Source organism: Oncorhynchus keta, chromosome 4 (genome assembly GCF_023373465.1).
Source record: "Oncorhynchus keta strain PuntledgeMale-10-30-2019 chromosome 4, Oket_V2, whole genome shotgun sequence".
NCBI classification, from domain to species: domain Eukaryota; kingdom Metazoa; phylum Chordata; class Actinopteri; order Salmoniformes; family Salmonidae; genus Oncorhynchus; species Oncorhynchus keta.
The window spans coordinates 33,344,798-33,488,976 of NC_068424.1; the positions used below are offsets into that span (position 1 = coordinate 33,344,798).

Below are 144,179 nucleotides of genomic sequence, written 5' to 3' on the forward strand. Positions count from 1 at the left end.
AAGCCTGAGAAAATTCCAATCCGGAAGTGCCTCGTGTTTTGAAAGCTCTGCGTTCCAATGCGTCCCTATTGAGCAGTGAATGGGCTATCAACCAGATTACTTTTTCTACGTATTCCCCAAGGTGTCTACAGCATTGTGACGTAGTTTTACGCATTTATGTTGAAGAATACCCGTAAGTGGCTACATTGTGTAAGTGGTGACCTGATAGCTCTCAGTGACTCACGCGTAAAATACAGAGGTAGCCATTTTTCCAATCGGTCCTACTGAAAAACCAATTGTCCCGGTGGATATATTATCGAATAGATATTTGAAAAACACCTTGAGGATTGATTATAAACAACATTTGCCATGTTTCTGTCGATATTATGGAGCTAATTTGGAATATTTTTCGGCGTTTTCGGTTGATTTCTCAGCCAAACGTGAAGAAGAAACGGAGCTATTTCGCCTACAAAAATAATATTTTTGGAAAAAATGAACATTGGCTATCTAACTTGGAGTCTGTTGAGTGAAAACATCCGAAGCTCATCAAAGGTAAACTATTTAATTTGATTGCTTTTCTGATTTGTGACCAAGTTACCTGCTGCTATCTGGGCATAATGCTATGCTAGGCTATCGATAAACTTACACAAATGCTTGTCTTGCTTTGGCTGTAAAGCATATTTTGAAAATCTGAGATGACAGGGTGATTAACAAAAGGCTAAGCTGTGTCTCAGTATATTTCACTTGTGATTTTCATGAATAGGAATATTTTCTAGTAAAATGTATGTCCGTTGCGTTATGCTAATTAGTGTCAGTCGATGATTACGCTCCCGGATCCGGGATGGGGAGTATCAAGAGGTTTTAACCTGTCTCCTCCCCTTCGTCTACTCTGATTTAAGTGGATTTAACAGGTGACATCAATAAGGGATCATAGCTTTCACCTGGATTCACCTGGTCAGACCACTAATAAGTCCGGGATCCCTACCTCATTGAAGTTGAAATGTAAAATGTTAAGGGTTAGGGTTAAGGTAAGGGTAGGTGTTAAGGTAAGTGTTCAGATTTAAGCTAATGTTTAAGTGTAATAAGAGTTGCTGAGTAACATAGTGAGTCATCTAGCTCTGGTTGTACAAAGACAATAAGTGTTGTAGGGAGAAACTATTGTATGGTTAGATTATAATAATCACAAAGTGCAGGATTTTTTTCTCTTCCATTTGAATCCTCACTGCCCTAATTCTCACTTGACCTGGCGTTGAACTCCACATATGTGTACAAAACTGGATGACAACAATAATTCCTGCCACTTAATTACTGTGTCAAGATGACCTCTACAGCAATGGTTTTCAGATGTGCTGCTCTTTTGGAAGCTTGGTTAGCCCGGCTTGTTATTGTTGCATCTATGGCAGGGGAAGCTGAATAGAGCAAGACAGAATTTTGTCTGAGGCCCTGTCTGTCTCAATTCTCAGTATAATGTACTCTGCTTTTTCCCCCTTTTTTCCACCCCCCTATCAAACCTCCCAAACCCGCAACCCTTCCTGAACCTACATTATATACCCTTGCCTGTCACTAGGATCACTATCATAAGGGGGAACACCCTCTCCCCTCCCCAATCTGCCGCCCCCCTCCTGACACGCCTTTCTGGAGAGCAGTCTTTTATTTATACCTAGCAGGGGACTGACAGTTAACCTTTTGCACTGGGGACATTTCTGGGAATGAGTCCAATTTTCGGTCTGATTTCGGCCCTCGTTCTGAGAGAGTCAGGTCTCTCCCAACAGGGCAGCGATCTAGCTCCACGGCTACGCTCCCCCTCTTATTAACGTCTCCTCCTCCACTCAGGCAGAATAATTGGCGAAGCCTCAACCCCTTTCATTTCCACCCAGAGCTGACTGAAGGACTCCATTAGACAACTGCTCTCTACCAACACAAATCTCTCTCCTCTGCCTACAATGGCTTGCAAAAGTATTCACCCCCCTTGGCATTTTTCCTATTTTGTTGCCTGACAACCTGGAATTAAAATAGATTTTTTTGGGGAGTTTGTATCATTTGATTTACACAACATGCCTACCACTTTGAAGATGCAAAATGTTTTTTATTGTGACATAAGACCAAAAAAATGTACTTGAGCGTGCATAACTATTTGCCCCCCCCTCACCCAAAGTCAATACCTTGTAGAGCCACCCTTTGCAACAATTACAGCTGCAAGTATCTTGGGGTATGTCTCTATAAACTTGGCACATCGAGCCACTGGGATTTCTGCCCATTCTTCAAGGCAAAACTGCTCCAGCTCCTTCAAGTTGGATAGGTTCCACTGGTGTACAGCAATCTTTAAGCCATACCACAAATTATCAATTCGATTGAGGTCTGGGCTTTAACTAGGCCATTACAAGACATTTAAATGTGTCCCCTTAAACCACTTGAGTGTTGCTTTAGCAGGGTTATTGTCCTGCTGGAAGCTAAACCTCCATCCCAGTCTCAAATCTCTGGAAGAATGAAACAGGTTTCCCTCAAGAATGTTCCTGTATTTAGCGCCATCCTTCAATTCTGACCAGTTTCCCAGTCCCTGCCGATGAAGAACATCCCTACAACATGATGCTGCCACCACCATGCTTCACTGTGGGGATGGCGTTCTCGGGGTGATGAGAGGTGTCGGGTTTCTGCCAGACATGGCATTTTCCTTGATGGCCATAAGGCTACATTTTAGTCTCACTTGACCAGAGGACCTTCTTCCATATGTTTGGGGAGTCTCCCACATGCCTTTTGGCAAACACCACAGCAAAACACCACAGCAAACACCACAGCAAAACGTGTTTGCTTATTTTTTCTTTAAGCAATGGCTTTTTTTTGGCCACTCTTCTGTAAAGCTCAGCTCTGTGGAGTGTACGGCTTAAAGTGGTCCTATGGACAGATACTCCAATCTCAGTTATCTTTTGTATCTTTGTTGCCTCTGATTAATGCGCTCCTTGCCTGGTCTGAGAGTTTTGGTGGGGGGCCCTCTCTTAGCAGGTTTGTTGTGGTCCCACATTCTTTCCATTTTTTAATAATGGATTTAATTGTGCTCCTTGGGATGTTCAAAGATTCAGATATTTTTTTATAACCCAACCCTGATCTACACCTCTCCACAACTTTGTCCCTGACCTGTTTAGAGAGCTTCTTGGTCTTCATGGTGCCGCTTGCTTGGTGGTGCCCCTTGCTTCGTGATGTTGCAGACTCTGGGGCCTTTCAGAACAGGTGTAGATATACTGAGATCATGTGACACTTAAATTGCATGCAGGTGGACTTTATTTAACACATTATTTGACTTCTGAAGGTAATTGGTTACACCAGATCTTATTTAGGGGCTTCATAGCAAGGGGGTGAATACATATGCACGCACCACTTTTCCGTTTTTTATTTTGTATAATTTTTGGAAACTTTTCATTTCACTTAACCAACTTGGACTATTTTGTGTATGGCCATTACATGAACTCCAAATAAAAATCAATTTAAATTACAGGTTGTAATGCAACAAAATAGGAACACCGCCAAGGGGGATTAATACTTTTGCAAGACACTATCTATTTCCTCTGCCTCTCTTCTCTCTCTCTCTCTGTGACCTACTTGTTGTGTGTATGTATTTACATGTATATTTAACTGCTAGATTTGCACACACACACACACACACACACACACTACATGTTAAGTGTATATAAATTGTAAAGTATTTTGTCTGCAATGTCTTTTTCGTTATATGTCAGACCCCAGTAAGACTAGCTGTCGCCATTGGCGCCGGCTGATGGGGGATCATAATAAATCAAATCCAAATCTCTCCTCTGCCTCATGTCCGCTCATACATAAAGGAGTTAGAAAACAACACCGGTCCTGACGCAGTGCCCTGAGGGCCAACTTGCCCCGATACTTGACAGTTGGCCTATACATACATACGGTACCTTATTACGCTCCATCAACCTCAGGTGGGGGTCAAAAGCATATCGTATGTAATCTCAATCTTCTCTGGGGGAGGCCTTAATGTTGTAGTTGTAATGATTGTGTACCTGATTATGTACAGTGAACATGAGTCATCATTTTTCAGTTTCAGCCAACTCCCGATGAATGCACGTCAGCAAGATGCACAGTCCAAATTTCAACAACAACAAACAATTCACTGGCCCTGCAGGCATTCATGACACTCCCAAGCCATCACATAAGGAACACCAGACATTACAAAGAACTGGTGGTGGTAACAGAGGAAAAAAGAATAGGCTATAAAATGTCAACCGTCTAACTGAAACAAACAAGGGTGCCCGTCGCAAATGGCACCCTATTCCCAATGTAGTGCGCTACTTTTGACCAGGGCCTCTGGTCAAAAGAAGTGCACTATGCAGGCTATAGGGTGCCATTTTGGGACTCCGACACGGTCTTCACTACAGGACAGATTCTCCTCGGGGGCAGTCGTCTGCTGAGAGACGTGGCGAAGCTCCCGCGCTGCCTATTTGATCTGATATCCAGACAGGATCCCCAGACAGTCCAGGAAGGGTTAGTGAAGTCATTATATGTACCCCTCATCAACATGAAACTGGCACGTACCCAGCCCACAGCCATATCCAATTCAACTGGGTGACTGGATAGATCAACACACTACACCATAAAGGATATTTTATTTACGGCTGTTAGCAGGTAAAACCCCCGGGAAGACCTTTGGGATGTTATTTTGACTTGGGACTAACACATTGGGTTAACTTTCATGCCAGTAGATGTTACATGTTATGCAAAGCAGAAAGATTTGATGATTTTACGATGTTTTAACAGCAAAGGAGAACAATCCTATACGTTCTATTATGGAGATTCTGAAGAGACATTTCTTAGAATGTATGCTATAGTATAATTTGTGTGTGTGTGTGTGTGTGTGTGTGTGTGTGTGTTTTTCCCAGAGCACACAGGAGTGTCTGTGCCCCCTCACCTGGAGTTGACTCAGCGGGGGTGGAACCCGGCAGTGGGGCCTGTCCTGTCTCCCCCTTAACTGATGATACACACATATAACTCTCCCAGGCCTTGTCCCAGCAACAGCTTTGATATTCTCCTTTAACGCTCCCTCTCTCTCTCTCTGGGAGCACTAAGTGCTTCTAACTGACACTGGTCCCGCTAGATGGGAGTTTTTCTCCAAATCATTTTTTGGATGTTTTCAAATTAAAGGCATATATTATTGGCCTACATTTCAAAGATGGAGATGAAGACATTTTTCCTTCTTCTCTCAGAAAAATTAGACCTTAGAAGTGTGTGTGTGTGTGTGTGTGTGTGTGTGTGTGTGTGTGTGTGTGTGTGTGTGAGAGAGAGAGCGCGATATATGAGAGATAGAGAGAGAGATGGAGAGAGAGCGATATATGGAAGAGAGAGATGAGAGTGATATGGAAGAGAGATGAAGAGAGAGAGGGACCGAGAGAGAGAGAATATTGGTCTATGTGCCCTAAATTTCCAGACTATCGGCTATATTAGACCAAAGACCATTATGATATAAAAGGACACAACCTGAGAACAGGACAACAAGGCAAGATGTAATAACAATTCAGTGGTAATTGCTTTTGGAACCACCAGATGACAGTATTTATCCTCAGTTTGTCTGGACATCATTGAATTGACAGCTGTGGACCCCTAGTGGTAAGGCTGACAATATCAACCACTCTCTTGGCTGGAGTCAACTGTCAACAAATAGTTGGTGGGATGATTACAACTTGGACAAGAATGACTGACTTGTTTCTTAACCAAATGCACACACACACACACAAAGATATTGGACATCTGTTCAAATTAAGAGAACATAGACATATACTATTGAATCACACAAACAGATGAAGTGGACTGCAGAAGAAAAGGGCAACAGGATTCCATCCTATCCCAGAGCAGAGTACTTGACTACCGAGGTTAGTCATTTAGCAGTGCATGCTACTGAAACTAGCGTGATACCCACAGGAAATGTAAATATCTAGCCGTGATCCGTGTGTATATGTTACCATCTAAAAGACAGATCGATTGGTTGACAAGTACTTGGGAATTGAATTGGAACCTGATTTGGATGAACGAATGAAAAGATAGACAGTGTCCTGTTATTTCAGTGTCTCTAACTGGTATTACTCCTTTACATATAAGGTTGTGTGTGTGTGTGTGTGTGTGCGTGCGTGCATGTGTGTTTGTTTGAACTGCCAGCAGCCCATTTTCAGTCAGTGAGTGCACATGCAGTGGCATAAAAAGTCATACTAAAAAGCACAGCTTGACAGAAAACACCACTAATGGCTCCAGGGAACTCAATTTTTTACAATTAACTGTCACAATTCAAGAGGAATACAAATTCATTCAAGGGAACACCCAAACAGTGCCTGCGTCCCGAACAGCAACCTATTCCTATTTACTGCACTACTTCTGACCAAAGCCCCTTGGAGATATAAGGAAAAGGATGCCATTTGGGACAGTCGGTGAGTCACACACAACTCAAAAAGGTCAAATGTAAGAATTTGAAGAACAGCAAATGTCCTCGTCTCTGTCTTTTAATAAAACAGCATGGTGGGCCGTTCAGGTCTACTGAGTATACATTACACTAGATCTACACTATATATACAAAAGTATGTGGATACTCCTTCAAATGTGTCTATTTCAGTCACACTCATTGCTGACAGGAGTATAAATTGAGAATACAGCCATGCAATCTCCATAGACAAACATTGTCAGGAGAATGGCCTTACCAAAGAGCTAAGTGACTTTCTTTCAATGTGACAGCATCATAGGATGCCACGTTTCCAACAAGTCAGTTCATCCTCGATTGCAACACTCACTACCGAGTTCCAAACTGCCTCTGAAAGCAACATCAGATCACAAACTGTTAGTCGGGAGCTTTATTAAATGGGTTTCCATGGCCGAGCAGCTGCACACAAGCCTAAGATCACCATGCGCAATGCCAAGCGTCGGCGTAAAGCCTCTGGAGCAGTGGAGACGTATTCTCTGGAAAGATGAATCACGCTTCACCATCTGGCAGTACGTCGGACGAATCTGGATTTGGCTGATTCCAGGATGAAGGTACCTGCCCCAATGCATAGTGCCAACTGTAAAGTTTGGTGGAGGAGGAATAATGGTCTGGGGCTGTTTTTCATGGTTCGGTCTAGGCCCCTTAGTTCCAGTGAAGGGAAATCTTAACGCTACAGCATACAATGACATTCCAGTCGATTCTGTGCTTCCAACTTTGTGGCAACAGTTTGGGGAAGGCTCTTTCCTGTTTCAGCATGACAATGCCCACATGCACAAAGCAAGGACCATACAGAAATGGTTTGTCGAGATTGGTGTGGAAGAACTTGACTGACCTGCACAGAGCCCAAACCTCCACCCTATCGAACACCTTTGGGATGAATTAGAACGTTGACTGTGAGCCAGGCCTATCGCCCAACATCAGTGTCTGACCTCACTAATGCTCTTGTGGCTGAATGAAATAAAGTCCCCGGAGCAATGTTCCAACATCTAGTGGAAAGCCTTCCCAGAAGAGTGGAGGCTGTTATAGCAGCAAAGAGGGGACCAACTCCATCTTAATGCCCATGAATTTGGAATGAGATATTTGAGCAGGTGTCTAAATACTTTTGGTAATGTATTGTATTTCCCAAATGACACCCTATTCTCTATACAGTGTGCTACTTTGACCAGGACCCATAGGGCTCTGGTAAAAAGTAGTGCACTATTAAGGGAATAAAGTGCCATTTGGGACACAACCCAGAGCATAGTCACTTCTGTCCTGCCTCTCTCTCTCTCAGTCCCTCTCTCCTTCACTCTCCATGCCAGCATGGAATAATGAATTACAGCGGATGCCAAAGAGGAGCTGACTGAAATGGCTGCAAATGGACTCCATTTTAGGTCAAATGACCTACGGCAGATCCCATTCAAATTGTAGTCGTTAATGTTGTACCCTCTCCTATTCTCCACATATCCTTGTCAATGTGATATGGTTGCGACCAAATATATTGGCACCATTTGCACTTTTCTACTGGCAATTTGCCCCACTCTTCAGCAGCAACCTGCTCTTTCATTTTTGAGGGGTGCCCTCCACCAACTGCTGTTTTCTTATCTCGCCATAGGTTATGGATGTGATTCAGATATGGACTCTTCGCTGGCCACAGAACAGTCCAGCAGCTTGAACCATTTCAGAGTGCTTTGATGTGTGAACCTCACTTATGTTTGATTGTAGGGAGGGTGTTTTTTGTGGGCCACATTGCTGGTGGAGAGCTGCAGCAAGCTCATTGATGGTTAAAAGAAGCCTTTGTCTGCAGTCAACTTGCCCAAAAGCTGTAGAACCAAGTACTAGCTCTGGGCTGCCAATAATTCTGTCCATGACATTTCTTTTTATTTTCTAAATTAAAATTGTAAACAGAAATGTACTCAAATAAAATTGGTTCTGCAATGTTGAAAATCCGACAGCAAGGTGTGGAGACCAAAAGTTTTCTTCAATTTGAAAATATTTTAAGAGAAATAGGGAGTTAACTAAGAAAAGTGCAAAAACGGTATGCACTTTGTGACAACTGCTGGTGTAAAAAGGGCTTTATAAAATACATTTGATTCATATCTGACCCACTGTTTTGACTATCATTCATTTAGTTAGTCCTGTAAAAGTGTTGCAGTTGGCTTGTGATGGTCAATGCCCCCTGGACCTTGAACTGAACCCTGCAGAGGCCAATTCAGAATACTGCGTCTATAAATGTCTGATTGCAATATCCCAACAGCAGAAGTGATGGAACAAAAATATTTAAACACCATGGTAAAAGCAGACAATTGATATCCAAGCATTCAACGTATGATGAATATATAACTACTACAGCATGTGCTGTGAGTAAGAATATACAGGAAAATATACCACAAGTGAATAGCATAGAATATAAATGTAAATATTCAACCATGTATTTTAACTCAACATACCCCTTACAATTGGAATAGGAAAGAGAACAAGAATACATGGAGATTAAGGGCTTTGCCTTCTCTGCCTTTATCCCATGTTCTGTGTGCAGTGCTGTATGCTGCTTCTGACGCTTTTCTCTTCCCTCCACAGGACAAAATTGAGTTGACACGATAAACCTCAGGTGATGCCACATTATGCATCTCATCCCAACAAATCCTTTAGAGTGCAAATGAAACACAAAGCGCACACACACATCCCATATTACGGTGTGGATTAGGGTATGGTAAACCGGCCCAGCATATTACAACCTAATCGAGTTGAGACATGGCGTTGCATTGGTAAATAGAATCCATCAAGGTGCACCGTTTTGTTACAGGGTTTTAAAATAAATAAGTTCAGACAATGACATTGATGTAGGGTAACTACCCCTCTGGGGTAACTGTCCCCCCCTGTAAATGCTCACAAAAAACAAACACTATGTCACCAAAGAAATGTGCAACAAATGTTAATAGTCTCATAAACAATGTTTTTTGTCACTAACAAAAGGGTTCTGAGGTAAATTGATCTAATATTTCATAATTTAGAAAAAGTTATATAAATGATCTAATTAAGTTAGATCTATAAAGGTTTTATATATATACAGTACCAGTCAAAAGTTTGGATACACCTACTCATTCCAGAGTTTTTCATTATTTTTTTCTATATTGTAGAATCTTGTAGAAGGTCCTTTCATCTGATGAGTCAAGATTTTAGATTTTTGGTTCCAACCAACGTGTCTTTGTGAGACGCAGAGTAGGTGAACGGCTGATCTCTGCATTTGTGGTTCCCACCGTGAAGCATGGAGGAGGAGGTGTGATGGCGTAGGGTGCTTTGCTGGTGACACTGTCAGTGATTTATTTAGAATTCAAGGCACACTTACCCAGCATGGCTACCCCAGCATTCTGCAGCGATACGCCATCCCATCTGGTTTGCACTTAGTGGAACTATCATTTGTTTTTCAACAGGAAAATGACCCAACACACCTCCAGACTGTGTAAGGGCTATTTGACCAAGAAGGAGAATGATGGAGTGCTGCATCAGATGACCTGGCCTCCACAATCACCCAACCTCAACCCAATTGAGATGGTTTGGGATGAGTTCGACCGCAGAGTGAAGGAAAAGCAGCCAACAAGTGCTCAGCTTATGTGGGAACTCCTTCAAGACTGTTGGAAAAGCATTCCAGGTGAAGCTGGTCGAGAATTCCAAGAGTGTGCAAAGCTGTCATCAAGGCAAAGGGTGGCACCTTTGAAGAATCTCAAATATAAACCATTAGGGGAGCCTAAAGATAAATAATCCACTTGTTGACAGATTTTTTTAAAGTAATCTGTTTTTAATAAAGCAATAACATTTAAGGTGAGTGTGTCGGGGACAACTAACCCCCCCCAAATGAACATTTGCCAAATCATGTCCAGTCAGGTCGGTACTTGGGGAAAACACCCCTTTTGTGAAAACAACATTTCATTAAATAAGTAAAAATGTGTAAACTGTAGCCACTTACATCTCATCCTAGTTTATTTGGCTTAGCATGACCATCATTCACATACCTCATTTTTACCAAACTGCTTTTTGTGTAACCAATTGCAAATATTTCTCAGGAAGTCCTAGTTACCCCACTTTACCCTAAATATAAACCCCACAATGAATGTAACAATCAAACACAAAAACACAGTTATCATGTGATTGGGCTTCCACAATCGAAAGAAGAAGAAATAAGGAGAAGAAATTTACCACAAGAAAAAAAGACAAGAAAATATGTCTAAATTCATAATGCAGTGAAATGTTATTGGTCATCAATATAAATAACTAACTCCAGGCAAGCATGCACTAGCGCAGAAAGTTAGCAAAATATGCAATAAACCAAAATTCATCCTATACCCTATATTAGAATTATTACATCTCCATTCGTTCAATACTAATTACATATTAACATATTCGAGGTACAGGATGCAAGAACAGAGCGCCAGACGAAAAAAGTGCAGGTGCATTGCCCCGAGCAACTTGAGAAACACCTGTTGAGACAGAGATATAAGTGTCATGGATGTGAAGGTGGGTGTTCGGTGGCTCCTATGACCACGATAGAGATTAAGTGAATGCATATATACATTACATTATCAGACGAATTTGACCTAATACGAATTTTCAACACTATTTTGCCATGTGTGTAATAGATGAGAAATCTTACTCACTTGAGTTCTCACCCAATAAGTTAAAAAAAAATTAGAAACAAGTTCAGAATCACTTCCGTATCGATTGTGTTAGTAACAAAACCTTTTTTCAAAATTGTTTACTTTTGGACCCCAAAGGCACCATATAGGCAACTAACGTTCAATAAAGTATCTGCCTTTTATTGCATATCTTATAAACAATTAAGGTCAACGTGATAGATTTGTACAACATTTATGTTATGCTCTTAAAACGTTATGCCCTGTAAAGTATTTTAGAGTTATAGTTCATTTAAAGCGTGGCCGTCTTTTTTAAAATTAGGCTACCGTATATGTACAAAATGTAAAAATGTAAGAATTAAAGTGTAGGCTACTCAGTGCAAAATCTAACCGATTTAACGGAGGCCTATAGTATTATCACGAAAAACATATTTAAAGTTACTCAAGAGTTATAGGCCCTACATCAGACAATAATGTTCCCACTTTTGACACCCGTGTATAGCCTAATGAAACATTGTTGAATTGAGGTCATTTACTAATACCTCCTGTCGATTTAAAAGTCACCATATTTCACCTTAGGGGGTAAAAACAATTCGGGTAGAGAGGGGTGAAAGGTGCTTCATCGACACATGCATGCTTTCATGAGATCCTGCAGCACTATTTTGGCAAGTTAAAACTGGGGACAGTGCAGGGTCATGATGCCACACAAGAAGAGGGGTCAAATAACCTCTCATAACGATTGACCTCTTCCCTAAGTTAAAAGTAAGCTGGACCTAAAAGCATATTGCAACTGGCCATTCACATTTGTAACCGAATGAAACATTCGATTTGCAGAGTCCTTGCGCAAAACCGATGTTAAGGTAAGGGTCAAATGGTCAATTTATGCTATTTTTACTTTATGATTCCACAGTCCTGTAACATTAACCTTTACACATAATTTAGGCTAATTCATGATTTTGAGTTTAGGCCTAAAAAAGTGTAAAGGCCTATAGCCTATCTGAGATTAATGCAAAAAAATATAGGCCTATATCTAGTGGAAATATCAAAAAACATTCGAATGGATGATGAATAAACATTATCGACAACCTTCGACACCCTTAACGCATAATAATTTCACAAAGTTGATTTTACAACCGTTTACACCATTTTAGAAACTTGAGAAGTTGTAGTTAACAATGGGATACATTGAGTTTATAGTCTTGTGGAAGTGGTTGGGTTTGGAGTAGCAAGTGCTTCGCACCTGTCGAGGTCCCTGGCAATTGACTGCAGACCTCCTCAGACAGGTGCAGGCATTTCGATCATCTTAAACGCGCGAGGCATCCGGGATACTGCAGTAAAACAGGCAAATATTCAAGGCCCATATACGCTTGGGTGGGGGCCTGTCATACACGTTACAGAAGTTGGATCAGGTACCATACTTTATTGTTACTGGGCTTTTGTGCGGTTGACCATTCAGCATGTTTACATTAAATAGGTATATTGTTTGGTCTGACGAGGTTTTATTAATGAGCAGATTTGCATTGCCAATAGCCTGAAAGTGCCCCCTCCCCCTGCAGGGTATTTGTTCTGTATGACTGAGAATCTAAACCCATTAACCTCACGGAAATAGCCTACAAGTGGCGTTCATTCTTTACTGTCACAAGTAAGACGTCGTGACACGTGAAACGTCTGGCTGACCGGCTGTATAAACGTACATGCGCATGCGCGCTTTGATGTTCATCAACAGGATAAGGTTGCCGATGTATAGCCTATATGTTACCATTGGTGAATAAAAACATCAACACGGCAAGGCTCCAACATTAGACTGGTGGTAAAATGGTCCTACAATATTAAGTCCAACATTTATTTATTTATTTTTTAAGTTAAATAAGTATAGCAATTTATAGCAATAACTCGAGCGAATCCAAGAACTTTCGTTGAGTTTTGAAAGCAGGCTTAAGACTGGCCTCTACAAGGGAAATTTGTAACGAACACAAAAAATATATATATTCTCTTCTGGACAAAACCAGTCTTTTACCCAGGCTTTTTTTTGTAAGGTCTTTGACATGCAAATAGGCTACACTGTAGACTTCTAGGACACTTTTTTCCGACATAACTTTTATAGCCCATACAAGGTTTTTCCTTAAAGACTATGCCTTATATGTGGAATTCAAACTATTAACTGAGAAGATTTACATAGACTGAATTACCGAACTGCACTTCAATAAAAAATATATATATATTCTGAGTCAGAACAAAAAAACACAATGTGCTAATTGCATGTAAAGTGTCAAAATTGATGTTACCTGCATTTGACACTGACATTGTGTCAGCATTTGACACTGACATTGTGTCAACATTAAAACTTTGATTAGTATACGTTATCCTATATTTGTACATTATAGGCATATTTGTGTTATGTTACATTGATTGAATGCAACATTGTTTATACTGAAATAAACTCAGTTTATTTTAGAAAGAGACTATCTATCAAAAGTTCTTGGTTCAGTTGACATAAATAGAAATCCGGATGACAAAGACAGCTCAGCCTTCTAAACTTCTGGAACACATTTTTTTATTAAATCTTTTCAAAAAATCTTCACAAGATATCTTAGAAGAATATCAAATTAGACCAGAAATCATAGCCGGATGCTTTTGCAAACAATCAGAAATTGAAGCATGTGGTATTTTCGATGACTAGGCCTAAGGATTGACAGCAGAAAACATTAATCATCAATTAAAGAAAAATGCGTTTGATCTCCGTTGTATCTATTGCAATTAGGTCGTAGCCTATAGAACGGAATTTGATGGTCAAACATTTTGGGAATTGGTTATAGGCCCACCTATACACAACAGGCCAAATCACCACCATGCTCTTTGTTTTTCTTGTGATTAGATACGAGACTTTAATAGTGGGTCTAAACTTCTAGAAATGTAGCTGCAGACAAACATTTAAATGGACGACACTGACTTAGTTTTTCTCCCAATTCTTCTGCATCTTAAACTCAAGCAACACCAAATAAAATATGTAGATGGTTGCAATAAACAACGGACTGGCGTCCAATTAGCTTTATCTGATCAAGACCTTGATTGCGTTCGGGGGATGCTGCAGTGGTTCTTCAGTGCTGCGGTAAACTCGATTAGGACCTCTATGGCGAAATCCGAAGGGATCCCTAAAGAGCAATCCCAATTCAAAGGAGACTTATCTACGCCAGGGCGATCAAGTGGATTTAAGACTTATTAAAACTACAAATGATCTCCACCCAAAACCTTCAAGTGGCCATTCGCTAGGCAAGACCTCGACGGTGACACGGTCAGATTAGCTTGAAGAAACATTTATCCTGAAACAAAGCATGGGGATTGGACACCATTAAATCGTAATTACATAGGGTGGAGAATCGAAACTAGATTTTTGGGGGAGCTTCAACACGCTATAACCTCGGGTCCCATCACATACACTCAAACTTTGATGAACTTTAAGTTAAAGGTCCAATGCATACGTTTTTATCTCAATATCAAATAATTTCTGGCTAACAATAAAGTACCTGTGATTGTTTTCAATTCAATCGTTTTAAAAACGAGATTCTTATAGCAAAGAGCGATTTCTCAAGCAAGAATGTTGCTAGGACTGTCTGTGAGTGGTCTGAGTGGGGAGAGGAAAACCGAAAACTAGCTGTTATTGGTAGAGAGGCAGGCCAAAACTCCATCCAACCAAATCAGGCTGACATTTCAGGCAGTCTTTTCAAACAGCTCTAACACTAACAGCTCTAACACTACTAACAGAATTTTCACAATTTCACAGTATTTTTCCAACCTCGTAGTGTGGAAATATAAAACACAGGAATATCACGTTTTTCACTCCACTGGGCCTTTAGGAATAGGGAACAATAAAGACAGGGAAGGTTTTGGGCGAGGTTTGATGATGTGTGGATTTGATCTGTACATTGACTGTGATATGACTGTTCGTGAGTGAGTGACCCAGGATGACAAAAAGCAGCTCTAACCGAGACAAAACCACAGAAATTATACAAAATCGTCCAAATGGGAGAGATGTATTTCACGTTTTGAAAGGGCACATGCAGGAAGCTGGCGGATTTGGGCCGACCCCTGGAGACAGAGCTGATATCTTAGCGACCCCGTTCGACGGGAGGGGCGGTGGCCGGGGTGGGAGGGGGGATGCGAATAAGGCACATCTGCAACGGTCTCAGAGCCCTATGATCTGTGAGCTGGCACAGACTGTGCACGGTGTCCATTCACAAATCCTTCCCTGCGCGTCACCTTTTGCAGTGGGGGTTCTCAATCCATGGCAGTGAGTTCTTATGACGTCTCAGAAAAGCCAAAAGAAAAACACAGGACAAATAGGGTTAGGGACTCGAGGACGGTTTGCAGTAGGCCTGTACGCATACGCACACGTAGGCCTAGGCTAACCAATGTCTATTTCAAAGGTATCAGTGGGGAAAACGCTTGTACGCACAATTGGTAGGCATATACCTCATATGAAATGTATCAACACTGAATTTGGATCAAATCAAAGATATTGATTATTTGGAATCATTGATCATTTGGAATCAAAAAGGTTTACGAAAAATCTATCGAACGAACAAAGGGGGCTTATGGTGCAGGGATGAGTACCCTGCCCTGAATTTAGTCAGTGTCACTAGCCGGCTACCACCCGGTCACTCATCCCTGCACCTTGGAGGATGCTGCCCTATGTACATAGACATGGAACACTGGTCACTTTAATAATGGAACACTGGTCACTTTACATATATTATTATTATAGTATATGTGATGGGATGCATAAACATTATGGACAGTATGTGGATAGTATGTTAACATTCCTAAAGTGACCAGTGTTCCATTATTAAACACCGAACTCCGACATTGCTCGTCCAAATATGTCTATATTCTTTCATTCCATTACTTGACTTTTAGATGTGTGTGTATTGTTAGGTATTACTGCACTGTTGGAGCTAGGAACATATGCATTTCGCTACACCCGCAATAACATTAGCTAAACATGTGTATGCGACCAATACAATTTCATTTATATAGAGGGGTGTGCCATAATTGTATGTGACGTAATTGTATGTCACAGCATCTTCCAAAGTGGACAGTCTTGAACAGTCTTGGACTGAAGTAAACTAACTGTTACTTCCCTGTTCATGTATAGGCTAGTCTACATTAAACATTTGCATAACATTTATTAGTCATTTAGCAGGCACACCGAAGGTTTGTATATCGACTGGTTTCGAGGAACATTTGACAGGTTTGGGTTGTATACATGCATGGCCTTAAGGAGGATCAATATTTCCACCTCCCCTGAAGGTGCACATCATTTATAAACGAAAACATAAATTTTACATAACCATAACTGAGTTATTGGTTAAAAACATTAATAGAAGCAGCATTTCTGTCCAATTTTAACTGAATTGGTTAGGATACGAAATGTGAACGTTCATAATAAACTACGGATTGCATTTTATTTATCGTGTTAATAACCTCTTTAATCAGACTCAATTGATTTTTAACGTGGCTATACTTACAATCATAGGGGAAAGTGGCGTAGAATTATCAGGTTACCATACGCATGAGGGCCTATACCCATAAACTACATAACTGATATTACCGTCGTTCTTTGCCAACTATCGCAAGAGGTGTTTTGAAGAGTAAATCCCTAGGAATTCGTTGAAAATGTAGGCCTACTGGCTTTGGGTAAATATCTGATTTCCTTCGTCGCGCCAGTGTCCAGGGAAAAGTAGACCTATAGGGTTGCTGTCAGGGCTGTCATGTTTTTTTCTTGGGGATTAGACTGGTGCAGAAGTGCGAATACCCAATACATGTTTAGTAAATCATATAAGGGTATAACGACCGTTGAGGCATTGGCAAACCAGCTGAATGATACACAATGTGCACAACAACAACAACAACAACAACAACAACACATGATAAACAGAATGATGTCACATTCAGGCAGAATAAAAAGGTCAATGTAGCGCAACCCTTTACGCATCTCACTACGTTTTAAAGGGGGCGTTATTGCCTAACTGACGCAATGGTAAAGCATACATCTAATATAGGCATACCATAGGCTACGAGAGATGAGTTACCATATCCATCGTAAAACTAAATGATATGCACAATGCATAACGAGGGCATATTGCAGTCAGAGATATCGGTAAAGACTGTCCTCAGAAGGTTGTGAATGAATGCAAGTTTATTATCTTGTATTAATAGGCCTATAATGTATCTAAATGTATAATTTATTCACGCATTTAACACAGCAATAAGAGAATATAGGCTATGGATCCACACCAAATTAGTCAAATTCGTTACAAGAATAAACTATAGGCTACAATTGCAAGAAATACAGGCCTACAGCGAAAACAGATTATGGGTCACGAAAAGCTGTTGGAAATTATACAACAATAAGGCATCAAATGTATGTGTATTTGTTCCTTTTAAATTCATCCAAATTTGAGTTCATTTAACCTAACCTTTAGGTAACATAAACCAAATAATAGGATATCGAGACAACGCGGTCTTCTTAAAACATGAAAGTGTGCAGCATAGCCTAGATGGTGCACGCACAGTGGAAGAAAACGTAAGGTATGTTGGCCTCTATGTTAATATTTCAAGAAAAGTCTCTTAACCGGGTGCATGTGACACCACAATAGAAGACGCCTACCAATTAATGGATATACTATGCCATATTGTCCAATATAATCAATAAAAAACAACGTAGCCCTTCAATAGCATATTGACACGTATATGCCATTGCGGTCTATAGGAGCCGGCAAAACTAGAACTCGGATTTCCTCAATCTTCTGCAACAAGAAATCCAACATAGAGGCCCATTGAAGCATCCTGTTCATTATTGGCTGTGGTTTGATCTGTATGACTCTTGACTCGAAATCGTGTGATTTCCTCCACGCCAGCCCTTTTTTGCTGTGTCTGGCAGCGAGGGGGGTGAGAGGCCATGCCTCGGTGGTAACGGGTCTGTCTGGCCGCCATTGTTTCCTGCTCATTTATTTGTGCTCTGGATAATCTGGACATCCCTCACAAGTGAGAAACAATCACAGCTTGAGAGTGGCCTATCTAATTACATCCTTTACTCAGAACTTTCACTATCAGCAGGAGATATAAGACGGTCACTGCATGGTGCATGATGGTTGTGCATGGTGCAGGGAGCGCCGCCGCTTTCAACCCTGTGGCACTGCTAGAAAATGAATGACGTATGGAGATCGCTCTATGGTGGAAATGTAGGAATTTATTAACCGCTTTCAAAACCACCAGAGTTAGGCTATTGGTCAAAATGACATAAAAGTAATGTAGCCTATCATTAATATAGCGGGCTCGGGTGATTTGGCCGTTTTGCACGAGCCAATAGGCCTACACAATGTGGAAGAAAACGTTTGTATGCCTGTTCTAAGTTTATTCTCTGTTGAGCTGACAAACATTAATTTTAAACGTACACAAAGTGAAAACAAATAATAATGCAATAGGTCACACACGAAATAGGGCACAGTCCGCCATATGACTTGGAAAAGCTATTTACCGCAGGACAATACCTAAAAAGATGCAGCTTAATTATAGGGTCTTAGTACACCACAGAGGAACTGTCATTCTAAAAACGCACTATTGCAGAGCTATTCCACCGTTCCCCAGCACTCTTTTGGGGAATGAATAGTCTATGAATGTTCGGATGCACCACAAAGTCGATATAGGCAATGCAGCCTTTACGTTTTGGGGAGACTGAGTTGAAATTATAGACCAACTTTGTCCTCTTAATTTTGTAATGCCAAACTTTTAACATTTCTATGGCACCTATAGACCTACAAAGAATTCGAAATTAGACACTTCACGATTACCTTGATAATCATTTACATCGTATATAAAAACTGTGGCCAGTGGGGCCCAGGAGAGGTTGAAAAAACAATTCCATAATTCACAGTTTTTTTTAAACCTAAATTTGACAAATGCTATGTCCTCCTTCACTCGCGCGCTCCAGTCCTTCAGTGATGCCCTTTTACGCAGTGCATAGCCTACATTACATTTCAGATCAAATAGCAATTTAACTTTGGCGACTATTGCAAGGCACGCCCTGAATCCTGATTTCAGAGAAAATAGTAAAGGAGTTGGTCAGTAAAGTTACTCCCAATTTTTGTCTTTGGCGCGACTCTATGTCATGTGCACAGTGAATACAACAGTTTGTTTGCATCACTGATTTATTTTAAAGGGCTACGGACCCATTTTTGCTTCGAAACTCTCGTTTCTAGACATCAGACTATCGAGCGCAACTAACCAAGGACTCAACACTATCTGCACTTTAAATAATTATGGAGGGAACACGAGGAGATGAGAATGAGTTGGAGATTGCATGACTGGCTATGATTGCATGACTAGCTATGGAGATTGCATGAATTGTCAATTTACTATGGCGCTTTAGAAACTGGGACGATCAATGCCCTGTCATTGACATGATGCATGCAAGACGAGTCAGCAATAGCCCCATTAAATATCTCTCCTCAAAATAAAGAGCTCTATAAAGTAAAAAAAGGTACACAACGTCCCAAATAGAAAACGCGTGAGTGAAAAAATAACTTAAAAACCCCAAACATAGTAGCCCACTAGTTCGAATTTGCTTCGATGCGAGCTATAAACTACAGACTCTGGTATCCCCCACCCAATTCTGGTTGCAGAGACTATTCTTAGTAGCCTAGTTGGTTAGGACACAGCTTCGACAACTACTAGGCTATTCATCTGTCTGAAACAAAATAGTTGTATAATGTAGACTCCGGTACCACCCACCCAATTCTGGTTGCAGAGACTATTCTTAGTAGCCTAGTTGGTTAGGACACAGCTTCGACAACTACTACGCTATTCATCTGTCTGAAACAAAATAGTTGTATAATGTAGACTCCGGTACCACCCACCCAATTCTGGTTGCAGAGACTATTCTTAGTAGCCTAGTTGGTTAGGACACAGCTTCGACAACTACTAGGCTATTCATCTGTCTGAAACAAAATAGTTGTATAATGTAGACTCCGGTACCACCCACCCAATTCTGGTTGCAGAGACTATTCTTAGTAGCCTAGTTGGTTAGGACACAGCTTCGACAACTACTAGGCTATTCATCTGTCTGAAACAAAATAGTTGTATAATGTAGACTCCGGTACCACCCACCCAATTCTGGTTGCAGAGACTATTCTTAGTAGCCTAGTTGGTTAGGACACAGCTTCGACAACTACTAGGCTATTCATCTGTCTGAAACAAAATAGTTGTATAATGTAGACTCCGGTACCACCCACCCAATTCTGGTTGCAGAGACTATTCTTAGTAGCCTAGTTGGTTAGGACACAGCTTCGACAACTACTAGGCTATTCATCTGTCTGAAACAAAATAGTTGTATAACGCAAACTTCACACCGCAGGCTATTAACCGACTCTCCATATTCTACCCAATCTTACAATAACATATTTAGAATGAGTCTATTTCAATATCATTCTTCAAATGGCGCTTGACCGTTTCCAGATTATGCATGCATTACGCATGCAATACGCGTGAATTGAAAACAGTAACCTTCAACTACAACACAAAGTCACCAATATAATAGTCAAATCAAACATAAGAGATATTTAGTGTAGGTACTTCGTTTTATTTCAGAACGCTTTTCCTTTAAAAAGGCGAGGCTGAACGTTTGTCGATTCGCTCACTAGTCACTGTCATGTGGTAAAATATCTCCCAGTCTATTGGTCCAAGGCACGTGTCTAGGATAACTGCTGCAACGTCACTTGGGGGCTCGTATTGAAAATAAGAGCAAAACTCAAGAGTGAATGTGTTTCAGGATCAGTTAGAAGCCTCTTTATTTACCCTTAGTTTAGTCATTGAAGCACTTTTATTGGATAGACTGAAAACGGATAGTACCAAGTTGGATGGCCAAATGACAAATGGTGTCTATCCAGTGCAACAATATAGGATAGCCAAGTTTGGGAATATATGACCAAAACGATGTTTTTGTCTGTGGGCACTATCGCAAAGGGTTGCATGGTGTCCTGCACACTCAACAAGATTTGAGTTTATTTTTTAAACCTTTATTCACACATTTAAAAAGCTACGCGTGACATAGAAGTGGATTGCGCTCATTTCGGTGCGGGAGAGCAATAAAGGGGTTAAAGAAAGAACATTGGAAAGTGTATCAGTATGGAAGAAAATGATCATAGCAACAGAGATGATGAACGTCAAGTGTCGGCGGATGAGTCAAACAGAGCGATACTTCCCCTATTACAAGCGCCGGGAAACATTCAGCAGATCCCGCATCGAGTCACCAATTTCTTCATCGATAATATCTTACGGCCGGACTTTGGGCGGAAAAAAGAAGGCAACACAGAGCAAGAAGAAAATAGTCACGTTACCAGAGAGAACCATAGCCCGGCTGTTCCAAGAACGGAGCAAGTGGGGAGTACTGTGCCAACGGAAGGAACTTCCACTCCTCATCCAGGCGGCGTGGCCAATAAGGCTGAAATAGTGACCGAAGAGCCCCTGAAACCCCGCGGAGAGAATGGAGATCAGTGCCTAAGCTCGGACTCGGATAGTTCTCAAGCCAGCTCAAATGTACCATCCAAACAGCCTATGCTCTGGCCAGCTTGGGTGTACTGCACCAGATACTCAGACAGGCCATCATCAGGTAGGCTACGATTATTTTCCCTCGTCTTTGTATCCTGAAATGCCCCAATCCGTTGTAACACTGACCTCAAACGCCTCGACCGAGTTCTATAAGGAAAGGAGGGCAAACAGTGTTCGCCTCTTTTACGACATGAAAATGGAAAATAGAAGGTTTAACCTTGCAAAATATTCTAAATATGTCCGTGCAAACATAAAAATAAAAATAAAAAAACATTACATACGATATCATTATCCACGAAAGCTATATAGGGAACAATTTCAAAACGAATTAAGGCGCTAAAAATAGCATCTTGCACTGGTTTAAAGCTGAAATGTTTAAACGCAGGGGTATTGGAAGTCTACACATTAATGTAGCCTAAGTGTGCGGGATAAATAGCCTAGTAACATGAATGGATGAATGAATCGAATTGTAAATAAATATATTTTTCAAAATAGGCTATCAGCCAACAACATTGTTGAAGTCATTTTGGAATAGCCTCCCACGAATTGTATTTTATTTAAGTGTTTAGATTATAACCCATAATAAGAATATTCTAGTTTTGGGCTAGATCATAGCCAATTAACTACTAGGTTACTACTACTAGTTTATAGGTTACTATAAACATCTGTGCGCATATAACCAAAGCAATTAATAGTCCTCCATAGAATTCTTGAATGTCCAAAAAAACATGTTTAACGACTTAATAGCATACTTTTCCTCGATAATTCTGTCGTGCAAATCCATTGTTTTTGTTTATGCATGAGTTTTCGCAATGGAGCTGCCTTGGTCTCTAAATATTTAGCCTATTTAGCACAGAAAACATGAACGTTTCCATCACTATTCTATATAGTACTTATTCCAAAAATCGTATTGTACAAAATGTTCTCATGCATTACGTAACGTTCGTTGCATGGAGTGCACTATTATTCGATGGCATCCCCATTGGCTGCCTATCTTAAAACGTTTTGCGTCGTTTTATCTTCTCCAGCGAGTATTAAATTGTGTTTATTTGATTGTCGACCAGGCCTACTTACCCAAACAGATGTCACCACTTTTTCATCAAATCGTTTGGGCTGACGATCTTGTAGGCCTAGGACTCAAAACAATTAAGCCCAAATAAAACCATCAATGCTGAGGTCAATGTTTATTTTTATTAAACAAATATTCAAATACAACCAATCATGCTTACCCACCAAAAGTGTAAACTTGGAATAGTATTTTGCAACAGCCAAAGACCGAATTCAGAAACCTGCAACGATGTATTCCACTAGACAACATCAACAAGCCTATAGGCTATTGCCTCTACTGTATATGAAAGTAGAAAGGCGGTCTTAGAAATCAATTATTTACGAAAAATATATTTTATATTATTCAGTATTTCAATTTCAGACGGGAATTCCAGTTGTGTTGCTATATTTCAGGCCTTCTCAGCAATTCCTCCAATGACCATAACAAACTCCGACATACTCCACCAGTAGCCTATTAGCTCTCTATATCTCTTCCAATGCATGGTTGTAGTCTAAGTAGCCTATAGAAGTGCGGAACTACGGTTTCATTTCTAACTATTTTGACAATTATTGTGTAATATGGATTAGTGTGCGTTGAAATTACCAAATGACACTCAAATTCATATTTTGCATTACGTAGCAAATGGGTTATTTATTGGCCTACCTACAGTGCAAGAATTAATACATAAGTAGGGCCTAAATTAACGAATTCATTACTACAGTCGTAGTAACTGGGACACTTACAGCCTAGGCTACACTAAGCTTTCACATTTCATATTATGATTGGTTTTGGCTAATAATATATATATTTTTAAACACAGGACCGAGATCTCGAAAACCAAAGAAGAAAACCGCCAGCAAAGAGGACAAGCGACCAAGGACGGCCTTCACAGCTGAACAGCTTCAAAGACTAAAAACCGAGTTTCAAACGAACCGGTATTTGACCGAACAGAGGCGACAGGCTTTGGCCCAAGAACTCGGTCTTAACGAATCTCAAATCAAAATCTGGTTCCAGAACAAAAGGGCAAAAATCAAGAAGGCCACGGGCGCAAAAAACACCCTAGCCCTGCACCTGATGGCACAAGGACTGTACAATCATGCTACGACGTCAAAAGATGACAAATCAGACAGCGATTGATTTCGAGATACAGATAACAATGCAATAATTTCACAGAATAAAGGGCCAGTGTATAGAATATACCAGCATAAATTGATCAATATATATAGATATTTCTGCAATATCATGTCTATGAAAATATGTTGTAAAAAAAAAATGTATGTTTTCAATCTCTTGTAACGTGTGTCGTTTTTCTTCCAGGAAAAGTACAAATGCTTATTATACGCTTCATTTTATATTGCTATTCATTTTCGATTTTTACATTATAGCGCTTCAAACTGGCACTTGACGTTGAGATCTGTCAGTGAAGTGAAAAACAACCTGCTTAAGTCCAAAGAATATTTTCTGCTGCATCCAGGCAACTGTGAATCTTAATAAATTTGCTGACAAGATATTTTATTTCCATGGTTGTTATGGTTTTATTGGGGTTGAGTTTCGTGTAAAAAGGACATAGCAAGGGTTTTTGAGTGTCAGTGCTGTGCAGACTTAATTGAAAAGTAGATGGATTTTGATACTATTTTTTCGAAAATTCGTATTATCACAGAAGTGATTGGTTAGCAATGTTTTGGTTAGCAGACAGAACACCTAAATTGCTAATACGTAGGATAGCCTAAAAGCAAGTTCATTTCCATAAACAATTAGCGTGTTCTGTGTTATATCAATGCACCCGAGGCCTCTCTATACATAGTTTTTGAAGAGCAATATAAATCATATTTTGTAGCAAAATGTTTTGAATTATTATAATGCTGCCTATAACGCGAGAGACAACTCTGTAGCATAATGACAATGATGACAAAACGTTTCGTGCACTCTTGGCTGAAAGTATTATAGGTCTATTTTATCAAAAGTAGACACAAGGTATCGGAGCATATAGTCTATATACATCCCATGGAACTCTTTCTCTATATACATTTTTATTTCATATACATATCCATGAATATCATTAAACAGGCGAAATCGTTAGTGACTGTATAACAATTGTTGAAAATCTCTTTTATTGTTGTTGAAAGGACTTCATATGTGTATTTATATAGATTATATTGAGAGAAGAAAAAAATCTATCAAATGACCGGTGTTGCTTTAGAGTAGACTTCTGAGGTTTTTACACGGCTTCTTTATCTTGCAATAACTTCTTTTCGTGAATGAAATTGGTTTATGGGGCCTTTGCATGAAAGCTGCAATTTGTTATACTTGGGCAAATAACTGTGTTTATAAACTTTTTTTTTTTTTGTCGACGAGAGTATGATCGAGCTAAGTTTTAGACTGTATCCTTACCAAATTGCGGACTTTTGCCTTTTAATTGTTTTGTTGTGTATCTGGGAAAAGTGTGTGTGAATTAAAACCCACCAAACTGAACACACTTTGCCTTAAAGTTCAAGTGAGAACTTTTTATGAAACAGAACTGTGCCGAATCAGAGAAGCAGTAGCCTATCACTTCAAAATGCAGACTATTGATTCAAGATTATTGCCTTTATGAAAAACTGCTGGTATGACATACAGAATATATTCATCAGCGAATATCTATCTATAGGCCTAGGCTAATATGTTTAAATGAAATTACAACACGGAGTTGTATTATTATACAATGTTATTTTTAATTATTTTATGTTCAAAGTATTCTTTGGTATAATGTACATCATTTGTATCATGTATGTATGTATTCATTGTGTAATTAACTTCCTCCTGAAAAACTGGAAAAGAAAAGTAAATAAACCTCGAAGATAATACACTTAAAACCTCTCTGGCATCATCATTTTTTCTATAATCCAGAGTCCAGGATAACTTAACCATGGAAACAGAACGAATTCATTCTATTTATATGAACGACTGTGAGACATTGTCATCTCTATGCAAACACAGAAAAATCGGAAAGAAAACGTTGACCCTCCACTGACAAATGGTTAGTGCTATCCGGGATCCTTGTGATGGCCCTACCCTAAACCCTAACCCTAAACCCTAGCCACTACCCTTACATCAAACATTGCCCATAACCTGAACCTATTCCTCACCCGAACCTTAACCCTTACCTAACTGTTCTACATTTCAACTTCAATGGGGTGAGGTCAGAGTTGTCCCAAGGAGTCCATTTGGATGGCGTCATTGTTTTGGCAACACCACTGGGAAAATCACCAATATCATATTATTATCACCTTTCGACCAAAAAGGTCAATGACAAAATGCACCAAAAAGCTCAAATCTAGAATATTTACATGATTTGGATTTTGCCACCATTTGTTGCAACTATTACTACCCCGGAGAGGTTAGGTCCAGCCCAGAAGGGTGCATTAGTTTAAGTGGTGAGCTGTTATTAGACCTAGTACTCCCCTTCCCCAGACCATTGACATTACAGTTCTTATCAATAAGACTACTAGATAAATAAAAAGGAATAATGACACCCAACATTTTTTTCATTTACAATGGCCAACAATTAAATATGATTATCACAACAAAGCTGGTATAAGGTTGGCTTAAGTTCCAAGTAGGCCTTATAACCGTGATGTTTGCTCATGAAAAATCGTAAAGTGAATTTCCATCCAATAGCTTTACGTTCCCAGGTTTGTGTTGTCATCACACAGGTCAGGTTAGTCCATAAAAAGGTGACAAACATACAACTTTAAAAACACAGACATCACATTTGAGTATGTCTTCATTTTTATTATGAGAAGGACAATCACAACATTACACAAAATGGCAAATAATATTTCTCATCACTTTGACAAAACATTTTTTTACAAAATAAAGATGGATCAAATGTATTGGATATAATTTGAGATAAATGTTTCTATGTTTCCATATTCTTCCTCATACTACTCCCAGCCTACGACTGGTTCAACTCGTTCAATCATCACAATAACCAAAACCGCCATTGGACTACTCCTCCATTTGGACTGTTGGGGTTAAGACAATAGATATACTGTGGATATATTTTTTTTAAATATAAAAAAACATGTTGTACATACTTACAGAGCTTCTATGACTTACCCAAATAACATATAGCCAGTCTGCAACACGTAATACTAATAAACAGGCTTGCTTTATACCGTTTTGATTTTTCCCCCGTAAACGATACATGGCAGTTGTATGTTTCCATATCTAACAAACTATGTAGAATGTTTATCTGAAGGATTACATTCAGGCATATAATCAGCAAACTGTGATAGGTCATTGTTAACGACATCTTAAATTCAAAGAAACAATAATATGTTATTTACATTGAGGGCTCTCAAAATCTGCGTGTGTAGATATATACCTCCGCTCTACAGATCCGTCAACAACTGAAAATGTTGGCAAAACTTTCAAAACAAAATGCACCAGGCAGTGGTACAAGTGGTGGACGGTGACCATTTCCAGGCATTTAAACCTTTTTCCCCTCTTTCATTTGTTACAATGATTTATCTGCATTTCCATACTTGTGGCACTAGTTTTTGAACAAAACACCTAGAGCAGTCAGTGACTGGCATGATGGAAGAAAGGCCAGTGTCTCGCTTGCAGACTGGTCAGTCCTCACTGCTTCTGAAAGGAGTCTGTGGTTCTGTGGCCAGGCGGGAAAGGAAAGGAGAATGAAGAAGAGAGTGAGACAGAAAGAGGAGGGAGAAGGAAAGAGAGACCAATGAAGGTCAAATCCTCTGTCATGGCTGCAGGTGGCTCATTCCCACCCCACAGTAACCCATTCTCAATAGACAGTACTTTCTCACCCACAAACTCACTCCCCCATTTCTTTCTCCTTCTCTCTGTTCTCCCTCCCTCCCTCCCTCCCTCCCTCCCTCTGTTATTTCCCTCCCTCCCTCCCTCGATTCTTCTCCTCCCTCCCTCCCTCCGTTATTTCCCACCCTCCGTTATTTCCCTCCCGTCCACACACACCCACACACTTCTGCAGCTTTTCGATGGGAACCTCCGTCAATTTCCAAAGTTTCAAACCCAACATCAAAACCCCATCACACTTCAAAAAACAAAATATCTGCTAAGCCCCAAAACCATTGCTTGTCGTGTGAAGGTTAAATGTAAGCATAGAAAATGTTTTAGAAACCATAACTTTACTGTGTTTGAGAGCTACCTATCCAAATAAAACATTGGTTCCCATTGAGATGAATGGTTAGCTAACTGAGGGAGCACATTACCGTAAGAAACAACTGTATGAACATGCACATGTGCATTAAAATGCGTACTTCAAAAACAACAATTTTAAACGAGAGTAAAAGTTCTCCACCAACAGGTAGTTAGGTGACAGAGAGAGAGAGGCCAAGAAAGAGGAAGTGGGAGATAACAGAAAAGTATTACTGTCCCTTGCCTACCTAGGATCCCATCCTGCTATGCCCTCACCCTCCCCTACTGTGTCATTTTACCATCGTTTCTAAATGCTTCCTATAGCTCGAGTGGAATCTGCTTCGAGGTGCCCAGGCTTTGTAGCGGAAACATAATTAAAGTGGTGAAAGATGTAAAAGGTGGAGAATGGGGATGACATCGGGCCAATTTCACACTTGGCACTCGAATGGCCAGGCCCAAGCCAGGACCCTTGCCATGCAACACAGATCAAAGCCCAGTGTCACTGCACCACAGCAAAAAAAAAAAGGCAAAAGGGCACCTAACTATGCTAATCCCCAGGACAAATATATTTTAATCTGGTTAGAATACAAGTTAATGCTCGAGCTCAGTGACTGGACATTGTAGAGAGAACCCGAGTGGACAGATGCCCCTTGTACCTTTCCAAATGAGGTACTTTTGTCTGGCACTGCTTGACCATAGTCAGGTCCAACTTTCCTTGGGTAACCACCTCAATGCATTATCAAGCTACACATACACACACACTGCACAGAGCTGAGGACCGTTTACAAACAGCAACTCCAGCAGTTGTCATTGACCCTGTCTGAATCCCCAACAGGGCGCACCTAACATGCAAAGGAAATTAGTATTTTGTGGTCCAGTTTGTCCCCTTTCACATTGAGCCCTTCTCTCTCTCTCAATAGCACCTTGGTAACCCTTGATCTCTTATGTATGGGACTCAGGGCACTGGGGCCTGTAGAAGTTGACTGGGCAGACAATGAGAAGCGGACGCCTTCTAAGAAGTCGCACAGAAGGCAACTCTCATTTCACACACTGTGTTTGAGTGACCCCTTGGCAAAAGAGACACGGGATTGTTTTCATCGGAATGCTAGAAGTTTTTAGGGAACTTTCCATTTGGCTGTTTTTCTCATGTAGGATATCGAATGACCCTTCCTGGTGTAGGCCACCCTACCCATTCTCTCACTTAGGAAGCATTCTCATCCAAAAAAATGTTTTTAAATAAAAAAAGAGAAGAAAGATATCCCATGGAATTTAAGAATCTAGAAACTTGTTAAAACCACTTCCTGGATTAAACTAACCAATGAAATAAGGTTGCTTATTTATTGATTGATGCATACCAGACAGAATTCATTTAAATTGCTGAACGATTCGATTCACTTGCAAAAGTAAAAAACATGCTACGATATTGTTGAGGGACTGGCAGTAGGGCTCAGAGAAAATAGTCAAAAATGAACGTCAATAAAGCATTCGCTCCAATTCCCCACAATTCTTTAATTTTCATGCCCAAACAACTTTTTCCTCCAATGCTGAAAGTACATTCTGAGTCCACATTTGACATAACAACCCAGATAAAATATTTCTGTTCAATGTTTATAAATGCTGCAGTGAAATACAATAGCAATGCAGGTGGTTTTTGATTTATTTCATGCCATGGTTTCTGGTTCCTATTCACATTTCACTTACAGATTATGAAAGGAGGAGTATGGACAGACGAGTATGAAAGGATGTTCATTGCACTGTATGATTTTTCATTACACCTCAGTCAGTTCTACACCCAGTCTATAATTTGGAGTTGACCAATAAACTTTTTTTTAGCACAGACTCGACACCCCGCGTGTCATGGGCTTCGTTTGGACAGGCAGTCCAATTCAGATCTTTTATTTTTTACTAATTGGTCTTTTGACAAATAAGATCAGCTCTGAAAAAGATCTGATGTGATTGTCCAAAAGACCAAATAGTGGGAAAAAGATCAGAATTTGGCTGCCTGTGTAAACGCAGCCATGATGTAGTTTTCATCACAGAAGCAATCGGAGACCCCCTGATTAACTAAATGCTGAACTCGGCAATACTAGAACAGTGGTTCCCAAACTTTGTTGCTGAGATTTTTAGACATTCAATCTTTTTTAAAGAACCAACAAAAAACATTCCCGAGTAGAAATTGTCCATAGTATGCAGTTGGGTTTGACCCACCATTTTGGGAGCCCTGACAAACATGCCGCAGATCATGAACATAGGAAATGGAGTCAGCACATAATTTGTTCCATACTGAACTGTCATGATCAATCTTTCATGGTGCCAAACCGTGGGATACACAGCGAGAGAAGGTAGGTTTCTCATAGTCAATATTCCGTACCATATTCAAATCCTTCATTTTAACACCGAACATTGTAATTTTTCTTCTTTATTTATATCCCCAAACCAGATGTATTCTCTTTTGTGTCCCTCAGTGGGTGCGATGTTTGGTGTGGAGTTCTTTTTAAATGCCACTTTAAACGTGTACATGATACTGCAACAAAACAATAAAGTCAGTCATTATAAGTAAGTAGATCTCCGATATACAATTGTGATGAGGCATACATCTGGGGAAGGGTATACAACAACTTCTAGAGTGTTGAAAGTTTCCAAGAGCACAGTCGCCTCCGTCATTGGGAAATGGAAAAAAATATAGAACTACCCAGACTCTGCCTAGAGCTGTCCGTCCGACTAAATTGAGGAAGTAGGACCTTGGTCAGAGAGGTGACCAAGAACCCAATGAAATCTCTGACAGAACTACAGAGTTCCTTGGCTGAGATGGGAGAACCTGCCAGAAGGACAACAATCTCTACAATACTTCACCAATCTGGGTTTTATGGGAGAGTGGCCAGACGGAAGCCACTCCTGAGAAAAAAGGCACATGACAGCACGCCTGGAGTTTGCAAATAGGCACGTGAGACTGACTGCATAAGGCAAAAATATTTTGTGTTCTCATGAGACAAAAATGTATACAAAGCACTACGTCTGGAGAAAAACAAAAACACAGCTCATCACCCATCTAACACCATCCCTACCTTGAAGCATGGTGGTGGCAGCATCATGCTATTGGGATGCTTTTCAGTGGCAGGGTGTGGGAGACTGGTAACGATAGAGGGCACAATGAATTGAGCCAAATACAGGCAAATCGTTGATGAGAACCTGCTTCAGAGTGCAAACGACCTTAGATCAGGACAATAACCCCAAGCATACAGCCAAAGCAATGTTGGAATAGCTTCGGAACAAGAATGTGAAAGTCCTTGAGTGGCCCAGCCAAAGCTTAGACTTGAATCTCATTGAAATTCTGTGGAAAGGCTTGAAGATTGCTGTTTACCGCCGCTCCCCATCTAACTTAACAGAGCTTGAGAAAATCTGCATGGAAGAATGGGAGAAAATCCCCAAACCCAGTTTTGCATACCCAAGACGACACAAAGCTGTAATCGCTGCCAAAGGTCCTTCTACAAAGTATGGACTCAGAGAAATGAGCTATTTCTGTATTTCAATGTCAATACATTTGCAAACAATTGGCATTATGGGGGTATTGTGTGCAGATGGGTGAGAATGTTTTATTTATTGAAGCCATTTTGAATTTCTGAAGGCTCTGTATGTGTCTGTGTTGCTGCGAGAAACAAAGGTAGCCAGACGGGCAGGGCCAAGGGCACATCCTACTCACCTCAGGCCCCCTATGCTGTGTGGGGACCAGGCTGTCACTCACTCTCTATGGTTACGCATCATGGCCAACAGAGACACAGTGAGAGAGCCACCGCTACAGTACATCACACCAACAACATCAGTGCAGAAACCCATCCTCAGCATGACATCTTCTTCGTGGTGCAGAGCACAGCCATCCTCCTCACACGCTGTGAGGGGGGGGGGGAAACAAAGAAACAAATACATTGTGAACCAATGAGAATGTCATATTTACCAGGGGTGCCTAAAAATAGAACTTTGATTTATATGATCCAACCTAATTTGAACACTATTGCATGATCCAACCTATTTTTTCCTATCTATTGCGTGCAGATTGGATGGCAGTGTGCTGTATACTCCATCACACAATTAATTTCCCAGGCAAAATTCAGGTTCGTCAATATATTGTAAAGAACAATCCCAGAATTAGGCTACATCTAAAGTTGCTGGTGCACATGAGCAACAAAATAACATACATGCCATGCGTATAGTGACTTAGAAGCAAACAGATAAGAGTATCGCAAATGGTGTTTGTTATCGTATTCCGTAAAACAGTCATTAGGCATCAATGCCGTATAATCACCACAATGAACCGAAGGTCAAATATATTCACCCATTTGAAGGTTTACCGTGTTTCAGACCACTCAATGCCCTCCCTACACCGCAAAAACCCATTCTACTTCTGAGATACAGCACAATTCTGGAATTCAAATGACACAGTGTTCTACGGTGACGCGGAGGCTCATCGGAGACATGATACCGCAGAAAAATGGCACGGGCCGTGTTATGTAAGCGGAAAAAGATATGATCATATAACCAAATCTCTGTTTGCACACATCGATTTGGTAGATAACACAAATCATCAGGAAGACATTTCAATGCTAAACAGAGGAGCTGGTGAAATTGTGCATAAAACATCTTTGCCTCCATCTCTAGTGCTGATAACAAAAACATATCCAATGGAAGAAGATAAGCCTCACCGCATGATGTACCGGTTACTGTATCCCAGTGAGCAAAACGTCTAAAAAGACATCCTTTTAACTACACAACTGGTTAAAAAGACGTCATTTGGGCTGTAAAACGGGTTAAAAAGGACGTCATTTCAACCAGTGTCGTCACAGGGATGACTATCCCTAGTTGCTTCCTAGACAAACGCAAAAAAACAGCCGCCTTAAATGTCATTTTTCACAAATAACACTACTCGCTAATCCAGATCAATGTACTTCTGTGCGGTCTGCCACACATTACCATGGCGAGGCGACATCAATTCTATCATTGAGCCTCTGAACGGCCTGCACTGTCAACCATTTCTTGTAGTTACAGTCATTGAGAAAATGGTGGCGGGCTAGGCTACCCATCATCTGTATCAGTAGTATCTTCTACCTGAGCTGTTCTATGCAAACGATTCATTCCCTAAGCACTCACTCACACAATAACTCTCGCCTTCGTACACTACTGTGCTTTAACACAGTTTAAAAGCACCTTAAGACGTATAGAGCGCCCCTAAGCTCGGGTATGGTGAACGGGAAGGGTTATGGTTCAGTGGAGTGTGCCACAGCAGCCACATAGCAGTGGTGGGCGCATCACTCTCTAGTCTCGCTCACTCCATTTTACTGCTAGTCCTGAGTGGCAGGCGAGAGGGCGGGGTGGCAATGGCGGCCATGATGGAAGAATCACTACACCCACCGTTCCACAGGAACAACCACTGCTTCCTGCAGCTGGCTGTATTGCCGGTGAATAGGCGCCAGTCATCACAGACTATGAGAAAATAGTGGTACTATGTGGTAATAACGCTACATGAGTGGGTTCTCCTTAAAAGATGTGCATTGTGAATATGCATGTGTTGCAGAAGATTTTATTTGACGCAAGGCGCAGCAAAAGTCAGCAAACTACGTAGACACGTTTTGTGACCATTTATTAACAGTGACATTACATATTAAATAGAGAAACCATAGTGTAATAACTGAATTATTTGACAAAATTTGATCAATTCTGTTCTCATATAGTCAAGTGGGTGGCTTAGCTGAGTCAAAACTGGCAACAGACCAAATGGATATCTCATGAAATGATACAGCAATTTGTGTCCCTCAACACAAAAACAGTAGTACTGTTTTTTAGTCAACTTGTAAGAAATCAATGCAATGCCTTTGAGTCTAATAAGATTTTTTTTTTCCCAAAACATTTTTTAAAAAACATTTACCTTCTTATTGCACTGTATTTGTACAAAGTTAAGGGGGGAAAAAAATCACAAATTACTGAAATGTAATAATAGAATACAAATACGTTGGGTTACTTTACACATAACCAAAGTAATACATTTATTTATGTATACACACATACACATATATATATATTTAAAAAAAGATAACTTACTGAAAACTTTTTGAAATTAGATGTCAGAGGAAGTCCAACTGTAAAATACTGAACATCCTGAAAAAAGCTCCCATGTAGATCATCTGCATGTCTTGGTCCCCAAGTGAGCAGGTATAATCGGCTAACAAACCTATTAAATCTAAATGTTTGTTTGCTTCTCAGAACAGTTAGCTCCACATGTTCACGGAAAACTAAATAAATACAAATCAAACGAAACTTCAGAAAAACTTTTGCATTCATGCTAGTGATCCTTTCCAGAAGATTGTATATTATGTGGGTCACATCCACGCCCCCGCTCTTTTTCCCAACCCCTCAACCCCTCCAAATAAAAAACATCCTTTTGGATGACCAGAGTGACTCTTAACCAACTGCATTTAAGGTCAGAGTTCATCATTTCCCCTTGGCAACACCACAGCAACCTGCGACACTGTCTAGACAGGTCATGGTGGCCACCACCCCAGGCCAACCCCCCCTGGCTCTTTCCGGAAGGAGGTGTCAGCAGCAGCCAAGTACAGGGTAAAGAAGGCAGGTCGGATCGTCGCCATCCTCCCTCCACTGATCAAAGCTGACGCTACTCCGTGCCAGGGCCCTGGTCAAAGGGGGCAGGGCCGGGAGATGAACTCTGTGTTTCTCTAATCTGGACGTGTCCAGACCAAATTGTCTCCTTTCACAGCCCAGAATGGACCCTTCCGGTGCTACTGATTACATTAGGGAGGAGAGGCTCTTTTCACAGGGGCCGTCTGCACAAAAGGGGAGCTTCTGTGCCCCTCCGCCATCTGGTCTCCAAAATAAAAGAAAGGGTCCCAGGAAGAGAATAAGCCCAGCGAGCCACGCCTCCCTTTAATTAAAAGGGATGCTATTTGAATAGATGGGATGGCTGGACAGATAAGCAAACATACAGTAAAGCCTCACACATTCAGCCCAGAGATTGGGACCCAATCTGCATTTGCAAATAAAGCCAGTGTGTACAGCTCTGTCAGATGGGCTCTAACCATTTTGGAGGATTTATGTAAATATGGATTTTTGCTGCAGAACAGCAGAAAACAACCAAAATCTAAATTCGGCTGTCGAGCACCACTCTCAAGCCATCTGTTAATAACCACACATTTGAATTCCTAATTAATCAAACATTTGAGAATGTCTTTGAATTGACAAATACATTGCTGCAGTGTAGAATGGAATGGGTTAATTATTTTGATGGCAAAATTATACCTGGTTGATCTGAAGGTGATAGTTACCAAAGCTTGTCCTTTCTCAACAATGACAGGCCGATGTCTCTTCTTGGCCAATATTAGGGATTTGAATGGTGTCTCTCTGGACATGGTACAGTGTGAGAACAAGAGGATCCAACCGGCCAGCTGTCCTCAAAGAGAGGAGGCCCCTTAACACTTTATCCATTGTATCCCCATTGGAGGAATGGACGGCCATCTTCGAAAAGACACTGGACAGAAACGGGTCTCTATGTGTCGTTTCAGAAGCTGAAAATCCTTGCAGATTGCAATTATCTCCAGAGAACTCAAAATCAAGTCTTTGTGGAACATTTTAGAGGACATTGCAATTACATAACTCTCATTATCAGGCATCATAATAAGATTAGGAGAGACCGGGGTTGGAGGTCTCACGGGTTGGTTGACACAGTGCTAATTACTCCCAATCTAAATGGCACTGTGTAAGAACTCATCCACCTGGTCAATTCATGTCATTGAATTCATGTCATGACAAAACATAGAGGTGAGGGGAATGTATATTTTTCATAGGTGAAAGTAAAAAAATGAATTATTGGTGTTTTCTTTGCAAATCTTTGAATTATGGGAGTATCCATGAACAATGTTGTTGAAAGGAGAAAATGGAGAGCTAAATTTCAAACTTATTTCGGAGTTCGGATCGTCACCCTCGGCTCGTCGCCCTCATTAAGACGCTCGTTACCATCTTAATGAGCACATGGAATGTAGGGTTGATTGTCACTATCAACATTGCCCCTGCCAGTACACAATACACCCCAAGCTCTTTTGCTCTTGTGCCATTTTATTTATTATTCATTAGGATCCCCATTAAATACTTACTGTACCTGGCAGACACCTTGATCACAAATGAGGTTCACCTAGGGTGAGTCTCAGCCATTGTACTCCGGCCATGCTGACCCCTGCGAATTCCCCAAATGTGGGAATCTCGACAGTAATTTGTGGTAGTGGGGGACTGCGTCCACGCTCTCCCATGATTGTATTGCTAGGTATTACTGCACTGTTGGAGCCAGAAACAACAATTTCGCGGCACCTGCGATTACATCTGAAAATGTGTGTCCTCGAACAATACACTTTGATTTGATTTGGATTTGAGCTGCTGCCAAGCGACTCTTCCATTTATGAACATTTGAACATCTTGGCCTTGTTCTGTTATAATCTCCACCCAGCACAGCCAAAGGAGGACTGACCACCCCACATAGCCTGGTTGTCTCCTGACCCCTCCTGTCTCAGCCTCCAGTATTTATGCTGCAGTAGTTTATGTGTCGGGGGGCTAGGGTCAATTTGTTATATCCAGAGAACTTCTCCTGTCCTATCCGGTGTCCTGTGTGAATTTAAGTATGCTCTCTCTCTTTCTCTCTCTCGGAGGACCTGAGCCCTAGGACCATGCCTCAGGACTACCTGACATGATGACTCCTTGCTGTCCCCAGTCCACCTGGCCGTGCTGCTGCTCCAGTTTCAACTGTTCTGCCTGTGATTATTATTATTTGACCATGCTGGTAATTTATGAACATTTGAACATCTTGGCCATGTTCTGTTATAATCTCCACCCGGCACAGCCAGAAGAGGACTGGCCACCCCACATAGCCTGGTTCCTCTCTAGGTTTCTTCCTAGGTTTTGGCCTTTCTAGGGAGTTTTTCCTAGCCACCGTGCTTCTACACCTGCATTGCTTGTTGTTTGGGGTTTTAGGCTGGGTTTCTGTACAGCACTTTGAGATATCAGCTGATGTACGAAGGGCTATATAAATACATTTGATTTGATTCCTGGGGGTCCAAACAGAAATAAAACAATTACATCACAACAACAGCCTACATCATAAATAAAACAATTATACAATATATTATTACAAATTTACAATATAAAATGTACACTATTACAATGTGTGTATGTAGAGTGTGTGTGTTAGATTGTGTTTGCGTATATGTGTCTCTCTTCACAGTCCGCGTTGTGCCGTGAGGTGCTGTTTTATCCGTTACTTTAATCTGATTTCACTGCTCGCTTGAGATATCTGATGTGGAAGAGAGTTCCATGTAGTCACGGCTCTATAGTACTGTGTGTTTCTTAGCCTCTGTTCTGGACCTGGGGTGCTGTGAAGAGACCCCTGGTGGCTTGTCTTCTGGGGTATGTATGGGTGTTTGAGCCGTATGTTAGCTGTTGGAACAGACAGATCGGTGCTTTCAACACATCAATACCTCTCACAAAGACAAGTAGTGGTGCAGTCAATCTCTCCTCTACTTTGAGCCAGGAGAGATTGAAATGCATGGTAATGATATCAGCCCTTCATGTACAGTTAAGAGCCAGCCGTGCTGGTCTCCTCTGGGCCAACTGTAATTGCCTATCGGTGTGTCCTTCTTCGTGGCACTTGACCATATAACTGGGTAGTAGTCCAGGTGGGATAAAACTGGGGCCTGGGTTGATTGTAATGTAAAAGGGATCCCTTTGTTGCCTTTCTCTCTCTCAAAAACATTTATTTTGTCACACACCGACAGACATGCACACAAAAAGTTACTCAAAATGTCAGATGTTATTCTGAAGACATAAAATGCTGCATTTTGTGAGGAATATCGTTCGATCAAAGAAAGTTGGCTATTTCTAAGACTTTGTTTGCTATATCGCTTCACTTCCTGTTACAAAATAAATAAGCTACTCGCGATCATAGCGACAACCAACTCCATACTGTGTGACAACCAACCCCACGATGGGGCAGGTGTGTGTTTGATGGCTTATAACTCCATGTTGGAATAAGATATGTGAATAAAATGGGGCCCCATTTCAACCAAAGACATTGGCCTTTCTCCTAATATTGAAAACGGTGATATACTGGTGCTGTCAATAAAAAGTACAGATGCGAGCAGAAAGTGTGACGACCAACCGTTCTCCCCTACATTCTGGATAAGAGCGTCTGCTAAATGACCAAAATGTAAATGTCATACCGGAGCAATATTCCAAAGATTTCTTTACATTGTTCAATAATAATCCTCCAGGCACCAGTGAAACATTCTTAAGGGTGAACGTTTGCTGAACAATAAGACTTTGAATCCATGATCATCAGTTCATCCTGGACTGTAATCACTTTTAACGACTTGTTCCTCCGCAAATGACACTTTAAGGCTAAATGGCATTGTGATATTGCTGGTGTGTGTGTGTGTGTGTGTGTGTGTGTGTGTGTGTGTGTGTCTGGGGGTTAAGGGTGAGGTCTACAGATGGATGTCTGAGACGGACTCAGTTCACTTCGACAGTTTTGGGATGACATGGGTGAGCGTGGCACCAAGAGGGTAGGTGTCTGCAGTCAAGTGGAGTATATGAGCACAGTCCCCGTTGTCATTAGCGTTTGTTCCATACGAGTCTTTTCCGTGCAACAAATGACGTTATCGGGTCTTATGGTTCCCCATTACTTCTGGTAACGAACGAATTGAAAACAACTTCCAATCCTACAGAGACCAGCGAATGGCGTTCCAGGGAGGGACTCGAGTCACTGTGTGAAATGAACAAGAACAGACACGACACCTGGCATTTCCCAGCCAAAGTGTGTCGTTGTACACTGCTGAGCACACTGCTGGAACAGCCTGCTTAATTGTGCTAGTTGAAGAGACTGGTGGAAATGGCAGTCTAACCTACTCCACTTTTGTTTACTCCAGCAACATTCTAAAAAAAACCTGGGGCTTTATTGACGAAACGCTTCTGAAAACTGTTTTTCTTCTCGCTATGCACAATTCCTGCTAAAAGTAACCAACAAAAACAGAGACAAAAGCTTTCCAGTAGAAATAAAATGCTTAACGCCATTGCAGCCTGGTGCGATGAGAGCTGCCGATGCATAACGGCTATCCAAAAGACAGCCTGTGGTTTCCTTGGCACCACTATTTGCCCACAGTCCTGAAGTTAATGAAAGTAAGCAAAGTCTTTAACAATGAGCGCCACGGAAAAACATACAAAACGCTTAAAAGGGGGAGAGTAAAGCTACTAGATGGCAAACCAGAGGATCAAATGTGATGTTTTATGAAAATGGGTCAAATAGAGGGAAAAAAGACAAACCCCACATTTGACTCATAAACTTGAGCATTCTACTAATATGCGGTTCCTTATTAATAAATTGGACTTCAGACTTGACATGATCATAAACCCATCTTTAATTATGCCCTAGTCACACAAATATACTGCTCGGTCACAAATGCCATGAAACACTGCATTTTCACCACTAGACATTTGCATACAGCAACTGAGAGTTGACACAAAATATAATTCTGCTCGGAAGATCCCTTTAATATTGATCAACCTTGAATTTTTCATGAAAATTATGTTCACTTGGTGCTCGTATTTGAGCTTCTGTTTGCTTGATAAATAAGGGCTTATGTAACGGCCCCACAGGTGACCAATTGTACAGAGAATGAGATAATATTTTACTCCTGCTTCTTCCATTTTCAAGTGATTCCTCCAAGTCCAGCCAACTCATTAAAACTTTGTTGAAGTGAGTAATTAGCCAACAGTTTACAGCCGTGCAACCATCCATAAGATGGTGTTGAAGATGAAAGAGGTCAAGTCAAAACAAACTTTACCATTGAGATCAATGAGGGATCCTAGAGGTCATGGCAGTAAGCCCTGCTAAGAGCATCAGATGACACAAACTGAACACTGAGCACTTTGTAAGTGTCTATTAAAAAAAAACTGCCGCACAAACATGAAAAATATCAATTTCACATTTGGTTTAGCGCTTTACCACCTTCGTGTCACCGACACTGATTTGGGCTGTGGAAGACAAAACACAGCTCCTGGATAAGGATTGTGTTATTGCCTATCAATTAGCATCAAAAGGGGATTAGCCCACATGGCTGATGGGGTGAGGTGGTGCGGGGGCCCGCGCACAGTCACTGAATACCAGGGGTTAAACCTCTGACTTCATTAGGCCTGACCTTTCCACACCATTGTGTGACAGGAGAAAGGACATGGTGCAGTCTGCATTTCCCTTGCTCATTTTGACTTCTGTGGAGTTAAATGTTTAAAACAAGCCAAAGGCATGCTAGCTCACGCTCAGTGAGATATGAAATCCACCCTAAAGGTCTCCTGACTGATGTGGGTTTCCACGGTTTGCAGCAGGTGGGCATTTACCCTCCGACCCCCACCCTCCCTGTACAATAAAGAATTTCCTCCACCTTTGAGCGAGGTGAGATTGACTAATTAGTCATGGTGCGTCGTAGTCTAGTTATGAGGAACCGGCGGGGTAGACTGGTTCTAACTCTGCTCTGCCTGGCCGTCAATTTACGAAAGGTCACAGTGCTTTAGGAGAGAGAGCAGGTATTCCAGCTGAAGCTAATGAGAGACCCTAATTAAGAAAATATATGAACACACCTGCAGGACGAAAAGTGCCACGCATACGAGGAAGCGCGTAGGAAGGAATACTCCAGGATGGCCGCTAACTTAACTATGCGGGTGATAGGCTATGTACTGTATTTTATTTCCTTTGAGATTTTTTTTATGTCATCTCCAAAAAAACTCAGCAGACTCATGGGCAGCCAAAAAGTACAAGTAGTACAACCAAATTTGTATAGAGAGAGAGAGAGAAAAACAGTCCATTTCATTAATCTGCAAAACCGACACCTAGAGAATAGGAATACAACTCTCTCATCTCCATGTTTTATTAAAACCTTCCCATTTGTAGTATAAACAAAACAATAATTACGGAATAGCATGAAAGCAACCCATGCCCATCTGTACCATTGGCCAATTTATCCCAAGAACACTAAAGTGGGGGGGTTACCATGGCAGCGACATGGCATAAATGCATTGTACTGTATCTTACTATGAAAGTGATGCACTTCGTGGTAAGAAATCAAAACGTGTTTAACATAAGACGCCACCAGAGGACAAAAGTTTCCAGCCAAAAGGTCTCTCTATTTCAATCTGGACAAGGCTAGGGGTCGCAGTCACCCACCCCATACCGCTTTTTCTTTACTCTTATGGAGAGTTTTATAGATGAGTACACCCCATTTAAAAGGCAGTGGCTGAAGGATTTGCAGTCAAATGAAAACAGGGGAAATTGCTGGAGCTGTCAGTGTTACACAGCTGAGTGGGAAGGACATGCTGTGTGTGCACATCCTAAAACCAGCAGCTGCATCTAGAACAGTGGAACATGGGAAAGCACTTAGCATTCACACGGAGCAGCGCAGTCAACATCTGAAACAAACCATTCACTTATTTGCCATTCAAACGAAATAGCGCGTTCGCGACTGCACTTTTAAGCTGATGTTCACTCCATGTTTCCATTGGCAGATATTATTTGTCCCGCTCATCTTTTTCTGTCTAAAGAGACCCTCCCACCCAAATAAAAAGCTGACCCTTCAAATAGAGACCAGTCAAAAGAGGATCTTGGATGACTTCCAAGGCATTCGTGCTATTTCGGATAAACGCACAGCGTCATCATTGTCTTAACCTTGTCCTTTGACTTTTGAGCGACACGTCCATCCTATTGCAGATGACCTCCCAGTAACCAAAGATCTGCCTGTCCCAGACATATTAGAGGGGTCATGCAGACAACCTGATCAATTCTCTCATTTATTAGTGAGGCGAAAGCGGATCCTCATCAGGTAGGCTTTAATGTCTGGGAAGTTCGCCCAGGATCCTGGTAGACGCGTACCAGACTTTAACGCACGAGTAACGTGAAATGTGTACTATACTGTACAAACATGACACAGTATTATTTGTTATTATTACAACGTCTCCTTAAATGATGTTACATTTTCGCGAAGGCTCCGCCCTTGTAATATCAGAAGAAACATTGTGTGAGAAAGTGTCCTAAATATCAAGACCTTAAAAGTGGGATAGTTCACTCAAATTACAAAAATACATACATTGGTTTCCTTACTGTGTAAGCAGTCTATGGACAAGACCACTATACATGCTTTGGTTTTGTTTATTTGACCAATGCTTACTCTTTAGCAATTTTGACAATATCCCTGACGTGAGTATTTTGGGCATTTGATGTCATCTTAAAGCTAGAATCTTTATTTGAAATAATGTTTTGGTTGGGCCAGGAAAAATGTAACCACTCCAATTCATAGACAGAGCTGTGGATGCACGGCTTGACCATCCATGATAGGGCCATTATAGTTTTAACCATGTTTTGAGGCTATACACAGTTCGTTTACATTTACTTTGTTTACAAACATTGGAGTATATTTGGGGTTCTGATGGAGTACGACATTTGAACTAAGCTCATGAGGCATTTACAAGTTATATTCTTTAAGAATCAATGGGTATAAGTCCAGAAATGGATGTAGCAACTAAGGATTCTAGCTTTAAAGTAACTGTATTAATTAAGCTATGCAGTCCATTTGAGTGACTTTGTGATGATTTGGACATAAAACGCAGAAAATACTAATATAAGGTCAGGGGCCATGTGTCTTTTCTAAATTCATACCCATAGCCCTATAAATGGAAAGCCCTTTAGTCAACGGTAAAAACGAAGTTAGTTTACTTATACATACTGGATTACATTTTACATGTATAGTCATTTAGCAGATGCTCTTATCCAGTGCATACATTTTCATACCGGTCCCCTGTGGGAATTGAACCGACAACCCTGGCGTTGTGAGCGCCATGCTCTACCAAGTGAGCTACAAGGGAGCAGAGCATAGACTAAATGGTAGATTGTTACAATATGTTACGAAATACATTTCCTTATATCGAAACACACACTTTCAACTATCGCAGCTGCCTAGAAATGAATACGCACATATTTTTTAACACAGGCAACCCTGTCGTAACTTACTTCAAACCTCTGAGTATTCATACTAATAACACAGTTTTACACCAAATAAAGTTATAATATTCCTCGGCGGAATTTGCGTTGTTGTACTGTTTGTACAGTACAACATGTTACTAAAGCTCAGTCATGCAGTGCCTTGTTTCAAACTTTAGGACCTCTTTACATTTTTGGTTGTTGAGGAAATACTTCAGCCACAACCCCCAATATCAAATTATCTCTAATGCCTGTTATATCAGCCCTTGTTTTCCAAACCCAAATGTGCCCCAGAAATCTCACTGCACAAAACTCAGTGCACGAAACACAACTGTATTGGGCATTGCCTTGTCTCACCCCAAAGGTCAAGAAGTTTGAACGAATAGTGAAAAATCAAGGACTATAGTGCAGACAACCTGACATTAAGCCGAAGCTTGATTCTCCTACACCACCACCAACCCTCAATGCCCACCCCCACCACCACCGCCCTCCACATCCTGACATGCACACAAACCAACAGTCCTCTTTCTACTGTCGTGGCGAGGGAGTAGCATGCCAGCTTAACGTGTCACTGGCAGCCATTCTTGTGTTAGGTGGTATAGAAACACAGGTTGACCTTCGTAAAACTTTTTTTTTTACAGGAAAACCAAGGCCACCATTCAGAGCGTGAAAGTCAGAGGTACCAGAAACCTACACCCCACAATTAGAAAATTGTTTGTAGCTACAGTTTTTACTATATGGGAACATGTTAAGTTTACATTATCAAATACTTTCAACCAGACTATTCAAAGGACAGAGAGAGAAATTTAAATGTAAGGAGATTTACAGTTTAAGGATTCTCTTTGGTATACCATTTTCTCTCACTTTTTGTTTTTTACTTTTAAAAGACCTGATCATGATTTGCTTGTTCAAAAGCATGTTGCCAAATAATATATAGAAAGGTAATTAAAAGTAATTCAAAGATAATGCGGGCAACTATAAAACTGCAAACTCAAAGTCTTATAGCTTTAAAGGTTTAGTTGCAAATCTCCACTTCAGGGATTGAGTTCATTTGTTAATTCATTCCTCACGCAACATCCAGTCAGTTATAGTGCAACGATTGATTGAAACATTAAAGTTACCCTTATTGCAAAAGTACACTCATAATATCCGTTTGAGTTTTGCAGTAATGATGAGTCGCAGTAAATATTTCACTGTGTGACAACAAATCACTGCCAAAAGATACAATATTAAAGTACAAAAATTGATGGGTAACCTTTGTTTGAAAAGCAGTCAAATACGATGGGAAATTGCAACAAAAAAAAAGATATTGAATTATATGCCAAGTAACGTATCAAAGAATCATTCTATTGTATTTTACAATAATCTAATCAGTTAATATTATATATTGTGGTCTGTATATGTATATGTGTACATCTAATTTGATTGCAATTTTTCAAGTTCACAATAAATAATAATTTGGTTTGAAAATCTACTAAACACATTTTTTCTTAATAAGTGTATTATAGAAACAGCATCTGATAATATTTGATACTAAAGATAACACGATTTGGTACGGTTTTTTTTAAATTAGGGAATATATAGGTCTGCATGTGTCCTCACTATCTGTATTTATTGGGGTTAAATGCTTATTTTAAGACATTGCAAAACAACGGGATAACCTGTTGTAAATAACCTGAAAACTGAAGAAAAAAAAATATATATATATAGTGAAATCTTTTAATTTAATAGTTTTATATTTTAAATATGTTTCACTTAATTTTTAATCATATGATGTTGGATCGCGATCAAATGTAAAATCATATCATTTAACTGTGGAGAACAGTCAACCACAAAACGGACAAATTCATATGATAACATTTGATGCAGATTTTGACAAGAAACTTTTGGGGATAGCCAATTTAAAAAACTGAATGGTTACCCGTCTCAATGCAATCATCTAAAATCGAACGACCTTGTACGGGGGGGGGGGGACGGGACTAAATAAAGATAAAAACATAAATCCATGTTCAGGGACCTCTCAAATTAGTTTCCTCACTGACGATTTAACATTGTTCAGTTGCATATCGTTTTTGTTTTTTTGTAGAAATTGTCCTGGTTCCTAATCATACGCCCTGCATTTTCAATTCGCCTGATCCAGTAGCTACATTACAGCGCAAACTCTTTCCCCTTCGGCTGCACCGTAAAATGGAGGATGCTGGCCTTGAATTTTCGACAGCTAAGACCAGCAAAGAGCACAGCTGTGCAAATAGTCATGATCTTGTGCAGCCATGGGGAAGAGGCAAGTGGGCCCATATTCTGGCAGACTGCGAGGAGACTCTTTCAAATACAGCAAAGGCTTTGATTCAAAAAATATGCCACACCAATATCAAAGGAAACGCCCTGTTCCCAGAGTGCAGCGTCATTACGTAGTCAGGATAGGAAAAACAACTAGCCGTTTAGAAAGCAGCATTGGCTGGTGTCGCTGTTGTGCAGTGCACTGATAAACGACTAAACAACCGAATTTAACCTACCGTAATATATTGTATGAGCACAGAGATCCCCCAAAAAGTGTTAAAATAAAATAGAAAAATGGCTTTAAGATTAACCACATTCTCTCTGGGCATTTCCATGAAGCTAGAATGTAAATCGTGACTTCTGCCACTAGAGCGAGGAAAGCAAAAGGGAACCGATAACAGAGTAGTAAAACGATTCTGAGATATAAGTCAGTATTTTTTCCCAGCTAAAAGCCTCTGGTGAAACCTTATCTGATTTCAGATCCACATTTTGTAATTATCTTGTGAAGATATCAACAATCTGAGTTTATTAGAAGTGGTTGCTGAAAATGAATGGACTGCAGAGCTGAATGCAAAGTGCCATTTCTCAGCAACAGATCTGACGATGAAAGCTGCTACTCATTTTCTGTTAATATTAGCCTGTGCAGCAGAGTCATGCTCCCCCAAGGCAATAACACTTGCTCTCTTTACCCAACACCTTATAGCATTCCTAGCGTTACTATTTTCTCCTTGTAACATGCCCAAATGTGCTTTAGCGAACAGGTCAACAATATTCTTACCATCAGCCATGGAACAGTGTCCTCACCACAGACATGGGGTTTATGTACAGGGTTCAAGATGTCATAAGGGCCTTCTGTAAACAAAGACAACAAACATCTTAATATGCTGCTAACGTGAAAAACAAAAAAATAACCCATGCTAGACATAGGATTAAAGACATGAAATTAAGGACAGAGTCCATTTTAAGTGTAACTAAAATGTTCCTAATCATTATAATTGCATAACAACCCATTGTACCTGTCTGCTTTCAGTAGTGTTAGTGAAAAATTTACTTTAAATTGTTTTTATTAAAAATGTATTTCAAATATATGTTGATGAGCATAGCAGGTTTCCCACAGGAAGCCAATTTTGTTACAATGTCATCGTGCACAAATTGTGTGGTTTTTGAATTTAAACCAGGTCCATTGGACCGTCATGAACATGCTTACAGACAGACCATCACCATGGCTTGCAATGTTTTTCTCCCTCTCTAATTGCAATTGGAATATTGTACATGTCAACCATTTCAGGTCAGGTTGGGGACAAACCCAACCTAGGGTTTGAAAACATAATCTTAAACCACTCAAAAACCATTAAAGTAACTGTCCTGTGAAAATCTCACTTTTAAAAGTTCATATTCTGTTAACTCATACCCAAATAACGTTATTGACTCATCCTATACTTGTATGTGGACAAAGCATACATTGGAGGGGGAAAGAAACACTTCAAAAACCCCACCTCAAACTTGTATCTCAAACAGACAGTTTTAAAAATGCTAGTTATTTCCTCACAGAAGATAGTGAAATGAAATGGGCAATCAGCAGTCTACTCGCATTAATATATTTTATGACCGTATACGCCCACACTATTCTGTCGTTGGGGCACGCCCACGCCATTCAAACACGGAAAAGCTGCTTTTTAATAGCCATTTTTTGGAAGGAAAACTTTTTCACACATATTGTAGGTCATATTTCATAGAAATCTGGAAACTCGAGACAGCTACTTTAAGACTCAGTGAGGGTGAGGTTGGACAGCAGATGCACAAATCAAGTGTCAACAGGTGATCATTAAGTGATCTGTCCAGGCCGGTCACTGATAAGACTCACAGGTTAAACATCACAAAGCCAGCGATAACTTTTACAGTCAGACTGCACCCTGATGGGTGTTTAACAGCACCCAAAGAGGCCTTGCGTCTATTACGATCTCTCTTTAGAGATCTACTGTACATCATTAACTTGTCATTACAACTCCTTCTGATAATGCGTGGTTTTGTACACTTTTTACTTTATTAAAATGTAGGCTAAGAGATCTTGTGTCCATTAACCACATTTGTTACATCAGAATCAGCATCAAAGACATCACTTGCATAAGTTATTACGTCAAACCATAAGGCCATGCATGAGTCACTATGTGCCATGAGCAAAATGCTGATGGCTGAACCTGTAAGATTTCAATGTTCCAGGCTGCCCTGCTCATTTTCTGAACTCTGTCACTCCCCTCTACTGTGACGACGAGGGGCGTAAGACTGAATACTATGGATATTTTTGCTGAAATATAAACAAAACCAGACAGTGGGATAGTCCATATCATGCGTGCATATGAACAACAGGGTTGATGTGGGGAAAAAGAGACTAACAGTGCCCAGAGTTTTTTAAATTGTTATCAAAGAAACAAAAAGGGGGTTTTGGTGCAATGAATGCTCACTTTACATTCAGCAGTAACAAATAAATCTATGCTTTCAGTGATCTATCACAGATATCCGCACTGTGTTCTAGTATTCTGTCCAAGGTTTGTCTCATTACATTCATCAAATAGCCAAAGAATCAATAAGCGATAGAAAATAACAATGCTTTGAGATTTCAGCAGCCGCCATCTTGTCCTGTCAAACCAGAGGCGTGTGGGAGGGTAGCTTCCAAGTCATGTGACTACTGTTTGTTTAGACAGCTACAATGACGAAGCAAAGGTGTCTATTTCACAAACAAAGTAGAATCTCTGACAGAGGCAACAAAAACAAATGAGGATATTCCCGCTGAAGAGCACCTTATCTAAAATGTCAAATTTGTAGAAGCTTATTGTGCATGCAATGGAAAAATCTATGAACTATGTAAATGTTTCAGGCTACACAATTTCATTTTTTAAACACAGTCCATTCGAATGGCTTCTTCAATAAAAACTTAACAGTAATTCTAGTGTCCTATACCAAATTCAGTGAATGGCAAGAGATGACAGGAAACCACCGTAGACAGGTACAGAGGACTACAGCTAATACACATAGGCTAATAAACATACTGGCTGACACAAATCACGTTTTGGTTAATCTTCAGGGCTATTTTGCCTTACCTGAAGTAACAATTTGTGGGCTATAGGCTATTACATTGATTGTGTAAATAAAGAAAACTGCTACCTGTTACTTGTGTTTTGACACAGTTCCAGCATCCAATTTTCATGAGTAAGAGCTCTTTTGGCAATTGGTAGCTTAGAATGTAGTTTTGGGGTTATGAGCCATCTCATGTGCTAACCTTGCCTTACCTTAACAGGTAGACGCCAATTTTACAACACCTCAGTAATTTACTTATCATTTACTTGTAATTTACTTTTTCAACCAGAACCAACCTTTCAAATAACTGCTCCATTGAAACGCTCCATTAGGCTTAAACTTCAGGGCAAATAGGCTTTTTGTCAGGACGGAAGAAGATGATACCTGCGGGTTTAGAGCACACGAGAAAACTATTTTTTCCACATGCCAACAATAGCGTAGTATTTACCACACGCGCAGTGCGGCTACACTACACCAGTTCAATTTTCTCATGTAGCCTACAATGTTGCTGTAAAAAAAATGTCGTAATCCATCAACAAATTACAAATATTTGGGAGTAACATGTATCCAGCGTTCAAGTGCTTGTCGGAACTTTGACATGTTCGACTTGCTAAATGGTTGTAGTCATACACGTGCCACGTTTAACCAGTTAGCATGTCGGACATTTCCGACTTTCCTAGTTCCAACTACCACATGAACTCGGCATAACACACGGTCACTCGTGTAATGTTTTAAAAAGGGCCATCATCCTCTGGCTCTGAAAATGCTGAACAAGTAAGCGGCACTCTCTTGTGAGGTGCTCAAATGGTTAATAGGTGTTCACGTGAGCAAAGATGCGTCACCTGCGCATCTTCACAAAGTAGGCAACAGGGCGAAGAATGAGGGATGCATATTTCCTCAAAAGCAACAATGCTGTTGTCTGTTTGGCAGTGCATAATTCACATCACATAAGGAATGTGTTATATACAGCAATGAAGTCAATATAACAGCATGTGATGTCTGTTGATTTTTTTTTTGTATAAAAACACATTTCCCCTTCTATATCATAACATATTAATTTTAACAGCAATGAACGATATCATTTATTTAGTAAGCTATATAAAAAAAAAGTAAGCTATCACGCTCTACAGACGGTTGGTTGTCTTACCTGTAAATAATGAATTGTCTGATGATAAACATTGAAAAAACTTTCAAAGCGTCAGCCTAAATATTGATTTATATTGCAAGGTAATTCAATCGGTAGCGTTGTTGAGTGATTGTAAATTCCCATATTGAATTCATTATTTCTTATCAATTTAGATGGAGACTTAAAACTCCATCTCCAATTTGTTCAGTTTCAGACAGACTCCAGACAGTCTCAAAACAGTTACGTGCCTGTCTGTGTTGCGCGTGCACGACCCGCGCAAAAAAAAGAGCAATACTTCAGACTGACAGCCAAAGAGCCAATGGCATTGTGTATCTGAACCTGGCATCCAATGACAAAGACCGTAATGATAACCCTCGTGCTCGCAAGCTGGGGTTGAAATGAATCATTCCGCTGGGCTACTTTAAACTGTGTCAAGCTTGAACTTGAAAATAGAATTGGAACTTGCTTTAACTCGTAACACATATTCTTGGGGTAGTGGAAGAAGTTTAAAATGTTGTATTTAAGCCAAGCAGTTAAATATAGTCAAACTTAAATTTAGTAAAATAATTGGTCTTGTTACTTTGATTGTGTAGTTTATCAACCTTATTACTTTGGATTGTGGGACAGATATATCACATATTTCATCTCAAATAACTATACTCAGACTAGCCTAATACACTTTTATACACTCTCCTACTAGAATACCACAGTATGTGCCAACTGTAATAATAGAGTACAAACGACAAGAAGACATGGTTGAAGTTTAAAATAAATTAAACTACTTTATTTTATCCCAAGTGTTTATCCCTTACTTCAACCATACATCAATTTCTTAATTAAATAATAAAGCTGTTAAAATAAAGTTATTACTGGATAGATACATAGGATAGATAAATAAATAGATAGATAAAGAGAATAACATGTTTTTGCTGAAAGACCAACACGTGAAAATCGAACTCCCGTGTGGAATTCCTTTTTCACGTGTGAAAAACTGTTGAAATTTTTCATCCCCACGCTGTCACATTTATTTCAGATTGAGATCATGTTTTCACATGTGCTCAAATGTGTAATTGAACGGTATCACAGAGATCTTGCATTCCCTTGTCACCACATTTATTTCACAATGAGATGATGTTTTCACCTGCGTACTTTCATGTTATCACGTGTTACTTTTACATGTTGCCACACATGTATCACATTCTCTTCATATAAGATCACATGTGATCACATGTGAAGTTGGTGTGTTTTTTCTGTAAGGTAAACAACAATGTTTATTTATTAAGTATAAATGCTTAGGTTTGCTTGTTTGAAACAGGTTCATAGCAAAAGACAAATGTCTTCTTAGGTCTCTGTTACTTCCACTGGATGGCTCACTCGCTTCCTACAATACTATGGTGTTTTCACAGACTTTAGAAGCTGTTACCGAGTTCACAATTGACCAAAAACAATGACAAGGGAGGTCAGATTCATTGTGCTTGGACCCCCCCATCTGATACTCCAATCACATGAAACAAACTGAAAACAAAATAGATTATTGCAGTGCCATTATTGCAGTGCCATAACTTTAAGGGGTGCCAGAGACAGAAGGGGGTGACAGAGAAGGAGAGGAAGCTAGACATCCCACTTCATTTTTACTTGAACAATAAAAATGAATTAAGCAGACCAGATCCAGCTGCTATTACATTGGTGCCCCCCCCCACCAATCCCCTCCCAATGGTAAATGACCTGAGTAAGACATCTTCATTTAGCTACCATCTTTTGGGTGCTTTTATACATTTTTACATGTTCACCACTACTCATGGTTCCCTGGGAAACAAGGACCAAAACTAAGGTTTATATCCTGTCACACGTAGGCCTACATTACAAGTTGATTGTCATTTTCAGGGGATCAGAGTAGGCAGAGTATAGGCTGGATGCTATATCCTTTGGATTTTAAAGGTCTTACGTGTGTGTTATTTCACACTCCGAAGTGTTTCTGATAATATCACAACATGCACAAGTAGAATGCTCTGTTATATAGATCATTTCATGTACAGTACCAGTCAAATGTTTGGACACACCTACTCATTGAAGGGTTTTTCTTTATTTTTAGTATTTCCTACATTGTAGAATAATAGTGAAGATGTCAAAACTATGAAATAACACATATGGAATTATGTAGTAACCAAGAAAGTGTTAAACAAATCAAAATATATTTTATATTTGAGATTCTTCATAGAGACTCTTTGCCTTGATGACAGCTTTGCACACTCTTGGCATTCTCTCAACTAGCTTCAGGAGGTAGTCACCTGGAATGCATTTCAATTAACAGGTGTGCCTTGTTGAAAGTTAATTTGTGGAATGTCTTTCCTTCTTAATGGGTTTGAGCCAATCAATTGTGTTGTGACAAGGTAGGGGTAGTATACAGAAGATAGCCATATTTGGTAAAAGACCAAGTCCATATTATGGCAAGAACAGCTCAAATAAGCAAAGAGAAATGACAGTACATCATTAATTTAAGACATGAAAGTCAGTCAATACGGAACATTTCAAGAACTTTGAATGTTTCTTCAAGTGAGGTCGCAAAAACCATCAGGCGCTATGATGAAACTGGCACTCATAAGGACCGCCACAGGAAAGGAAGACCCAGAGTCACTTCTGCCTTTGAATCTCAAATATAAAATATATTTTGATTTGTTTACACTTTTTTTGGTTACTACATGATTCTATATGTATTATTTCATAGTGTTGATGTCTTAACTATTATTCTACAAAGTAGAAAGTCCAAATAAAGAAAAACCCTTGAATGAATAGGTGTGTCCAAACTTTTGACTGGTACTCTACGTGTTTCGTTGCAATGCTATAGGGCTTTCTCGGGATAGTTTGCATTGTTGTAATAATTATTCATTATTTGCACATACAAATGGCTTACACACAAAAACAAAGAAGACGAGGTTGAGGCTTTGTCAAGTGAATCTACACAAGGCAAATTGACAGATTTGTTGTGGGAAGAACTTTTCTCCGTTAACTGAAAATGATAAATTATTGTCGCCTTTGGCTTTGCACCCTCGCATTGTTATGGAAAACCGCTGGATTTGGAAAAGGGCACAGAATCATTCAGGGCGCCGTAATAGAATGTGACAGCTCCCTTCGGCACTTGCTATTGGAAATAACCCAAAATTCTTAGGAAAGACAATCAGGATCGAGGGATGAGTGTATACAACCTCTCAGCATTTAGTTAGGGGAGTAAAACATCACGCAGCATCTTAAAAGCAGATGTGTTCAGTTGTTAATATTTCTTAAGATGGTATCTCCATTATGAATATTAATATGCACAGCAATAACGTTGATCATGATTAAAGTACTTATTAGTTAAGATGACATGGTTGTTTTTCGTGTAAAATGTATGTTGTGCAAGATAATTGTCTTATTTTCTTAAACATATCTCATCTCATCTACAATTCATGTTTTTACAGTTGTGCCTTTACCATAATTGGTTACATGTTAGTACTGATAGCTAATGTTGTTCTGTGTTCATTGTACACTGGACATTGGACACACATTTTGAGTATCCTTGACAAGCCCCAAGGGTTTAATTATTCACTGCTTGAGGATTTCCTTTTGTACTTGCATGCATAAAGGCTTGTCTTTATTTACAGCCACTATTGGTGAGATATAGTTTTAAAAAATGTGTGTCAGAAGGTAAGCCTACCTGCCAAACACCAAAATAAATGGCATGCCATGCTAAGGGAGGCCATTGACAGTCATGGAGAAATAGGGAAAAGGCTGTATGCTTTATCAATACACCACTCCACACGAAAGCAGGAAAACATTCACCAGCTCAACATCTTATCCTCCCAATCCCCACAGTCCATTATAATTCACAGACTGTCTTTCACCAGGAAAGTCCCTTTACGCCTTCTCAAATTAAAAATCTCACGGCTGATCCCCTCCATCGCTCTGGCTTTCAGATATTGACCTTGTGGTGTTACAAAATGGCCTCTTCCTCACTGCGGGACCCCATAATAAGCCAATACAATGAGGCTTCACTTCACTGCTCACCTCTCTTTGGTGTCTCTAGGGGTCTTTGTTGACGTTTGTCAGCCCTAGAGGAATTTGGGGGTTAGACTTTAGCAGTAGCTGGGTCATTCCACGAAAATAGTGACTTTTGCATCTCTTTGATATTTTAAGTAGAAATTGTGCACCAACATTGCATTTTAAAAACATGATATATTAAATGAAGTGCCCTTTAATAAAGACCACGTGTATAATTCAATAAATATGCTTTTCATATTTATTAATGTTTTTAATTTGAAAAACGTTTTGCTAAAGTGCCAAAATGTATTATTTTGACATGTCCCTCAGTGCACCCTCTGTCAATTCAAGGAACATTTTAACCAACTTAACCCAGATTTTCTGTAAGTTTTCACCATCATTGTAAAGCCCTAGTAATTTTGTTAATGTCAACCCTGTTAGGTGAACTGAACTCTTGATTGAAAATGGTGAAATGATTCCTTTTTAAATATATTTTTCAAAAGAAACATTGAACATTAATAGTCAAATCACAGTCTAATAAAGGCAAGTGATCTGATTTGATTCATTTTGGCAATTTTCTGGTGCTTGTGGTGGAATAGCGAGTGGGACAAGCATAACATGTCAACCTTCTTACCCATAGATAGATGGGCTAGAAATGTTTAACAGTGAAACAAATTGTGAAGCTTGCATTCAATTGCCACTCCCTGTTGCACACAACAAACGTCCATTCCCCCTGTCACAAGGGGATTTATGGCTGATTTAAGAGGAAATTGTGGACCCTGTTGCGGTCAACCTTGATAAGTCAACCCTGTTGCATTATTTGGCACTTAATAGGCACTTACTATAGTCATGTTTTTACTTAACCTCTTGAGAAGGGAAAACTTGTTTTTTATTAAGATGAACATGTGCTCTTTATGACTAACTAGGTGAAATACCCCCTAAAATGGACCAAGTTACACTTCTCAAAAGGCACTAAATTGGTGAAACGACCCAGCTACAAAGTCTGGCTGAAGAGTCAGACAGACAACTACTTGGATTCCTTCTTCAGAGCTTAATAGACCCCAGAATTTAGAATGGAAACCTTTGTAACGTTAACTGAACAAGGCTTTGGTCCAAAATTGTTTTTTTTTTAAATCTAAGGATAGACTTGAATCACTACAATAAGATTAACTCCATTTCTGGAATTGCATAATGACTAGACCTCAATGTAAATTGCATGTGTTTAGAGACATCAAGTAAAATACAATCTATTTACATTGGTCATGTTTACACCAGTCAGTTACTGTACTAAATTATTTGGATCTGAGAGTGATTGATAGCCTCAAGTTATTCCCAAGGGACTGGGTTCTTTGTTTCAAGGATACTTCATGTTTTATTCACAATTCCACTCCAGCATCATTGTGACAAAACCCATTATCCTCAAATCATTTCTGTGACATGTCCCCTCTCTTAATTCCTATAGCTGCCAGTGAGACTGATAAACATGGTCTGTTTCCTATCCAAATCACAATCCCAGAGGAAGTCTCTATGCAGTCAGACCACAAATTAAATTGATGTGATGCTTCAACGCAGCACAACACGAAGCTTGATACAGAAAATAAGACAAGAGCGATGGTGCTACTACATGATTTTGACGAGAAAGCATATTAATCCGTCACAATAATGCAACCAAGCAATAGTGACACCTTATAGCATTGAAAAATACATATTCAATATGTATGTTGGAAAACTGAAAGGTGCCATATCTTTGCTAGAAAAACAATATTTTTGAAGAATGGGTAATTGGGTTAGTAAAGTAAGGTGGGGAAAACAGCCCCCCATAGTAACTGTCCCTCCCCCCTTCTGAGGTAAATTGATCTAATATTTTATAATTTAGAAAAAGTTATATACCTAATATAATTAAGTTAGATCTATAAACATTGTATATACAATTGAAGTCAGAAGTTTACATATACCTTAGCCAAATACATTTAAACTCAGTCCTTCACAATTCCTGACATTTAATCCTAGTAAAAATTTCCTGTCTTAGGTCAGTTAGAATCACCACCTTTATTTTAAGAATGTGAAATTTCAGAATAATAGTACAGAGAATGATTTATTTCAGCTTTTATTTCTTTCATCACATTCCCAGTGGGTCAGAAGTTTACATGCACTCAATTAGTATTTGGGAGCATTGCCTTTCAATTGTTAAACTTGGGTCAAACATTTCAGGTAGCCTTCCACAAGCTTCCCACAATAAGTTGGGTGAATTTTGGCCCATTCCTCCTGACATAGCTGGTGTAACCGAGTCAGGTTTGTAAGGCCTCCTTGCTCGCACATGCTTTTTCAGTTCTGCCCACACATTTCATATAGGATTGAGGTCAGGGTTTTGTGATGGCCATTCCAATACCTTAACTTTGTTGTCCGTAAGTTATTTTGCCACAATTTTGGAAGTATGCTTGGGGTCATTGTCCATTTGGAAGACCCATATGCGACCAAGCTTTAACTTCCTGACTGATGTCTTGAGATGTTGCATCAATATATCCACATAATTGTCCTTCCTCATGATGCCATCAATTTTGTGAAGCTCACCAATCCATCCTGCAGCAAAGCACCCCACAACATGATGCTGCCACCCCCGTGCTTCACAGTTGGGATGGTGTTCTTCGACTTGCAAGCCTCCCCCTGTTTCCTCCTAACATAACAATGGTCATTATGGCCAAACAGTTCTATTTTGTTTCATCAGACCAGAGGACATTTCTCCAAAATGTACAATCTTTGTCCCCATGTGCAGTTGCAAACCGTAGTCTGGCTTTTTTATGGCAGTTTTGGAGCAGTGGCTTCTTCCTTGCTGAGCGGCCATTCAGGTTATGTCGACATAGGACTTGTTTTACTGTGGATATAGATATTTTTGTACCTGTTTCCTCCAGCATCTTCACAAGGCCCTTTGCTGTTGTTCTGGGAGTGATTTGCACTTTTTGCAGCAAAGTACGTTCATCTCTAGGTGGCAGAACGCATCTCCTTCCTGAGCGGTATGACGGCTGCATGGTCCCATGGTGTTTATACTTGCATACTATTGTTTGTACAGATGAACATGGTACCTTCAGGCGTTTGGAAATTGCTCCCAAGGATGAACCAGACTTGTGGAAGTCTACAATGTTTTTTCTGAGGTCTTGGATTTCTTTTGATTTTCCCATGATGTCAAGCAAAGAGGCACTGAGTTTGAAGGTAGGCCTTGAAATACATCCACACCTCCAATTGACTCAGAGGATGTCAATTAGCCTATCAGAAGCTTCTAAAACCATGACATAATTTTCTGGAATTTTCCAAGCTGTTTAAAGGCACAGTCAACTTAGTGTATGTAAACTTCCGACCCACTGGAATTGTGATACAGTGAATTATACATTAAATAATCTGTCTGTAAACAATTGTTGGAAAAATACTTGTGTCATGCATAAAGTAGATGTCCTGACCGACTTGCCATAACTATAGTTTGTTAACAAGACATTTGTGGAGTGGTTTAAAAACGAGTTTTAATGACTCCAACCTAAGTGTAAACTTCCGATTTCAACTGTATATTAGGGGAGCCTGAAGATATATAATACAGTTGTTTAGAGATAACAATTGTTATAAAGCAGTAACATTTAAGGTGGGTGTGTTGGGGGAAATTGCCCCCCATTGGGAAACTTGTCCCCCCAGCAATCCAATGCAAATCAATGAATTCTAAATTAGCATTTTCCAAATCATGTCCAAATCCTCTACAAGTAACTTAATTGAGTTACACAGTATTTTTTTTTCTACTTTAGGATGATTTGGACATGATTTGGTGCGGAAATTAGAAGAGGGACTTTACAACAAAATCTCATCATAGTGAGAATATTAATAGTGAGATGTGCAATGCCATTTTGTTAAAAAGTTAAAAAAGTGTAAACTGTAGCCACTAATTTCAATTCATAGTTTGTTTGCCTAAGCATTACCATCATCCACATACCATTTTTTTTCTCCAAACTTTTCTTTTTTGTGTCAGTAATTGGACATTGTTGTTAGGGGGGTTAGTTACCACACGTTACCCAAATTACTGATATTGTATAGGTAGTGTATTGTAGGCTATATTTCATGTTTCAGTATCTCCTACTCTAGTTAAGAAAATATGTATACTTTTACAGTTTCATTCATTATGTATTAATGTAATTAGATATCGTGCATACTTATTGGGTCTCATGAACTGCATAGGTTAACCAAACGATCTAGGATCGGTTTATCCTACACACAAATATTAAATGGATATGTAGTAGGCAAAATAAACTTTCTTCGGATCAGGGCTTAGGAAGGACATGATTCTATCCCAGAATGCATCAGAACATATTCACTCTGTAATGGTTATGTTCAGATTCTCTGCCGATTGTGGTAAACAACGTTAGCTTGATTTAAACACGAAGGAGTAAACATTTCAATGTATTCTTCAATTATATAGAATTTCGCCTACACTGAGGAAACCGGCTTGCGTGATGGCGGACAGCCCCGGAGGTATGGTTACTACAATTATTTCGGTAGAGTTTTGGCTTTCTAGCTAACACGTTTGGTTTGCTAGCCAGACGAGATGGGCCTAAAATGTAGCTAGCTACGATAATTAATCCATAAACACTATAGGCATCATGATAGAAGTTCATTCGGTGTTGTATTTAGTTCCAAAGTTTAACTGTGCATGTTACCGTGTTATCTAGTGTGCTGATAATTTTAGCCAACAACCGAGTGGGAAAGGCCACAGTTAGCTACCGTTAGCCAATTCTACGTTAGTTAGCTAACGTTAGATTGTTGCTACATTTTCATTGCTTTGAACTATCTAAAACAGACTAAATATCATTAAAATCACTAAACAATGATATAGCTAGTTTACCATTCATTGAAACAGCAGGGGTTGCGGTATTTCGTTTCTCTAATTGATTGGCCCGAGATTTCACATCTGGTTTCCCACCATCATCATCATTTGCCAGTTGGAAAGCAAATATGTGCAATGTTTATGGCCCTCAAGGACTGGGGTTGTAGACCCTGCCATCAAACAAGTTAACAGAGCCTTGTATTTTTGTTTTCAGATGATGACTTTGAAGATTATGACAAGCCAGGTGCAGAGAGATCACGCAGGAGGAGAGGCGAAGATGATTTAGACAGGTATCTCAGCTGCTTGTTGTAACATACTGTAGCTCTCAAACTCTAGGCGGCATTCTGCCTCCTCCTTACGGTTCTCAGCCATTCACTTCGCCCATGACTGTCTCATGGGAACTACGATCCCGACACTGTGTTTTAACGTTTAAGAAACATCAAATCAAACTTTATTTGTCACATGCTCTGAATACAACAGGTGAAATGCTTACTTTACAAGCCCTTAACCAACAATGCAGTTCAAGAAAGAGTTAAGAAAATATTGACCAAATAATCTAAAGTAACACAAAATAACAAGGCTATATACCGGTACCGAGTCAATATGCGGGGGTACAGTTTAGTCGAGGTAATTTGTACATGTAAGTAGGGGTAAAGTGACTATGCATAGATAATAAACAGTGAGTAGCAGCAATGTAAAAACAGATCGGGGGGGCGGTCAATGTAAATAGTCTCGGGTGGCCATTTAATTAGTTGTAAAGCAGTCTTATGGCTTGGGAGAAGAAGCTGTCAAGGAGCCTTTTGGTCCTAGACTTGGCGCTCCGGTACCGCCTGCTGTGTGGTAGCAGAGAGAACAGTCTTAAGACTTGGGTGACTGGAGTCTTGCACAATTTTTGGGGCTTTCCTCTGACACCGCCTAGTATATAGGTCCTGGATGGCAGTAAGCTTGGCCCCAGTGATGTACTGGGCCGTAGGCACTACCCTCTGTAGCGTTTTAAGGTCAGTTGCTGAGCAGTTGCCATACTAGGCAATGATGCAACCGGTCAGGATGCTCTCGATGGTGCAGCTGTAGAACTTATGGATGATCAGGGGATCCATGCCAAATCTTTTCCATCTCCTGAGGGAGACTGAAAAGCCCTGTTGTTCATGACTGTCTTGATGTGTCTGGACCATGATAGTTCATCGGTGATGTGGACACCAAGGAACTTGAAACTCTCGACCCCCTCCACTACAGCCCCGTTAATGTCAATGGGATCCTGCTCGGCCCCCCTTTTTCTGTAGTCCACGATCAGCTCCTTTGTCTTGTTCACATTGAGGGACAGGTTGTTGTCCTGGCATCACACTGACCTCCCTATAGGCTGTCTCTTCGTTGTTGGTAATCAGGCCTAACACTGTTGTCAGCAAACTTAATGATGGTGTTTGAGTTGTGTTTGGCCATGCAGTTGTGGGTGAAAAGGGAGTACAGGAGGGGACTAAGCACGCACCCCAGAGGGGCCCCAGTGTTGCGGATCAGTGTTGCAGACGTGTTGTTGCCTACCCTTACCACCTGGTGGTGGCCTGTCTGGAAGTCCAGGATCCAGTTGCGGAGGGAGGTGTTTAGTTCCATGTTCCATAGCTTGGTGATGAGCTTTGTGGGCACCTATGGTGTTGAGCTGTAGTCAATGAGCAGCATTCTCACGTAGGTTTTCCTTTTGTCCAGGTGGGGAAGGGCAGTGTGGAGTGCGATTGAGATTGCGTCATCTGTTGGGGTGGTATGTAATTTGGAGTGGGTCTAGGGTATCTGCGATGATGCCATTGTGAGCCTTGACCAGCCTTTCAAAGCACTTCATGGCTACCGATGTGGGTGCTACGGGGCGGTAATCATTTAGGCAGGTTACCTTTGCTTCCTTGTGCACAGACTATGGTAGTCTGCTTGAAACATGTAGGTGTTATAAACTCGGCCATGGAGTCGTTGAAAATGGCAGTGAAGACACTTGCCAGTTGGTCCACGCATGCTTTGACTACACGTCCTGGTAAACTAAAGCAGGAAGAACCATCTGGCCCTGCTACTTTGTGACTGTTGACCTGTTTGAAGGTCTCGCTCACATCGGCTGCAGAGAGTGTTATCATACAGCCGTCCGGAACAGCTGGTGCTCTCATGCATGTTTCAGTGTTGCTTGCCTCGAAGTGTGCATAAAGGCATTTAGCTCATCTGGTAGGCTCGCGTCACTGGGCAGCTCGCAACTGGGTTTACCTTTGTAGTCCGTAATAGTTTTCAAGCACTGCCACGTCTGACGATCGTCAGAGCCGGTGTAGTAGGATTCAATCTTATTGACGCTTTGCCTGTTTGATGGTTCGTCTGAGGGCATGGCTGGATTTCTCATAGGCGTCCTGATTAGTGTCCCACTCCTTGAAAGCGGCTGCTCTAGCTTTTAGCTCGATGCGGATGTTGCCTCTAATCCATGGCTTCTGGTTGGGATATGTACACACGGTCACTGTGGGGATGACGTTGTCAATGCACTTATTGATGAAGCCGATTATTGTGGTGGTATACTCCTCAATGCCATTGGATGAATCCTGGAACCTATTACATTTACATTTACATTTAAGTCATTTAGCAGACGCTCTTATCCAGAGCGACTTACAAAATTGGTGCATACACCTTATGGCATCCAGTGGAACAGCCACTTACATCTAAATCTTTTTTTTGGGGGGGGGGGGGGGTGAGAAGGATTACTTACCCTTACTTACCCTATCCTAGGTATTCCTTGAAGAGGTGGGGTTTCAGGTGTCTCCGGAAGGTGGTGATTGACTCCGCTGTCCTGGCGTCGTGAGGGAGTTTGTTCCACCATTGGGGGGCCAGAGCAGCGAACAGTTTTGACTGGGCTGAGCGGGAACTGTACTTCCTCAGTGGTAGGGAGGCGAGCAGGCCAGAGGTGGATGAACGCAGTGCCCTTGTTTGGGTGTAGGGCCTGATCAGAGCCTGGAGGTACTGAGGTGCCGTTCCCCTCACAGCTCCGTAGGCAAGCACCATGGTCTTGTAGCGGATGCGAGCTTCAACTGGAAGCCAGTGGAGAGAGCGGAGGAGCGGGGTGACGTGCGAGAACTTGGGAAGGTTGAACACCAGACGGGCTGCGGCGTTCTGGATGAGTTGTAGGGGTTTAATGGCACAGGCAGGGAGCCCAGCCAACAGCGAGTTGCAGTAATCAAGACGGGAGATGACAAGTGCCTGGATTAGGACCTGCGCCGCTTCCTGTGTGAGGCAGGGTCGTACTCTGCGGATGTTGTAGAGCATGAACCTACAGGAACGGGACACCGCCTTGATGTTAGTTGAGAACGTCAGGGTGTTGTCCAGGATCACGCCAAGGTTCTTAGCGCTCTGGGAGGAGGACACAGTGGAGTTGTCAACCGTGATGGCGAGATCATGGAACGGGCAGTCCTTCCCGGGAGGAAGAGGAGCTCCGTCTTGCTGAGGTTCAGCTTGAGGTGGTGATCCGTCATCCACACTGATATGTCTGCCAGACATGCAGAGATGCGATTCGCCACCTGGTCATCAGAAGGAGGAAAGGAGAAGATTAATTGTGTGTCGTCTGCATAGCAATGATAGGAGAGACCATGTGAGGTTATGACAGAGCCAAGTGACTTGGTGTATAGCGAGAATAAGAGAGGGCCTAGAACAGAGCCCTGGGGGACACCAGTGGTGAGAGCGCGTGGTGAGGAGACAGATTCTCGCCACGCCACCTGGTAGGAGCGACCTGTCAGGTAGGACGCAATCCAAGCGTGGGCCGCGCCGGAGATGCCCAACTCGGAGAGGGTGGAGAGGAGGATCTGATGGTTCACAGTATCGAAGGCAGCCGATAGGTCTAGAAGGATGAGAGCAGAGGAGAGAGAGTTAGCTTTAGCAGTGCGGAGCGCCTCCGTGATACAGAGAAGAGCAGTCTCAGTTGAATGACTAGTCTTGAAACCTGACTGATTTGGATCAAGAAGGTCATTCTGAGAGAGATAGCGGTAGAGCTGGCCAAGGACGGCACGCTCAAGAGTTTTGGAGAGAAAAGAGAGAAGGGATACTGGTCTGTAGTTGTTGACATCGGAGGGATCGAGTGTAGGTTTTTTCAGAAGGGGTGCAACTCTCGCTCTCTTGAAGACGGGAGGGACTTAGCCAGCGGTCAGGGATGAGTTGATGAGCGAGGTGAGGTAAGGGAGAAGGTCTCCGGAAATGGTCTGGAGAAGAGAGGAGGGGATAGGGTCAAGCGGGCAGGTTGTTGGGCGGCCGGCCGTCACAAGACGCGAGATTTCATCTGGAGAGAGAGGGGAGAAAGAGGTCAGAGCATAGGGTGGGGCAGTGTGAGCAGAACCAGCGGTGTCGTTTGACTTAGCAAACGAGGATCGGATGTCGTCGACCTTCTTTTCAAAATGATTGACGAAGTCATCTGCAGAGAGGGAGGAGGGGGGATTCAGGAGGGAGGAGAAGGTGGCAAAGAGCTTCCTAGGGTTAGAGGCAGATGCTTGGAATTTAGAATGGTAGAAAGTGGCTTTAGCAGCAGAGACAGAGGAGGAAAATGTAGAGAGGAGGGAGTGAAAGGATGCCAGGTCCGCAGGGAGGCGAGTTTTCCTCCATTTCCGCTCGGCTGCCCGGAGCCCTGTTCTGTGAGCTCGCAATGAGTCGTCGAGCCACGGAGCGGGAGGGGAGGACCGAGCCGGCCTGGAGGATAGGGGACATAGAGAGTCAAAGGATGCAGTAAGGGAGGAGAGGAGGGTTGAGGAGGCAGAATCAGGAGATAGGTTGGAGAAAGTTTGAGCAGAGGGAAGAGATGATAGGATGGAAGAGGAGAGAGTAGCGGGGGAGAGAGAGCGAAGGTTGGGACGGCGCGATACCATCCGAGTAGGGGCAGTGTTGTTGAATGAGAGCGAGAGGGAAAAGGATACAAGGTAGTGGTCGGAGACTTGGAGGGGAGTTGCAATGAGGTTAGTGGAAGAACAGCATCTAGTAAAGATGAGGTCAAGCGTATTGCCTGCCTTGTGAGTAGGGGGGAAGGTGAGAGGGTGAGGTCAAAAGAGGAGAGGAGTGGAAAGAAGGAGGCAGAGAGGAATGAGTCAAAGGTAGACGTGGGGAGGTTAAAGTCGCCCAGAACTGTGAGAGGTGAGCCGTCCTCAGGAAAGGAGCTTATCAAGGCATCAAGCTCATTGATGAACTCTCCGAGGGAACCTGGAGGGCGATAAATGATAAGGATGTTAAGCTTGAAAGGGCTGGTAACTGTGACAGCATGGAATTCAAAGGAGGCGATAGACAGATGGGTAAGGGGAGAAAGAGAGAAAGACCACTTGGGAGAGATGAGGATCCCGGTGCCACCACCCCGCTGACCAGAAGCTCTCGGGGTGTGCGAGAACACGTGGGCGGACGAGGAGAGAGCAGTAGGAGTAGCAGTGTTATCTGTGGTGATCCATGTTTCCGTCAGTGCCAAGAAGTCAAGGGACTGGAGGGAGGCATAGGCTGAGATGAACTCTGCCTTGTTGGCCGCAGATCGGCAGTTCCAGAGGCTACCGGAGACCTGGAACTCCACGTGGGTCGTACGCGCTGGGACCACCAGAGTAGGGTGGTCGCGGCCACGCGGTGTGGAGCGTTTGTATGGTCTGTGCAGAGAGGAGAGAACAGGGATAGACAGACACATAGTTGACAGGCTACAGAAAAGGCTACGCTAATGCAAGGAGATTGGAATGACAAGTGGACTACACGTCTCGAATGTTCAGAAAGTTAAGCTTACGTAGCAAGAATCTTATTGACTAAAATGATTAAAATGATACAGTACTGCTAAAGTAGGCTAGCTGGCAGTAGCTGCGTATTCAAGTCTGTGCTAGCAAAAGAGTCCTGTGACGCGGATGCTGCACTATCTGACCACTTTCGTATTGAGCGAGTCACTGGCACTTCCTGTTTTAGTTTTTGCTTGTAAGCAGGAATCAGGAGGATATAATTATTGTCAGATTTTCCAAATGGAGGGCAAGGGAGAGCTTTGTATCTGCATCTGTATGTGGAGTAAAGGTGGTCTAGAGTTTTTCTTTTCTCCCTCTGGTTGCACATATGACAGGTTTGTGGTGGTAAATAGACGGCTTGGAATAATATAGATTTGAACTCTCTTGGTAGATAGTGTGGTCTACAGCTTACATAAGATACTCTACCTCAGGCGAGCATTACCTTGAGACTTTAATATTAGACATTGCGCACCAGCTGTTATTGACAAATACACAATCTTACAAGACGTAGCTTCTCTGTCCTGCCGATGGTTGGAAAATCCCGCCAGCTCTGTTATCCGTGTTGTCGTTCAGCCACGACTCTGTGAAATTGGTAGGATCGTCTTGATCGTTTATCATCCATTTTTTTTCTCCAATGATTGCATGTTGGCCAATATAAAGGATGGTAGTGGGGGTTTACTCACTCGCCTACAAATTCTTAGAAGGCAGCCCAACCTCCGCTCTCTTTTTCTACGTCTTTTCTTCTCACAAATCACAGAGATTTGGGCCTGTTCCCGAGGAAAGCAGTATTTCCTTCGCTTTGGACTCGTTAAATAAAAAATCTTTGTCCAGTTCGAGGTGAGTAATCACTGTTCTGATGTTCAGAAGTTATTTTCGGTCATACAAGATGGTAGCAGCAACGATATGTACAAAACAAGTTAATAGCACACTTGGTTAGTAGCCCGTAAAACGGCAGCCATCCATTCCTGCGACATTCTCAACTATTAATAATCATTGCTTGCGTTACTGCCCTTTCATCAGCGAGAAATAATACTTAAATAAAATGAAATATACACTTACTGTAGCAGTTTTGCACAGATCCATACAGCTATGGGTGCCTCCATCTGACGAAAATACACTTCTACACTTCCCGAATTACTCTTACCCACAGGTGTTCGGAACATGCTAGATAGCTAATTAGCACAGGTGGTCGCCTCCTGTCTTCCTTCTGTTTTCCGTAAACAAGCTTTGTAAGATGGAGATATGGCCGTGTGGGAACACTAACCTACATAAGGGACGCCGATGGCATTTCCCGTATGATTGATGAGGATCTCCATATTCCAAATATACGGTCCCTTACTAGACGTCCGCAAATGTTTTTAAAATAGGCCGACGGCCTCAGGCCATGCCCCTAGATAGCTAATTAGCACAGGTGGTCGCCTCCTGTCTTCCTTCTGTTTTCCGTAAACAAGCTTTGTAAGATGGAGATATGGCCGTGTGGGAACACTAACCCTATAAAAGTGTGTCAATTTAACTTTAAAAAAAAAAAAACGATTTCCAACAGATATGAAAGATAAGGTCCTTATGCTTCCAATACCGATCAACAAGTGATGGGTGTTAATATTCAGAACTAGCGTCGGGGCTCTAGACAACACTTCCCCATGCAGAAGTCGCCTTCCTCCAATGACTCTTATGTTTAATGGAACTGAGAGTCATGATCAAGGGCTTGGTGTAACATGACCGTTTTAAACCTTTTTGCAAGATTGCATGCTTTTTCACTTTACTGCACTCAGTTTTGGGCGTGTCCTCTGACATTAGGCTATACTAGTACAGTAACTGTGAAGCCCATAACTCAATAACTCATGCACAAAATATAGGCCGAAAATAGATTTTAGGCAGAGACTTTGTCACAACGTGTGTTCAATGAATGGAGCTTGGCGATTATATACAAAGGGTACTGTTGTAATTTAGACTAAACAATATTCACAACACTAAGAAACAATATGACTATAATGAGCTTATGATCTGAATATGATGTAGGTTTTTATGAGAGAACCTGGTAAGAGAGTATTTGAGGTGGTACATTTTGAAGTGCTTTCTCCTTTTTGGGACCAACTGAACATGACCCAGGAAAGATACAGTGACTGCAGCCTATGAGAACAACATTTCTACTATACGGGCCTTGCAGAGTCAGGCCTAGTGTAAATATTGTAGGACATAGGCATCTGCTTATCGTAAACATGCCGTGTAAGAATGTAGCCTATTGCCCGGCCTTGCTCATGATAATGATAATTTAAGCTTCATTAAATAATCTTGTCTCGACGAGCTGTAGACATCCGTGGAGAGTAGACCAATACCTCGCTTTGTAAACCGAGTCAGCGTAGCTCCTTTTATCTGGCTAACTTGGTTGATCTCTTCTCTTAAAGTGATCTTGAGAATGATTTGCTGGAGGAGGATTGGCTGACAGCCAAAAAGGTAAGACAAAGAACTCTCCCTGGCTTCTGTTTGTGATTCATAGATTCCTCTGCCATGCTAACCTATTATGCATGCCGTTATTAATGTAGCCTACCAGCTGTAGGATTGGTGAAATAGCCTAGATCCCATAGACTTCAGTGACGTGGGATTTTGCAGTAGTCTTTTGAAAGGGGGCTCCAACACAGGGGCGTTTATTGATGTGAACCAGGAGGAAGTACAGTGGGCAAAATAAAGTACCTTAACCTGCCCAGATTGCCTTTACCACTTGGGAATAAAGCATACTTTTGGACTGGAGGAGACCCCCCTTGTTTATTTAAACTCACTATTTTATTGATTCAAATATTTACTTAATCTGTTAGATTAGCAATCCGATTTGAACATGCGTAGGCCTACACATTCAATCATAATGTAACTTTTTGTTGATATTCGGGGAGTTGTGTTATAGTCGACCTTGCCATTTTAAAGCCTGGGCTTGCAAGGAATAAACAACATGAGCTAAAACATACTGATCCGTTTCTGGCTTGTTTTTCTTGTTCTTTTAGGATCCCTCAGAAGTGTCAGATGAGGAATTGAACGATGACCTTCTACAAAGCGATGAAGAAGATCTAAACATGTAAGTAAATTGTATCCACGTTGTCTGATCATGCTATTTGCGTTTCCATACTTAGTCTTTAGACACTTGATGTGCCAATTTTTGAGCTACAGTGTCCTTTGTTTATAATTATGTTTTTTTGCCTTTCAGTGGCCAGGGCGTTAGCCTCAATGCTACTCTATGCGAATTTGACCAGCAGGTGAACCCCATAGACTACCCAGAAAAAGGAGATGTAGAGGGGGGCTACCAGCAGGAGGGGGGAGAGTACATGGGCGAGTACAGCCTGCCCAATGACATGGAGATACCAGACGGCCAAATGGAATACTCAGGAGAACAGGCTGGGGGCGACGGAGTGTTAGACATTCAAATCAATGAGCCTCTAGACGATGAATTTCAAGTGAGTCCTCGTCTCCCCTCTTTCTATTTTACTCCATTGCATCTTGAAACGATACCTTAAATTGATTTCCCCGTCTCAGGTTTTAGGGGGCACGTATCAAATATATTCAGGGGACGCTAAAGGGGATGTGCGTTGGATATGGGTTAAAGGTGTGTGGGGGGGGGATTCATTATCACTCTCTGCCAGTTGATTTCTCCTTTTGTTGACAAAGTTGGTGTTGACATCTTGTTTGGCAGTAGGTAGGTAATGCTCTGGGGTCTGTCGGCTGGTACACCTGGTGCCATTGAGCCCTGTATATTTGTCTGGCTAAGGCCACTTTGTGCGAGGAAGACGCGCTGCCAATCGGCCGAGTTTAACGCGGGGGTGCTTTTATATCGGGTGCTCGACTCTGATAAAGTCGCACGTTTGATGGAAAGATTTATTGACCTTCCTAAGGACAACATTACAGTCCTGAAGTGTGATGAAATGATTGATGCGATTTCCTCTCGTTATTTCCCAAGCCCCTAAGACGAGTGAAGAGGGGAAAAGATAAGACTAGATCCATGTGACGTCTGTTATAGTCCTATTTCCTAAGGTGTGATGCCTGACAAAAGAAGCATTCACTTTCCTTTTCTTTTTTTTACACACTGAAGATAAAACCTTTGATATTCTAAGTAGGGTTGCACGGTTCTACTTCATACTTACTTTGAAAAACCCCAGTGAGTACGCAGAGCACGTTTGTGTGTAATAACTATGTTTACAACGTCACTCAACTGCCCGGGCTTAAATACTTCTGTTTGCGGTGGTATTCAGAGGTAACATGTGGAACAGTTTTTTTTAAAAGGATTAATTCCTTTCTGTTCCCTCGGGACAGTCTGTCCGTCTATCCTTCTGCTGCAACAGGTATTTGTCTGCAATATTATGTTTTGGGTTGGCAGGTTAATGGTGCAGAACACCAAACACTGTCCTGCGACCTACACACTGACCTCATTTGACAGTCATGAATCACCTAGTGGCTTCTCACTGGAAGTATGTTTTGAAATGAGTGTAATTACGTGAGTTGTGACCACATGGTATATCAAGTACACGTTGGAGAGCCAACACTTTTTAAAAATTAACGGAATTATCATATAACTGGAATCCTGGGTTTCGGCACCGTGAAACTGTAGTCAGCTTCCTGTGTGGGATGTTCCTCCTGGCATTGAGTCGTGAACTTCTAGAGTGGGCCATTAAAGCAGTAGCTAGCGTGATGATATTTTCACCATCACTGATCCAGAGGTCGTTTCTATCCCCCCACATTTCTGTATATCATGTCAAACATTTACATCTCATAGAATTTCAAATGCCGTCAGGAATTGGTAACAAAGCCTTCTCCCACTGTTATGTTAATTCAAGAGGCTCCCCCTTTCTAACCCCCCCATAACAGTTCAATGTTTTCTCCTTTTATGCTCGCTGTTAATATTTTCATTAAAAGGAAACGCGGCAGTATTTTTGGTTCAAGCGTTATTCCTTTCGCATTTCCATGGGGATAAAGTTAGGCTAAACCCACACAGGCTGTAATCTCAGGCCAGTGTTAATATCCTGCTAGCATTGATAGTAAATATGAGCCATAATGGGATGGTAGAATGTACAATACATCTATGACACTTAGCCTATTTTGAATATTGACTCTGGATCTCTCTACTTGTTGTTGTAGGCGGATGATTACTCACCAAGCTATGGAGGTGGAGAAAAGCAGGAGGAGCAGGCAGCGCAACAGGAAGCCCCAGAGGAGGAGGAGGTCTCTCAGCTCGCAGACACAGAGGTAGGAACAGAATGGGTCTCCTTCACTCACTGGCTGCATCCTAAATGGCACCCTCTTCCCTCTATATTCCCTATACAGGACTTTACATTTTAGCCAGTTGTCCTTTGGACAAGTAGGACTTTTTAATATTTGTATTTCTAACTTGTACAAAAGCTGAAGTTGCTTGTCCCCCAAAATAATTTGTGGTCTGTAACACAATTTTTACATCATTGTATGACGCAAGAAACCACTTTACAAAATAAAATGCGTTACTAGCTTTTTTACCATAGAGAAACAACAGAAAAATGTAGGTTACACTATTTGATTCTTATATTCAAACTCGTCTCAAAATAAAACACTTCCCCTTGAAGGCTTTCCTGGAGGGGACCCCCAAAAATATGTCTACGGTTCAAAACGGACTCTGGGACGACAGATCTGAAATTCATACAACCACTGCACATAAACTCAGCAAATAAAGAAACATCCTCTCACTGTCAACTGTGTTTATTTTAAGCAAACTTAACATGTGTAAGTATTTGTATGAACATAACCAAATTCAACAACTGAGACCTAAACTGAACAAGTTCCACAGACATGTGACAAACAGAAATGGAATAATGTGTCCCTGGACAAAGGGGGAGTCAAAATCAAAAGTAACTGTCAGTATCTGATGTGGCCACCAGCTGCTTTAAGTACTGCAGTGCATCTCCTCCTCATGGACTGCACCAGATTTGCCAGTTCTTGCTGTGAGATGTCACCCCACTCTTCCACCAAGGCACCTGCAAGTTCCCGGACATTTCTGGGGGGGAATGGCCCTAGCCCTCACCCTCTGATCCAACAGGTCCCAGATGTGCTCAATGGGATTGAGATCCGGGCTCTTCGCTGGCCATGGCAGACCACTGACATTCCTGTCTTGCAGGAAATCACTCACAGAACGACAATGCCATACTGCTCATGCTGGAGGATCATGTCATGATGACCCTGCGGGTAGGGTACGACATGAGGGAGGAGGATGTCTTTCCTGAAATGCACAGAGTTGAGTTTGCCTGCAATGACAACAAGCTCAGTCCGATGATGCTGTGACACACCGCCCCAGACCATGACGGACCCTCCACCTCAAACAATTCCGCTCCAGAGTACAGGCCTCGGTGTAACGCTCATTGCTTTGACGATAAATGCGAATCTGACCATCACCCCTGGTGAGACACAACCGCGACTCGTCAGTGAAGAGCACTTTTTGCCAGTCCTGCCTGGTCCAGCGACGGTGGGTTTGTGCCCATAGGCGACGTTGTTGCCGGCGATGTCTGGTGAGGACCTCACAGTACAGGCATTGCAATACATTGCCCTGGCCACATCTGCAGTCTTCATGCCTACTTGCAGCATGCCTAAGGCACGTTCACGCAGATGAGCAGGGTCCCTGGGCATCTTTCTTTTGGTGTTTTTCAGAGTCAGTAGAAAGGCTTCTTTAGTGTCCTAAGTTTTCATAACTGTGACCTTAATTGCCTACCGTCTGTAAGCTGTTAGTGTCTTAACTACAGTTCCACAGGTGCATGTTCAGTAATTGTTTATGGTTCATTGAACAAGCATGGGAAATGGTTTTTAACCTCATAGTCCGCCCCATCCCGCATGCGGTCGCGTTACTACAGCCTCAAGCTCATTACCATAACGCAACGTTAGCGATTTCTAAAAATCGCAAATGAAATTAAATAAATATGCCTACTCTCAAGCTTATCCTTTTCTTAACAATCCTGTCATCTCAGATTTTCAAAATATGCTTTAGAACCAGAGAAAATCAATAATTTGTGTAAGAGTGGTGATAGCTAGCTTAGCATTTAGCGTTAGCATTTAGCACGCAACATATTCACAAAAACCAGCAAAGGGATCAAATAAAATAATTTACCTTTGAAGAACTTCAGATGTTTCAATGAGGAGACTCTCAGTTACATAGCAGATGTCCAGTTTTTCCTGAAAGATTCTTGTGTAGGACACAACGTTCCGTTTTGTTACTATGCATTTGGCTACCGAAACTAACCGAAAATTCAGTCACCTACACGTCAAACTTTTTCCGAATTAACTCCAAAATATCGACTGAAACATGGAAAACGTTGTTTGAATCAATCCTCAAGGTGTTTTGTCATATATCTCTTCATTGAAATGCCGTCCCTGGAAGCCTGCATTCTTCTCTGATTCGGATTGAAAAATACTGGTAGCTGACTTTTGTGCACCAATTTCCACGCAGACACCGTGCGGGACACTTGGCAATTGTAGTCTCTTATGGTCAATCTTCCAATGATATGCCTACAAATACGTCACAATGCTGCAGACACCTTGGTGAAACAAGAGAAAGTGTCCATTCATTCCTGTCGCATTCACAGCCATATAAGGCGATCATGGAAAACGTAGCCTCAGAAATCCTGTTCATTTCCTGGTCGGTCAAACATCTTGGTTTTGCCTGAAGCATTTGTTCTAGGGCACTCACAGTGAAAATCTTTGCAGTTCTGGAAACGTAAGAGTGTCTTCTTTCCAAAACTATCAATTCCAAGCATAGTCGAGCATCTTTTCGTGACAAAATATTGCGCTTAAAACGGGCACGTATTTTTTATCCAAAAATGAAATACTGCCCCTATAGGACTAACAGGTTAAACCCTTTACAATGAAGATCTATGAAGTTATTTGGATTTTTACGAATTCTTTGAAAGACATGGTCCTGAATAAGGACCGTTTCTTTTTTCTGCTGAGTTTATGTGAAAAATATCAATGATGCTGATGCAACAGATCAGACCATTGAGCTTCAAATGTTTCTAAAGTTTTTTTATTCATATTATAAGCTCAACAATACACACATGTCTGTAAGCTTGGCGAATGTTCCAACATGCAATTAGCGGAAACGCACTTATCAAAAGTGCACCGCCCGCATGAGTGGTTTCATGTGACAGAGATGAAAATATCTGTTAGAAATTAAGAGGAGAGACCTAAAGATGCATCAATTAGTGTTGTTTACTGATATGACAAGGATTATGCCTTTGGCTGCTGGACAATATTCAATCAAAATTTGATTTGAAAACTAATATGGCATGGGAAAAATGCTAGTTTCAATGGCATATTAACCTGTTAAGTCGACCCTCTACTTTTTCGAACATTCTGTTAAAAATCGCGCAACATTTCAGCGCCCTGCTACTCAGGCCAGGAATATAGTATATGCATATGATTAGTATGTGTGGATAGAAAACACTCAGACGTTTCTAAAACTGGTTAAATCACGGCTGTGACTATAACAGAATGTGCGTTTCATCGAAAAGTGCAGGAAAATCTGATCACTGAAAATGGAAATAAATATCCATGCGCGACTTCAAGGAATTGTTCAAAGTGAACCGAATTAAATGAGGCCGAGGTTGCAGTGCCTACAGATTCCACACGTTGTCTAGAGTCTTGTCATTTGATTCAGCTTTGATTCTTGGTCATACCGAATCAAGGGAACCGATTCCCTCCGGTCTCCAACCGGATGTTTTGGTCGAGCTCTCTCCAGACATTTTTTCAAGACGGACACCGATAGAATTGACATCGCCTCCTGATGAATTTTATCGCTTATTAACGTGTACTAATACCTAAAGTTGCATTACAAAAGTATTTCGAAGTGTTTTGTGAAAGTTTATCGTCGACTTTTTGAATTTAAAAAAATGACGTTACGTTATGAAACGCTATTTTCTTCCCGTTTATCACGCAGTCTTCATAGATCGATATCTAGGCTATATATGGACCGATTTAATCGAAAAAAAGACCCAATAGTGATTATGGGACATGAATGAAGGTAATGAATGTTTTATATTTTATTTGTGCGGTTTGTGTATTTTGGAAAAATTGTATTATGTATAGGCTTCCTCCTTTTCACGCTCTAGCTTAGTGTTGTGGAGTAACTACAATGTTGATCCACCCTCAGTTTTCTCCTATCACAGGCATTATACTGTTTTAAAGTCACCATTGGTCTCGTGATGAAATCGTTGAGTGGTTATCTTAGGAAGGTCCCCTGTATCTTTTGTAGTGACTGGGTAATGTTCATTAGGGATAGCGGGACGCCTATCTGCTTGGATTTTCTTCGGATTTTCGCCTGCCATATCAGTTCTGTTAGTCTCAGACATTATTTTAACAGTTTTAGAAACTTCAAAGTGTTTTCTATCCAATGCTACCAATTATAAGCATATCCTGGCTTCTGGGCCTGAATAACAGGTAGTTTACTTTGGGAACGTCAATCTGGCGGAAATTCAGGGCCTATCCCAGGTTAAAAGCTATTATTGCACACAGTGAGTCCATTCAATGTATTATGTAAGTTGTTGAGCAAATTGTTACTCCTGAAATTATTACGTCTTGCCATAACAAACGGGTTGAATACTTATTGACTCAAGACATTTCAGCTTTTTATTTGTAATAATGTAAAAATATATATATATTTTAAAAAATCCACTTTGGGTTAATGTGTGTCGGCAAGTGACAAACATTTTATATTCAGGCTGTATCACAACTAAATGTGGAAAAAGTCGAGGGTTGTGAATACTTTCTGAAGAAAGACGTGCTTCATAAACTGTCTAGTTTTTAAACAATGATTTTAAACTATTTTTAAACAATAATTTTCTAAATGCGGACTGCCTCCGCTCAGATTCAAGGTGGGTGATGTGTGGTGCGCAACAAGCACTGTCCTTCACTCTCTGGTCTTGTGACCATTTAGATGTTAATTATCCTTCATTATATTTGTCAAACATGATTATTTATGTACAATGAAAAATAGATTTGAATATTATTTCAATGTTTGCATCTCTGATCGAATTATTGGCTTCTCTGATCTAATAATTGTTAGATTGTTATGTTTTTAAAGATTTTTTTATATATATATATATATATATATTCTTGTCCGACTATTTATTTAAACTTGTACCTGGACAAGAGGACAAGCGTTAATGTTGATCCCTGTTATATAATGCACAACTAAGAGACTCTGGTCAAAAGTAGTGCACTATATAGGGAATAGGGTGCCATTTGGGTCACACACTGACCAATAAGTCAAAGCCCCTCTCTCCGATGCCTCTTTGGTGCCTTGCATTGAGTCAATGGCGGCAATTCTGCTATGGACAATGTATAATTTATGCAAATGTTGTTTGTAGCTTATTCCATACTTTAGACTTACGTTTTTTATGTAGTACTGTGGAATCTGATAATGCGCCAGATGTTCAAGTAAGACATGGTTGCAGTTTATAGGCCTGCAAGAACACTATCCGTATGCTGTACAGGTAACTGCCCAAAAAAAAGGGACCACTTAACAGCGCGTTGGGCCAGAACCACTTCAGTGCACCTTGGCATAGATTGTCTGGAATTCTATTGGAGGGGTACGATTAGTGTTGCATGGTGTATTTAAAAAATAATAATAATAATTCCTTTATGCACAATCAGTTAAGAACACATTCTTATTTTCAATGATGGCCTAGGAACAGTGGGTTAACTGCCTTGTTCAGGGACAGAACAACATTTTTACCTTGTCAGCTCGGGGGATTCGATCACGGTACCAAAACGTCATGATACTTTTGACACCAATATATTGTTTTATACCGTAGTACTGTTTCATATGATACTGCCATATTTTTCCATCCCTACTGATCTAAAGATCCTGCTGGTGCATGTTTATAAATTTAGTTGAATTCAAGCAATAGCCACTAGTCTCTTGTATGCGCAGGGCCATTAATATCCACTTCACTCATGTGTATATCACGTGTGGCAGCTGTTATCAGTCCTGTAATCATTCCTCACTCACCTGCTTCTCTCTGTCTGCTCTTCATGCGCATCTATTCCTCCATCAGCTTTTAAAATATACACTGAACAAAAATATAAACGCAGATTTGACTGAGATCCAGTTCATATAAGGAAATCAGTGGATTAGTCCCTAATTTATGGATTTCACATGACTGGGAATACAGATATGCATCTGGTCATAGATACCTTTTAAAAACAAGGTAGGGGCGTGGATCAGAACCAGTCAGTATCTGGTGTGACCACCATTTGCATCTTGCAATGCCCCCACGTCTCCTTCACATAGAGTTGATCTGGCTGTTTTGATTGGCCTGTGAAATGTTGTCCCACTCCTCTTCAATGGCTGTGCGAAGTTGCTGGATATAGGCAGAAGTGGAGCACTGTCGTATACGTCGATCCAGAGCATCCTAGTCATGCTCATTGGGTAAGTATGCAGGCCGTTGAAGAACTGACATTTTCTGCTTCCAGGAATTGTGTACAGATCCTTGTGACATAGGGCCGTGCATTATCATGCTGAGAGGTGATGGCGGCAGATTAATGGCACAATGGTCCTCAGGATCTCCTCATCACGGTATTTCTGTGCATTCAAATTGCCATCGATAAAATGCAATTGTGTTCGTTGTCCATAGCTTATGCCTGCCCATACCATAACTCCATCACCACCATAGGGAACTCTGTTCACAACATCGTTGAAGAGCACACTTCTCCAATGGCCATCGAAGGTGAGTGTTTGCCCAATGAAGTCATTTATGACCCCAAACTGCAGTCGTCGAGCACACAGTTGAGCTTCCCTGAGACCGTTTCTGACCGTTTGCATAAATTCTTTGTTTGAAGACCCACAGTTTCATCAGCTGTTCGGGTGGCTTGTCTTAGACGATCCCGCAGGTGAAGAAGCTGGATGTGGAGGTCCTGGGATGGCGTGGTTACTTGTAGTCTGTTGTTGGATGTACCGCCAAATTCTCTAAAAAGATTGTGGTGGCAGTTTATGGTAGAGAAATTAACATTAAATTCTCTGGCACAGCTATGGTGGACATTCCTGCAGTCAGCATGCCAATTGCACGCTCCCTCAACTTGAGACATCTGTGGCATTGTTGTGACAAAACTGCATGTTTTAGAGGGCTTTTTATTGTCCCCAGCATAAAGTACACCTGTGTAATGATCATGACGTTTATTCAGCTTCTTGATATGCCACATCTGTCAGGTGGATGGATTATCTTTATGCACACAATTTGAGAGGGATGCTTTGTGTGCTTATGAAATCTTTCTGGGATCTTTTATTTTAACCTCATGAAACATGGAACTGACATCTTTTTTATATATGTTTTATAATTTTGTTCAGTGTAATTTAACCTTGATGGTGAGCGGGATGCAGACCCAGATGAGTCTAAGGTTGTTAGATTTGTACATTTGTTACATTGGAGCAGAGCGCACAGCCAGCGATGTTGATGCATTGTATCATTTCATCACCTGTTATAAGCAAGAGCAAAGGTCAGTCTGAGTAGACTTTGCAAGATCACCGTCATGCGGCCTCTGAGTGCCAGAGGGAAAAATGGACAGCCATGCTTGCAGATTAACAGCAAAGAAAACTAGCATAAACAGTATGACCCATATTACCAGAGATGCCTTTTTTTTATCGGGATATGCGTGCATTTAAAATCATTTCACAAACCATGTCGTGTCCTGTTTTTTTAACTAATCCCCGGTCGCTGATTTTTGGTTTGATAACAAATGACGTTTTTCGGTCATGTTACCTAGCTAGCTAACAACCTGGTAACTTGACAGTAGGTTTGGGCAAATTTCTTTGGCACAGGAAGAAAGGAAAAGGGTCTGCTACTCATGATGCGCTTCAAAGGTAGGATTCATATTGGCCTAATGTAAGCCTAAACTATATCAATAATCTGTTTATTTCTGGTGCTCCTTAAATTTTGTTCGGTGCCTGGCTGTTTTGATTGGCCTGTGAAATGTTGTCCCACTCCTCTTCAATGGCTGTGCGAAGTTGCTGGATATAGGCAGAAGTGGAGCACTGTCGTATACGTCGATCCAGAGCATCCTAGTCATGCTCATTGGTTAAGTATGCAGGCCGTCGAAGAACGGTGACATTTTCTGCTTCCAGGAATTGTGTACAGATCCTTGTGACATAGGGCCGTGCATTATCATGCTGAGAGGTGATGGCGGCAGATGAATGGCACAATGGTCCTCAGGATCTCCTCATCACGGTATCTCGATCTGGGCCTCCACGCATGATCTCACCCCGTGGGGTCAAAATGATCACAAGAACGGTGAGCAAAAATCTCAGAACCACACAGGGGGACCTAGTGAATGACCTGCAGAGAGCTGGGACCAAAGTAACAAAGCCTACCATCAGTAACACACTACGCCACCAGGAACTCAAATCCTGCAGTGCCAGACCTGTCCCCCTGCTTAAGCCAGTACATGTCCAGGCCCGTCTGAAGTTTGCTAGAGAGCATTTGGATGATCCAGAAGAAGATTGGGAGAATGTCATATGGTCAGATTAAACCAAAATATAACTTTTTGGTAACAACTCAACTCGTCGTGTTTGGAGGACAAAGAATGCTGAGTTGCATCCAAAGAACACCATACCTACTGTGAAGCATGGGGGTGGAAACATCATGCTTTGGGGCTGTTTTTCCGCAAAGGGACCAGGACGACTGATCCGTGTAAAGGAAAGAATGAATGGGGCCATGTATCGTGAGATTTTGAGTGAAAACCTTCCATCAGCAAGAGCATTGAAGATGAAACATGGCTGGGTCTTTCAGCATGACAATGATCCCAAAAACACCGCCTGGGCAACGAAGGAGTGGCTTCGTAAGAAGCATTGCAAGGTCCTGGAGTGGCCTAGCCAGTCTCCAGATCTCAACCCCATAGAAAATCTTTGGAGAGAGTTGAAAGTCCATGTTGCCCAGCAACAGCCCCAAAACATCACTGCTCTAGAGGAGATCTGCATGGAGGAATGGGCCAAAATACCAGCAACAGTGTGTGAAAACCTTGTGAAGACTTACAGAAAACGTTTGACCTCTGTCATTGCCAACAAAGGGTATATAACAAAGTATTGAGAAACTTTTGTTATTGACCAAATACTTATTTTCCATCATAATTAGCAAATAAATTCATTACAAATCCTACAATATGATTTTCTGGATTTTTGTCTGTCATCGTTGAAGTGTACCTATGATGAAAATTACAGGCCTCTCTCATCTTTTTAAGTGGGAGAACTTTGACAATTGGTGGCTGACTAAATACTTTTTTGCCCCACTGTATATTATGTTCCTACCTCCCATTCCTTCAGCCAAATCCTAGGTACACCTTTGCAAATATGAGCTATCAGCTCTCTGCAGTATTCTATTATCCACTGAACAAGTTCAATTCAATTGAAATTTTTTTTTTAAATTAAAAAAAAAAAAAATTAAAAAAGAAGAGTGAAGTGACAGGATTTTGTGTAGCACATGTACATGATGGGGCGAGCAGGACGCTAAGCCATATGGTACTGTGATACTACTCTGTATCGTGATACTTGGCCTGGTATTGTATCGTGACAACACTAGATGCAACACCATTCTTCCACGAGAAATTCCATCATTTGATGTTCTGTTGATGGTGGTGGAGAACGCTGAGACGGCCATGGCATATGGTTTACAGTGTTTTCATGCTCATCAACCCATTCAGTAACCACTCCTGTCTTGTGGATAGGGACATCGTCCTCCTTTTGGGGGGGATATGGGTCCAAAATAATGGCCTACCCAGCATTTGTGTACATAAGCCTAAGCATGATAGGATGTTAATTGTTTAATTAACTCAGGAACTACACCTGTGTGGAAGCACCTTCTTTCAATATAACATTGTATCGCTTTTATTTATTGATTTTTTGTATTTTTTTTTTTGTGTTCCATTATTTTGGCAGTTACCTGTATCTGATGGCTAAGATGATCCCTATATTTCTAAAGGCTGAGAATGAAGCAGAGCCAAAGGAAGAAGTGAAGGAGGAGGAAGACGAGGATGAAGAGGAAGACGACGATGGCGAGTCTGGCCGGTTGCGTTTCAAAACGGAGCGTAAAGATGTCACGTCTGGTGTTGTGCGGCTGGCGGATGCGGGAACCAAAAGACGGAACATTCCTGAAACATTAGGTACATTTATGTACAACCTTCAACTGTTATATAAACTGTAATATATTTTTGTGCTTTGTTTGGTTATGTTGTTTGGTTGAAGGGCATTTCAAGTTGAACTGTACCTAAACTGTTTGGATCAAAAGAAAATGCTCAAGTGCAGCTAGAGCAAGTCTTACTGAATGGCTTGTATTTGAATGTTCTAATGTTAACCTTGTGGGGATTTGTTTTGCCCTCCAGAGCTGTCTGAAGAGGCCAAAGCAGGCCTGATGGAGTTTGAGGAGAAGGAGCGCCAGAGGAAGCAGGGCCGCTTTGGAGGCCGAGGAGGATTCAGAGGTCGAGGATTAAGAGGGAGGTTCCCCGGATTTGGTATGGGAGACTTTGGTGGAGGAAGAGGACGAATGAATGACCTGAGGCTCCCAATGGTGCCTCTACATATGGGCATGCAGGTAAATCTTAATAAATAATCTGACACAATATAAAAGGATTATCTATCTCTTGATATTCTGTAATGTCACTTTAAATTATAGAATTGTTTACGATTAGCTTACTTGAGTGTATGTGTGCAAGACGATTTAAAGCTATGCTTACTTAACATTGTCGCAATGTTTACTTGCAAAACTAATAAGGCACAGCTATGTAGACAATTGTTTTCTTGTTCTCACATGCCATTGTGATGGCATATTGGATTTAGTTTCTCGCGGCCTTTTTATTATTAGACACCTCTTGAAGCATATAATCCGTCCATTTAAGATGTTCGTCCATATACAGTTGAAGTCGGAAGTTTACATGCACTTAGGTTGTCATTAAAGGGAGTCATTAAAACTCGTTTATCAACCACTACACACATTTCTTGTTAACAAACTATAGTTTTGGCAAGTCTGTTAGGACATCTACTTTGTGCATGACACAAGTCATTTTTCCAACAATTGTTTGTAGATAGATTATTTCACTTATAATTCACTGTATCACAATTCCAGTTGGTTGGAAGTTCACATACACTAAGTTGACTGTGCCTTTAAACTTCTTGGAAAATTCCAGAAAATGTTGTCATGGCTTTAGGAAGTGTACCTGTGGATGTATTTCAAGGCCTACCTTCAAACTCAGTGCCTCTTTCCTTAACATCATGGGAAAATCTAAAGAAATCAGCGAAGACCTCAGAAAAACAATTGTAGACCTCCACAAGTCTGGTTCATCCTTGGGAGCAATTTCCAGACACCTGAAGGTACAACGTACATCTGTACAAACAATAGTACGCAACTATAAACACCATGGGACCACGCAGCCGTCATACCGCTCAGGAAGGAGACGCGTTCTGTCTCCTAGAGATGAACGTACCTTGGTGCGAACAGTGCAAATCAGTCCCAGAACAACAGCAAAGGACCTTGTGAAGATGCTGGAGGAAACAGGTTCAAAAGTATCTATATACACAGTAAAAACAAGTCCTATGTCGACATAACCTGAAAGGCAGCTCAGCAAGGAAGAAGCCAGTGCTCCAAAACCGCCATAAAAAAGCCAGACTACGGTTTGCAACTGCACATGGGGACAAAGATTGTACTTTTTGGAGAAATGTCCTCTGGTCTGATGAAACAAAAATAGAACTGTTTGGCCATAATGACCAAAATGTATGTGTGGAGGAAAAAGGGGGATGCTTGCAAGCAGAAGAACACCTTCGCAACCGTGAAGCACGGGGTGGCAGCATCATGTTGTGGGGGGGCTTTGCTGCAGGATGGACTGGTACACTTCACAAAATAGATGGCATCATGGAGGAAGGACAATTATGTGGATATATTGATGCATCATCTCAAGACATCAGTCAGGAATTTAAAGCTTGGTCTCAAATGGGTCTCACAAAAGGACAATGACCCCAAGCATACTTCCAAAGTTGTGGCAAAATGGCTTAAGGACAACAAAATCAAAGTATTGGAGTGGCCATCACAAAGCCCTAACCTCAATCTTGTAGAAAATTTCTCGGCAGAACTGAAACAGCGTGTGCGAGCAAGGAAGCCTGCTAACCTAACTCAGTTACACCAGCTCTGTCAGGAGGAATTGGCCAAAATTCACCCAACTTTCTGTGGAAGGCTACCCAAAACCTTTGACCCAAGTTAAACAATTTAAAGGCAATGCTACCAAATACTAATTGAGTGTATGTAAACGTGAAATAAAAACTGAAATAAATCGTTATCTCTAATATTATTCTGACATTTCACATTCTTGAAGTGGTGATCCTAACTGGCCTAAAATTGAATTTTTACTATGATTAAATGTCAGGAATTGTGAAACTGAGTTTAAATGTATTTTGCTATGGTGTATGTAACTTCCGACTTCAACTGTATGCAACGCCTTGGATGGTTGAAGGTCACTTGTTGAACGTGGAAGGAGGGATAGCTCGGTTTGATGTTTTGAAAATTATTCGAATTAAAAAGTTTGGTTACTTGTTCCCTTTTTTGGGGGGGGATCCTGCAACTCAGTTAGCCTCAGTTGCTGTGACCACTATATCTGTCCAGGGATCCTGCCTACCAAAAGTTAGAATGAAGAGCTGCTTGGCGTAGTAGCTAGCCTAGCTCTTAACTTAGCTAGCAAGGTTTATTTTACAGCTTGAACACAGCCCGTGATGTAGTTATTCCTTGTGCCTGGGACTGCTATAGTGGGCATCAATATTTGACATGTTTTTATACAGTATATTATATATACATACATCACATGCAACTCGTAATTAGACTATGGAATTAGCCTAACATTATCTGACTCAATAAAGATCTACAAGATGCAATAAAATATACAAGCTAGCATTAGGCAATGAGTTGACGTTGACTAGCAAGAATTGGTATGAAAATGGTCTGTCAAAGGCAGATATTTAATTAACATTGTACAATGAATGGATTTACAAACAAGGCATTAAGCATTACAAGGCATTATTCTAAACATATAGATCCTAAGATTACAGAACAGGACAAAGCATGAGTAAAGAGATGCTTTCTCGGCCAGGGGCCTGCAAGCCTAGGGATTGAGAATTGATCATACAACTTTCCTCCATGGTTTTGAAACAGGATGAGGGAACAGAGGCATTTAATTCCTTTTTTTATTTTTTTATATAAGAAATTCACCTTTTATTCAACCAGGTAGGCCAAGTTCTCATTTACAACTTTGACCTGGCCAAGATAAAGCAGTGCAACAAAACAACAAGTTACACAAACATACAGAAAATAAACATAGAAAAATCGATGTGCAGTGTGTGCAAATGTAGAGAGGTCGGCAATAAATAGGCCCTAAAGATGAAAATAATTACAATTTAGCATTAATACTGAGTGATAGATGTGCTGATGATGATGTGCAAGTAGAGATACTGGGGTGCAAAAGGGTAAGTAATAATATGGGGATGACATTGTCGGGTGTGCTATTTACAGATTGGCTGTGTACAGGTACAGTGATCGGTAAGCTGCTCAGATAGCTGATACTTAAAGTTAGTGAGGGAGATAAGACTCCAGCTTCAGAGATTTTTGGAATTTGTTTCAGTCATTGGCAGCAGAGAACTGGAAGGAAAGACAGCCAAAATAAGTGTTGGCTTTGGGGATAACCAGTACAATGTACCTTTTTGAAGTGCCTGCTTAATGTGAGTCTGGATGGAGAGTTTACAGTCTAACCAGACACCTAGGTATTTGTTGTTGTCCACATATTCTAGGTCAGAACCGTCTAGAGTAGTGATGCAAGTCGGGCGGGAGGGTGCGTGCAGCAATCGGTTGAAGAGCATGCGCTTAGTTTTACTAGCATGTAAAAGCGGTTGGAGGCCATGGAAGGAGAGTTGTGTGGCGTTGACACTCGTTTGTAGCTTTGTTAGTACAGTGTCCAAAGAAGGGCCAGATGTATACAGAATGGTGTCGTCTGTGTAGAGGTTGATTGGAGAATCACCAGCAACAAGAGCGACATCATTGATATATATATATACAGAGAAAAGAGTCGGCCCGAGAATTGAGCCCCGTGGCACTGCCAGAGGTCTGGCACACAGAACTCTGTCTGAGATGTAGTTGGTGAACCAGGTGAGGCAGTCATTTTAGAAGCCAAGGCTATTGAGTCTGCTGAAAAGAATGTGGCCATTGACAGTCGAAAGCCTTGGCCAGGTCGATGAAGACTGCTGCACAATACTGCTCACCTTGTCTTCTCCGGACAAGCTTTTTTCCGGATGCACCAAAGAATCGGAAAGGGAATTCATCAGAGAAAATTACTTTACCCCAGTCCTCAGCAGTTCAATCCCTGCAGAATATCAGTTTGTCGAGGGGGGTCTATAACAAGCGGTAGAGGTGTGGGACTTGTTTCAGGAAAGGTGTATTTTTAACAGTAGAAGCTCAAATTGTTTGGGCACAGACCTGGATAGTATGACGGAATTCTGCAGTAGATTGCAACTCTGCCCCTTTGGAAATTCTATGTTGCGAAATGTTATAGTTAGGGATGGAAATTTCAGGAATTTTGGTGTCCTTCCTAAGCCAGGATTCAGACACGGCTAGGACATCTGGGTTGGTGGAGTGTGCTAAAGCAGTGAATAAAACAGACTTGGGGAGGAGGCTTCTAATGTTAACATGCATGAAACCAATGCTTTTACGGTTACAGAAGTCAACAAATGAGAGCGCCTGGGGAATGGGAGTGATGCTGGGGGCTGCAGGGCTTGGGTTAACCTCTATATCACCAGAGGAACAAAGGAGGAGTAGGATAAGAGTACAGCTAAAGGCTAAAATAACTGGTCGTCTAGTGCGCTCGGAACAGGGAGTAAAAGTGGCAGGTTTCTGGGCGTGGAAGAATAGATTCAAGGCATAATGTACAGACAAGGGTATGGTAGGATGTGAGTACAGTGGAGGTAAGCCTAGCCATTGAGTGACGATGAGAGAGGTTTTGTCTCTAGAGGCACCATTTAAGCCAGGTGCTTTTTTTGCGAATGTGCTTGTTAAAACATCAACCGTTTGGCGAAGTAGGCTGTGATTCAATGATAAATTAACAGGCACCGCATCGATTATATGCAACGCAGGACAAGTTAGATAAACTAGTAATATCATCAACCATGTGTTGTATCATCAACCATGTGTAGTTAACTATTGATTATGTTCAGATTGTTTTTTATAAGATAAGTTTAATGCTAGCTAGCACCTTACCGTGACTCCTTGCTGCACTCACGTAACAGGTAAGCCTGCCACGCAGTCTTTTCGTGGAGTGCAAAGTAATCGGCCATAATCGGTGTCCAAAAATGCAGATTACCGATTTGTTATGAAAACTTGAAATTGGCCCTAATTAATCAGCCATTCCGATTAATCGGTCGACCTCTAATATGTAGTAATGAAAGACTAAAATTGCTGTTTTGAATTTGGTCAAGTTTAGTGTGGGAGAGGTGGAAAAACTATTATCCATAAATAATGATAAGCCACCAGGTATAGAACACCTTAATGGGAAACTATTGAGAATGGTAGCTGACTTTATTCCCACCCCTATTTACTACAGTGCCTTGCAAAAGTATTCATCCCCTTTGGCGTTTGTCCTATTTTGTTGCATTACAACCTGTAATATACATTTATTTTTATTTGGATATCATGTAAAGGACATACACAAAATAGTCCAAATTGGTGAAGTGAAATTTAAAAAATGGTTTCAAAACCAGAAATGTGGTATGTGCATATGTATTCACCCCCTTTGCTATAAAGCCCCTAAATAAGATATGGGCAACAACTTACCTTCAGAAGTCACATAATTAGTTAAATTAAGTCCACCTGTGTGCAATATAAGTGTCACATGATCTCAGTGTATACAGTGCCTTGCGAAAGTATTCGGCCCCCTTGAACTTTGCGACCTTTTGCCACATTTCAGGCTTCAAACATAAAGATATAAAACTGTATTTTTTCGTGAAGAATCAACAAGTGGGACACAATCATGAAGTGGACATTTATTGGATATTTCAAACTTTAACAAATCAAAAACTGAAAAATTGGGCGTGCAAAATTATTCAGCCCCTTTACTTTCAGTGCAGCAAACTCTCTCCAGAAGTTCAGTGAGGATCTCTGAATGATCCAATGTTGACCTAAATGACTAATGATGATAAATACAATCCACCTGTGTGTAATCAAGTCTCCGTATAAATGCACCTGCACTGTGATAGTCTCAGAGGTCCGTTAAAAGCGCAGAGAGCATCATGAAGAACAAGGAACACACCAGGCAGGTCCGAGATACTGTTGTGAAGAAGTTTAAAGCCGGATTTATATACAAAAAGATTTCCCAAGCTTTAAACATCCCAAGGAGCACTGTGCAAGCGATAATATTGAAATGGAAGGAGTATCAGATCACTGCAAATCTACCAAGACCTGGCCGTCCCTCTAAACTTTCAGCTCATACAAGGAGAAGACTGATCAGAGATGCAGCCAAGAGGCCCATGATCACTCTGGATGAACTGCAGAGATCTACAGCTGAGGTGGGAGACTCTGTCCATAGGACAACAATCAGTCGTATATTGCACAAATCTGGCCTTTATGGAAGAGTGGCAAGAAGAAAGCCATTTCTTAAAGATATGCATAAAAAGTGTAGTTTAAAGTTTGCCACAAGCCACCTGGGAGACACACCAAACATGTGGAAGAAGGTGCTCTAGTCAGATGAAACCAAAATTGAACTTTTTGGCAACAATGCAAAACGTTATGTTTGGCGTAAAAGCAACACAGCTCATCATCTTGAACCCACCATCCCCACTGTCAAACATGGTGGTGGCAGCATCATGGTTTGGGCCTGCTTTTCTTCAGCAGGGACAGGGAAGATGGTTAAAATTGATGGGAAGATGGATGGAGCCAAATACAGGACAATTCTGGAAGAACCTGATGGAGTCTGCAAAAGACCTAAGACTGGGACGGAGATTTGTCTTCCAACAAGACAATGATCCAAAACATAAAGCAAAATCTACAATGGAATGGTTCAAAAATAAACATATCCAGGTGTTAGAATAGCCAAGTCAAAGTCCAGACCTGAATCCAATCGAGAATCTGTGGAAAGAACTGAAAACTGCTGTTCACAAATGCTCTCCATCCAACCTCACTGAGCTCGAGCTGTTTTGCAAGGAGGAATGGGAAAAGATTTCAGTCTCGATGTGCAAAACTGATCGAGACATACCCCAAGCGACTTACAGCTGTAATCGCAGCAAAAGGTGGCGCTACAAAGTATTAACTTAAGGGGGCTGAATCATTTTGCACGCCAATTATTCAGTTTTTGATTTGTTTGAAATATCCAATAAATGTCGTTCCACTTCATGATTGTGTCCCACTTGTTGTTGATTCTTCACAAAATAATACAGTTTTATATCTTTGTTTGAAGCCTGAAATGTGGCAAAAGGTCGCAAAGTTCAAGGGGGCCGAATACTTTCGCACGGCACTGTATATACACCTGTTCTGAAAGGCCCCACTGAAGGGCCCAACCCTGGTTTATGGATTAACATTTAAATGTCTTGGAATGGCCTAATCAAAGCCCAGAACTCAATCCAATTGAGAATCTGTGGTATGATTTAAAGATTGCTGTACACCAGCGGAACCCATCCAACTTGAAGGAGCTGGAGCAGTTTTGCCTTGAAGAATGGGCAGAAATCCCAGTGGCTAGATGTGCCAAGCTTATAGAGACGTACCCCAAGAGACCTGCAGCTGTAAGTGCTGCAATAGGTGGCTCTACATAGTATTGACTTTGGGGCTGGTGAATAGTTATGCATGTTCAAGTTTTCTGTTTTTTTGTCTTATTTCTTGTTTGCTTCACACAAAAATATTTAGCATCTTCAAAGTGGTAGGCATGTTGTGGAAATCAAATGATACAATCCCCCCCAAAAATCTATTTTAATTCTAGGTTATAAGGAAACAAAATAAGCAAAATGCCAAGGAGGGTGAATACTTTTGCAAGCCACTGTATATATTTAACCAAAGCCTAAAGGAGTGTGTGTCCACAGGTGTGGAATGAAGCTAAAGTAATTCCACTACCTAAAAATAGTAAAGCATCCATTGCTGGTTCTAACAGCTGCACAATCAGTTTGCTATCTGTTCTTAGTAAATTGATGGAGATAATTGTGTTTGCCCAAATAATTTAACTACGACTTTCAGCATGCATATAGGGCACTCAACAGTACTGCACTGACTGATTTGGTTAAAATAAATGGATAATAACATGATAGTTGGAGCTGTATTGTTAGATTTCAGTGCAGCCTTTGATGTTATTGATCATAAATTGTTAGTGACAACTAAACTCACTTGCTATGGCTATACATTGCCTGCCATCACATGGTTGGAGAGTTATTTATCCAGTAGAACCCGGATTTTGTTCTTCAATGGAAGCTTCTCTAATATCAGATATGTACAGTGCGTTGTCCCTCTGGGCACTTCCCTTTAGCTGTTTAATCTTCTCTATTTTTACAAATTGTTTTACACAAAGCTATACTGAAAAAAAGTATAAATGCCACATGTAATGTGTTGGTTTCATGAGATTAAATCAAATAAATGTTCCATACACTCACAACAAGCTTATTTATCTCAAATATTGTGCAGAAATTTGTTTACATCCCTGTTGGTGAGCATTTCTTCTTTGCCAAGATAATCCACTTGACAAGTGTGGCATATCAAAAAGCTAATTAAACAGCATTACCATTACACAGGTGCACCATGTGTTGGGGACAATAAAAGGCCATTCTAAAATGTGTAGTTTTGTCACAACACAATGCCACAGATGTCTCAAGCCTTTGAGGGAGCTTGCAATTGGCATGCTGACTACAGGATTGTCCACCACACCTGTTTCCAGAGAATTCTATGTTAATTTCTCTACTATAAACCCCCTCCAACTGCGTTTCTAGAGAATTTGGCAGTAAGTCCAACCAGCCTCATAACCGCAGACCACTTTTAACCACACCATCCCAGGATTTCCACATCTGGCTTCTTCACCTGCGGGATCGTCTGAGACCAGCCACCCGGATAGCTGATGAAACTGTGGGTTTGCACAACCAGATAATTTCTGCACAAACTTTCACAAACCATACCAGAGGGTCTTGACCTGACAGCAGTTCGGCGTTGTAACGGACTAGAGTGGGCAAATGCTCACCTTCGATGGCCGCTGATGAATCCCGGTTTCAACTGTAAACATCAGTATGGCGTCATGTGGGTGAGAGGTTTGCTGATGTCAATGTTGTGAACAGAACCTCACCGCCACCATGGGGCAATGGTATGGGCAGGCATAAGCTACGGAAAACAAACACATTTGTATTTTATCAATGACAATTTGAATGCAAAGATACCGTGATGAGATCCTGACGCCCATTATCGTGCCATTCATCCAACGCCATCACCTCATGTTTGTTTGATAATGTATAGCCCCATGTGGCAAGGATATGTACACTTCCTGGAAGCCAAAAATGTCCCAGTTCTTCCATGGCCTGCATACTCACCAGACATGTCACCCGTCGAGCATGTTTGGGATGCTCTGGATCGACGTGTACGACAGAATTCTCTAATTACGGCCAATATCCAGCAATTTTGCATCGGCATTGAAGAGTGGATTAGGATTAAATCCATAGATTAGGGCCTAATTTAATTTATTTCAATATAACTAAATTTAATTTATATGTAACTCAGTAAAATCTTTGAAATTGTTGCATATTGCGTTTATTTTTGTTCAGCGTAGGACTGACTACTGAACTCACTGACATTATTAATAAGGAATTAGTCAGTTTCACAATGGGTGATTTTAATAATAAATACATCTAAAACTAAAAGCATTGTATTTGGTTCAAAACATTCTCTAAGACCTAAACCTCAATTGGACTTGTACATAAAGGGAGTGACCATTGAGGAAGTTAAACTTCTTTGTAGAACATTGGATGGTCAGTTATCATGGGCAAGTCATATTGACAAAGGTTTTGTAAAGATGAGGGAGGGGTATATCTGTTATCATTTTTGACACATTAACTGTTTGTTGTTCAGGCTCTGGTCTTGTTCAATCTTGATTAATGTCTGGTAATATGGTCAAGTGCAGCAAAGAAAGACCTAGCAAAGCTGCAGCTGGCTCAAAACGGAGCTGCATGCCTTGCCCTTAACTGCACATAGAGAACTAACATCAACAGTGTTTCCTGGTTGAGATATTAACTGCTTCTCTTTTAGTTATGAGAAATATTAGTGACACAAATTCCAGATTTTCTGCATAATCAAATAACTTTCAGCTCAGACACCCATACATACCCCACAAGACATGCCACCAGGGGTTTCTTCACAGTCCCCAAGTCCAAAACAAAATCATGTCAGTGCTCGGTTTTAGACAGAGCCTTGATCGCATGGAGCTCCCATCTCTAATTACTCAAGCAAAATGACCTTTAAAAAAAAAAGATTACAAAATAACTTGTGGAACAAGGGGGACTGTGAGGGGACACACTAACACATTATTTTATTTGTACTGTTTGGATTATTATTTTTGTTGCATTGTTTGTACAGGGAGTGTACAAAACATTAGGAACAACTTCCTAATATTGAGTTTCACCCACTTTTGCCATCAGAACATTTTTAATTTGTTGGGGCATGGCCTCTACAAGGTGTCAAGCATTCTACAGGGATGCTGGCACATGTTGACTCAATGCATCCCACAGTTGTCAAGTTGGCTGGATGTCCTGTGGGTGGTGGACCTTTCTTGATACATACTCATTTACTGTGCTATATATATATATATATATATATATATGTATGTATGTTACTCGACATCTCTGACTTGTCGGTCTTCCCTCTCTCCATCACTCTCCCCCTCCATCACTCCCGTTACCTCCAATTAGCTGTCTCCCTCGAGAATGACTCCCCCTCACCCACGTCATCATCTTCAGCAGCACCATCGTCAGGGTGGCTCTCGAGGGCCCTCCTTCCAGGAGCACAGCGGCGGCCCGCTGGCCCTACAGCCCCTCCTCCCCCTGCACATGGCCCAACGCGGGGCACCAGTCAGGCCCCAGACGGACCCACCACACCGCATGATGAGTCCCCCTCCCTCACACAACCACCACCAACAGCAGCAGCAGCCCAAGAACATCCACATCAACCCCCATTTCAGGGGCCCTGCATCCTCCCCTGCACAAGGTAAGTCTGTACGTTGGGCTGCTCCGCATGTTTGCAGGGCCAAATAGCACCCCATTCCCTAGATAATGTACTACTGTTGGCCCTGGTCAGTGTGGTGCTTTATATAGGGAATTAAGGTGCTATTTGATACGCACAACTGGTCCCCTTTCATTGGCTTCTGACTTATTGTAATGATAGTGCCTCTTCTGTTGAATGTTGTGAGGATTTGCAACTTAGGTGAAGGCATAAGATGCAATTCTGTTGGCAGTTATCAGTGCACTGCTTTGAAAAGTGTCATGTTTGGGTTGAATGACATGTGGACACTTCTCAAAGCCAGTAATAGGTTTGTTGTTTTTTTTGGCAGCATCTCCATTCCTCAATCTGTTGGACTGCCATCGAAGTGTGTGTGTGTGTGTGTGTGTGTGTGGAGGGGGACAGGATAACGGGAGTGTTTTAAAGAGGTTGGCAAATGTCCCTGAACCCATACAGTGCATTTAGACCCCTTGACTTTTTATACATTTTGTTACATTAAAGCCTTATTCTAAAATGGATTACATCGTTTCCCCCCCTCAATCTACACACAATACCCCATAATGACAAATAAAAATCACATTTACATAAGTATTCAGACACTTTACTCAGTACTTTGTTGAAGCACCTTTTGGCAGTGATTACAGCCTCGTTCTTTCGTTCCTTTTTGCCTCTGTCCAGATGTGTAAATTCAGATATTTTTCCCAAAGCCGCTCTTGCTTTGTCTTGGCTGTGTGCTTAGGGTCATAATCCTGTTGGAAGGTGAACCGTCATCCCAGTCTAAGGTCCTAACCTACTCCAGAGCGCTTTTCATCAAGGATCTCTTTCTACTTTACTCCGTTCATGTTTCCCTTGATCCCGACGACTCTGCCAGTCACCTGCCGCTTAAAAACATCCCTACAGCATGATGCTGCCACCACCATGCTTCACCGTAGGGATGGTGCCAAGTTTCCTCCAGACGTGACGCTTGTCATTCAGGCCAAAGAGTTCAATCTTGGTTTCATCAGACCAGATAATCTTGTTTCTCATTGTCTGCGAGTCCTTTAGGCGCCTTTATGGCAGGCTATCATGTGCCTTTTAATGAGGTCTGGCCACTCTACCAGAGATGGTTGTTCTTCTGGATGGTTCTCCCATCTCCACAGAGGAACTCTGGAGCTCTTTCAGTGACCATCAGGTTCTTGGTCACCTCCCTGATAAAGTCCCTTCTCCCCCAGTTGCTCAGTTTTTCTGGGCGGCCAGCTCTGGGAAGTGTCTTGGTGGTTCCAAACCACTTTCATTTATGAATGGTGATGGCCATTGTGTTCTTGGGGACCTTCAATGCTGAAGAAATTTTTTTGGTACCCTTCCCCAATCCTGTCTCGGGGGCTCATGGCTTGGTTTTTGTTCTGACATGCACTGTCAACTGTGGGACCTTATATAGACAGGCGTGTGCCTTTACAAATCATGTCCAATCAATTGAATTTACCACAAGTGGACTTTGTTGTAGATACATCTCAAGGATGATCAATGGGAACAAGATTCTCAGTTTCAAGACTCATAGCAAAGGGTCTGAATACTTAGGTAATTTAGTTATTTCTGTTTTTTAGGTTTAATGCATTTGCAAAAATTTCTGAACCTGTTTTCCCTTTGTCGTTATGGTGTGTAGATTGATGAGGGGATTTTTTTTTAACCTCTTATCCCTGAAGCGTGAATCCTGCTCAAATCCCGTTAGCGGGATTGATTTTTTTTGCCAAATACAAACTACAGAAATATCAATATTCAACCTTCACTAAAATATAAGTGTAATACATCAAAATAAAGCTCAACTTCTTGTTAATCTTGGAACTACCGCTCCCGGATCCGGGAGAATTGTCATCAACTGACACTAATTAGCATAACGCAACAGACAAAAAATATTACTAGAAAATATTAATATTCATGAAATCACAAGTGAAATATATTGAAACACAGCTTAGCCTTTTGTTAATCACCCTGTCATCTCCGATTTTGAAATGATGCTTTACAGCCAAAGCAAGACAAGCATTTGTGTAAATTTATCGATAGCCTAGCATAGCATTATGCCTAGCTAGCAGCAGGCATCTTGGTCACGAATCAGAAAAGCAATCAAATTAAATTGTTTACCTTTGATGAGCTTCGGATGTTTTCACTCACGAGACTCCCAGTTAGATAGCAAATGTTCCTTTTTTCCATAAAGATTATTTTTGTAGCCGAAATAGCTCCGTTCTTCACGTTTGGCTGAGAAATCGACCGGATATTGAGGTCACGACAACGCAGAAAAATATTCCAAATTAGATCCATAATATCGACAGAAACATGGCAAACGTTTTTTATAATCAATCCTCAAGGTGTTTTTCAAATATCTATTCAATAATATATCAACCGGGTCAGTTGGCTTCTTAGTAGGAGCGAGAGAAACGATGGCCGCATTTGTCTATTACGCACATATCACTCTGAGAGACACCAGCTGACCACTGACGCAATGTTGTCGCTCACGCTCATTTTTCAAAATAAAAGCCTGAAACTATTTCTTGTGACACTAGACTAATTAGGGAAGCCATTGAAAAAGCAATCTGGTTGATATCCCTTTCACTGCTCAATAGGGACGCATAGGAACGCAGAGGTTTCTAAATAAGAGTCACTTCAGTTCTGTTATACTCACAGACAATATTTTTACAGTTGGAAACTTTAGAGTGTTTTCTATCCTAAGCTGTCAATTATATGCATATTCTATTATCTGGTCCTGAAAAATAGCCTGTTCACATTCCAAAAATGAAAATAGTGCCCTAGTTTCAAGAGGTTAATCCAGCTGCTGTGTCAGATTTCAAAAAGGCTTTACGGTGAAAGCAAAACATGCAGTTATCTGAGGACAGCGCCCCGCATACGAACACATGAAAATAATTTTTCAACCAGGCAGGTGTGACACAAAAGTCAGAATTAGCCATATAATAAATGCCTTTGAAGATCTTTTTGCTGTCTCAAATGTCTGTGACACAGGGAATGGTCATTTTGTTTGATAAATTCCTTCTTTATATCCCCAAAATGTCCATTTATTTGGCACGTTTTATTCAGAAATACACCGGCTCCAACATGACTACAAAGTATCTAATAAATTAAATATAAACTTAGTCCAAACATTTCAAACAACGTTCCTAATCCCAACCTCTGATATCCTAAAATGTAAATAAACTATCAAATTTAAGACTGAATAAACTGTTTTTATCCGGTATTAGAAACAATGTGAAGCGCGCTCCAGTTCACGCACAACAAAAGACTGAAGCCCTTCAGAGTGACACCTACAAAGAACAGCCCTACTTATTCATTTCTCAAGAAAAACATCGAACAATTTCTAAAGACTGTTGACATCTAGTGTAAGCCATAGGAACTGGATGGATTGTGCTCAGGGTTTCGCCTGCCAAATCTGTTCTGTTATACTCAGACATTATTCTAACAGTTGTAGAAACGTCAGTGTTTTCTACCCAAATCTACTAATTATATGCATATCCTAGCTTCTGGGCCTGAGTAGCAGGCAGTTTACTTTAGGCATGCTTTTCATCCGGATGTGAAAATACTGCCTCCTATCCATTTTTAGAATAAGGCTGTAATGTAACGAAAGGGGACAGGGTCTGAATACTTTCCAAATGCTCTGTATATACAACGTACTGTCCTTTACAATTTCTGCAGTTAAATGAATCCCTATTGCCAGTTACAACAAACTGATTATGAATTGAAGATGCATGTAATATTTTCTGAAGTCAAAAAGCCTAGCTAATACTGTATGATGAAGTGGCCTCAGAGCCAAATCTACCTTAACCTGTGGTCCTTTAAGAGAACTACAACCACATGCTTTTACTATGTTCATTCTTTAATTCCTTTTTGCCTCTGTCCAGATGGGTAAAGGTGGGAGCCCATTTTGGAGGTGAAATATAAAAACAGTTCTCAGACGAACGCTAGATCCACATTCGGTGCGATGTGAGGTTTAAAATGTGCCTATGTAACAGCTCACAAAGGGGTGTATAATGGACTGCCTCTCCTTCTCCCCACACTCGTTCTCTCTTCCTATTCCCATTTCTTTCTCGACCCCCAATCTTCTACATCTTTCTCTGTCTGCAGTGCCCTTGCTGCCTCCTGCCCAGAGCCAGCCCAGACCTGCTGTGGGTCCTCAGAGGTTCCCTGTGAGTAGCAGCTGCTCCCCCGTCTCCATTAACAGCGTGGACCTTTTTGTGAGAGAAATGTCATTATGGCAATTAGATGCCCACTCGGGTCCAAATACTGTTAGAGCGAATCTGTAAACTCTGATACCAAGTCTGTCTGCACAACTGGTAATGGTTGATAGGGGCTTTAGGCAGTGGCTATGGTGGCAGGCTTAGTTTAGTTTGCACTCTTCATGGATGCGCTAGGGCTCAGACTCTGAGGTTGGCATCATAATGAAATCCTGAAATCAGGGCTGCCTCCCAAATTGAACCTTATTCCCTACATAGCGCACTCCATCTGACCAGAGCCCAATGGGCATAGGGTACCATTTGGCACGCAGCCCGGGATAAACCCTACCACCGCCAGTGAAAATACCACTTTTTATTCGCCAGGGAAAATACCACTTTTTAGGACAAGTTTGTCCCAAAGCAGAACAGTCCTTTTAGAAGGCAGTTTGAATGGGTAAAACATGCCCAAAACACAGTTTTTGTTTCATACTCAGGCTAAAAAGATAGTCCAGGTAGTCAAAGAAAGTAATACGGAGTCATTGAAGAGCCTCAGAGTAAACTAGAACCCATTACAGAGATAACAGGAAAGGAATGCTTTTTTAAGGTGATTACCAACATTGTGGGGGAAGTGGATTGGCTAGGCAGTCAAATATGACTCAAATTACTCTCAGATGCATCCCAAATGGCACCCTATTCCCTACATAGTGCACTACTTTTGGTCAGGGCCCATAGTGCTCTGGTCAGAAGTAGTGCACTATGTAGGGTGTAGGGTGCCATTTGGGATGCCGACTCAGTTCTCCCAGCTAATGATGCCCAGGCATCAGGTGGAGCTGGTGCTGACTGACACCTTCCCGGGAAGAGTGTTTTATATGGATTTATGCAAATCAGCTTAAACATTTGAAAATGCTTGCGTCCAATTGCATTTGGCAAAAGGTTTACAAATGAGCCAGGGTCTCGCGTTAGTCTGTTATTTGGAAATTGCCTACATTTTATTCAGTCTTCCTCGTCTCCTCTCCATTTCAATTTTCCAGTGGCAGTTTCCATCAGTCTGTGATGGCGGTGGATATTGATAGCAGAGAGAGTGCTTCAGTGTGTGTAGCAGCTGTTTTACACTTTTGTCAGAGTTTGAGGGAGAGGCTAAGCTGACGCCAAGCATAGTGTTGGCTTCCCCAGCTGTCAATCACTTTTAGGCTGCTGTTGCCACAGACGTGATTTGAAATACATATGACAGAAAGACCTGCGATATCCATTTACGATTGGGCACCAGATTACAGATGATTATCCTATATTATCAAATGTAATTGTTCAAGGAGGTGGCGGAGATCATGAGATTATGCCCCTGTAATAATCTGTACTATCGTTATATGAACAATATTGTTAACCAGGGGTTCCAATTAAGAGCTCATTAGGGTGCTATAATGGTGAAAAAACTGCTAGTCAGTAATATATTTTTATGTTTGTAATTTGCATGTAGTTGAAATGGTATCCATTATATCAAGTGCTTGGTGGTGCCGTACCATATATTAATTTAGCAGTGGCAGGCCGTCACTTCTAAATCGTTGTAGCCACTCCAATAAAAACATTTTAATAAAAAAATTGCTATGGAAAAACTAAAACCAGATATAAAGTATATAGAAAAGATAAATGAGCTATATATCTTTGAGAACTAATGATCGGCAATAAAAACTATTCAGAGAATATAAAATAAAAATGTCATGACATGGGGGCCCACGTTGATTTTTTTTATGTTTTAGTCACTCAGATAACATAAAACGGCATAAGCCATGACCAAATGTGTAGAATTGCAGGACATTTACTTTAAAGCAGCCAAAGAGGATAGCCTTTAAAATCTTTGGTCGGAGACCACACAATTGGCCATGCCCACTATCACACCCCCTCATGCTCACTTTGCCACCGCTGCTGAAAAGAATCCTAGGGGAAACACTGTGGTGAAAGTATCATTATATTTAGCCATTTTATTTCAAATATGAACACATTGTAATATCATCAGGTTAGATATGGAAAACATGAAAGTGGCCTTGGTTCCACATTGTCCAAGCTACAAAAAACTTTAAACGATGACATAGAAGTCCCATCGGGAACATTTTCTGTCCGACGGTAGAGGCACTTATCTAACATGTCTTTCAGACTCATTGGTCAACAGTACCATTGTCCTTAGAAAGGTGAAATCCCTCCCTCATCAGTGGCAACAATATGCAATTTGTACAAAACACTATGTCCAAAGAGGGAACAACCAAAAGAAATGTCACTTCTAATCCTCTTCGTTTCCATTTCTCATTGAATGGTTTGACATTTGGCCCGGTCCATTGTATGACATTTGTCTTAGTTAGCCCTCTTCTCTTTCCGAGGGGGGATATCTGCAGCATCAGTTACACATTGAGCACCTCTCCGCCTGTTTATCAAGGATTAACACTCAGAGGATGAGCCGCGTTATCAAATTCATACAAATTTCCAGAGGTATTATGTATACACCCGAGCCTCCATTGTGTATACCGGACTGACCTTTGCAACAGAGCTTTAACGTCCAAACTAACAATGTGATCCGCTCCCTCTCCTCCTCTGCTTCGTTAAGCCCCGTTGATTAACTTTCTGTTAAGCAACTTTGGCGACTTTCTCCAGTCCAGCATTCAAAAACACCCCTCGATCCCTCTCTAAATGCTGTCAGTCTACCGGCGAATCAGGATGGATTAAGTTTAGATAGCATCTTAAGTCATTTATAAAGCGGCAAGGAGGGAGGGAGGTCTAAGCACCGCATTTGTGGAAGTGCCACATGTTGAGTTGAAGGTTAATTTTTCAACAGAGACTGATGTTTAAGAGGATAAAGGAGAGATGGGCTGTAAGGGGGGCTTCTTATTCCAAGGAGGGATTAGGGGATCGTTATCTGCTGCTTTTCCTTGAAGGTAGATTAGACGCAGCATGGTGGGGGGGATTGTGTGCTGTGTGGAAAGCTGTTGTACATACAAAATGGGTGGCTGGAACAAAGAAATTAGCACTGATTTAACCCAAGCCCAAAATGCTTTGCCATCCTTGTTCCCGGAACGCGAGCAGGTCACGTCAACAAAGTTTATATGTTGGCGTTAGTGCAGGTTTACAATAGCGATCCTGTAATTCACGTTGTTTCATACGATATTTTACAATATTGGGACCGTTTCTCAAATGGCTGTTTTTCTGACCAAACTGGCAGATTCTGTCATGTTGTTATGATCCAATGACTACTCTAGTGAGTTATAGAGGTTTATTCTCAATGGTAGTTTCTCTGAATATTTGTGTGCACAAGTATACATTTCACGCAAGTCAACATCGTGCCTAATGAGAATAATCCTAGCCATTACATTTTGAGCACTCACTCCCTTTCTAGTATAATATTATTACCCGAAATGTCCCCAAAAAAAATTTGGGGGGGGGGGTTTAATTCATTTGTGGTTACGGTGGTTCCCAATGTGGAATTAAATGCATGAGCGTTTTTGTGTGCTCCTCTCCCCCCATCACAGCGACCAGGGGACTTCCAGCAACAGCACGTGCCGGGTAATTTCGGCCAGCCGCCCCAGAGGCCCCCCCATCACATGGAGCCCTGGAGGAACCAGCCTCCCCCCACCCCCCAGGACAGAGAGCCCTTCTTCATCGGGGGTGAGACCACAGCCCTGCGTCCCAAACGGCACCTTATTCCCTTTATAGCGCACTATTTTTTTTGTTGTTGTCCCAAATGGCACCCTATTCCCTACATGGTGCACTAATTTGGACCAGGGAGCTCTGGTCAGAAGTAGTGCACCACATAAGGAACAGGGTGCCATTTGGGATGTAGCCCTCCTTACCTAGTCCCACACACCCAACTCACCACCCACCCATGACTCCTTCCCTACCTTTAAGGGGTTACGTCTTCTCTCTTAGCATATCTAACCCTTGTGGGCATTAACCCCTAGCAGTACACCTACAGGGTACACTGCAAGGGTAATTGCAGAGTTCCATTAACTCAATTAATGTTATGTATGTGCTCATGCATGCATTCAAAATGAGTCGTGGCTCCTAATGTACATGCGTATCACTTCTCCATTTACTGCTTATGTGGAATGAGAATACCATCAAATATTTGTGTTCTGTTAAAATATATGTAAGCCTATGTATTGGCAGTCGCTGTCTGATGTATTGAAAGTGAGTGGAGATGCGACAAACAACTTGAAGTCTCAGTTGTGGTTCTTTCCCCCCTCCTATTTCCCCTCCTGTTCTATAGAGCCAGGGCGGTTCCCAGGGCAGCAGCTGCTCATGTTCGATCACCAGAACCCCGGCTTGCTCATGAACAGTAATAACCACCAGCTCTCCAGCCAGGGCCACATGGCCTTCAACCAGCCACGCCCAGGGGGGTTCAACCAGGCAGGCCAGGGTCCAGGGGGCCAGCTAGGGATGTTCCAGAGAGAGCCATCCAGACCTAACCTGCCTCCCCAGGGCCACCCCCAAAGCCACCAGGGCATGGCCAGCCTGACTGGGCAAAGTGGACCCACTAACACCAGGCTCTTCATGGGTCACCGTCAGCCCAGCTTCCCCCAGCAGCAGGGGACTCCCGGGCCGTTCCCCTCACAGCAGCTCCAGTTTGGGATGCAGGTACGGATGAGAGTAAGTGAATCTACTACCAATTAACATAGGCAATCTACTACCAATTAACACAGGCACTCTACTACCAATTAACACAGGCACTCTGCCTGTGCAAGAGGCGTGTGGAATGATTTAAGCGTTGGTCCACAAATGGGGAATGTTATCTATTTGTTAATTTGTTTGTTTAGTATTTACTCTGCATGGAAGGGAATCTGTTCAGTTTGTATTGTAAACTCTGGCTATCTCCAAGCTTCTTCACTATCCGTAATTATTCCGTACCTGTTGAGATGCATGTCAAATGTGAAATACGTGCCTTTTCTTATTTTATAAACCAATCGTGTATTTCACCCAGTTTTCTCTGGATTATTAAAATGTTGGAAACCCGAGTAATGATCTCATAAATAAGTCAAGCTCGTTGAATATTCCCTGTTAGTGAAGCAGTCATAAAAACTGTTCGTATTTCTGAGACCTCCCTCCCATGTGGTATCTATGGTGAGCCACAGACAAGAGTGCCCTCTAGTGTACGACTCGTAGTTCTACCTCGGTTACCGCGGCTATATGAGGACACCGATTGGAGGTTAATCAAATGCATGTAACAGTTTCTCCTTGAAGAAGCTTGAATCGTGTGCATATGACAATTCAGAACTGTGGCTTTTTCCCATGTTCAAATTCTTTCTCCAAATCGTACGTCTTAAGACCATGTCAAAGTTAAACTCACTCATTCTGCCCGCTTTGTCTTTTTTTTGTTTTTAAATTAAAACTAGGGCTTGATGCAGCACGGCCTTCTCCACTCGCAGCTCCAGCATCATGACTTGCCTCTATCCCATCAGCAGCACCATAGACAGGACCTGTCTCAGCTGCCTCTCCAGCACCACTCTCACCCCCATCCCAACGAGCAGCGGCAAGGCCCCATGATGCATCGCGGCGGGCAAGGCCAGCCCCCCTTCCACCAGCAGCAGCACGGCAGCCCGAGACAGATGCACCCTAGTGGGCCCCGCCCCCAGAGCTTCCAGCAGCGTAACGCCCCCATCAGGCCGAGGATGGTGAGGAGCCTCGTTTTTGTTTTTCCCTTTTCGTTTCAGAATTGTGTAATGATTGTGCTTACAATCGGTCATAGGACTGTTTGGGTTTATGGCAAGTTCCAAACGATTTTTGAATGAATTGACATGCTTTACTTTCAATCAAAAACCCAAACGGGCACAAAAAGAAAATCACATTGGTTATATAGGCTACGCATATCAAGCAAATGTCAATACAAATCATCCCTTTCCACAGAGCCCCCCTGCCCCCAAACTCATTCCCCAGCGCAACAGCAACCTCCGCGAGCTCCCCGTGGCACCTGGAAACCAAAACGCGAACAACGTCCGCCCGGCCTCTGCGCCAAACGCCTCCAACGTCAGGCCCGTTGCCAGGGCAATGCAAGGAGGGGCGCGACCAGGCCTGAACCCTCGGCCGGTACCCGGCGGTGGCAGAGGAAGAGCCCAGCCTGCTGCTGCCAACAATGCTGCAGCACAGCTACCTGGGCCACTTGGAAGAACGGTGGTTCGCAGGGATTCCACAAGCACTCTGCCAAACACAGCAGTACAGGTCAGTTCTGCACCACATGTAAATGGCACCCTATTCCCTATATAATGTAATAAAGCTCTGGGCAAAAGTAGTGTACTACGTGCTTCTACACCTGCATTGCTTGCTGTTTGGGGTTTTAGGCTGGGTTTCTGTACAGCACTTTGAGATATCAGCTGATATACGAAGGGCTATATAAATAGACTTGATTTGATTTATGTAGGAAATAAGATGCCATTTCAGATGCACCTAAGAGGAGTGTCTAAATTAAACAGTGTTGTGGCTAAAACGGGAAAACAACTTGAAACGGCTGGGATTTCCATGTGCGACTCATTTGCAATATAGAAACAATTTAGAAAATGGGCTTTTGGTTTTATTTGAATCATTCTCTGTTATCACATATTCAAGGCATGGAGCTAATTTGAGAATGCTTTATTATTTTGACAGACGGTGTGCCTGTAAAATTCAGTAACCTGAGATAAGCCGAGCGAAGCCCGCCGTGATCCTAAGTGGGGTCGTTCTATATATTTAATGGCCCAATCATAAGTTTAGAAATGAGATGAGACTCGTTCACAGAGGAGTCCATTAGAAAAGGAATCAATACCATCGTAGTGTATTTCTCTGGGGTATCGCTTTTCATTGCTACTGTGAATGTCACACCAATTTAGACGGTTCCAATGGTAAACACTGTAACTCTGTGGTGCGTCTCAAATGGCACCCTATTCCCTATAGCGCGCTGCTTTAAACGAGCGCTGGTCAGAAGTAGTGCACTATAATGGGAATAGTGTGAGGTAGGGCTGGGAATTGCCAGGGACCTCACAATACGATTATGTATTGCTATTATCACGATTCTACGTATTCACTGAGTGTACAAAACATTAGGAACACCTGCTCTTTCCATGACAGAATGATCAGATGAAAGTTATGATCCCTTATTGATGTCACCTGTTAAATCCACTTCAGTCAGTGTTGATGAAGGGGAGGTGATCGGTTAAAGATGCATTTTTTAAAAATCCTTGAGACATGGATTGTGTGCCATTCAGAGGGTGAATGGACAAGACAAAGATCTAAGTGCCTTTTGAACGGGGTATGGTAGTAGGTGCCAGGCGTACCGGTTTGAGTGTGTCAAGAACTGAAACGCTGCTGGGTTTTTCCTCGCTCAACAGTTTCCTGTGTGTGTCAAGAATAGACCACCACCCAAAGGACATCCAGCCAACTTGACACAACTGTGGGAAGCACTGGAGTCAACATGGGCCAGCATCCTTATAGAATGCTTTTGACACCGTGTAGAGTCCATGCCCCACACTGGTGTTTTGGTGCAGGTACAGCAAGCTAGCGCAGAAATAATAATGCAAAATTGTTGGAAAGATGCACTATATCTGCAAAAATAATATCCTGATATGAAACTATCGATTTCTTTCCCCATCACTAGTCTGAGGGCCCATTGGACTCTGGTCAAAAGTAGTGCACTATATAGAGAATAGGGTTCCATTGGTGAAGCAAGCCCGTGTTACTAGCACATTGTGAGTTTGTGTCTTTGATGTTTCTCATATTGTTGGATTTGTTGTAGGATCCGGACGAGGACGAGGAGACGCGGCAGTACCGTCTGAAGATCGAGGAGCAGAAGCGTCTCCGGGAAGAGATCCTGAAGAGGAAGGAGATGAGGAGGCAGATGCAGGCCAGCGTCCGCAAGAAGGAGCTACTGGAACGCATCAACGGCCAGGGTGACCCACAACAACAACAGCTGCAACACCAACAACAACTGCAGCGTCCGTTTCCTCCTAAACCGCAACAGCCCCAGCAAGGCACTTCTGCTTTCCCTCCCAGCGGCACCCCACAGACGCCCACTGCACTCCGCCAGAACGTCAAGACCCACCTGACCAAGGGTGAGCAAGCACCGGCTCCAGGCTGGCAGGGCGGCCAGCAGGGGAGCAACACTGGCCCCGGGTGCCCTGGTCCCAACCCTCACCAGCAGGCCCAGTGGCAACAGCAACACGGGCAGCAGAGGAGGAACGTTACACAGCTGAACCCTATCAGACCAGGTGGGGCCCCTCCCATGGGGAACATGCCCATTCAGGGAGTCCCAATGGCGGGTCTGGGTTCCGGCCAGGCCCAGTCTCTGGGGCCTAAATCAGGGGTGAAGAGAACTGTGATGCAGCGAGCCAACAGTGGAGACGGAGCGGGGCCACAAGTTCCACAGAAAGTGAGAGTGGTCAAGCTTCTAGGAGGGGTGAGTTCCTGGTTTGGCGATTTACTTTTGGACTGACAGACATAGGGTTGCAAAATTCCGGGAGAATTCCGGAATCCGGAGGGAATAAACAGGAAATCCTGGGAATTTGGGGATAATGTACCGGAATTTTGCAATCCTAAATAAACAGCATCTTTGTTTCGTTTTGCCTTTGTCCTGCGGTTCGTTCGGTACCCTCTATTGTTTCCTTGAAAGTGAATTCAACATAAGAATTTCCAGATACTTTTAAAGGTCACCCACTCACTGGGACCACATGTTTTGTAACCTATTCAGAATGCCATATGGCTCTCATTTTGGCAAGATGTATGCATAAAGTGTCCCATTTCCTTTGTTTTTGTGGTGGTATTGAAGATGAGGCGCTTCCACACCCATCTTAGCTTTAAAATGCTAATAGGAACCAGTCATTAATGTGAACTGTCTGGCATTTCTCTGACATCTATTAAATGTAATTGGTGTTTGAGACACCACTGCTCTTAAAGGTTGGTGTCTGTCCTTTTTGAAGGCATACCCATATTGTTTTTAAAAGATCTAGACGGGGGAACTTTAAGTGCATTACAGGCAAGACTGTTATGAGCCAACTCTGTCCAGATTCAGAAATACCTCCTTTGTCAGCGTTGGATCATTTTATTCTCTTTGGTTCAAATCACTACTGCCGCCTTAATTATGAATTAATCACGGTTGTAAATTGGAAAAAGCTTTGTGTATAAACATTCGTATCTGTCGTTGATGAGGCAGTTGTGAGATGTGATGTATTTTGGAGTAAGCTGCTTTGCTCACATCCCAGAGGATAAGGGTGTAAAGGCTGCATCGCAGGCTCTCTCTCTCTCTCTCTCTCTTTCTCTCTGCTGCCCTAAATGAAGATAACGGAGTGTCAGCCACGTTAATAGAAACCTGTTCCTAGCTATCTGAACTGCCGCATCTCCGAGGGAGAGAGAGGAAGCCCATAGCTGTGCTGAAAAAGCAGATTCTCCAGATGCTCTCTCCTCCGCCACACATTGTTCCGCTGTCATCGGCAGCCTGACAATGTTATCTCGCTCCCTCCCTCCCCTCCCTCTCTCCAGCAGCCGCCTCTCAGGTGTGTGAGCCATAGAAACGTCAACCCACGACTCGCGTCAATTAATCTTCCCCTGAGCAGGGCGGCTCTTCACCATAATACCTGTGTAAGAAAGAGTCGCCACTTTTGAGGGAATTGGATTTGTATAGCTTAGGCAGTGCAGATAAGGGGGGTTTAATCAGGCAGAATAGGGCCCTACAATGCAACATGCGCTACAAAAGCCAGGGGTGGGGAGGAGACGGGGTGGGTTAAAGGGACGGGGAACATGCGAAGCCTGTGTCACTCGGATGTAATGCAGCTTAGCATCTGATGGGTGCAATCAGCAGCTGTAGATTTCTATAGGAGGATTAATCCATTTACTGTGGGATGACGGCAGGAGACCGGTCAAAGTCAGATAGCACTGCGGTCTTTCTCTCTCTCCCTCGTATTGATCTGTCACATGAAGAGGAGGAGGAGAGAAGAGACAGCCTTCATCTCTTTCCGCGTGTGGGTGTGCATGTGTGTAGCCTGTACGGCCCTAGCTATCTGTAACTATTTAATAACGAGAGCGTAACCATGTTGCATCTATTCTCAGCATGAGGCCCTCAGTGCTCCGCCTCAAAGCTAATGTCTTCATGGGTATTGTGGTGTGAGAACAGGAAAGCTAGATTGGCTTCAGATATTGCTGAAGGGCGCATTTCAACAGGACCTTTTTCAACCGTTTTGATGTTCGATTTGATGTCTGGAATCCGTGATCGGTCTTGTGTTCTCTGCGTCGCCAGGCCCTTGGATCCAATTGAAGGACTCCATCCAGACCACACTGTGTAACAGTTAAAACCGAGAAATTAGTAGAAAGTCTGTTGGTCAGGGTTTGCCCCCAAAATGGCACTCTATGGCCTGCGATAGTGCACTACGTTGGCACCCTATTCCATACAAAGTGCCCCCCCCCCCCCATAGGACTCTATTTAGGACACAGCCCTGCAGTCTATTTACTTTCCCTGTACTGTGTGAACTCTAGGGAGGAGATGTGAGTGGTGCCAGCGCCCCAGTCCAGCAGCAGGCCGCCAGGCCAGCCCCCCAGCTCCGCCAGTGCCCAGTGAGGAAGGTAACCCTGGCCAGCCCCCCCGGAGGACTGCCCATACAGGGCCTGGTCACACAGGGGGGCAGAGGGGGCATGGGCAACAGGGTAGGTTGTTATATCGACTCACACCTATCACCATTACGAGCACTACACACACAAAAACTGTGTTTGTGTCCCAAATGGCACCTTATTCCCTACATAGCCATTTGAGGTGCCATTTGGGACGGGACCGGTGGACTCTAATCAGGGCCGAGCTAACATGGGTTACTTACCAGGGCCTGAAACTGTGTTTTTTGTCCACCAGCCAGTACTGTCATATTAAGGGCAGGTGTATTTTTGACAGGAGCGCTACCTAGAATTTTCATCTTTTAAATATAGATGTAAGAAAATCATCTCTTAATACATTGCTATTCGCTATGTTTTTCATGCCTCTGGCGTTCCCCTGTCGTTTGTTAGTAGCTGTACCATTTGGAGCAGGTCTGGTAATAACTTAAGACAGGACAGTATGCCAGGTGTAGTGATGTTGACAAGCTGAGAGTCGGCGTGACACGACTGCTACACGGGGTCCCCTGGCCTCTCTGTACGCTTGTCACCAGCCCGCCGTCTCGGCGGACGGGACGGACGCTCTTGGCTCGGGAAAGGCAGCCACCATGACAGGGAAAGGCAGCCACCATGACGCCTGGTTGGCTGGCTCTCTCCTTCTTTGTACTCTGGGGTCGCTCCCCCTTTCCGCCGCGGTGGCTGGCGAACGAACACACCACTCCCTCCCTCGCTCTCGTATGATGATACAACAGATGCGAGCAGGCAGCATTCATGTTTTGACGTTGACACTGTATGTAGAAATATAATAAGTCAATCAAGCAAAGGCACCACCAGCACAGCAGCCTGGAGATGTTTATGAGAAAATGGAGGTGAAAAAACGGCAGGTTTTTGAATTTTCACTCATGCTGAAAAACAGTAGACCCTGGTAGATGTAAGTCTCTCTGGATAAGACTGCTAAAGGGCGTAAATGTACAGTGTATTTACTTTTTCCACAATTTGTTACGTTTCAGCCTTACCCTAAAATGTATTAAATAGTTTTCCCTCATTAATCTACACACAATACCCCATAATGACATAGCGAAATTGTGTTTTAGACATTTTTGCTCCTTTATAAAAAAGAAAAACAGGAATTTTCAGACCCTTTGCTATGAGACTTGAAGTTGAGCTCAGGTGCATCTTGTTTCCATTGATCATTCTTGATGTTTCTACAACTTGATTGGAGTCCACCTGTGGTAAATTCAATTGATTGGATATGATTGTCTATATAAGGTCCCATAGTTGACAGTGCATGTTAGACAAAAAACAAGCCATGAGGTCGAAGGAATTGTCCGTAGACCTCCGAGACAGGATTGTGTCAAGGCACAGATCTGGGGAAGGGTACCAAATCATTTCTGCAGCATTGAATGTCTCCAAGACCACAGTGGCCTCCATCATTCTTAAATGGATGAAGTTTGGAACCACCAAGACTCTTCCTAGAGCTGCCCGCCTGGACTAACTGAGCAATCGGGGAGAAGGGCCTTGGTCAGGGAGGTGACCAAGAACCGGATCGTCACTCTGACAGGGCCCTGACTTGAACCCAATCAAACATCTCTGGAAAAACCTGGAAATAGCTGTGCAAAGACACTCCTGTCCTACCTGACAGAGCTTGAGAGGATATGCAGAGAAGAATACAGGTGTGCCAAGCTTGTAGCATCACACCCAAGAAGGCTTGAGGCTTTAATCGCTGCCAAAGGTGCTTCAACAGAGTAAAGGGTCTGAATACTTATGTAAATGTGATATTTCATTTTTATTCTTTATAAATTGGCTAAGATTTCGAAACTGTTTTTGCTTTGTCGTTATGTGGTATTGTGTGTGTACATTGTTTTTATTCCTCAATGTAATCCATTTTAGAATAAGTCTAATGTAATTGTGGAAAAAGTCCAGGGGTCTGAATATTTACTGAATGCACTGTAGATATCACGCATCTCGTTGCCACTCGGCTGAATGTGGAATTAAAACAACATACCTGCATAAGAGGTTCAAGCCGTTTCCTCTCTCTTTCCCCCCTCCCCCTTTCTTTCTTCCCTGCCTGGTGCAGGTGGTTGTCCCGGGGTGTGGCAGAGCCAGCGGGGCCGCGGGAGGGACGGGTCAGCTGGGCCGGGGGCGCCTGATTCCTACCAGACAGAGCCAGAGAGGGGCAGAGGACAGCCAGGCCTGCACTGTGTCCATAGACGGCCTCTCCACATCCACCACCGACGCGCAGCTCCGGAACTTGCTCAACTCAATCGGCCCCATCCAGGTAGGCCTTCTTTTCTTGTCTCCATCTGTGTTTGCGTCTGAAATGGCACCCTAGAGTGCTCTACTTTAAATTAAAAATTATATATATATTTTTGATGTAGAGCACTCTCGGGTGCCATTTGGGAAGCTTACCCTACTCTCCCTCCATGCTTCTCTGCTCCACCGGTAGAACGTCTTCTATGCTCCCTCTCATATTGGTGGACTCTTAACTAATGTGGATCCGATTGTGGTCTGCTAGCACCCTCTAGCTACAGAATGTAATATAACCACACCTGCCTCCCCCATCCACCCCTGCTCCCTCTTGTGGATGAGAGAAGCTTACGACGGAGAGCAGCAACTGCTCTGTTCTAAACACGCCTGCTCTCTCCCCTTGTTCTGCTTATGCTGCCGCAGATGTTCAAAATGCTGCCCCAGCAGAGGAAAGCCATTGCCAAATTTCACAATCCCCAGCATGCCTTGAGTTTCCAAGTCAGCTTCAACAGGTAAATAAACCACTTTGTTTCACTCTCTCTTTTTAAAACCCACAATCCTATTTACACTACTCTGAAAATGTAGTCATCCCCCCCTCCCAAAATGTATCATTATGAATAGAGCCTTACACCTAACACCAAATTAGAACGCTTACTCATCGATGCATCTTTCTTTTGGAACCATACAGGCATATGATAGATTTGTCCCATATTGATGTGTCACTGATTGATGTCTGAAGCCGCGCGGTAGAGGGTGGCGGCGAGTGCCCAGTGCAGGACGTCACGCCTGACACTCATGTGGCTTGGAGGTTCCGGTGTACAGATCCTTCAGCTATATGTAACAACGGCTCTATGGAACACACAGAACCTACACAGCACCCTCATCCTCCTCACAACAAGCACCCCTGACCTCCTTGCCTGCTGACGGATCTACTGAGGAAAACTTCAACACAAAGCAGCATGTTTTGCTCATGTTTGAATTTCTGTAAAGGGGGAGCTTCAATGCCGGTTTCATATGACAAATATGTTTATGGTCACTGGTCTGGACACTTGGACAGACGTGACTAGAGGGAAGATGCTGGATAGTCTGTGATTTTTCAAACTTTGACAGAAGGAATCTGAGATGAGTAAAAGGTTTGTGCATCGGGCACTAACGACAACAAGAAGTAGTGGTTGACACTGGATAATGGTTGCTCCCCACCCTCAGCTCAGTTGTGAACACCATCTATATCAACGATTAGGGAAAAGAGTTTAGGAGATTTAACTTGTACCTGGAGATTTTACAAATTTTCTGAACAGGTGTTTTTGATTCGAGGCAAGCTGCTGATGTAGGTCTTGACTGAAAGAAACGGGTGTAGAATAGGTACGAAGCTTGCCACTACATATTTTCCTTTCTGGCAGTGCCATTTTCCTTCTACAAATGGCAGCATTTCATAATTATTGTGGATTGGATGCGATGGGTTGACTTTTTGGGTAGAGCCCTTCCTCAAGTAGTGTTTCATTCCTGAGTAAATGGCACAGCCTAGTGGAGAATTTAATCCAATAAAAAATATAATCTGGTTTGAGGGTATGACTATGGGGATTCAAACTTGACCTTGCGTCAGGTAACGATTCCAAGGATTTTTATTCAAATAGAATTTAGATTGATGAGCCATGCAAATATAGGACGTTCTTAACCTATTCCTAACAGAATTTCACAGTTCTGTTAAAGAAAGCCCTTTTGACTGGCCACCATGTCTTCACCTTTCACTTCTGGACAAATACTAGGCTGGATGACGGATAAATAGTGTGTATTTGTTAGGTTTTCTCTACATTTTAAGGTCATTGACGTTACGCGGAAAGACTGGTTTAATTGTCCTTATGATGCTAGTGTGTCCATTTAGACCGTTTAGCGTTACTTGATCATTGGAAAAATGTGTAATTTAATAGGGAGCCGTTTCGTTTTGTCTTTTAACTGGGTAAACATGAATAGGGTGTCTACGCTTGTGTGGTCTCGGAATCCATTTTAGACTTTATTGACATTTTTGGGATGCACTCAACTTTAGTTTTGTGTATCGTTGGCATATTCTGATTTCATTGGTACATGTCAGGTTTAGTGGGTGTGTTCGCTCCATAGTAAATTGTCATTACAGTTACATTTTAAAGGTTTATCAGTGTTTCCCTTAGAATTTGTTTTAGCAGTGGTGGCAACTGTCACAGAAGGTGGGTGGGTGGGGTCAGGCAAGGATCATAAAGGGGTTTATCTGGTGTTCGTGTTGGAGGGGCGTGGTAATTGGCGTGGTCAGCCCGTTGGCGCAGCTTAATTCGATCCATATTTGTCGGCGGAGAGACAAATTTGCTGTTTCTCAGCAAAGTTTCCTGCAATTCTATGTATCGCTTTTTGGCATGGCTGTGTTATGCTCACACACAACAAAAGCAATGGGTACCCCAATCAGGGCCCCTGGGTATGTGCCCGGTCAGTAATCCAGCCAGGCTAAAAATACTCATAAATTCATAGGACGACTCATACATGTACAATATTAACTGTCTAGCTTTAATTTTTTTCGATTTCTAGTTCTCAAAGATTATATTAAATAATATATTTAAATTATAATTTCTAAGTACTTTGTCTGGTTTTTGTCATTTAAGTTTACACAAAACATTTACCCATTCCACTTTTTTACATATATATTTGGTGTGGCGGCAACAATTTAGCAGCGCCGCTGTGAAATGAATACAGGGGAAACACTGGGTTTATGATTGTCATGCTACATTGGTATAATGATTCAAATGCTGAGTATGGTTGGTAGTTTTATAGTGTCTCAACAAAATCTTTTACAGATTGATTGGACTTTGGGGCGTCCAATTTTTGTAGGGTACAATTTTTACATTGCATCAGCTGTCTTTTAGTTGCCATAAATTTAGATTCTGTATTGGATTGCTGATATGATTATTATTGGCCGATACGTTCAGAAGATTTTTGATATGGGTCATTTAGAAACCGTTGGAAGTTTTGTTTCTGATCAAATAGAACTCTAACCTGAGCTAGAACTCTTTACTTTCATTTAATAGTAAACTTTAGTTTGACTCAATAGTAAAACAAGGATACTGGTTTGTTATTTTTGCATTGGAAATGTCATACTTGTTTTTTTTACTTTTAAAAACTAATTTACAAACTCATTCTATACTGAGTGCATACATACATACATCTTATTTGTTTTATAATTATTTGTCAATGATGGATTGCAGGTTTACTGAAACCTGGTGCAACAAATGCATATTTGTGTCAAAAGTACCTTTCAGTATTGCTGGATCACGGCTCGGTTAGGTTTTTATTTTATTTTTCTTCCAAAAGTGACCAACCACCTCTAATAAGAGATCAGAATAAAAAAGTTGCGGTATAATTTCATTATTTAGTATAATTTAGCGCAGTATCTGTTCCATTTGGGAAGGTGTGGGGGCAACCATTGTCAGTGTATTAGTAGTCATGAACATAACATCAAACCATTATAACTGTCACTGAATGTTTCACTTTTCCAAACCTTTTGAGTTTTCATTATGTGCTTTGTTGTATCAAGTTAACCTTTTTTATTTTTATAAATGTATATATCTAGATATAGATGTGTGTGTGTGTGTGTGTGTGTGTGTGTGTGTGTGTGTGTGTGTGTCCAGACTTTCGTTATTCTACAAGTGTTTCATTTGTATGGAGAACAAAAACTTGAGAGCCTGGACCCTGTTTCTGTTTGTCGATATTTGAAGACGTTTTAAAGGGAAAATAAAATATGGCCTATATATACCATGAAAATATGGTTATGTGAAGCCGATTGAACTATTCTAGCCCACAACTTTGTGTGTCTGATGTCTATTTGTCGTTACGGTGAGGTAGCTCAATTCGGATGCCAGCTGTCCTTCATTGTAATCTAATCTTTTTCTTACGGTATTGGTTAGTTTTTATCCTCCCTGGTTATTGTCTCTTCCAGTATACTGACTCCCCTCCCTGTGCTGTTTTACCAAATCCTTGAACAATTTCCTGTTGCACAATTCAACTTGAACTAGGTGTATCAGTAAGATTAGGTAACTTGTGGTTTTGAATGTAGGCTACGTCGTTTGAATGTAGGCTACGTCGTTTGAATGTAGGCTACGTCGTTTGAATGTAGGCTACGTCGTTTGAATGTAGGCTACGTCGTTTGAATGTAGGCTACGTCGTTTGAATGTAGGCTACGTCGTTTGAATGTAGGCTACGTCGTTTGAATGTAGGCTACGCCGTTTGAATGTAGGCTACGCCGTTTGAATGTAGGCTACGTCGTTTGAATGTAGGCTACGTCGTTTGAATGTAGGCTACGTCGTTTGAATGTAGGCTACGTCGTTTGAATGTAGGCTACGTCGTTTGAATGTAGGCTACGTCGTTTGAATGTAGGCTACGTTTGAATGTAGGCTACGTCGTTTGAATGTAGGCTACGTTTGAATGTAGGCTACGCGTTTGAATGTAGGCTACGAAATGTAGACTGTAGGCTACGTCGTTTGAATGTAGGCTACATAGTTTGAATGTAGGCTACGTCGTTTGAATGTAGGCTACGTCGTTTGAATGTAGGCTACGTCGTTTGAATGTAGGCTACGTCGTTTGAATGTAGGCTACGTCGTTTGAATGTAGGCTACGTCGTTTGAATGTAGGCTACGTCGTTTGAATGTAGGCTACGTCGTTTGAATGTAGGCTACGTCGTTTGAATGTAGGCTACATAGTTTGAATGTAGGCTACATAGTTTGAATGTAGGCTACATAGTTTGAATGTAGGCTACATAGTTTGAAAGTAGGCTACATAGTTTGAACGTAGGCTACATAGTTTGAACGTAGGCTACATAGTTTGAACGTAGGCTACATAGTTTGAATGTAGGCTACATCGTTCCATTACATGCTAATTGGGTACAATCTGCCATTATTTCTGGCAATGAATCTTCATTTTATTTTTTGTGAAGTATTTGAGTATCTTTATTCAAAGTATATGAGTATATATATTCATAGTTTACATTTAATTACCCCCATCCTCCCCAACACACAGCACTGATAATTCATTATTTGAGATGCCATAGTATTAGCTGTCAGCATAAGGAGCAGAGGATGGCGCATGTGTTACCTAGCGGTTTCCTGTACATGTTACAATTGAGTACAATTGTAGAGTTTTTTTTTTTGTTTGTTTTTTTTTGGTCACTTCCCGTTTTGGGCTTTCTCTGACTACTGACTGAGGTTTTATTTTGTTAGATGTTTGAACTGGCCGCTTCTTTGCACGTTGTTCAATGTTTGTTTTTTTTGTGCTGAATTTAAATTTGAATCCTATGGATTTGAAAAGTATTGGCAATGCCATTTTAAGTCACATTAGTAAAAGACATGAATGTTATGTCTTGTAACAGAGAACCAGGTTCATATTGGACCTATTTTTGTACCTTGTTTCTAAGGTGTTTATTGTAGTTGTACTTGCGTGTACTGTATGATGAACGTTGTGCTTTTTGTGTCATCAGGTTTGGAGCACTCCACTTTAGCTGTTTTAATGTTGATGATTTTTTGGGGAAGCTGCATTAATGTAGGTGTTAAACAGGATGCTACATCTACTGATTTGACTGATCTGCTCACATCGATTTGTTTGCTATTGCTTATTTTAAATGTCAATGGTTTTCTAAGATGCAACTACTGGACATGCTGCTTAAAATGTTATCGTGGCCGTTGGGTTGAAGAAGTGCCTGACGTTTTTAAAGATCTCCGAACTTTGAAACTACTAACGTTTCTTATTCTTCACTTAGGTTTATTGGATGGGCTCCAGAAGCGCATTGTTTTTTTGTTGTTGCAGGACCACTGCTGAATATCCATAGTTGACTCCTTTTCTCTTCTTTTTTAGGTGTGATCCCGTGGACTGGCACCTTGCCTCAATGCTAACACGGTTTGGTTGTTTGCAGGTCCTGTGAGAACACGATTGACTACTTTTTCTTCTTGATAATTCAGTTGATTTTGCAGCATGGTTTTGGGCCTCAAACCCCATTGGCCGGACTTACGCTTCTTCCATCAACCCCTTTTCCTGTAACCCTATCCTCCCAACCTCCAAGGTTGGCATTGCCTCAGTTGAGGTGTGTTGTTATTGTGGTTGTTGCTGCTCTTAACCCTCTGTATCAAGCAGGGGCCCTGTCAGGATTACCATTGTTTGTTAGCCCAATGGATGGAGGTTAACATCTCTGTGACGACACCCGGGTTCACAGATCAGACACGCTTAAAGCCACACGCTTCCACTCCACCCAAGTCATGCCAGCTATGCTCGGCATTCAAATGTTTGGTTGGATCATAAAAAAGACACCACTGATTTGTTATACCGTGGACGGTGTGATATTGTCACTGAAAAAACTGACTTGAATTGTTGAAAATATACCAAAATGTATGTTTCACATCTGTGTTGAAAGAAATGTTGATCAATCAAGATTGTACAAACCAACATTGTTCAAGAATTTCAGTGTTTGTCTGTGAAATGTTTGCTTGAGGTGCCTTTGTAAACTGAGATGCAACATGTTGAAATATGCTATTATTTTTACAAAATATACAAGATACAATGTGCATTGTTGAATAATTAAGTGATTCCATACCTAAATAAACACCAATGGATTTTGTCTTTTGGTTTTCTTGAATTAACTTTGAAAATAAAGAAGTGCGATTGATTTAAAATGTTTCACCTTTATTTAACCAGGTGAAATATCGCAGTGCGATTGACGCCTAGTATGATGCGCTAACTATAGGTAGCTCAAGTCATTCTTACGATAATAAAAGTATGCCTATGTACAGTTGAAGTCAGAAGTTTACATACACCTTAGCCAAATACATTTAAACTCAGTTTTTCCCTAGTAAAAATTCCCTGTCTTTGGTCAGTTAGGATCACCACTTTATTTTAAGAATGTGAAATGTCAGAATAATAGTAGAGAATTATTTCGTCTTTTATTTCTTTCATCACATTCCGAGTGGGTCAGAAGTTTACATTCACTCAATTAGTATTTGGTAGAATTGCCTTTTAAATTGTTTAACTTGGGTCAAGTGTTTCGGGTAGCCTTCCACAAGCTTCCCACAATAAGTTGGGTGAATTTTGGCCTGTTCCTCCTGACAGAGCTTGTGTAACTGAGTCAGGATTGCTCGCACACACTTTTTCAGTTCTGCCCACACATTTCCTATAGGATTGAGGTCAGGGCTTTGTGATGGACACTCCAATACCTTGACTCTGTTGTCCTAAATCAATTTGCCACAACTTTGGAAGTATGCTTGGGGTCATTGTCCATATGGAAGACCCATTTGCGACCAAGCTTTAACTCCCTGACTGATGTCTTGAGATGTTGCTTCAATATATACACAATTGTCCTTCCTCATGATGCTATCTATTTTGTGAAGTGCACCAGTCCCTCCTGCAGCAAAGCACCTCACATCATGATGCTGCCACCCCCGTGCATCATGGTTGACTTGTTGTTTTTCGGCTTGCAAGCATCCCCCTTTTTCCTCCAAACATAACTATGGTCATTATGGCCAAACCGTTGTATTTTTATTTCATCAGACCAGAGGACATTTCTCCAAAATGTATGATCTTTGTCCCCATGTGCAGTTGCAAACCGTAGTCTGGCTTTTTTATGGTGTTTTTTGGAGCAGTGGTTTCTTCCTTGCTGAGTGGCCTTTCAGGTTATGTCGATATAGGACTCGTTTTTACTGTGGATATAGACACCTTTGTACCAGTTTCCTCCAGCATCTTCACAAGGTCTTTTGCTGTTTTGGGATTGATTTGCACTTTTTGCACCAAAGTACGTTTATCTCTAAGAGACAGAACGCGTCTCCTTCCTGAGCGGTATGACTGCTGCGTGGTCCCGTGGTGTTTATACTTGCATACTATTGTTTGTACAGATGAACGTGGTACCTTCAGGTGTTTGGAAATTGCTCCCAGTGATGAACCAGACTTGTGGAGGTCTACAAAAAAAAAAGTCCTGAGGTCTTGTCTGATTTCTTTTGATTTTCACATGATGTCAATCAAAGAGGCACTGAGTTTGAAGGTCAGCCTTGACATACATCCACAGGTACTCCTCCAAATGACTCAAATGATGTAATTTAGTCCATCAGAAGCTTCTAAAGCCATGACATCATTTTCTGGAATTTTCCAAGCTGTTTCAAGGCACAGTCAACTTAGTGTATGTACATTTCTGACCCACTGGAATTGTGATACAGTGAATTATAAGTGAAATAATCTGTCTAAACAATTGTTGGAAAAATGACTTGTCATGTATAAAGTAGTTGTCCTAACCGACTTGCAAAAACTAGTTTGTTAACAAGAAATTTGTGGAGTGGTTGAAAAACGGGTTTTAATGACTCCAACCTAAGTGTATGCAATACATCCAACGTTTACACAAAATAAATTATGCAAACTTCCATTTTCAACGTGACCCCCCTAAGAAACCAAGTTGTGTTTTCTAAAAATGCCAGATGACTGCTCATGTTTGTAAATGTCCCCGATTGTTGAAATGGTTGTTCAAACTGCAGCAGTCAAACATGAGGCCCCCACAGGGATTATCGAGAGCTTTATTTACCTGCTCTGCGGAATGCTTTCTCTCAGCCGCTTTTGTATCTGCCAGAGACCCAAGGTCAACGCTCTGGAGGAGACGTGCCGCTTTGTCTCTCCCGAGTTTCCACCTCACAATATCAACAACAATACACAATGTAGGTGACTCTGGAGAAGGAAGTGGAATTCCTAGTCGTGTTGCAACAGTGTTCAGACTAGAGAAACCTTGCAGTGGCCCTACCTCTTTTTGAGACTTGGGGGGGGGGCATTTACTCTGTACTTCTAGTCTTCCTTTGCTCTTACACTCTGCTCAGTGTAAGATGTAGAGAGCTACTCAGTAGTACAGCATTAAACATTGACCAACCATACCTTGGCTCTGTAGACCTTTTTATCACAGTTCATTCATGTAATGGGTTAATAATCCTACCACAATTTATTCAAGAGAGTGAAGCCTAAGTCTTAGTATTTGTGATCGGTCGGCCTCTGAAAGTCATCATTCCTTGTTTACCTTTCGAACAACACTTTATATGAAGGGGTATACATAAAACCGTTGAATGTTGCAGTATCATTCATAACACGTGAATTCAACATCAAAAAGAGTATCCAAAATGAAAGTCCAACTCGATTCATCCATTTTACAGCTGAAATGTGTGTTCTTAGTGTCACAGTACCCAACCTTCAGAGAAACTATTCACGCAGCATGTTGGGAGAAGCACAAGGTCAGCCTTAAGGTGGTCACACCAGATACTGACTGGTTTTCTGATCCACGCCCCTTCCTTTAAAAAATGTTTTTTTACGGTATCTGTGACTATATTCCCAGTCATGTGACATCCATAGATTAGGGCCTAATTCATTTATTTCAATTGACTGATTTCCTTATATGAACTGTAAGTCACCAAAATCTTTGACATGTTTGTATGTTAATTTTTTTGTTTTGTGAATTTAAAAGATACACACCCAGTGCTGGTGCCCTCCCCTACAGCCATTGTGGCCTTTAGCAATTCATTTAACCCTCAAAACTGTTACAAGGGTAATGCCCATTTGCCTCACGCAGCGCGACACATTTCCTTCGCATAGAGTTGATCAGGCTGTTGATTGTGGCCTGTGGAGTTTGTCCCACTCCTCTTCAGCGAAGTTGCTGGATATTAACGGGAACTAGAACACGCTGTCGTACACGCAGATACAGAGCATCCCAAACATACTCAATGGTGACAAGCATGGTGAGTATGCAGGCCATGAAAGAACTTGGACATTTTCAGCTTCCAGGAATTGTGAACAGATCCTTGTGACATGGGGCCGTTCATTATCAGGGCTGAAACATGAGGTGTTGGCGGCGGATGAATGGCACGATAATAGGCGTCAGGATCTCGTCACAATATCTTTGTGCATATCAATTGCCATCAATAAAATACAAGTGTGTTCGTTGTCCGTAGCTTATGCATGCAGATGAGCTTCCCTGAGATGGTTTCTGACAGTTTTTGCTGAAGTTCTTCAGTTGTGCAAACCCACAGTTTCATCAGCTGTCCGGGTGGCTGGTCTCAGACGATCCCGTAGGTGAAGAAGCCGGATGTGGCGGTCCTGGGCTGGCGTGGGTACACATGGTCTGCTGTTGTGAGGCCAGTTGGACATACTCCATACGTTGGAGGTGGCTTATGGTAGAGAAATGGTCAATCAATTCTCTGGCAACTTCTTGTGGACATTCCTGCAGTCAGTATGCCAATTACACGCTCCCTCAAAACTTGACATCTGTGGTGTTGTGTGACAAAACTGCACATTTTAGAGTGGTCTTTTATTGTCTCCAGCACAAGGTACACTTGTGTAATGATCATGCTGTTTAATCAGCATCTTGATATGCCATACCTGTCAGGTGGATGGATTATCTTGGCAAAGGAGAAATGCTCACTAACAGGGATGTGAACACATTTGTGCACAAAATCTGAGCTAAATAGCTTTTTGTGTGTATGACATTTTTTGAGATTCTTTCATTTCAGCTCATGAAACATTGGACCAACACTTTACATGTTGTGTTTATATTTTTGTTCAGTGTAAATATTTAAATATATAAGCCAGCTGTGCTTGATTGAGCATGCCTGGCCCAATGGAAGAGTCCCAAAAGTGAAAACCCCACCTGACCGTCTGGCACTTCAGGCAGGCTCATGGGAAAGCTCACAGTATTTGAAAGATTTTAAAGACTATTGAACTGGATGCCTGGATGCCACCTGAGCCATTGTTCGCCATTGAAATGTGGTGATAAGCAATCCTAACTGAGACCTGAAGACTTGTACTAGATCCACAAACTAATGCTTAGCCCTAGACTTTACCTGACATTGTGGTGAGCAGAAGACCCAGGCTTTAACCCACCCAGCCAGTAACACCAATAACCATTTGGCTTACTCCCACCAGATTCTTCTACTAACATAACTTTTTGTATTAGAATAAAAACTGAGTTTTATTTTGAAGACCACTTATGAATGAATACATGTGTTATGAATGTTGTATGAATGCTACTGCAACATACATAAAGGTGTTATAAATGCCTTAAGCATACCCCCTTCATGTAAAGTGTTAACTACCTTTTACCTGGGGTGTGTATTTGATGAATACAGTCCATTCGGAAAGTATTCAGACCCCTTGACTTTTTCCACATTTTGTTATGTTACAGCCTTATTCTAAAATGGATTACATTTAGTGCTGGGCCATTCAAAGACTGAAGCCACTCCTGCGTTGTCTTGTCTGTGTGCTTAGGATCGTTGTCTTGTTGGAAGGGGAACCTTTGCCCCAGTCTGAGGTACTGAGAGCTCTGGAGCAGGTTTTCATCAAGGATCTTGCTCTACTTTGCACCGTTCCATCTTTCCCTCCATACTGACCAGTCTCCCAGTCCCTGCCGCTTAAAATATCACCACAGCATGATGCTGCCACCACCATGTTTCACCGTAGGGATGGTGCCAGTTTTTCTTTAGGCGTGACACTTGGTATTCAGGCCAAGGAGTTCAATCTTGGTTTCATCAGATCAGAGAGTCTTGTTTTTAATGGTCTGAGAGTCCTTTAGGTGCCTTTTGGCAAACTCCAAGTGGGCTGTCATGTTCCTTTTACTGAGGAGTGGCTTACATCTGGTTACTCTACCATAAAGGCCTGATTGGTGGAGTGCTGCAGAGATGATTGTCCTTCTGGAAGGTTCTCCCATCTCCACAGAGTAACTCTGGAGCACTGTCAGAGCGACCATCCCTGACCAAGGCCAGTCTCCCCCGATTGCTCAGTTTGGCCAGGCAGCCAGCTCTAGGAAGAGTCTTGGTGTTTTCAAACTTCTTCCATTTAAGAATGATGGAGGCCATTGTGTTCTTGGGGACCTTCTATGCTGCAGAAATGTTTTGCTACTCTTCCCAAGAGCTGTGCCTCAACACAATCCTGTCTCGGAGCTTTACAGACAATTCCTTCGTCCTCATGGCTTGGTTGTTGCTCTGACATGCATTGTCAATTGTGGGACCTTATATAGACAGGTGTATGCCTTTCCAAATTACGTCCAATCATTTGAATTTACCACAGGTGGACTCCAATCAAGTTGTGGAAACATCTCAAGGATAATAAATAGAAACAGGATGCACCTGAGCTCAATGTTTTCGATTCTCATAGCAAAGGGTCTGAACACGTATGTAAATAAGGTATTTCTGTTTTTAATTTTTAATACATTTTCTGAAATAAAAATAACCGTTTTTGCTTTGTCATTATGGGGTATTGTGTGTAGATTGATGAGTGGAAAAAATATATATTTAATCAATTTTAGAACAAGGCTGTAATGTAAAAAAATGTGGGAAAAGTCAAAAGGTCTGAATACTTTCCGAATGCACTGTATGTCAAATAAATGTAATATTTTATGTGTCCAATACCATTGCATCACTTTCCCAGCTAGAGCATTTTACAGAACAAGACCAAACATTTAGTATCAGCAATCTCATCAAAAGTATAGTCTTCTGGGACATCCTACCAATTCACCAAAAGTTGTGTCCCCATTATTGCTGCTGGTCCATTTTGGCTAGTCACTTCTTAATTGGAAGATTAAAGAATGTTCAGACAATTGCACCCTAGATAGAACCTAAATCATGGGTGTTGATGCTTTTGTCTTGCTCTGTCGCCTGAGTAAGGAAACATGTTAAGTGCCTCAACCACATGGTGTCGCACTTCTACATGTTAACAGATTGACTTGATGCCGCCGTTTTCACTTTGTTGATTTAAAATCATACAGATTTGATGTGTGTCGATAATCGAATGGGTCATGATGACCAGAACACAGACGTTCAATGGATTTAGGCCGGCAAGTACCCTAGCGGGTAAGAGCGCTGGGACAATAACCGAAAGGTTTATGGTACGAATCCCCGTGTCGATCAGGTGAAAACTGTCGATGTGCCCTTGGGGCACGCAAGGCACATCACTCTGGTAAATGGCATCTGCTGAATTACTCAAATGTAAATATAAGCTTAATCATTTGCCATCTTATCTTTCAGTTGTATGACCATAATGTGTGAAGTAAATACAGACCGTACTCCATGCGTTGGTGGGCATGCATCCACAAGGACTTGGAATACTGCGCCATTGTTTTAGCGCAACAGTCGCTGTTCCTTGAATGGACAGGCATTTGTGTATTAGGCATTTGTGTATTATGTGGCAGTGAACTCTTCATTGAGCAAATATTTGATTTAACTACGTTTCCTGTAAATGGAATTGCTCACAGAGTCTCCAAGCAGGTTTAGGGCTAACAAACACGGTTCTGTCTCTAAGTTTTTCAGAAGTTATTTGCGAAAGACTAACCTCGTTAAATTTGACGTAGGGTCTCTACATTTCACAAGCAGACATTAGGCAGTTCAAAGCAGAGCGGAATTCCTGCAATTTTATCTCGATATGTTAAACTTCACATTTAATTTATTCATAGCTAAACACCAAACTTTTGAGTAAAAACGCGCTTAACTCGCATTTTAGACACATGCATTGGTGTCAAAAGGAGACTTGCGCCAAAAAGTTATACAATTGAAGCAACAGTTCGAATTTTAATTTTGGTAGTCTATGTTCCCCTATGGACCCAGAATGTCAATTTCCAAGAGATATTAGAAAAAGACATGTAACAACTGCAGGTTTGAATATTTTCTTTATATCATTTTGTAATAAACATATAAATAATAAACTCTAGACATTTTTGACACATCGCCCTGTTATGAAAGTTAACTGGAACGCTATAAACTATCCAAACTGTGCATATGCCGCATGTAATTTCTATAAAACTATTTCCCTATTACAAAATATGAAAGGAAAAATACATTTTAGTAAATTTACAGGAGTTACTTATTCATTTATTCAACGAAACGTTTTTTTTTTCTATAGGCTACTACTTATACTGTTACTGAATTGTCAGAATGTGCATTTCACATTTTCTCAAAGAAATACAACAAAAGCAGAGGAAATATACATGAGGCAGAATATCTGTCCCACTCTGACAACTTAAACGAAACGTTTCCAACATAATAGAATTCTTAATAAACAAAACAGTACAAGATTTCCAAGTCGTTTCCCAACTATTTAAATTAAAATATATTCTCGTATCTTACACTATTTCAAATAACGAAATGTGATTCGGTAACGATCTGTCAAAATCTAATTTACAATTCTGTGTATAAAAATATAATTTATGGACCCCCACGAAGTTTGTTTATCCCCAAAATATAACAGTCAGTTGCACATGATATGCACAGAACATTGCAACCTGTCAAGACGTTTGCTGCTTTTTACATGGTCTTCTTTTTCTTTGCGGTTTACTTGAGATATACAAAAATAGATTCTGCACAATTTGCTGGTCACACAGTTTTAGAATCCATCCGTGTGATACCAGTTAGTTCACATGAGAATAAATTATTCAAATAAAACTTTTAAGGCTCCATTCATTCTTTGAAAGGGACACATGTAAAAGTCACTGAAATAAATATCCCAACTCCGCTGGGGCCTGTCTTTTTTATTCTACTATTGTTTATTGTTCTACATTAGTCTCATTTTGATTTTCCATATGAGGTTTCAACTTGAGTTTATTGACATCCCCAGTGGGTGAAGCGCGTGGCTATCCAAGAGCCACGTTCCTAATTGATATAGAATCTTGGAGTACCAGTGCACTCCGTCCTCGTGTAAGGTGGCGTTGGGCATGGAGTAGTCTTTCGGGGATAGCAACGAGGACAGCCAGTAGCTCATTCTGACAGGTGCAAACGCCAGGTGCGCTAGATTGTGGTCTTCAATTACCGCGTAACATGACGCAAGCACCTGATCTACCACGATGGTTCCTTGAACCGTCACAGGCGCAAATGACCCCTCGTGCTCCTCCGTGTAAATCCGTTCCACGGTGACCGACTTCAGTTGGTTATGCAAATCATCAAAGACGACCACCTTTTGTCCAGGTTTGACTTTGCTCGCAAATACTGCTGACATGCTGTGGAGATCATCCGTTGAGTTGTTGACCACAAAGAGCATATGTGCAGCAGTAAGGATGATTTTCTGGGCTGGTTCTTTAGTCTCTAGCACATAAAACACTCTTCTGGTTGCAGAGTCCTGGTCCACGAACATGATGAAGTCGCTATATGCGAGGTTCCCATCACTGTTGGCTGCCAGCACTTTGTCGCCAACTCTGAGGTCTTTCACTGCCTTCCTGCTTCCACCTTTGAGAGTTACCGAAGCGGTGCCTGGGAAACAGCCTCCTGATTTGGCAGCAACTGAGTTTTCTGTTGAAACAGAAGAGATTATATTAGTGATTGTGAATATATATCCATCAATTATTTGATTTACCCACGAGAGCAGGGCGAGCTGAGCTCAGCACTGTGGAACATGTATATAGCATGGGCCTGGCTATGAATGAACCACTGTCACATAAGCCTATTGTCTCTATCCATACTTTATAAAGGATAGAGGAATGAAAATTGTGATTTTAGGCGTATTTATCAATATCCTATATGTTACATTACTACCCCCCAGCCTATTGGCTGCTTCTTGTTGCATTAAATGAGAAAACCGAAAGCCCTGGGTCTGCTGACGTTAATTAAAAACCAATAAAGCTCGGACATTGTCATTCTAAATCAGCTTGTGGACCGAGCCATTCTTGGAAAAGAACACTTGCGCCTTTCCCAGCTTCTCTTCCCATATTTGCTCAGGTGCAGAAACCTCCATGTGACAATTCACACACATAGCCTAGTACTCTCAGAAAAAAAACATGAGCGCCGCAAAGACTATTTACCCAGTGGAGCCACTTTTCCAAGCCTCTCAAGATGCAGATTTGAATTTAAATGAGGGCCAAGACTCTAAATGCTTGCAGTCGACCAACATCAATGCCCCTTCTTTTTACCACCTCTCCCCCGCTTTGTTGTCAATCTTGATGGCAATAATTCGGGTCTTTGGAGAACTCTTTTACATTCCGATCTCCAGGATCACACTGTCAGTAAGCACACACATCCACAGAATAGAACCGACCCCGCTCTGAATTTCTGGATCTAATCTTATTTTAAGATTCCATGGCATGAAATAAGGTGACAATTGAAAACTAGATTTGCCCCAAACGAATTCAACATTCGTAAGTCTAAATCCCTTTGGTAAAAGTCACATGACCCCCAAATGACACAGAATATATGATGTCAAAACGAGTGTGTTGAATTTTAAATAGGTGTTCCATTAAATTCAAAACGCAAAGGTGCTCTTCGGGAAGAATAGGGCTAAGTCGATTTCCATATGTTTTTATTTTTTGGGAAACTCAAGAGATGACATTAACCCAAAAGATTTGCCTGAAGCACTTTGGTAAAATGTATATACATTTTGGATGGCCAACACAGATCCAAACATAGGGCCTAGAATTGATTGACTCGAATAGTCTTCTCTTGACGTGCAATGCTTTTGGAGTCAATAGCCTATCAGTTAGCTTACAGGGCACAACATGAAAGTATAGGTCATGGCATTTTATGAGTGTGGGAATAGATTTTGTGAAGTATAAGGTCCGTGGTTCCATCTAAGAGACGGTGTGGGGCAATACAAGATCATTAAAAAAAGGCCTGGTAGGGTCTGTGCATTAAACATGAACAGGAAATGACCCATACACAACACAACTACTATGAAGATGGAGTAGGCCTACTTATTTGAAATCTAAATAGGCCTATAATTCTAGAAGAAATATAACCGATAGGCCTCAAATGAAAGGACAAGAGATCACGGTATAACAACGTGAATAGCAAGAGGACACAGAACTCTGAAGGTTGGAGGAAGCATCAAATAATATCCTAGAAACGTTTTTATATATATATATATATTTTTTTTAAATAGAAACCTTGTTTATTTCTATCCAATAATCTATGTTGATTAATTGTCTAGCTGGAGTGGCATATTGGTTAAAAAACAAACAGTTTTATAATCAATAACTTTATTCGTTCATCGGTGAGGAATAGGCCTTTATACAACGTCCATGCAACTTCCTTTGTGGGTTTTGATGTAGGCTAATGTCAGTAAATGGAATTAAGACAAGTTAAATGTGCGAGTTTAAATCGGACATAATAATGTTTTGATGGGGAGGGCAGGGGGGAGGGAGGCTATATTCCCTGTCATTACCACCTTTTCCATTCACATTCGTTTTTAATGTCGGTGATGGTGACGAACGGCTTCTTAACTTGACACCCTACCTGCTTTGACAGAACAGTGGATGTGGGCCTTGGACTCGTAGTAGACCCAGTCGAATCCAGCCTCCACTGCAAGTCTGGACAGCGTGCCGTATTTGCTCTTGTCTCTATCGGAGGTCGTGATATCCACTGCCCTTCCCTCGTAGTGTAGGGACTCTTCGAAATGGTGCCCATCCTCGTCCCAGCCCTCGGTGACGCGGAGCTTGACCCCTGGCCACTGATTCATGACGGAGATAGCCAGGGAATTCAGCTTGTCTTTACATCTCTAGGGAAAGGAAAATGGACCAGTTGTCTATTAAGATATATCAAATTCACGAATCATGCTCACTAGATGCCAAAACCACCGTCCTATAGAGTTGCCATGTTCCTATATTTCAAGATCTTCAATGGTCTTTCCAAAGTACAAATCATTAAATAGTTAACATTTCATTATATCTGGTAAACCTGAATATCTCCAAGATTCCACCACACTAAACGTCAACTGAGATTCAATCAATAACGTCCATCGTGATGTTCGATGGAGTGATATAGCCTATGTGAGGGGATATACGTCTACTCACAATGTGAATGGTTTGTTTGAATTACCTAAGCTCGAATGTTCTGTGTGAAGAGCAGCGTCAGAGGGGCACATCTCAGATAGAGAAGCTTGTGATGAAAAATTGATAAGGCATTGCATTCGCTTCACTGGCCTAAAATATATAGATTTGGTCCTTGGACAGGTGCGACCGCTCAATGGCCTATGTGTACTCTCACTCCCACGATGATTTAAGATGTGATAGACTCAAATAAAACGAAATGCTGGAATGAATTACATATCTAAAACGCATTAGAATGGGAAAAATGTATCACTTAATGAAACCAAGAATCTTTAGTAGGCTAAAATGTGTGTTTTCTTGGAATATATCATTGATATTGAGGATCATCTTCAGAAATAACTGAGTTATAAAATAGTTTCCTGTAATCGGAATGTTGCACTTCCTAACCTAACCTTGTGAGATGTTTGGCCAACTCCAAGACAACCCTTCTCAACACTTAACAAATAGGGCCTATGGAAAATATAACATCACAAAAAGCGTACTTTCACCGCAACCAGAGGGAAAGTTGAATTATTCTTGTCGCCACAGTTCTTGGGACGTGACAGGACTACTCAACCGGAGGTTGACAGACACACACACACAGAGACACACACACACACACACAGAGAGACACACACACACACACAGAGAGACACACACACACACACACAGAGAGAGACACACACACACACACACACACAGAGAGACACACACACACACACACACACAGACACACACACAGAGACACACACACACACACACACACACACACACACACACACACACACACACACACACACACACACACACAGACACACACACAGAGAGACACACACACACACACACAGACACACAGACACACAGACACACACACACACAGAGACACACACACACAGTGAGACACACACACACAGACAGACACACACACACAGAGACACACACACACAGAAACACACACACAGACAGAGACACACACACAGACAGAGACACACACAGAGGCACACACACAATCCTTTTCCGTTTGTAGGCAACGATCCCCAAGACATGCTGGTCATAAGGTTAGTCTACCAGTGGTATATCAATTAGCCTAACCGGTCTTTCTTGCGAGAGGTCAAAAAACAACAACATTATACTCGCACTTGTAGCATGCAGTAGGCGAGAAAAATATTCTGAGTACGATAGCCGGAGTCAAGAGCCGTGAAGACTAAACTATTTATTAATTCATTGGGTCGTGTGCCGCAAATCAAGCCAAATTATGTTCAGCCACCGTGAAGCCCAGCAGGATCCCTCAGCGGCGCTTTGTGCTCAGACTAAAGTTGTTCAACAAGCCTAGCCCGCAGCCTGCCTCTTAATCTTCCCACAAATGAAATGGCTTATCAGTTACCTGTCAGTGCAAACAACCCACTGCTCCATCTCAATATCGCCTCGTTTGCGTGGCAATATTCCGTTCACATTAAGCTGTGCTTGCTACAGACGACCATGTGATGTTTTTATTTGCGACAGACTCTTCGGGGGCTGCGCGCTAAAATAAAATGTCTGTAAAGCGAGGACGTCATTAACTTTCCTCGAAACGAACTTGTCTTTGTAGTTGATGGGACTGCTTGGTTAACCCGCTCACTCAAAATGAGTTGGCGCAGCGCGGGGCATCACGCTTTTATAGTCATCACTTTAACTGGAGTTTTATTTACATTTAGGAAACCACAACAGACACACGTTTAATCTCAGTTGAAATGACAGTTTGATTAAACAACAGTGAGACTATTCCAGCAATCGATCGTCTATAATAGCCTATAACTTTCAGTGCGCCTGTGCACCCACAGAGCGTCCGCGCGGTCCCCACGACAGCCCACTGGATTGACCTTTACGCACAACAACCATCCAACATAGAAGATGGCAAACACGTTCTAGATGCTAACCATTAGCTCTTCATATTATTCAGATATTACGTTGGTTTATCTCTAACTCGTGCTGTTGTTGCAGGTGCGTCTATACAAGGCTACGAAGTGCGCCACTAAACAGCAAATAAATACTGAGCACGATATACTTAATACATGTTTTGTCTAAACTTTGTTTATGCTTCCTCTTCCCATTGACCAAAGGTCGTGCGTTCAAATGCTCCCGCCTATGTTAATGAGCCTCCTTTGCCTTGCCTGGTTGATGTAATGCAAACACGTCCTTTCTTTGAATTATAGTCTAGCACAAAACAGAAAGCAATGAGCTTATTTTGTCACTCACAATGAAACAATGGTTTTTTAATGGTTTTGCGCATTTGTTTATGCGGTCTTAACAGAATAAAATCCCAAATACATCATCCACTCTATTCAGATCGATAAAGAAGGCAGGTAAATGGAAATAAAAGCGCATGGTGTGTCCAAAAAGCAGAGTCCTCGGCACAATTCCCTGTTCAACCACAGCTTAAACGGGTAGTGGCCGAGGGCTACAGACAGAATATAAGGTTGAATCTCACTCTAGCCTCCATTTAAAGTGTGATAACGTATATATTGGAGGAAGGGAAGGGAGCGTTTAAGAGAGATGTTGAGACTGCACGCAGGGTGAATATTTAATCAGAGCTCGTGCCCATGTCGCTGTAGACGGTCCAGGGAGTCCGGCTCGCGCACCTCTATCACACTACTTCAGGCTCAGTCGCATTTGAAGGTGGCCGGACTGAAGTAATTCGGTTATTATTAAAATAGCAGCACAGCAAGTGCGGCATAAGCGTAATAAACACCCGATTTAGCCAAACAGTAGCTGGAAATCAAGTAACGTTATGGGCGCGAGACATGCTATCCAGACTGTGCATTTCTGACCCATATTTGTATGGACAATGCATGCAAGCTACCCACCCAGAATCGTATGAAGACATCACAGACTAGCATTCGGCTAACGGAAATCTGAATCACAGAAACTACAATGCTTATTTGCCACTTAGCCTTTCCAAAGCAAATGCATTACGCAAGGCGCAGTCGGTGCGCCTTTGCTATACTATATCATTGCACTAATTGGCCGCGTCCCACCCATTTATGAAGTGGTAACAGTGTTCAGAACATTCTCAAAGAAATGTCAGTCTTCATGCGCCGATAAACACTATACTGCGAAAGGGTGAATACCATTATGCAAGAATATATCTGAATGCGCCAACCATGCACAAACAACACCGCTGCTATAGTCATAGATGCCAGATCAGATGACTGAAATTAAGATTTAAGACAAGATGTAATCTAAATCTTTACGGTGCAATAGGTGAATATCCTATTGATATGTAGTAAGCTAATGCATAACACAGCCTGTGCGCGTCTGTACAAGACAAGGCCTTGATACAAATATAGATATGAGGAGAGAGAACCACATAAATATTTCAAATAAACTGCCACAATCATGAAGCCGGGTGTTTTACCGAAATGCCACTAGGCCTATGTCATGTCTCTGGTTTGATTATGAAAGCCTTACCCATGCAGGACCTAATCAAAAGTGCAACGCTCTGAGATCGAAACGGAACCTTCTCACACATCTGCTTTAAAAAGCACAGACCTGAGACCTAAATATGTCCTTATTTGTGCTGCGCAATCTTCATCCTTATGTGAAAGGTTGTGTTAGACAGTGTGCTAGAAGATGCACGGCATTAAACATGTATTCGTTTTACCTGAGTCATGAGCCTGTCCGCACCGGTGTTCTCTTCATCCTTGAAGATAATGTCAGTATTGTAATTGGGAGTCAGTTCTTTAAATCGCTCGGAGTTCCGTGTGATCTTCCCTTCATATCTGCCACTGGCCCCCAGGGTCTTCTCCGCGACGTTTGGGATGAACTGCTTGTACGCAAGAGGTGTCAGCTTCTTCGGATGTTTTCTCCTCCCGTAGCCCCTGCCCGGTCCACAACCCATCCCAGAGGACACCAAGGACAAGGAGATCAACCCGACCAGAACGATTCTTGTCAACAGCAGCATTTCGTCCATAAAATCTAAATTACTCGGAGCCTCTCAGTATGTTGTCAACCGGCGGCGGTTTCTATGTCTCTCCTGCCTCTCGCTCCGCTGCTTCCACAATGTCCTTGTCTCCTCTTCTTCTAGTTCGTCTGTAGGCTACCGGTGCCCCCCGATCACTACCGTGGCAGGTGCGGAAATGAACGCCTCTTTAAAATAATAACGGAACACATCGAAGGAAAGACGTTGCTGCGTGGGTAAAAAGTGAGAAAATTAGCCACGGAATCTCTGCGTAGTCGAGCTACAGCCGCTTGTGCGAGCAGACCGCTTTTACTGCTATGTATTATAGCACCGATCTATGGCAGGGAGGGACCTGATTGGTTCGCCCAGACAAACCCTTCTGATGTTATCCCACAAAGAGTAAAACAATCTTTAAAGATTTTTTTCCACCTGAATGGTGGGTTATAGGGGAGGGGCTATACTCCATGGGAAAACATCAATTACACTTTTTTTCTCTCTCCCTCTGTTCCTAAAACTAACCAATTGATGAAAACCCACCTAGTAGCCTATAGGCCTGTGTTGTTATGCTATTTGACTTAGTGTGGGTGATTCGAATGTTGTGTCTAGAATTATTAGATCAACTTTGGTACACGTTGACTCCCCACTTGCGGGAAATAGCTTGAAAATCCGTGCGCGCGCACGGGTGCGCATGTCTCTGACTGACTGGGTGTTCCTCCCTGTGTAAGAGTGAGTCTATGTTAGAGTGTCTGGGTGGAAAGACTGCCATGAATAAGCCAGAAGTTGTCAATAAGTTGTTCAATTGGTTAACCAACCAATAAATCTTTTTTAAAACAGCTATTACGAAATATAATGTAGGCTAAACTAATGTATGCACACATGTCCAACTATGCCGTTTGACTCGGGCACGAAACCCCTCATTTCAGTTTAAGCATTTTAGACCTGTTTTCAGTCAGAACAGAAAGTAGCAGGACACATTGCGTTTAAGTCTGCTATTGCATAGAAAGAGAACATCCTATGCTAAGTGAAAAACCTTGCGTTTACTTTCTTGCATAAAAATAAATAAAGCATATCAATGCGCATGACACTGGCATAGGCCGTGGAGCACACATATGCTATGTGGTTGCATGTCACGTTTCAGAGCCACCATCCACATTTTCTTCAGATAAAGCGTTGCATGGAAGCAGGCTTTTTTAAATGGACAAAATTGGCAAATTAGGTCTAACTCAAATTCAAATTTTATGTTAATGATACATGCGTAATGCGCGCTGTACACGAGCCTTTCCAAAATTCGACAAATGATAATTATTGAAACGACACTGCAATACCATGTGCAAACACAAATTATAAGAGTAGCCAACACTTTTCTGTTACTTTGTGTCACACCTTTTAATACAAATGTTGAATGACATTTTCTTTATTGTTACAATAGGCCTAGAAGTATGTTGTGTGGAAGCATATAAGCCTATATGTTCAGATGTTCAGCCTTGAAAATAAGGGAATACCTTCGCACTAAACATTTAAAAACACATTTTAAACTTCTAAACAACTTTTAATATTCAGTCTCTTTCCAAACTAATAATACCCAGGCCTATTATGGAATATAATTATGTTTAGGCCTATCTTAATAAATTCACCCCAAATGCACATCATCCCCAAAATATGGATAAAACCAGATCAGCACAAAAAGGTGTCCTGGTTTGAATGGTGTTTTTGGGGGAAGAGCCTTGGGGTGTTCTGAGGTTGTTATCCCAGGCCTCTCCTTCCTCCACATCCTGGGCCACTGGTTATTGGAAATGGCTTGTCAAGTGTACACAAACACGCTGCTGTCTGTTTGGGCCAGGGATCAGACCACAAAGCTTGTCCCCCAAAGTCCACTTCATTGACAGATTAAGCCATGGTAACCACTGTTTTCACTGGTCCATAGCAGCAGACGAGGTATGTGCGTTAATTGTCTTACTTTCTCTTGTCTTCACACGTTTGCAGGACCGCTCTCAAAGATGGTGTCTGTTTGTCTTGGGAAGACATATTAATGCTCTGCCTCTGCTCCTCGATCGTCAGGCCTTTGTTAGCAGGAACCATTGCAGATAACGATTTGTTTTTGCTTCTGGTGATGACCAAAACTCAATGTATGCATAGAATGTTCTGTTCATCAGTATCGAATTGATGCTGCATGGCAGATCATAGCTGAGCTTCACAAAGAGATTGTGACCTGTTAATATTAAGATTGCTTTCATCAATATTTCCTGGGTTTATCGAAGTAAACTCCTTGTCTAGGACTTGGCAATGAGTGAATCACTCTGGTCTGACACAATATGAAACATTAGCAGAGGCCTTGAAGATATTGCCACAGTGAATGACCATTGTAGAAGCGATAGTGGTCCTGTGTGGCTCAGTTGGTAGAGCATGGCGCTTGTAATGTCAGGGTTGTGGGTTTGATTCCCACGGGGGACCAGTTTGAAAATTTATGCAGTCGCTACTGTAAGTCGCTCTGGAAAAGCGCATATTGTAAATTGTAGTATTTCTCTGCTCTAATACTGTATATGCATATTACTACATAAAGTATCACAGACAAAATCTGTGGCACGGTTGAATAAATGTCTAATGGGAGGAGCTTTGTACGTAATCACAAAACCCTTTGTTCAGTAAGGAGGTGCTGATTTGGGTCAAGCAAACAATGGATTACTTAGTATTTTGAGATGATTCTTAAAAATGGCTATAAGTAAAAAAAATAATGTATCCTGGGTGAATTATTGGTTAACATTAGTATTCCATATCATAGTGATCATGCAGAAATATGACTAGTTATGATGAACCTATCTTTGTATGTGGCACGAGAGCGGGTTAGATCCTGCCTCCACAGGAGAGACGGGTTAGGTCTAACTTAAACCTGCCCTGGCTGATCTCCAGCACTGCCAACCCTGTGTCTGTGGCCCGTGCCAGGCTCATGCCAGCTTAGGGCAGGTGATGTTACGGCAGGTGACGCTACATCTCACTTAATGTGCACAGGAACACGATGAAGCCCTTGCCAAAAGATGACCAGTTAAGCTAGCAGAGCGTCAGGCCAAACCGAGAGTTTCCCTCTGTTCAGAGTACAAGAAAAATAACTCGATTATCTACGTATAGCTGTGCACACACCCTTGAAATGCCTCTATGTTCTTTGTTTCCAGAGTGACAGGAGAATCTCAGTTGTCTCGGCAGTAGGCACATTTCAGCAGCCGTCAACATGGAAGTCCTGAGTAAACACAGGGAGGACTAGCCTACAGCTGCAGGAGACGTTCCAGAATCAAGGGCAGTGTTAAAGCTGAGGTCACAGGCAGTGAACAGGAGTTCAGGTATCACTACTCTGAGATGTAGACCCAGACAGACATGCCAGTGATGCCACCCATGTGCCTCAAAATCACAGGGACTGCCGCGCGGTCTGGTGGGGACTGGTGAGGCAGGTGGAGCCCTCACCCTCAGACTCCACCAACCCACCACCACATCCGCCCTGGTGGCTGACGCCATAATGTCTTGTACCAACGAACCAACTGGGTACATTACCTCAATCACACGAGGAGAAGAGAAAAAGGCCTCCCTGTAAATTGGTAACTAAATGTGTGAAATGTAAAAATGGTAAGCAATGTAAATAATGCAGACTGGAGGCCATGAATAATGCAACCTGTACAGACGACTAGGAGGCTGTGCGGCTGCCTGGGCTCCGAGGGAACCAACCAGTCCACTGGAAGCACAGCTGACAATAAGAACACTGCCCAGCCAAGCCAAGCATCTCTTCTCCAGCATTGACACAGCCATAGCCTCCGAGGTGAAGTTTCCCCTAGGTACAGATCTAGGATCAGCTTCCCCTCCCCAATCATTACCTATTAGTGGGGGAAATGCAAAACTGACCCAAGATCAGCGTTTATGGGCAACTTCACCCTACTCTGAGGACCTGGACAGAGGGTGGGGCGACAGGTAGCCTAGTGGTTAGAGTGTTGGACTAGTAACCGAAAAGTTGCTTGATCAAATCCCCGAGCTGACAAGGTCTGTTGTTCTGCCCCTGAACTAGGCATTTAACCCACTGTTCCTAGGCTGTCATTGAAAATAAGAATTTGTTCTTAACTGACTTCCCTAGTTAAATAAAATGGTGGGGAGGGGATGTGTGATATCTGGATGATCTGAACACTGGGAGCAGAATCTCAACAGCATAATGTTTATACAGTGGTAGAGACTAGTCCATTTAGAGAAAGCACTCATAAATAGTAGAACATAGTCACCAGGGACAGCAGAGCAGTAGGAGAGAGCCATGCTAACTGCTACCAGGAGTGACACAGCAACAATAAGAGTTGTTTGATGAAATCATTAAAGGGGGATTGAGGGCATTACGAATTGCGTAGTGCCGCTGAGCCTGTTGCATGTGATGGATAATCCACTGTGAGATGGATGACTCATCATTTCTCTCCATGGCCATCTCCATACATCTACCTTCCAGGTGACTATGGGTATGTCCAATGTAGCAACCTATTCTCTACATAGTGCTGGTCAAAAATATTGCACTATATAGGGAATGGAGTGCCATTTTGGATGCAGGCTACACCATCTTCGCAACCCTTTTTTTCTGCCATGTGATTGGGGCCATATTCCATAGGCCTTGATTGAAAACACCCATCCACCTCAGCCATACCGAAATAAAGCACGCATTGGTTGTTTGAGCATGTTCCCCTCACCAGTTTGAGCCGGCATGGAGGATCTCGATTTGCCTCTGATCTGAAAAAGCTAAACAGTTGGCTAATTTTGCACAACACAGTGTTAACCAAGCATGTGGCGAGGTAGAATGAAAGGGGCTGAACAGAGCTTTTGCTGGTCTAAGTCCTTCCATGACTGTTCTAAGTCCTCCTTCTGTCTGAGGTTTTGATGGATTAACGCTGCAGAGTGATCACGCACACACACACACCCTGTGCCAGCTAGTTCTCTTTTTTTGTTCGGTAAAAGGAGGTTCCTTTATTCGACCCAATAGAAAACCATCACCAAGGACAAGGTTGATCGTTTCAAATGGCAGGTGTCCCGATTCAGGGCTTGAGGGCTTTCATCCTGGCCCGAACCTTTGACAATCTGCAATAGGTGAAACTGGCACACTTACGCCAGTTATCCCACAACCTTTCCCCAGGTGGAACAATCTTCCTATCTTTGAATCACTTAAGACGGTACAATCCCGCTTTTTAGAGGACATTGGTCGTGATTTGTATTGAAAGGATTGATATGCCCTGAAGGCATTTCATTTGGAGTTACAACGGAGATTGCGCAACAACAGTACCTGGGATTGTAGCTCTCGGTGTGTCACAGAGTCTGTAAAGATGTTTTATTTGCTCCCTGCAGCCGCTCCCAATACTTAAACATTAAGCGCCAAGGCTAGACAGGCAAAACCACTTTGAACTACGGAGTAGGGTGAACCCAACGCGCAGGGGAGGGGTGGTGGGGCATGGTTAGAACATCCAGGCCTTAACTGGGATAATGCTTGATTAGGAGAGAGTCTCATGCCACTTCTGTTGACAGATCACATTCCTCGTGTAACATCGGTCCTATTTCCTTCCCTGGTAGTCACACAAATGCCAAATTATAGATTGTTTGAGAGGATGGGCTAAATAGATCCTGTGTTTCTGTGATACGAGTGGTTTGTCACCCATATGGGTTTAAATGTACTGAAATCATACCTAGAAACAAAGGGCAACAACACAGTGACTCATGTGCGTGAAATCAAGGCCCTCTTCTGTTGTGAAACTATAATGGCCATTTCAGCAACAGACAACAAACAAATGATAATTGCGTTGGCGTGACAAATCTGGATATGCAAGGTCAATGTTTATGGTGGGAAAACTCTGCTTCGGCATGATCTGATCAATCTGCGTTTTTTTTATAGAAACCTGAGGACACAGATACTATCTGTGTAATGATCCCGAGTCCTTCAAGTGTGTGCCATTTCACCTCAGGCCTATCAAATAGAGTCTATAAATTAACCCAAGAGCCTTGCAAACGCCAATGTAGCTTAATTATGCCACAGGAACAGGCTACTGCGCTTCCTCATGCCAACCACACTAACCACGCCAGTATCTGCTAGTTATTATGGTATCCGCTCTTTCCCATCTAAGTGAATGATTTCTGTCCTTGGAGCAACAATGCATCAGATTCTCACTTCGTTGGTTCTTTGTCAGAAGCAAGCTTGGAGGAAATGTTGTCCTGGATTGATTCCAAAGTACTGCTCATGCTCTCTGAAGATAAGTCGCTTTGGATAAAAGCGTCTGCTAAATGGCATATATTATTATTATTATATATTAAGATACAGTCGGTGCCTATTTCCTAATTGATTATGATATTAACCAAAGGTAAAGTAACCATTAACTTCATGAGTCACAGGCTGCATATTTGTAACGTCTGCTTAGACATCATAAAACAAACGAGTCAAAAGTAGACAACTACCTCATACCATTGCAACGGACAGTTCAGCTAGCGACTTTGATGATCATTTCTCTTCATGGACATCACACCAGGAGTGAGAGTCGTCTACAGAGTTCACAATCGACCTCCAAAACGTCAAAACCGTCAAACTGACTTACTCCTGGGAGGAACTGTGAGTTCTCTGAGTGTGCGTGTGGTTTGTGAGCGTGTGCGCTTAGACTAGCTTTCAGAAAAACAGCAAAACAGAAGCTAATGAGGCGAGTGACTGATAGTGGAGTGGGTTATGTCAATAGAGTGTGGCAGGCAGGCAGACAGGTAGTGGGGCTTAGACTGAGATTGCATTCCAAATGGCACCCTGTTCACTATATAGCGCACTACTTTTGATCAGAGCCCTTTTGGTCAAAAGTAGCGTGCTATGTAGGGGATAGGGTGCCATTTGGGAAGCATGCTGAGAGACCAGCCCAGCGTGGAGGAGACTGGAGAACCAAGGTGAGGAGAGCAGAGTTGTGAGCGGCGTCGAAGGGATATGTCAAACGGCGCTCTGGAGGATGAGCTTGGATAGTAGCGAGCTGATTAGACATCGGCCTGGCGCTGCACCTATGAGTAACACCTTCTTAGTGACCCCCTGCCAGTCATTCCTCCCCCCCACACCTCTCCACCTCACCCCCCTCACCTCTCTTCTTCACCCCCCCTCACCATCTCCCAGAATAATATAATCTCCCTTGCAAACAAGACACCTTAACAAAGGCTCAGTCTTATCACTTCTGTTGTTGCCGTGTTGTCGTGTCTCTCCAAATGGCACCCTATTCCCTATGTTGTGCACTACTTTTGACGCGCGCTGGTCAAAAGTAGTGCACTATAATGGGAATAGTGGAGAGGTAAGGCTGGGAGTTGCCAGGGACAGGCTCTGGTCAGAAGTAGTGAAACCAAAAGGGAATAGGGTGCAATTTGGGATGCGCACGGTGTGTTAGCATGGAGATCAAGGTCAGACCTTCAGGCTCACCTTCCCTTTCACAGACTTTCAGCTCTGAAGCCTCGTCGACACTTCAAAAAACACATGACTACTTTGACAATAACCAATCAGGCCCCTGTTAAAAAGATGTGGGTTCTTTTCAGGTCCACAAACTGATTTCAGGGAAGAGGACATACTCAAATCGACGCGATTGCTGGAATGACAGACAGACGGATAGATAGACAGACAGACGGACTTGCACCAGCTCTTCTAGGTGTGTCCTTCACATTGCAAGTCCACACCTCACATACCACACCGATAATACCACCCCTACGAAAGGAGTCGAGAAAATCTGCCTCTGTCTCTTTCTCCGTCGCTCCATCTCTATCTGTTTCTCTCCTCTGGGGGCCTCTCTCTCACTCGCTCTGTCTGTGAATTATAGTGCTGTTAGTAGAGATATAAAATTGGCGTGTTAGATTAGTGCCCGGGATAAACTGCTGTGGAGTAGACAAAGCCCAGCTACAGTGGCTCCAACCTAAAGAGCATGGCTATCGATCGCAGGCTGCCGCCATTGATCGTCCATTCCCTTCTGTGATGTAATCACGTTGTCCTCGTTATCTGTCTCACCAGACAGTGTCTGACTCCAATTCTCTGGTACTCTCCTAAATGGCACCCTATTTCCTATGTAGTGCACTACTTTTGACCGGCGAGACAGACTTGCTCTATAGGCCCTAGTCGAAAGTAATGCACTATAAAGGGAATAGGGTGCCATTTGTGATGTTGACTCTGAGTCCTCTTCCTCTGCCTCCAAGTGAAACCATACCGATTCTTTGACACTCAAGCCTGCTGGGATCATAGTCCAACGAGCAAGAAGGAGTCCCTCCTTCCTTCCTGACGACTAAAGTCTGGCAGTAAACTCAGTAAGCTGCTACTAATCCTGTGGCGGCTGGAAAACAAGACCACACTGAAAAAAATGAAATACATTTCAAAGGTTCAAAAAACAAATGTGAACATTGTTTCAGAAGTTTAGAATATGTGTGTAAATCCCAGCTAACAACAAACTTTAGAGAACGTTCCCTTAAGAGTCTCATTAGGTCATTACATAACGTCTCATATGGATGTTCCTGTGGAGTGCAATGATTGTTTCCAGCTTTTGAATGCAGCTTTTTCCCGTGAATGGAGTCTCCGCGACCATGGGAACATTGCCTTTAATTGTCTATCGCGCTACAAAGCGGATCTTCAGCACTACAGATTGAATAGGGCTCTTAATGTCAAACAGAACTGACCCAGAACATGGCTACCGTGTTCTCAGACTATTCAATATTAATGTTCTAGACATGTTTCATGGGAACGTTGCAAGAACATTCCTGTGTCCAAATAACATTTAAAACATTGGACGTTCTGTCATGGTCCGCTGGAGGTTTTTGTCTAGTTCCCAGCTTGTTCCAGGGACGTCCCTTAAAACATTTTTTTGAAACATTTGGTGTAACGTTGATGGAATGTTCTCCTCACCCTCATAAAACTGGACACATTCATGTTCATGCAAGGTCCCATGAAACACGTTTAGAACATTAATATTGGATGTCATGAGAACATAATAACCATGTTCTGGGTAAGTTATGTTTGACATTAAGGGAGCGTGTCCCTAACTCTTAACGCTAAAACATGGTAAAAACAAAGCTTCTCAAGAGGTTTTTGCAAACAGATATAGAATTTTCCCATAACCAACGGAAGACGGGACCCTCAAACATCCGTGGAACATTGCGGGTCACATAACAAAAACGTTCTCTCTTCCTAGAATTGTTAGCTGGGAGACATGTTTTAACACATCACGTAGATCTAGGAGTTCCAAACATCAATATATTTCAGGCAGTTGTCATAAAGACGTACTTCGCGATCAAGCCAATAAAGGACACAACCGCCAGCGCTATAAATCTTAAATGATTCTACAAATCAGACGTACAGTCAATTGGAATAGTGAGATGGTGAAGCATGGTGTGTATACTACTCCGGGAGAAACAGTAGTGTGCTCCGCGACTGACAGGAACAGCGGAAGTTGTGCTTATCTCAGGTCTCTTTGTGCAGGTGGGAAAACACCCCGCCCTTTATCTTTACAGCCTTGCAGCAGGTAGGTGCTTCATCAGGTAAGGAGGAGGAGGAGGAGAGGGGGGGGGGGGCTAGGTTTAAAGCTTTGTGCACCTGCTTCTGTAGGCTACTGTGGGTAGTAAAGTCTATAAAAAAAAAGACCCAGATCACAGGGGGACTAGATGCTACCTGTTTGAGGAAAGGGATTGAGGCCTTTCCGATGCAGTGGACCATTAAAACCCATTAAAACCCATCACGTGAGTTACGCCATCTTTGTGAAGACACGTCATCATTACGATAATCATAGGGTTTCCGTATGAACTGTAATTGCTGGTGTCGACAATGTCGAGTCATTGAAAAGGACTGTATAATGTGAAGGTTTGTTGAGAAGCTAAGCAATTCACACACCAACGGTGCTCTAGCCCCAGAGAGCACAGAACGTTCCCCCTAGTGGTCCCTAAAGGTTTCGGGAACATTGCTATGTTGGTTAAGGAGAAGGCTATATTTCTCATACATGTTTTTTGTTACTCATACAAAGTAAGTAAGTGAAATGTAAATGACATTTTTGGATTAAGCTGACATATGCAGTGTTCAACATGAATGCAGTCTCCGTGAATGTGGGAACATTGCCTTTACATTTCAGTAACGCTATGACGCAGATCTTCCGTGAAACTTCTGCGATGTGGATTGAGAGAGTCCAGTTTCCGGCGGTGCTACAGTTGGGACTGACCCGTCAGACTTCCTCTGCTTGTGAAGCGTCCTGAAAACTGACAGGAAAGTGTGTAAAAACTCACCTACTCGCTACATTATAGAGTACGCTCCTGACCAGACTGGACATCGGCGATCAAAAATGTGTTGAATTTACTGCCTCGAATTCCTTGGAGTCGAGGAGAGGGATTCTTGCAATTTCAAACACACACAAAAAACGACTGAACTCTTAGCATTTCACTTGAATGATTGTGTTCCTGGGCACTATACTGTACCTCTCATCACATTTAGATCTAGCTGGACTCGGTTTGACCTACATCTCTGCCTTTGTGAACTGGGCTGTGAACAGACATGACACTCACTGTTAAGCGCATGCCACAGTGTCCGGGCAGGAGCGTGAAGTCACAAGCTCTGCTGGTCGGCTACTGCGTAGCAACCTAGCGGTGCCAGAAGCCCTGGTCTGCCCTGGAAAGTCTATGTAAATTACGATCGCCAGAACGGCCGATTGTATGGGGGGGCGGCCGATTTGGGCTCTAAAATTGGTTTATTACGATTAAGTTAGATCACCACAGTGAATTATTTTAAAGTTCGCTACAAATCAAGATATTTAATGAAATAGTGATCCATTCTGACTACTACATTTGTCGTCACACAGGACCACGTGCTGACACAGACCAATCACGGGCCGACAGGCTACGAGGAGGCTCCACAGACATTAAGGTTGACTCTCTCAGGCAGGATGAAAACAACTATATCGACCGTGATCTTTTGCTAGTTACGGCCACTTTCACCATGATCCTTAGCGATTATTTTGGTGCCATTCAGACCCATTCAGAAAAATGGTGCACTTCAAATTGAAATACTTCCGGGCTTCAAATGCCATCGGGAGTTTTCCATAGGAAGATGTGGAAGACAGTCAGCACTATCACTAGATACTGGTTTTAATGTCTATGGTTAAGCACAACTGATTTGACAGAGTTTCTCCAGTACTTTATACTTCAACAACTCCTTGTTAGTCAAGAGAGACACATTGAGGAATTGAGTTTGTTTGACTCAACGTAGTGTGACTACCGCTCGTGTTTAAGACACCACTCCTTAGTTAATTTAGTGACTTGGACTTTTTACAGTTTAAGTTAAAAAGATAATGGAAATGAATACCATTTCTAATTGTTGTAGAGTACTTTAAGAGAGGTATGGGTATTTGATACATTTGAGTGGTCAGAGTGGAGCTGGACAGAACACATCTCTAAATAACGTGCGCCACGACGATGTGCAGGCGGACAGGAAGTGGTGCTATACAGACAGACCAATTATATGTGACCGTAGAGACCATCCAACTGACTAGCATTGAACATGATCCTTGGGAGTCACAGGCAATTTGTATCTCCTCCCAGGGAACTTTGATGTGAGCCTCCAACCACCTTGACTTCCTTTGACAAATAGGCTTGATGACCTTTATGACCTTAGTTCACGTCACCGGGCAGCAACGGCTCCCCAAAATAGTATTACTTAGTTAGGTCTAATATCCATCCATTTTCACACATCATTATTTATTTGTCATTGTATTACTGTCATCACTGCTGTAGGAATGGCCATTATATATACTCCACAGTGAATCTGAGACATATTAACTTCTCCCACTGAATCTCTGCGACTTTTCATTCGTGAACACTGTCTCGGGGATAAGGGAGATCTCAAAACGTTCAGTGGACATGCTTTGAACGGACATGTTGAGAATTGGGCATTACATTTGTATCGTTAGGATTATAATGACGATAAGATGCCTAAGCTAGTTTCTGATCCCCAAACTATGTTAAGAGCCTTACTTGCACTGAAAAAAAAAACGTACTTGCACAAGCAATAACGTCAAATCAGGCCATAAATATACAGTACGTTTTTTTGTTCTATTAACATGACATTAACCTGAATAAGTTCCGTTGCATAATGTCCTAGACTGCGTCAGAAAATACCACCCTATTCACTAGTATGGTGCACTTCTTTTGACGAAGGCTCATATAGGGCTCTGATCAAAACGAGTGCACTATATAGGGAATAGTAAATAGGGTGCCGCTTAGGACGCAGTCCTAGCCCGATGTGTCCTCCTGGGCAGGTTGTGGTAGTAATGGCTGCTGTCAAAAGCACTGAGAAATGCATTCTGAGCTCACAGTCGGCAGGCTGACGCAGCGGTTCAAGCCCTTGTGGAGCAAAGATTTGCTCACAGGGGGGGGGGGGGGTTGTGTAGATAAAAAGGACAAAATAATTCGAATGGGTCTGTGGTCAATGGGTGAGAATTGCAACCGGTGTTGTTGTCGAGGGAGGGGGATAGTGAGGGAGCGAGCAGGTAGAGACAGGGGTAGGATTGGACCTTCGCCCTCACTGTTTCTCATGATGATCACTCTCCTCAGAACACCTCAGCTCACTCCTGAATCAACCTGCATCCCTCTCAGAGAGAGAGAGGGGGAGAGAGTCTCCTCCTGCTTTTATGTTTGTTCTTGTGAAAACCACATTCTGTACAAATGTGCAATTGCAATGTTTTCTTTTATTCTCTAATCAAAGTGGATTTCATAATTTAGAGTAAGTTAAACTAGGTCCATGGAGGCAACAGATGAGTGGGGGGCCAACAGGGGGCACTGGGGGGCCAAGCCATGAGATTGGGGAAATGTGCTGAATTAGATGGACACACTCCTTTGACTTCATTATCATCTTAAACTGTGCAATAGAGAATAGAGTGAAATATGTTTCCTCTTTTTATACGTATAGAAATGTATATATGGTGTAAAAGAGGCTGTTGATGTCACTTTGTCCTCGTGTTCTACGCAGCACAGTGCGGACTGTGCCCAGGGTCTATTGAAATTCCTGCAGGTCTTTGACATCCAATCAGCAACTGATTGGCACCTTAGGCGGTGAAGCCAGTGAAATAATCACGAGGTGAAGAAGTGGAGTGGGCTGTTTCCAGGGCCCCTGCCATCAAAGAGTATGCATAGCTTGCGTGCCAAATGGCTCCCAGTTCCCTATATAGTGTACTACCTTTGACAAGAGGCCTATGGGTCCTGGTCAAAGATAGTGCACTAAATAGGGAATAGGATGCCATTTGGGACACGGTCCATGTGAATTCTTCCCATTACCACGGCCCCACAAGACAAAGATTCATTTTGAAGGTGTAGCTGTAAATGGGAAATTTCAATGCACTGCTATGGATAGTCATGACACTATGAGGGGAACTGTAACGACAGCATATGGATACTGTCTGTGAAATTAGAAACTGTGCAAATGGCACCCTGTTCCCTATTACTATATAGGGAATAGGGTGCCATTTGGGACGCAAATAGGTGAACGGAGTGAACTAAGGCCTGGCAGGTTGACCTCTCTGTTTCCTCCAGGCCCGTCTGTTACTAATGGAAACAGCAAGCCTAACATTTACCTTCCCCGCAAAGACTCTGCCTGCCAGACACAATGAACCCTGCACAGTAACATGCATAAACCATGAAGGGAATAACATACTCGTCTCTGAGGAGAGTCATGACAAAGCACGAAAAGAGAGAGCCAGAGAGAGAGAGAGGGAGAGAGGGGAGAGAAAGAGAGAGGGTAAGAGAAGAGAGAAAAAAACCTGTTCCTAACTCCTTCTCCTTCTTCTCAGTGGTGACAAAGATTAATTAGGCAATGAAAGACTGGGGACGCTTCAACAGCATCCGACCCTCCGACACCAATTAGCAGATTGATTACGTGGCTGAGAGGAGCGGACGCTTGTCAATCAGCGCCATACAAGGGGAGCGACAGGAAGGACGGACCTGGAATGCCGCACGAACAAGAGGGACGTCTCAGGAGCACCATAGAGATGCGTTGATCCATAGGGAAGCTGTGCGCTCAACACTACCACAACACAAAAAACACCACTCTACCACCAACAAACCCACAAATTGCACTAAAACAATTTGAAACACACTGGCTCCTCAGTACGTTGATAGCGTATATACCTGGATGGGATTGTGACCATAGAGGTTGCGAAGGACGGTGTGTGTTTGTGTGCGTGCGTGCATGCATTTGTGTGCATGATTGTGCATGCATGCATGCATGTGTGTGTATGTGAGTGTGCAATGTGCTGCTATGGATAGTTCACCTTCATTTAGGACATTCCAGGCAAGGGCATCAAGTAAATAAACGACCAGCGCTAAATCTACTACTTCCTGTATCTAATCAAATCAATAGTATTTATAAAGCTCTTTTTACATCAGCAGATGTCACAAAGTGCTTATACAGAAACCAAGCCTAAAACGCCAAACAGCAAGCAATGGAGAAGCACAATGGCTAGGAAAAACTCCCTAAAAAGACAGGAACCTAGGAAGAAACCCAGAGAGGAACCAGGCTCTGAGGGGTGGCCTCTTCTGGCTGTGCCGGGTTGAGATTTATAAGAGTACATGGCCATTAAGGCCAGATCGTTCTTCAAGATGCTCAAACATTCATAGATGACCAGCAGGGTTAAATAATAATCACAGTGGTTGTTGAGGGTGCCACCAGTCAGCACCTTGGCTTTTCATAGCCAAGCATTCAGAGGTTGAGACAGCAGGTGCGGTAGAGATGGAGAGAGGGAGAGGGAGAGGGAGAGGGAGAGGGAGAGAGGGAGAGGGAGAGGGAGGGTCTCAAACAGCTCGTCTGCGGGACAAGGTAGCATGTCCAGTGAACAGGTCAGGGTTCAATAGCTGCAGGCAGAACAGTTGAAACTGGATCAGCAGCACAACCAGGTGGACTGGGGACGGGGACAGCCAGGAGTCATGAGGCCAGGTAGTCCTGAGGCATGGTCCTAGGGCTCAGGTCCTCCGGGAGGGGAGAGAGAAAGATGGGAGAGGTAGAGGGAGCATGCTTAAGATCACACAGGACACCAGATAGGACAGACTGACCCTAGTCCCCCGGCACATAGACTATTGCAGCATAGATACTGGAAGCTGAGACAGGTGGGGTTGGGGGAAACTACCACCGGGCAGGGCCAACCAGGCAGGATATA

At 42.0% G+C, this 144,179-nt stretch overlaps 3 protein-coding genes, 1 long non-coding RNA gene and 1 other non-coding gene across 8 annotated transcripts; 3 read left to right on the top strand and 2 right to left on the bottom strand.

Moving 5' to 3' along the window:
• The first annotated feature begins 20,913 nt into the window (after nucleotides 1-20,913).
• Nucleotides 20,914-25,575, top strand: LOC118383465 (homeobox protein engrailed-2a-like). Its single transcript, XM_035769991.2, has 2 exons — nucleotides 20,914-21,742; nucleotides 23,550-25,575. Exons 1-2 carry the CDS (start codon nucleotides 21,259-21,261, stop codon nucleotides 23,864-23,866), a joined length of 801 nt encoding a protein of 266 aa, XP_035625884.1. The 5' UTR covers nucleotides 20,914-21,258; the 3' UTR covers nucleotides 23,867-25,575.
• A 910-nt stretch (nucleotides 25,576-26,485) lies between these two features.
• Nucleotides 26,486-49,670, bottom strand: LOC118374060 (uncharacterized). Of its 2 annotated transcripts, XR_004823538.1 has the most exons (5): nucleotides 49,453-49,670; nucleotides 48,602-48,689; nucleotides 46,009-46,082; nucleotides 31,590-31,776; nucleotides 26,486-27,377 (listed from the first exon to the last, which is right to left on the bottom strand). It is a non-coding gene; the product is annotated as an uncharacterized LOC118374060 (long non-coding RNA). The 2 variants fall into 2 exon arrangements; XR_008111609.1 differs by lacking the exon at nucleotides 49,453-49,670 and having other exon boundaries at nucleotides 48,602-49,006.
• Nucleotides 36,035-36,196, top strand: LOC118384102 (U1 spliceosomal RNA). Its single transcript, XR_004825804.1, has one exon. It is a non-coding gene; the product is annotated as a U1 spliceosomal RNA (small nuclear RNA).
• An 8,081-nt stretch (nucleotides 49,671-57,751) lies between the features above and the next one.
• LOC118374067 (RNA-binding protein 33-like) lies at nucleotides 57,752-111,086 on the top strand. 3 transcript variants are annotated; one of them, XM_052506288.1, is made up of 19 exons: nucleotides 57,752-57,951; nucleotides 58,518-58,593; nucleotides 66,435-66,483; nucleotides 67,026-67,096; nucleotides 67,226-67,472; nucleotides 69,148-69,255; nucleotides 78,990-79,170; nucleotides 79,390-79,598; nucleotides 89,951-90,245; nucleotides 94,365-94,426; nucleotides 97,966-98,101; nucleotides 98,703-99,082; nucleotides 99,826-100,104; nucleotides 100,337-100,648; nucleotides 102,195-102,854; nucleotides 104,924-105,091; nucleotides 107,106-107,306; nucleotides 107,699-107,787; nucleotides 107,964-111,086. In XM_052506288.1, exons 1-19 carry the CDS (start codon nucleotides 57,933-57,935, stop codon nucleotides 108,010-108,012), a joined length of 3,591 nt encoding a protein of 1,196 aa, XP_052362248.1. In that variant the 5' UTR covers nucleotides 57,752-57,932; the 3' UTR covers nucleotides 108,013-111,086. The 3 variants fall into 3 exon arrangements, with proteins under 3 accessions (XP_052362248.1, XP_052362259.1, XP_035616331.1); XM_052506299.1 differs by having other exon boundaries at nucleotides 98,703-99,070; XM_035760438.2 differs by lacking the exons at nucleotides 57,752-57,951; nucleotides 58,518-58,593; nucleotides 66,435-66,483; nucleotides 67,026-67,096 and having other exon boundaries at nucleotides 67,323-67,472; nucleotides 78,947-79,170.
• A 9,845-nt stretch (nucleotides 111,087-120,931) lies between these two features.
• Nucleotides 120,932-129,416, bottom strand: shha (sonic hedgehog signaling molecule a). Its single transcript, XM_035760449.2, has 3 exons — nucleotides 128,710-129,416; nucleotides 124,498-124,759; nucleotides 120,932-122,562 (listed from the first exon to the last, which is right to left on the bottom strand). Exons 1-3 carry the CDS (start codon nucleotides 129,016-129,018, stop codon nucleotides 121,868-121,870), a joined length of 1,266 nt encoding a protein of 421 aa, XP_035616342.1. The 5' UTR covers nucleotides 129,019-129,416; the 3' UTR covers nucleotides 120,932-121,867.
• Nucleotides 129,417-144,179: the final 14,763 nt, after the last annotated feature.

What these genes read in the sequence shown, in the direction of transcription:
- LOC118383465 (XM_035769991.2), top strand. Translation starts at nt 21,259, where the DNA reads ATGGAAGAAAATGATCATAGCAACAGAGATGATGAACGTCAAGTGTCG. An exon ending in CTCAGACAGGCCATCATCAG is followed by an intron (nt 21,743 to 23,549) that starts GTAGGCTACGAT and finishes TTTTAAACACAG; the next exon opens with GACCGAGATCTCGAAAACCA.
- LOC118374067 (XM_052506288.1), top strand. An exon ending in CCCCCATCAGGCCGAGGATG is followed by an intron (nt 100,105 to 100,336) that starts GTGAGGAGCCTC and finishes CCCTTTCCACAG; the next exon opens with AGCCCCCCTGCCCCCAAACT. An exon ending in TTCCAAGTCAGCTTCAACAG is followed by an intron (nt 107,788 to 107,963) that starts GTAAATAAACCA and finishes GGAACCATACAG; the next exon opens with GCATATGATAGATTTGTCCC.
- shha (XM_035760449.2), bottom strand. Translation starts at nt 129,018, where the DNA reads ATGGACGAAATGCTGCTGTTGACAAGAATCGTTCTGGTCGGGTTGATC. An exon ending in CGGACAGGCTCATGACTCAG is followed by an intron (nt 124,760 to 128,709) that starts GTAAAACGAATA and finishes TCCTTTCCCTAG; the next exon opens with AGATGTAAAGACAAGCTGAA. An exon ending in CCACTGTTCTGTCAAAGCAG is followed by an intron (nt 122,563 to 124,497) that starts GTAGGGTGTCAA and finishes CTGTTTCAACAG; the next exon opens with AAAACTCAGTTGCTGCCAAA.